The 140,591-nt window shown below is 51.2% G+C and overlaps 3 protein-coding genes and 1 pseudogene across 4 annotated transcripts; 3 read left to right on the top strand and 1 right to left on the bottom strand.

Annotated features, from left to right (window-relative positions):
* Positions 1-28,894: 28,894 nt before the first annotated feature.
* Positions 28,895-48,727, top strand: PTTG1IP (PTTG1 interacting protein). The gene is made up of 6 exons (XM_058296344.2): positions 28,895-29,104; positions 36,211-36,263; positions 37,489-37,597; positions 41,932-42,103; positions 42,822-42,868; positions 47,043-48,727. The coding sequence occupies exons 1-6, from the start codon at positions 28,999-29,001 to the stop codon at positions 47,087-47,089; spliced, it is 534 nt and encodes a 177-aa protein (XP_058152327.1). The 5' UTR covers positions 28,895-28,998; the 3' UTR covers positions 47,090-48,727.
* A 20,700-nt stretch (positions 48,728-69,427) lies between these two features.
* Positions 69,428-79,028, top strand: SUMO3 (small ubiquitin like modifier 3). The gene is made up of 4 exons (XM_058296342.1): positions 69,428-69,646; positions 73,146-73,274; positions 75,759-75,830; positions 77,628-79,028. Exons 1-4 carry the CDS (start codon positions 69,626-69,628, stop codon positions 77,739-77,741), a joined length of 336 nt encoding a protein of 111 aa, XP_058152325.1. The 5' UTR covers positions 69,428-69,625; the 3' UTR covers positions 77,742-79,028.
* Positions 79,029-80,434: 1,406 nt separating this feature from the next.
* Positions 80,435-131,807, top strand: UBE2G2 (ubiquitin conjugating enzyme E2 G2). 2 transcript variants are annotated; one of them, XM_071214997.1, is made up of 7 exons: positions 85,958-86,072; positions 88,148-88,227; positions 112,763-112,798; positions 112,895-112,940; positions 123,511-123,629; positions 127,920-128,060; positions 130,018-131,807. In XM_071214997.1, the coding sequence occupies exons 2-7, from the start codon at positions 88,203-88,205 to the stop codon at positions 130,128-130,130; spliced, it is 480 nt and encodes a 159-aa protein (XP_071071098.1). In that variant the 5' UTR covers positions 85,958-86,072; positions 88,148-88,202; the 3' UTR covers positions 130,131-131,807. The 2 variants fall into 2 exon arrangements, with proteins under 2 accessions (XP_004477273.1, XP_071071098.1); XM_004477216.4 differs by lacking the exon at positions 88,148-88,227 and having other exon boundaries at positions 80,435-86,072.
* LOC139438808 (coiled-coil domain-containing protein 117 pseudogene) lies at positions 89,158-90,030 on the bottom strand (annotated as a pseudogene).
* Positions 131,808-140,591: the final 8,784 nt, after the last annotated feature.

Below are 140,591 nucleotides of genomic sequence, written 5' to 3'. Positions count from 1 at the left end.
TGCTACTTTTAGGAATCCTGACAGTCAAGGCAGGAGGCCTCCTGCACCTCCCGGTCCTCAGAGATAAAAGACTCCAGCCACCACTTGACTAGAAAAGTGGACGTTCAACCCCAAGGGCCAAGAATTCCACCAGGCAGCAATTTAGTTCACGCGTGGGGCCATGAGAAAGCAGGGTCACTAGTGTCTGTAGGACAGGAGACAGGGATGTCTCAGGTTTGCTTTCCCCTGAGCCACAGGGGCAGAAGCTGTTATGAAATAACCATAAGCAAAGGCAAGGGGTGAGGCTAGGCTTGAAGTGACCATAAACAAAGGTAAGAATTTATACTCACAATAATAGGTTCAGGATAAATCCACCCAGTTATAATTCCAGTTATTATCCCTTTTACTGTTTTATAATATAAATGCATCTATAAATGATCTTAACTCTTAGTTACAATTTCTAGTAAGTTTTTACCTTAAGGTGAATTGGGTACCTTTATTAACTAAGCCACAAGAATTTTATTAGTAGCAACTTGGTGAATGTTTTCTGTCTCTCTAGTAACTGAATTACTTTTACTTGTGATTTATGCATTTAATTTACCAACAAGACAGTATTGGTATTTAAAGATTTATTTCCAGGTTACCTTTTACTATTATTCTTTAAATTTGATTTGTAAACTTTAAATTTGATTTTCTAGGCACAAGTAAACTGACAAAGTTAAGAGCTAAACATAAAATTTAAGCACAGATTAGAACAAAAGAATTTTATTTCTTTGCATTTCCAGGTCTTTGGGAGACAGGCTGATGTTGCCAAGCTGAACTGGCTTTTTTTCCTGCAGTTTTTATGACTTCATTGTTTGACAGTTTCCCAGTTAAACCATCAAAAGGGCCATTAAGTGCTTAGAGGTTTATTGTTCTAGGCAATAGTTTTGTTTGTTTTTTTGCTAGACAAAGGCACTTTACCAGTTTTACAGGTCTTTAAAAAATATTTTAAAGCATTTTAACACAGACCTGCAAAGAGAAAATCAGAAAGGCAAAACATGGGCAAAGGTTAATCATGTCATTGTCTCCTGGCCTGTGACTGCCCCGAGGGAAAGGTACTTTCATTGCATTCATCCTGGCTCTGCTCAGTGCCTTTCTACCTCTCCCCTGCCAGGCAGCTGGGTGTGGTTAGATGGGAATGCGGTGAAGGCAGGGACTCACTGGCAGGGGTAAGCCCTCAGCTCTCCACTTTTGCCATGCATCCCCCTAAGGGAGGAGGCAGGAGAAGGTAATGGCAGGCAAGTTTCAGGCTGCTAAAATGGCTTGAAGAAGTTTCCCAGGCTCAGTGCTTTCGTGGAGGACCTCTGCTTTGGCAGGGTCATGACTTAAGCTACTGTTTTATCAGCTATCCTGACTGGGGTCAGATTTAATAAACTTGGGTGTGCAGTGAGGACACCAGACATGGAGATTTCTGAGCATGTATGCATTTAGGCTCTGCAGTTTGTTTTGTAAGCTACAATCATTTCACTCCTTTGCTAATGGCAAGGGAGGGCTACAGCTTAACCAAAGTTCACTATTTCACACAATTACACAATTTAACATTATCATCTGGAGACATGAAAACACACTGACATCAAACAGACACAGATGGAAGCACAAAGCCCATCAATCTAACTTATAATTCTTATCCCTTCTGCACCGCCCGCCCATGAGCAACTATTGTAACCTTAAGAAGAGGGAACTTCCAACATCAAACTTTGAACAGGACTTTCTGCTTACCCTTGCTGTTTACAAAGCAAGCTCATTCCCAATCCAGCACCAAAACAAAGACTTATTTCTGGCTAAACCTTTTCCACTGTTTAACTTATACTCAGATCTGAGTATAAAAACCAATCCATTTTCCTGTAACCAAGATTTTCCAAATCCAGACCAATTTTTCAGGATGCTTTAGGATTTAAAAATATCAACATCCTTTTCCGCTGTAATCACACCTTCACTATTTTACTGAAGATGGAACTGTTGTGGAATTAGAGAGAAGTTCAATTATTTGAGTATAGAGAGGCCAGGACTCAGGAATGATTTTGAGAAGGAAAAATGGTTTATTGACGGAACGGCCTGACTCGGGAGCTTAGCTTTCTGTTTGAATCCCGAGCCCTGAACAAGATTTTCAAATGTCTTTTATACCACGAGGAAAGGCCAAATGGTTGCTTTGTTTCAGTTCTCAATAGGCTTCAATTAGCATATCTATCTTCCACATCTTAGGTAAGCTTTTAGCATGGACTCCAGACATTCTAGATAAGCTTTTAGCATATTTACTTTTTGCATTTCCCCTAAATACTTAAAGTTTATAGCCCTTGCATTGTTAAACTGTTTCCTGGGACTGGAGCCTGTAGTCATTGTCCCTAAGGGCAGGACTGCAGCCTCTTACCGTTCCACACCCACAGCCTTCAGCTTAGGTTATCTCTGAAGAGACAAAGAGCCTTCCACCCATAGCCCACATCAGAACCAGATGCCAACCCACAGTTAGCTAAATGTAAACATCAGGCTTTTTTCCTCTTTCATTTTTGGCCTGGAGAAGACAGTTTCCTCCCAAATTTTGGAGGTACTGAGGTCCTCTTGGAAGTTGATCAGGCTCCTCTTCTAAGATTTAAAGTTAGGTTTTCCCCATCACTACATTTCATTTTCCTATTAATTGAATTTGGCAATATATTAGGCTTCATTGTTGAACTTTTGGGCCACAGAGAGGTTCATCTATGGCAGGGGAGGAACATTGGTGTGGGGTGTTATTGATGGAGGGGCACATGTTTGGAAGGGAGTTCTCCAGGGCATGCATATAGGGGACATAAAAATGTTTAGATAACAGTTACAAATGACAGCTGAGGCAGTGCTGAGTTCCTAGCCAGGGGAGCTCTATCACATTCCCCAACGGAACAGCAACTATCCCCCCAAGTGAAACTGCAAAGACCAACAAAGAAGGAATTTCCAACAATCAGCCTTTGACACTGATGACTATGCTTATGAGTCTGTGTGCCTGAAATATGAACTAGGCCTAGAGCTGCAGGTTGCCTAAGAGTTACCTCCTGAGAACCTCCATGTTGCTCAAATGTGGCCACTCTCTAAGCCAAACTCAGCATGTAAATGCATTTCATTCCCCCCCAGGATGGGACATGACTCCCAGGAATGAGCCTCCCTGGCACCAAGGGATTACTAGCAAGCACAAGCTGGTGATGTAAATAGAAAAAGACCTTGAGTAAAAGGGTCAACTCAGACCAGAATATCTCAGCCCATATATAGGATCATGTGCTAAAAACTGATTTTTGACCTTGAATAAAAGGGGGAAATGGCAAAGTCAAATGAGTTTATATGGCTAAGAGTCTTCAAAAAAGAGTCAGGAGGTCATCAGAGGGGTCATGTTTATGCATCCCTCAGGAGGACACCAGCAACAGCCAAAGTAGATACAACCCCAGGCACTGGTTCTCCTGAGGGCTACAGAGACCCACAGGGATATAGTCATGGCAGATGGCTCTGGAGCTCAATACCATGTCAGTGGGCCCTACTTTGGGATTTGTGCCCCTGAGTGCGATGGAATTGGACTCAGATGTGACCTCTCTACACATGCCTCTTCTGTCACTTTTAATGAACCTTTGGTTGGTGCTAGCATTGGTGTATACTCTGGAGACTTGAATCTCTGGCCTGTCCATGTGCCAGCTGGGCCCTGAGCCTCAGCAGAGTTGCAACTCCTACTCTCTGGTTCATTGGACTTATGCAGGTCACCTAACAGGGAGGTGAAGATGGTCAATCACCATACCAGGGAACTGAGAGTGCCTGCAACTGCAAGCAGGAGAATTGCATCCATCATCCATGTGGAATCTAAGCCCCCTCTTGATCTAGAGGTGGAGTGGACATCACCACCCCAGGGCCCACAGAATGGAGGAATAAAATATGGATTAGAGTGGACTTATCGATATTCTACTATAAAACTTTTGCAACTACTAATAGAAGAAATTGTGTCATTGATGGGGAGAAAGTGGCCACACTAATTGCTGAGGGCAGGGAGTGGGAAGAAGAGATGTGATGAGGGGGCATTTTTGGGACTTTGGGGTTGTCCTAAATGATATTGCAGAGTCAGATGCTGGACATTATATATCTTGCCATAACCCATTGAACGTACCAGGGGAGAGTGTGAACTACAGGGTAAACTATTATCCATGTGGTGCAGCAGTGCTCCAAAATGTGTTTGCCAAGTGCAATGAGTATGCCGTAATGATGGGGGAGGTTGTTGGTGTGGGAGGAGTGGGGTGGGGGCATGGGGGTATATGGGAACCTCTTATGTTATTTATAATGTAATCTTTTTTGTGATGTATGTATCTTCAAAAAAATGCAATTTAAAAAAATGATGGGGGTGGGGAGTGGGGTGTGGGTTATATGGGAACCTCTTATGTTTTTTTAATGTAACGTTCTATGTGATCTATTAACTTTAATTTAAAAAGTTTTATTTAAATAAATAAATGATTTTTTAAAATGTACAATCTGGACATGGTAACAATCAGATGCTATTATCTTATCTGTAGCAAATGTTCCACCACAGTGGGGTGTGTCGATGGAGAGGTTTTGTTTGGGAATTCTGCACATGTGCATGATTGTTTTATAAGTTTACAACTTCTGTCATAAAAAATATATTTAAAAAATAATAATAGGGTGGGTTGGTGGAAAAACTGACCAAATGTAAGATAAGGATTATGATTAGTAGTACAATTTTGACAATATTCTTTCATAATTTGTAACAAATGTCTCACGACCAGACCATGCAAGGTGTTGGTGGAGGGTTGATGTATGGGACCCCTGTATGATGATATGCTTGTTTGCTTTGTAAGTTCACAACTTTTACTATATGTTTAATTGTTTATGTATGTTCATACATAAATGATATAAAGATAATAATAGGGTTGGTTGGGGGAAAAATACTTTGGTAGTAGTAATATTTTGACGATGCTCTTTAATCATTAGTTAAAAAGTTATTGGTTGTAGGGTGAGTTATAAGAGTCCTGTATAATGTTATATATGTTTGTTTTGTAAGTTTGCAATATTATTATACATGTTTATGTATGTTATGTATGAGTGATATACTTCAATAAATTTATTTTTTTAATAGTTTTTTTTTTTTTAAAGATTTATTTTTATTTATTTAATTCCCCTCCCCTCCCCTGGTTGTCTGTTTTCTGTGTCTTTTTGCTGCGTCTTGTTTCTTTGTCCGCTTCTGTTGTCGTCAGCGGCACGGGAAGTGTGGGCGGCGCCATTCCTGGGCAGGCTGCTCCCTCCTTCGCCCTTGGCGGCTCTCCCTATGGGTGCACTCCTGGCGCGTGGGGCTCCCCTACGCGGGGGGACACCCCTGTGTGGCACAGCACTCCTTGCGTGCATCAGCATTGCACACGGGCCAGCTCCACACAGGTCAAGGAGGCCCGGGGTTTGAACCGCGGACCTCCCATGTGGTAGACGGACGCCCTAACCACTGGGCCAAAGTCCATTTCCCAATAAATTTATTTTTTTAAAAGTTAGGTTTTCCTGACACTGTGTCATCGTCCCCCAGGGAGTCTTAACCTTTTTTCATGTTTGGAGTTTTTTCATTCCCAGAATTTTCTTAGACCTTCCATTGCATCTGATTCTTCTCAGGAGGACTCCGGTGGAGCCCACATCCTCTTTCTGGACTGAAGGGAGTCCAAGGGCACCCAGATTTGGGGTTCACCTGAGCCCTCCCAGCTTCCTCAGAGATCTGGAAGGGGTAGCGAAGTGCTATCTTCTCTGGCCTTCATTGCGTCCCGCACGAGCCCCCAGAAATGCGGAGGCAGAGGGAGTCAATAATGGCGTATGGAAGGCCAGGACTCAGTAACTATTTTGGGAAGGAAAAAATGTAATTATGACTGGCCGGGCTCGGGAACTTTTCTGTTAAAAAACCTGAGCCCCAAATATGATTTTTGGGTTCTTTTTATACAGAGGAAGAGTCAAGCGGTGCTTTGTTTGAGTGCTCGGTGAGCTTGAGTTAACACGTATTTCCCACATTCCAGGTAGGCTTGAATGAACATATTTAGTGCGCATCCTTCCTTTTGTTCCAAGGCTGTGGAGCCTCTATTACCTGATGGGCTTTGGGGGACTGGAGCGGTTGGCATGGTCACGAAGGGCAGGCTGCAGGTCTTACTGCCTGACACACACGGCCCAGGCAATTCACGAAGCACGGCCCATACAATCCCTCCAGCTTATCCCGATATTAGGAACCACAGGGGCTGGAGGACAGCCTCAGACCCCAGGAGGACCTGCTTAAAGCGGCCTTCAAGGTCTTCAACAAGAGAGAAGAGGAAGCCAACTTAGAAGAGCACCGACGGGATCAGGCTAAGGCCCCCCAGCTGCCGTCCCCAGGGCCGGTTCTCAGAAACCCAATTCTTCCCTCCAGCCGCCCCGGGCCCTGGTTCAAGTGTGGACGGGACGGGCACTGGGCACGCTCCTGCCCGATCCCGGGCCCCAGCGGGGCCTCGCCGGGGTGTCATCGTGAAGGCCGCTGGGTGTTGGACTGTCCTGAAACCCTGTTTCCAGGAAACTCCTCCAGCGCACGCCGCAGACCGGAGCCGCTCTTCCCCTCCAGACCTTCTCGCTCTGATGGAAGACGAGGCCCGAGGCCCGGGTCCCGGGCTGGGAACGGCCCCAGCTCTTGTCAGCGTGTCTGAGGCCAGCGTTAGCACCAAGGGGGCAGTGGGCCGGCCTTTAACTGACTCGGGGCCACGTCGTCAGCCCTCCTAGAACGTCCAGGACCGTTGCCCACTTCCTCCAGCTCCCTCCAGGGGGCCCGTGGCATTCCTTCGTCCCCTGAATTACCACACCGCTCCGTAGAAGGCTCCCCTTTCTCTCGGCAATTCCTTGTACTTCCTACTTGGCCCTCCCCTCTCGTAGGCCGTGGCATATATCCAAATTCCACTCCTCCATTTCACTTCCTGTCCCGTCCTCTCAACCCAACCTCCCCCTCCTGTCCCACACAGCCACCCCCCGAGCCCTACGACATCCCCAGTGCTGCAGACAGAGGCTCAGGCCGGGTACTCGCTGCCCTCGTCGCAGCGCGCCACCCCGTTAGGACAGGCTCAGCCCCCTCCTCTCTCACGAACACCCCCGTGTCCCCTCCCTCAGCGCTCGACAGTGGCTGAAGCCAAAGGTGGACGAGCTGCTGCCCGTCTTCCGTGCCCCACCACCGTGCCCTCGACACCCGGCCTGGAGTAAAGAAGCCACAGGGGCTGTGGCCTCGTCCAGGAGCTGACCCGTCAGCGAGGCCACACAGCCCGGCTTCCCGCAGCCCACCCGCGCCCCAGCAGGCCACACACGCCCGCACTGCCCACGCCGTGACTGGCCTCAGGGATGCCTTCGTCACTATCCCTCAGACGGAACTTCCAGACGCTTCGGCTTTCTTGTGGACGGACACTGAGGAGCCCCGGACCCCAGAGCTAACGGGAACAGTCCTTCTGCAGGGCCCTAGAGAAGCGCTGCCACCGCGGACAGGCCCCGCGCCGACCCTGCCTGGCCTGGCCTTCTGCCGTGCCCTCCTGCCACACGCCGTGCCCTCCTGCCACACGCAAGGACTCCTCTGCCGCCTCCTCACAGGCCTCCACGACCCGCACGTGCCCTCTGCTTAGCTCTCTCAGGGAAGGGGCTGTCGCGTCTCCCCAGGCAAAGGACCATTTTTCGAGCTGAAGAACCCCTCCCGGTCCCCACCTCTCTCCCTCACGTGACCTTCTCCCCAGCGGGGAACCCAGCTGGCCTGGCCCAGCCCTCCCGCAGACCCAGGCGGAGCGCCTTCCTTTCTTCCCGCCACTCAGCGTTTCCACCCCTGGATTTCTACCTTCGGGCCTAGACGTAAGCCTCCTCACGCTGCCTCGGCCTGCACTAGCCCTCCTCGCCCTCGACCTCACGTGCGCCCTCGGTGAACTCAGGAAGCCTCGGTGAGTGCGCCGCGCCAGCGCTCCCCGACCCCGCTGCGCCCGCTCCCTCCACGTCCACACCCGGGCACACACGTGCTGCCCGTGATGGAGCCGGTGCTGCTTCTCCAGAGTTAGACCCTGTAACCTCGGCTGGCTGCTTGCCTCAAAACCCTTGCCCTGCTGCCCTTCTGGGGCAAGAAAGTTTAAACTATCCCCGAGAAAGCTTCTGTTTTTCCCTCACATTCCTTACGTCCTCCCTTAGCTCACAAAGCTACTGCATCTCTCTCCTCCGCCCGCCTCCAATCCCTCTGTGCAACCCTTCTAGAGCCCCGAGTCTCCCTGCCCGCTGTCCTCGGCCCTGCCACCCTTCCCCCACTGAACCCCTAACTCCACGCGTGACGTGGTGAATGCTCCATCTCCTTGCCAGCCCCCTTCCTGACATTCAGGCTGCCCCCTCCTAATCCTGCTCAGACGTGGTTGTTGACGGCGGTTCTAGGAACCTTCCCGCCACCGCGCAGGCCGGACACGCGCTCGTTACCGTCCCTGAACCTGTGGAGTCAGGTACCCCCCACCGGCACAGCCTCACAAGCTGAGCCCCAGCCCTCCCAGGGCACTGGTCAGTGGCAGGGCATGCCCTGGACACCCACCCCGACACCAAGCATGCAGCCCATGCCCCTTGCTCGCACGCCCGTCTGGTGGAGAGGGTCCTGACTTCTAGGGGATCCTCTATTGTGAGCCCAGATCCCGTCCTGCAATCACTCAAAGCGACGTCACTTCCAGCCAAGCTGCCGTAATCCTCAAAGGGCACCGAGCCCCCCGTGTCTGTCGGAATAACCAAGCGGACACTGAAGCCAGGGCGCAGGCCACCCAACCCACTTAGGTTCCCACCCCACCGCCACCCCATTCCCCTGTACTTCCCTGCCCTGCCCCCTTACATACCTCAGGAAACCTCAAAGTGGCCCCTTATTGGAGCAAGGCACATTGAGGGGTGGTTCATGAAAAATGGAAAAATTCTTTTACCTGCATAAAAACCCACGACGTTCTCGCCGCCCTGCACGACCAGGACCGCGTAGGACACACACTGCTTTCACAGCTCCCATACAGCCCTACTCTGCCCTGGACTCTAGGCCAGCTAAAAGAAATTACAGAAAGCTGCTCTATTTGTCAACATGCTAACATCCATGGCGGCGCCACCGCTCTCCTCCACAGCCCGCCAGCTCAGGGCCCTGCGCCAGGCAGCCTGGTCACCAGCCCACACCACGTGCCACCTGAAGGGGGTTGAAGACCCCTGGTCTTTGTGGACACCTTTTCCAGATGGGCTGAAGCATTTCCGGTCACCTCCGAGCAGGCTGACGTCGTAATTAAGCTCCTGTTAACAGAAGTCCTGCCCAGCCGTGGCCGTCCCTGCTCTCGGCGGTCAGGGAACACGCAGCCTTCACCCCAGCACAGCAGGGGCTGGCAGCGCCTGAGGAGTCGCCTGGAGTCTCGTGCTGTGCAGGCCTCGGTCCTCCGGGAAGGCTGGGCCTGCGGCGGGTCCTGAGGCAGCCCTCAGCAAGGCAGCAGCGCAGGCTCAGACCCCAGGGACGGAGCCCTGCGCCCTGCGCCCTGCGCCCTGCGCCCTCGTGGGGCTTCGAGCCCTCCCGGAAAACCGCACCTCGAGCCCCGGGAAATCCCGCAGGACCCTTCCACCCTCGCCGACACCCCCCAGTCGTCAGATTTCGAGAGGTGTAGTCGGCGGCACACACAGGCGCACTCCTGCGTCAGCCGAGGCCCCGCTCCCGCGCCGGGCCTGCTGCCCTCGCTGCCTCGGCACCCAGGTGGCGGGGCACCTGCAGGCCTGGCCCCCAGCCTTTACCCTCAAGTGGACGGCGTCCTCCTGTCCTTCTCGCCACCCCCACTGCGGCAAAACGTTTTGACTCTCCGTCGTGGGTGCACCTTTCCAGGTCAAAGCCTGCTCCTCCGCCCTCTGCAGACAGGAACTACCAGACCCTGAGGCTCAAGATAGGGGCACCTGTGAGCCTCCCAGAGACCTTCGCTCAAAACTCACAAAAAACCGGGGTGACAGCGTTCCAGTTACCACTGACCCCGTTTCCCTCTAACCTCTCTCCCTTTTCCCTGCTGCCGTTCTGTCGTAACTACACTTAGATCTGGTGGCACCAACTCGTACGTTGCTGCTCAAGGCCACCACGTTTTGTGTCATCCTCTCCTCACACTTGACAGCTTTGTCACCCCTCTTCCCTTTCACTCAAGCGTCACTCGACGTCACTCAGGACCTGTGCTTACGAGGAGAGCTTTCTGATTTTTACCCCAAAGAAATCCCCTTGGTTGCCACCTCTTCCTTTCCTTTACTCAGGTCTCCCTGCGATGGCCATCCTTTATTTTACCCTCCACTCCTCTTGCACTAACCTCTCAAAACCCCTTACCATCCCCTTCCAGACGCCACCCAAACCTCGGCAACCGCAGTCAACCACCCACTGCTGGATCTGCCCCAGCACGCCCGCGCTGAAACGCCACCCTTACGCGCCTCTCCTCTAAGCCCGGAAACTCTCCTGCGTGTCCACCCACAGCACACGGGCCTTGGAGGCCACTGGGTTACAGGCACTGCCCCCCCCCCCAAGCTGCCCAGACTGTGAAGATATGCTTATTCTCCGTCAGGCCTTAAACATCTCTCATTCAAGAAAAATTCAGATTCTATTGGTATGGCCACAGCCCTGATGGGCAGACCTTTCTTATGCTTTAAATACCTATCCACACGACCTTATGTAACTAGTTTAGGGCACATTCCTACTACAGCTTGTAGCCACACTCTTCAGCACTGCCACCCTGCACTGGCAGGCAGATCTGAAAGTGCCAATGGGCATCTTTTTTTTTATTATTATTTTTTTGTCTTTATTTTTTTAATATTACATTAAAAAAATATGAGGTCCCCATATACTCTCCACCCCCCTCACCCCACTCCTCCCCCCATAACCACAACCTCCTCCATCACCATGAGACATTCACTGCATTTGGTGAATACATCTCTGAGCACCGCTGCACCTCATGGTCAGCAGTCCACATCATAGCCCACACTCTCCCACGGTCCACCCAGCAGGCCATGGGGGGACATACAATGTCCAGTAACTGTCCCTGCAGCACTACCCAGGACAACTCCAAGTCCCAAAAATGCCCCCACATCTCATCTCTTCCTCCCATTCCCCACACCCAGCAGCCACCATGGCCACTTTCTCCTCACCAAGGCCACATTTTCTTCGATTACTACGGGTATCTCAATTCAACCCTATTTGGGGATGACTCAGGCATCCATCAAACATGACCTACAAAAGTAAGCAATAAAAATTATAGTGAAAATATACTGTGCTTCAGTAGCTCTGATAGACAAACCAGGTTATCCAGCATGGGAACACAATCGGGAGAATTATACAATTTAACCAGTTTAAAGCCTAGAATAAACCCAAACAATTTCTTCACTTTTCTTTTCCAAAATCTCCTCTGTCAGATTAAACTAACAGATGACCCTTCCAAACCCCACTACTGTAATAAACAAAGATTAGTTTAGTTTTCACATAAAGGAAGAAAATATTAATGTAACCTGGCAGCCTACTGCCTCAGTCTCCCACTCCCGGGTTAAGCAGGAACAAAGGAAACCAGCTTAAGCCAGTCCTGTAGGCAGTAAAAAAGATGCCAAGAAAGAGCTAAGTCAGTACCAATTCAGCACTAAATTCCATTCCTTATTTGGCAAAGGGGAGCAGGTAAAAGCTAAAATGGTTGGAATTGATGGTGGAAGTGGTGAATCACAAACTTTTGCGTGGGAAAGTTAGATCTTCTCAGAAAGGCGGTAACTTCTGAAGCATCCAATCTATGGAGAAGCTGAGGAAGGGCCTGCTGCTAGGCTTAGGGGTATAAATTGTGTCATTTTTCTTTGTTCGGGGCCCCAGCCACGTTTTCTGGTTGTGTACCCCTTCTTGCAAGATTGAGAATAAATTCTTTTCTTCTCCACATTCAGGTGAAGCTAATTTTCTTCTGGAAGATTTCTTTCTAACGGCTTTGGGGGCTCACCTGGGATTCTGAGGCTTCAGAGAGTGGACCCCTGGGGTGGACGACGGGGAGGCGCGCCCCGCTGTATAAGGGTCTTGGACTCCACCGGCGGGGGCCTTGCCTCTGGCAGCCAGGAGGCCCGAGAACAGACGCTTAGATCTGCTGATTGTGGATGAGAAAAAGGGAAGAGAAAATCTGCCTCTCGTTGACCAGGTGACTCCATGCATGAACCAAGGTAAGAACAAAGGCTATTAACTATTACCTCGGTGGTCGGGGATTCTGATGAGTCTGAGGTTCACTGTGTGTGCATGAGCCGCGTGGCATACAGTGTGGAGTGAGTGCGGAGTCCCAGTTCACGTTTCCCTTCTCCCGGGAGGGAAAGGGCCAGAGACGGACAAAGCAAAAGATTCAAAAGAGAGAAACCCAGACAAGATTCAGAATGGGAAATAGAGACAGTCAGTCAACTGGAAAAAAGGGGAAGGGTATCTGTAGGATCCCCCAGAGACGTTCCTCCAGATAGTCTACTAAAGAGGATGTTAAGGCATTGGACCAATAGTCATCGGACCAAGGGAAAAGACAAGCAGAAAATGATTAAATGCCGCTGTTGTATCTGGACCAAGGAAAGTATTTTACTGCCTGACGTATTCTGGCCAAAATTCGGGGCAGATGAGGATTGGCGTTGTGCTGAGCTTGTACTGTGTGTTAATGGGGAAACACCCTCCTCCAGAGAAGAGTCTGACTGTGCCATGTGCTGGTTAAAGGGAAAGGGGGCCACTTTCTATCCTATGGAAGCTGAGAATCCAGGCCCCAAGACTAAGCCTGCAGGAACTAAGGCTGCAGAAATAAAAGCTATAGAAACTAAACCCTGGGACCCCCTGTCTAATCTCCCTCCTCCTTATGTTCCCCCTCCCCTCCCAGGAGAAGGGCCGTTAGACTTGGAGGGCCCAATAGAACCCATCGTAAGCCCTGGGGAACCGGAGAATCCAGCCGGGCCAACAGCCCCATTGGTTACAGCCCACCAAGAGCTGAGGAAAGAACTGGAACAGTGTAAGAAAGATATACAAAATTTTCCATTCCCCAGAGCATCTGAGGAAAAGAGAGTAAAAAAACAAAACTCCATTGAGGCTTTGTATCCTCTGAGAGAAGTACCAATGGGGCCAGGGGAGATCGGCTATGTAAATGCCCCACGGACAAGTACTGAAGTAAGGAACTTCAAAAAGGAGATGAAATCTCTAATGGAAGATGCAGTGGGGCTGGCTGAACAAGTAGATCAATTCCTAGGTCCTAGTTTATACACCTGACCTGAACTTATGTCCCTACTGAATATCCTCTGTACGGGAGAAGAATGAGGAATGGTGCAGAGGGCAGCTATGAAGGAGTGGGAAAGGCAGCATCCACCTGGACAGGGGTTGATGGCAGCAGAACAGAAGTTCCCAAACACAGACCCTAATTGGGATAATAATGACCTGGGGGACAGAGCACACATGAAAGATCTTAGAGACCTCATTCTACAGGGGATCAAATTGGCCGTACCCAAATCTCAAAACTTGAGTAAGGCCTTTGAAGTAGCCCAGGAGAAGGATGAAACTCCCTCTGCTTACCTGCAATGATTGAGGGACCAAGTGAGGAAATATTCAGGGATGGACCCTGATAATCCTGTGGCTCAGGGAATGTTAAAAGTCAGCTATGTGAAAGGGTCTTGGCCTGACATTCAGAAGAAGGTTCAGAAAATAGAAGGATGGATGGATAAGCCATTGGAAGAGTTATTGAGAGAGTCCCAGAAAGTGTTTGTAAGGAGAGAGGAGGAAAAGCAGAAACAGAAAGCAAGGGCTATGATTAGCACAGTCGATCAAATGGTGAGGAAAAGACTGGAGACAAGTCAGGGAGGGAACTGGCAGAGGCCAAATAAAGATGCAAAATGGGCTTACCTAGATAAGGGGCAAGGAGAATGCAAGGCTCTGCAGAGTGCTCTCACTGTGGGAGGCCTGATCATTTCAAAAGGGAATGCGTGAGCTTAAAGAAAGAGAGCCAGGAAGCGGACTTGGCCCAGTGGTTAGGGCATCCGCCTACCACATGGGAGGTCCGCGGTTCAAACCCCGGGCCTCCTGACACGTGTGGAGCTGGCCCACGCGCAGCGCTGACGCGTGCAAGGAGTGCCATGCCATGCCGGGGTGTCCCCGTGTAGGGGAGCCCCATGGGCAAGGAGTGCACCCCATAAGGAGAGCTGCCCAGTGTGAAAGAAAGTGCAGCCTGCCCAAGAATTGTGCTGCCCACACAGAGAACTGAAGCAGCAAGATGACGCAAGAAAAAGAAACACAGATTCCCGTGCTGCTGACAACTCCAGAAGTGGACAAAGAAGAACACGCAGCAAATAGACACAGAGAGCAGACAACTGGGGTGGGGGGGAAGGGGAGAGAAATAAATAAAATAAATAAATCTTTAAAAAAAAGAGAGAAAGAGAGAGCCAGGTAATCCCACTCATGAATTTTGAGGATTAGGGGGGTCTGAGGCTCCTCACTTCTAAAGCCCCAGGAGCCTTTAGTAAATCTAAGGGTGGCCCATAACAGGAAGAAATTACATTTCCAGTGGACACTGGTGCAGCCCCATCCTCTGTGACTCATCTTCCCAGAGGACCCAACTCTCTGGCAGTTCCCTTAGTCTCAGGGGTAAAAGGAGAAGGATTTGAGGTTCCCATTCTTGCTCCCACTAATATCTGTTGGGAGGACAGTCAAATCGTAGGCCCTTTGTTGTACATCCCAGAAGCCAGGAGTAATTGTTGGGAAGGGACTTAATAGTGTTCATGGGTCTGGATTTGGAAGGAAGGGATGGGCAGATGGAAGTAGTCTTAGCCATGCTCACTGAAGAAGATGAAAAAGAATAGAAAGTGTGGGAGAGGAGGGAATAGACGGGGTTGCAGGTATCCCCTATTAAAATCAAATTGAAAAAGGAAGGGGAAATTATTTGTTGAAGACAACATCCCATTCCCCTTAAGGGGAGGCGGGACTTCAGCCCATCATCCAAGGCCTCCTTGAGGATGGGCTCTTGGAGCCCTGCATGTCCCCCGTCAATTCTCCTATCTCGCCTGTTCAGAAATCAGACGGTAGTTGGAGGTTGGTACAGGATCTAAGGGCCATTAATCAAATCATTCAGGTTCAGCACCCAGTAGTCCCAAATCCATATGCTCTGCTTAGTAAGATCCCTGCCATCATAAATGATTTAGTGTAATAGATCTAAAGGACGCCTTTTGGGCCTGTCCCCTTGATCCAGAGAGCAGAGACTTGTTTGCCTTTGAGTGGGAGGATCCCTCTACAGGAAGAAAACGGCAGTATAGGTGGGCAGTTTCACCCCAAGGCTTCACAGAATCCCCAACCTCTTTGGGCAGGAACTGGAAAAAGTATTGGAGAAATTTGCAGTCCCACCTGAAATTTCCCTTTTACAGTATGTAGATGATATGCTATTATCAGGTGAGGAAAGGCAGAGAGTGGTCCAAACTACAAAGAGCGTATTGAATGTCCTGGGGAATCAAGGGCTAAGAGGGTCAAAAAGTAAACTACAATTTGTAGAAAAGGAAGTAAAACACTTGGGGGTCATCTCATTAGTGAAGGAGGAGGAAGATAAATCCAGAAAGAATTCAGGCCATTACTGAATTACCTTTTTCCCAGACAAAAAGAGAACTAAGAAGATTTTTGGGGTTGGTGGGATATTGTAGATTATGGGTAGATTCTTTTGTATCCCAAACCAAAGGGTTATACCAAAGACTGTTGGAGGAGGAACTGACAGATTAGAATGGAAGGAGGAGGAAGTAAAGGCCTTAGAGGAGCTCAAGCAGGCATTAGTGCTAGCCCCTGTTCTAGCCCTCCCCTCCCTCGAGAAGCCTTTCCATCTGTTTGTGACAGGAGAAGAGGGGACAGCCTTGGGAGTCCTAACCCAGATCTGGGGAGGCTAAAAGAAGCCCATGGCCTTCCTTTCCAGAATCCTGGACCCTGTCTCCAGGGGATGGCCGGGCTGTGTTCAGGCCATGGCAGCAACTGCTCTCTTAGTAGAAGAAAGCAGGACACTGGCCTTGGGAGGGGCCTTAGTTGTTAGCACCCCTCATCAGGTCAGGACTATTTTGTCTCAAAAAGCAGGAAGATGGTTAATGGATTCCCGAATTCTGAAATATGAGGCTATTCTAATGGAAAAAGATGATTTAATACTGACAACTGATCATAGTCTGAACCCAGCTTCTTTCCTTTGGAAAGGTCCCAACCAAGTAGAAATTCCTGAACATGACTGTTTAGACTTAATTGAATACCAGACCCGAGTCCAGCCTGACCTAGGGACCCTTCCCTTACATTCGGGGGGAAAATCGTTTATAGATGGGTCTTCTAGGGTCCTGGAAGGAAAAAAGGCACAATGGCTATGCTGTTGTTGATGGGCTAACTTGTGAGGTCAAAGAAGCTGGCCGACTGCCCAATGATTGGTCAGCTCAAACTTGTGAGCTGTGTGCATTAAATCAAGCCCTCAAATTGTTAGAGGAAAAAGATGGTACAGTCTGCACAGATTCTAAATATGCCTTTGGTGTGGTCCACATCTTTTGAAAAATTTGGGAAGAAAGGGGATTGATCAGCAGCAGAGGGAAGGAATTAGTCCATGTGGAACTGGTAAAACAAGTGTTAGCCAGTCTGCTCTTACCAAGGGATAACTGTGGTACACATAAATGGGCATCAGAAATGTCACACTTTTGAAGCAAAAGGCAACAGATTGGCTGATGAGAAGGCCAAAGAGGCTTCCCTCTGCTCCCCTCTGGAACTAATGGTCCTGATGCCCTCCATGCCCAAAGAAATTGGAATCCCTGTATTCTCTGAAAAGGAAGTAAAACAACTAGAACAACCGGGGGTGACCTTAGATAGCCAAGGGAGGTGGCTCCTCCCAGACAGCTGGCAGAAGTTGAATAAGCAAATACTGAGGGAAGTACGAGCGGTTTCGCACCAAGGGAGTCCCTGGGGAGCACAGGCCATGCGTGACCTGGTCCTCAGGCATTTCAGGTGTGTGGGCCTTTGTATTATACCCAAACAAATAAGTGGGCAGTGCATAATCAGTCAGAAAGTTAATAAGAAAGTTTTAAGAAAGTAAGTGCCAGGGGGAGGGAGCCCGGCCTCAGACCATTCCAGAGCTTTCAGGTTGATTGTACTGAAATGCCCCTGTAGGTCAATTAAAGTGTGTTCTGGTTATTGTGGATCACCTGGCAGGGTGGGTAGAAGCATACCCTCTTGCTTCAGCTACAGCCTCAGGGACTTCAAAAATTATCCTTGAACAAATCATTCCCCAGTACGGGTTAGTAGAAAACATAGATTCAGACAATGGCAGTCACTTTACATCCAGAGTGTTGCAAAATATTATGCAGGGTCCAGGTGTCACATGGAACTCCCATACACCCTGGCGCCCACCATCCTCAGGGAAAGTGAAAAGAATGAACCAAACCTTTAAAAAACATCTCTCAAAGTTGGTCTTAGAAACCAAATTACCATGAGTTAAATGTTTACCTATAGCTCTGTTAAAAATCTGAAGTGTCCCCGGGAGGGAACTGGGAATTTCTCCTTATAAAATGCTTTTCGGTCTGCCCTTCCCTGGGAAGCCTGGAGAGCTTCCCTCCTTTGAGTCGAAGGATCTCTTTCTTCAAAATTATAGACTGGCCCTGTCTTCTCCTTTGTCATCCCTCAGACATCGGGGTTTGCTGGCTCAGACTCTGCCTCTGGAATTTGCAGTCCACCAACACCGACCTGGCAGCTGTCCAAACTCCAAACGACCTGGGAAGGACCTTATCAAGTCTTGCTGACAACTGAAACTGCAGTCCAAATGGCAGAAAAAGGCTGGACTCGTTACACTTGAGTAAAGGGACCAGTACCTGAACCAGATGATAAGTACCCAACAACTTTGTCTGAGTCTTGGAAAATAATTTCAGCCCCAGATCCCTTAAAGATCACCCTGAAAAAACAATAACTGGGGGGGAAGAGGAGAGAAGGTTGACCTGAAATGTGACTGAAGGTCTAGAGTCCCAGACGGTGCAGTTTGACACCTGCCAAGTAATAGACTGTGGGAATTTGGAGCACCAACGATGGCTGAGTGGGGAAAATAAATACCTATGCCCAGAGCCAGTGGGGAACGGTTACAGTCGACCCCCCCCCCACCCCTCCTGGGATGATGTATGATGGACTACCCAGTATAAGGAATCGACCATGAATATGGATGTGTCCCACCAAGTTTGAGGCCACTAAAGGTAATACCCCGCCAGACTACAAAAGTCATCACTGCAATCCAGTAATAATAACTAGTAAGAAAGCAGACAAATTAGAAACTGGGAGCAGCACCGGAAACCCAGTAGCTGATAGAGTGTATGGAATGGGAGCAGACATTACAGGTAAAGCTCCTCTGGGGAGGCTCCGTATCTGAGTCCTTCCTCCCCGTGTGGCTATGACATCGACAACGCCCTCTCCAGCTAGCCCTTTAGAATTACCACAGGAGAACCCACCAAAGGCCAGTTCCCCAATTCAAAATGATCCCAAAGTAGTCAGGATACTTAAGGCAGAAGATTTAAAGCAAACCATAGAAATAGAGACAGGATATGGGGACACAAATGCCTGGGTAGAAAGGATCAAATATACAGTCCAGAGTCTAAACAAAAGCAACTGTCATGCTTGTGCAACAGGCCACCCACAGCTCATATTGTAACCTTTCTGCTCGGTATGGAAAAGCATGAAAAGGAGTTTAAGTGCATGATACTCCTCTTCCAAAATGCTACTCCTGGTGAAAATTGTAGTACATTGTCATCTCTCTTCCCACGGTCAAAAACAGAAACATCAAGGCCATACCTGTCTTGCGTCTAGGCCCAGGGAATCACCCTGCTTGTCTCTAGAGACAGGGGAAAGGATTCCAGTGATGTGGCTATGGGTGGAAGGCTCTTTGTCTCTTCAGAGATAACCTAAACTATCTGTGACTTGTGGGTGTGGGATGATAAAAGGCTGCAGTCCTGCCCTCCGTGAGCAGGAGACAGCTTAACAATGCAAGGTCTATAAACTTTAAGTATTCAGGGGAAATGCAAACAAAATATGCTAAAAGCTTCTGGAATGCCTGAGGTCCATGCTAAAAGCTTACCTAAAATGTGGAAATATATGCTAATTCAAGCCTATTGAGAACTGAAACAAAAGGACCATTTGGCCTTTCCTCTCTGTATAAAAGGGACTAAAAAATCTTGTTCGGGGCTCAGGATTGAAACAGAAAGCTCCCAAGGCTGGCCGGCCGTCAATAAACCATTTTTCCTTCTCAAAATCATTCCTGAGTCCTGGCCTCTCTATACTCAAATAATTGAACTTCTCTCAAATTCTACAACACCAGGACCTAGGAACTATGGTCTCGTGTACACAAGTGTGGAATGTGAGCAGTGGTCGTACTGACAATTTCTCCAGTTTGGTCAGATCTCCAGCAAACCTGTGGTGGTCCTGTGGAAAGGGTGTTCTCCGGCCAATACTGCCTGAGAGGTGGGGCGGGACCTGTGCTCTGGTCCAACTGGCTACCCATTCACCGTGGCATTAAAAAAAAAAAAGCAAAAGTAACAACCAGGAAGGAAGAGAAAAGAGAAGTTTACTTGAGTCTATTAATGAGCAGATCTATCGAAACAATAAAGGAATTCCCCGAGGAGTCCCAGATGAATTTAAGGCTAAAAATCAGGTAGCAGCTGGGTTTGAGTCATTCTTGTTCTGGTAGGTCGCCATTAATAAAAATGTAAATTTAATTATATTTATTATAACCAATAGAGATGTATTAATTACACCAGGAATGCAGTTAAGGGAATTGCAGGACAATTAGATGCTACTGGCAGAAAGACATGGGAAAATAGAGTGGCCTTAGCTATGAGGCTAGCGGAGAAAGGGGGAGTCTGTGTCATGATTGGAGGTAGTTGCTGTACATCATCCCCAATAACACTGCCCCTGACGGAACTATCACTAAAGCTGTACAAGGCCTCACAGCCCTATCTGAGGAATTAGCAGAGAATTCTGACATTAGTAATTCACTCACAGGATGGCTTGAAAATTGGTTTGGAAAATGGAAAGGGGCTGCACTGTCCATCTCAACTCCCCTCATTACCTCAGCTGGGGCGCTCACCACAGTCGGATGCTGGATCATTCCATGCCTGAGGGCTAGTTCAAAGACCCATCGAAACCACCCTAACCAAACAAATGCCCATACAGTGTAGGCAAAACAAGCTGTACCTCCTTAAAGAAGGAGATCCTTATGATGAAGAGTGTGAGATAGCGCTTAGAAAATTTGAAGAATGGATGGGAAGTGGACTTGGCCCTGTGGTTAGGGCGTCTGCCTACCACGTGGGAGGTCCGCGGTTCAAACCTCCGTGTGGAGCTGGCCCATGCACAGTGCTGATGTGCGCAATGAGTGCCCTGCCACACAGGGGTGTCCCCTGCATAGGGGAGCCCCATGCACAAGGAATGCGCCCCGTAAGGAGAGCTGCCCAGCGCGAAAGAAACTGCAGCCTGCCCAGGAATGGCACTGCACACATGGAGAGCTGACACAACAAGATGACGCAACAAAAAGAAACACAGATTCCTGTGCCGCTGACAACAACAGAAGTGGACAAAGAAGAACACGCAGCAAATGGACACAGAGAGCAGACAACAGGGGTGGGAGGGGAAGGGAAGAGAAATAAATAAAATGAATCTTAAAAAAGAAAAAAGAAAACTTGAAGAATGGAAATGTGAAAACTAAAAAGAGTTTAAAAAAAAGAGGGACAATTGTAAGAAACAAAGATTAGTTTAGTTTTCACATAAAGAGAAAATACTAATTAACGTAACCTGGCAGCCTACTGCCTCAGTCTCCCACTCCCGGGTTAAGCAGGAACAAAGGAAACCAGCTTAAGCCAGTCCTATAGGCAGTAAAAAAGATGCCCAAGAAAGAGCTAAGTCAGTACCAATTCAGCACTAAATTCCATTCTTTATTTGGCAAAAGGAAGCAGGTAAGAACTAAAACGGTTGGAATGTGATGAGAGAAGTGGTTAATTACAAACTTTTGGTGGGAAAGTTAGATCTTCTTGGACAGGCGGTAACTTCTGAAGCATCCAATCTATGGAGAAACAGAGGGAGGGCTTGCTGCTAGGCTTAGGGGTATAAATTGTGTCACTCTTCTTTGTTCTGGGCCCCAGCCACGTTTTCTGGTTGTGTACCCCTTCTTGCAAGATTGAGAATAAATTCTTTCCTTCTCCACAATTGGGTGAGCCTAATTGTCTTCTAAAAGATTTATTTCTCACAACCGCTCTCCTGTATAGGTTAACGTAGTATATGGCAGGCAGGACCCAAACATTCAGCATTCCCAGCCACCCCATTCTCACTTCATTCCCTCAGGCCCCTCAACGCACTAACGCTTGCGGGCACGGGTTTCTGTGGATGACACCGCATACCTGACACTCCACCGAATGTGGGAACTTGCCCTATACTAGCGAAGCCGGCTAGTAAGGCAGGGAATCAAGAGACGGACCTGGAACTGGCAGAGTCCACGTGGACACCAGTGCCCCAGGACGGCTGCTGGAAGAGCTCCCCGAGATTCTGCCCCTCAGGAGAAGACTTCCTCCAGAAGCCGGGAGAAGCCTGGGTATGCCCCAAGGACGTGATCACTGGGCCCTCCTGGGAGGTTGAGGGGAGAAATAAGCAATCAAAATAGGGAACAGCTGGAACTCCTCCCCTGCCATTAGCAAAGGGGTGAGATGACCAGCAGCTCAAAAGGCAGGCCCCCCCCCCACCCGAGCTCTCACGCTCTCGCCTGTCGCCCGGTCCTGCCCTCCGTGCACCGCTCTGGACATTTCTCCTTTGCCACGTGGCCATGCAAGTAAACCGAGGGATTTAGAACCTAGAGTGGGGAGTTGTAGTCTGTGGATCAGCCCTCTCTATCACTTTTCAGCCCCCACCTCTTCACCTGGGACCCCTGCTCTGTTACTTTCTCCCATTTCTCGCCCCTCCCTACCTGAATGAGTTACTGGCCTGACTCACCGACGTGCTCCTGAAGTTCATTTCTGCAGCACAGTCAAGAACCTAGACAAGATCCGGTAACAGTGTCCACTATTCCTAACACCACCCTCCTAAAACCCCACGATACGGCCTCCTCTGGACAAATACCCAGCCTCGGTTCTTCTCTTGAAACCTCACTTCAGCCTCAGCAACTGAAGGAGCAGGAAAGAGGCACTTCTTAGGGGACCCAGAATTTGGATATTGTGCCCACGATAACCCAGTCCTGGAAAGGCCTGGCCCAGGGCACACCGTCTTCCGCGGCCTGCTCTGGTTGGCAGGTGTTCCAGTGTTAGAACGAGCAACCCTGCACATCCACCACATCACAGCTCCCCTGGAATGCAACCATCAGGCCATCAGCAACCCACAACGGGCCACTCACAGCCTGGCATCAGTTGTCACACAAAACAGAAGAGCCCTGGGCGTCCTCGCCACTGTCGTGGGAGGCCCCCGCGTGGTCACAAATGAAACTTGTTTCTATATTAACGGAACGGGGCAGGTGGAAGAAAATCTCAAAACTTCAAAGGAAAACATAGAAGTCATTCCGAGGGCCCGAGACAACAGCTCCAGAGCAAGTCGGGATCGTCCCTCTTGCTTCCTCACGTCTCCTCGCCCCTCAGGTCAACCCTTTTCCCCTGTCAGCGCCATCGCTGACAGTGCGGCTGCCTCTCCTCCTTGGCCCTCGTCTCCTTCAGCTTCTCGTCTGACTCATCCACCGAGTCATACAGTCAACAGCTCAGGCGTCGGTGAACGGCGTCTTTCGGCCGCGAGAACAGCAAAACACCCTCTGCGGGACCAGAAGCCAAAACCCACCGGGCAGGACGGAAGGGACCTCCTCTCCACCCCCACAGCAGCAAGTCGCCAGACGGAGTCGACGCCCCTCACCCCTCACCCTCCCGTTCTGCCCAGTACGCCCAGGACTCAGGCCCTTCATCATATCTAGATATGATTAAGAGTTAGGAAGGCTAGAGGCTCCCCTACAAGGTTTGCCAGGATTCCCAGGTCACAAGGCGGGGACTCAACACCTGCAGGACCTAAATGAAGAAAGGCAGCCTCCAGCCATCACCCATTAAGCCACGGCCAGGGATGGGAGGCAGCCCTCCCCTCCCCAGAAGGAACAGAGCGGAGCAGATGAGGGCCCCACCCCCTCGGGCCCAGGCACCGCCCACCCCTCCGCAGTCAAGACCGCCTGGGCCACCTCCCCTGGCCGCTGGGCCCCAGGCTGTACTCAGTTTCCCCGCCTAGCCTATTGATGGACTGGACAAGCCATACCCACCACCCTCCCCGGCCAGGGCGGGCTGAAGTCTCTCTTCAGAACCCCTCTGTTGGGAGAGTTTCCCAATAAACTTCCTGGCTGCAATCATCAGCCTCCGTGTCCCAGGGAGGCACCAGTTGTCATACAAAATAGAAGAGCATTGGGCATCCATTTGTCTAACAATACGTAAGGCCAGCACGACATACAGGAAGCCATTTACATTGAAATCTCTCAGTTTGGAAAATGCTTTTACAATGTCCCACAACTTATAATTTCTATAACCTCTTTCAACCACTTAAAATCATATAGACCAGTTACTTTACCTCAGGACGAATTTCACTTTTAAACGAGCAGATTGAATTACAGTCAGCAACAGCGAAATTTACCTCCACAAATCGTTCCACAACTTTCCATATCCATTCAAGTTTGTCCTACATATTTCCACCTGATTTTATGAAAACCAGCCATCTTAGGACGAAACACACTCCCTTAAATGAGCTTTCGCAAGCCTTCTACTTCTCTCCATAACCATTTCAGTCTCATCTTACTGCCCTAATTCTGTTCTGTGAATAACTAGTTGTTTCACTTTAGGACAACACCGCATTTCCTTCTTCAACAAAGTGCACTGCACACACTTTACTCACCTGCAAACTTCATGCTCTAAGTTACTGTTAGAGGTTTGCGATTACTAACCAGCTGCAGCTCAGTTTCCCCTGATATGTATCAGGAAGAAGGCAATCCCCGTCCCTGTCTGAGCGCCTGGCAGGCACTTCCCCACAGGTTAAACAAAGAAACCTCTTAGAGACAGGAATAAAGGGAGATAGAGATCTTCACCATCTGCATTTCAGAGGGAGATGGAGAGCTTTAGTACCTCTACCTGCATATCAGAGGAAAACTGAGATGGAAACCTGTACTGTTCACATATCCTTTAATCCCTACACATGAAAAGAAACATCTGCTCCTGCAGCGTTCCAAGAAATCATAAACCCCCTCAACCTCCCTCCCACTAACTCTCATTTCCCCGCCTAGGAAAGTTCTGTATAAATTCAAGTCCCCCCCTTCCAGGAGTGGCTGAAGTCTCTCTTCAGACCCCACCATGCTGGTGGGGGGGGAGCTGAAGTCTGTTCTTCAGAGCCCCTCCGTTGGGAGAGCTTCCCAATAAATTCTTGGCTTGTGGTCAATCAGTCTCCACGTCCCAGGGAATGCCGTTTTTTCTCCAACAGTTACTGTAAAGATCTCTGAACTGTTTTCTTTTTTTTCAAGATTTATTTATTTATTTAATTCCCCCCCTCCCCCGGTTGTCTGTTCTCTGTGTCTTTTTGCTGCGTCTTGTTTCTTTGTCCGCTTCTGTTGTCGTCAGCCGCACGGGAAGTGTGTGTGGCGCCATTCCTGGGCAGGCTGCACTTTCTTTCGTGCTGAGCGGCTCTCCTTACGGGGCGCACTCCTTGAGAGTGGGGCTCCCCTACGCGGGGGACACCCCTGCATGGCAGGGCACTCCTTGCGCGCATCAGCACTGCGTGTGGGCCAGCTCCACACGGGTCAAGGAGGCCCAGGGTTTGAACCGCGGACCTCCCATGTGGTAGACGGACGCCCTAACCACTAGGCCAAGTCCGTTTCCCTGAACTGTTTTCATACAGTCTACAAAACAATCGTTTTTAAAAGACATTTGTAAAAATAATTTCATTAACCAAAAACTTACAATTTTATTTTAAAGATTTAACAGACAATGTTAACTTATTAGTATCCATATAAACCTAGGGAGGTTCAGCCAAGTAGAATAAAATTAAAATAAAGATACTTTTATGTGAGAAATGTTTTCTTTTTTTCTTTTTCTTCATAGGAGGATTTGGATATTGAAGAGGTGGGTGAAGTGGTGGCCATCCCGATAGCAAGCACAGGAGGGTGGGCCTAATCTAGAAAGAAGGGTAGGGTCAGTCTAGAACCCCCATCCAATAGTAAGCACGCAGAGGTGAGTCTCATCTAGAAACCCGGGCAGTCAGCCTAGAACCACCTTCACAAAGCAAGCGGGCGCAGGGTGAGCCTGAGTCTAGAGTAACCGCCAACGGGGGCACCGCTCCTGCCAGCTTCACGAGTTTCCGATATTAGCCTTCGGCTGTCGCACACCATAAGGCACTATGTGATGATTTTGTAATCACAATTACTTGTTAATTCTTAGCCCTGGCTTACGGAAGTGCTCTCATCTCACCCGTCAGCCCCCCACCCAGGGATCTCGGCCCCTTCCCAGGGAAGCGGCAAAGCCCACCGCCCTGAGGGCACTGAAGTGCATGCCCGCCGCCCCGCCTCCCTCGGATGGGCGACAGTGAAGAAACACGAGCCAGTAGTGGCTTTGGGGTCCTGGGCAGTGCAAAAAAACAGCACCCAAGGCAGGCACTGGGCCGCAGCGCAGGTGCTGCTGAGCCAGGGGAGCCGCCAACCAGGGAGGGCCAGGCGGCCCCCCAGGACCACCCTGAGGAGGCCTGAGGACGGACCTCTTGTTATTCCTGCGCAATTCCCAAACCCACCAGCAGCTCCCCTGTCCCCTCCCTACTTTGGCTATGAAAATGGTCTTAAGGAGGCTTTACGGAAGCAGACATGGGAGGCCCTGGACTCGATCCCTGGGTCCTCCTGGTGAAAAAGAAGAGAAAGCGTGCCTGCAGGGCAAGCCAGTGCCCGCGCAAGTGCCCGTGTGGTGACCCAGCGCCTGCATGTGTGCCGGTGTGGCGAGCCAGTGCCCACACAAGTGAGTCACGCAGCAAGAAGATGATGCATCTAAAGAGAGACAAGGGGAGAGTCAAGGTGAAGCACAGTAGAAACCAGGAACTGACGTGGTACAGTTGACAGGGAAACTCTCTCTGCATCAGAGGTCTCCAGGATAGAATCCCGGTGAATCCTAGAGGAGAGAAAATGAGAAGACAACACAGACAGCAAAAACAGCACGGCAGGAGGAAGGGAAGGGGGGAAATTTATAGGTAACTCTTAAAAAAAAAAAAAAAGAAGGCTTTAGGGAAGTGGATGTGGTTCGAGCAACTGAACTCCTGCCTACCACATGGGAGGTCCCGTTCAGTTCCCGGTGCCTCCTGGAGAAGATGAGCAAGACAGCAAGCTGATGCAACAAGCAGACAAAGAGAAAAGACAACGAGAGACACAACAAAGCACAGAGCTGTGGTGGCGCAAGCAATTGAGCTCCTCTCTCCCACATGGGAGGTCCCAGGTTCAGTTCCTGGTGCCTCCTAAAGAGAAGACGAGCACACAGCAAGTGGACATAGAGAGCAGGCAGCAAGTGCAAAAACTTAGGGGAGGGGAATAAATAAACCTTGAAAAAAATAAAGCGACTGGACGTGCATATTTCTTATGTAACCAGTCACCTGAGATAGAGCAAACTGAGCTGGAACAAAGGCCTTTGTTTGGGGTCTTAGAATTGCAGTTTGGGGGGCACGGATTCCGGCAGCAGCCCACGTTGTGTCCATCTTGGCATTTCTGCAGCCTGTCGCACCACCTCACTGTCTTGCTCGTCTTCTTTAGGAGGCACCACGACCGAACCCAGGGCCTCCCGTGTGGTAGGCAGGTGCCCAACTGCTTGAGCCACATCCTCTGCCCTGGCAAGGGTTTTTAAAGAAGAGTAGACTCTTCTTGTTAAAAGAGAAGCCGTTTGTGGCTGGGGGCTGTTTGGGGGCTCCAGTCGTGCTCCAGGTTGGATAGCTGAGCTTGTCATCTCTGGTCTGTGTCCCGATGTCCTTGGCGAGGTTTAGGGACACTTGTGGAGGCTCCGCAGACCCTGGCGTCTGTGACATCTGCCGAGACGCTGAGCGTCACCTCCAGGACACCCCACCTCCGTTTTAAGTCTCTTAGCCACAGAAAGTGCACCAGGAGCAGAGGGTGCTCTCGGCCACAAACCCTCTCATCCAACGGTGCTGAGATTGCAGTATCCTCCAGAAAAGGAGAAGAAAGGCAAAGCTCTGGGGAATTTAAGCGGTAGTTTCAACAACAGAGGTTCAAACGTTGAGTGGTTTCAAGTGTTCCTAATGCACACAGAGAAGCAAGCCCTCACAGACAGACAAGATCTTCTGCAAAGGTGTAAGGGAAGAAGGATTTGAGGACGGTAGACTGCGGGGAGGAGAGGAAGGGGAAGGGACGCCCTTGAGGGCGCGTCATCCAGGTCCCCCGCCGGGCGCTGGGGCTGCCCCCGCAGGACCTCAGGGAGCCATCGAGCTGCGGGGGATCGTCCCCCCGCCCCGGCGACACGCGAGGTCGCGACTCGGACCCGGCAGAGCGGCACGTGGCCGCGGGAAGCGGTGGGCGGGGTGGCCAGGGGCGCGGCGCGCGGGGGGCGCACGGCTGGGGCGCGCTGGTGTCGGGGCGAGGGGCGACAGGCCGGGGGGCGCGGGGCGGGAACCCGGGCCCGGGGGATGAACCGCCGGGACGGCGGCGACCCGGACCAGCTCCCGGGTGACCCGCGCGTGGAATGATCGTCACGGTCAAGTAGGAAACGGCCGGCGGGAGCGATTCCGTTCCAGGCGACCAAGTCTAAGGCGGAGGCGTCACAGGTGACCTTTTTCTCTGCATTTTCCAAGCCGCGTGCCTAACAGGTGCCTGGAGCGCGCGGGCCTCCCCTCATCACCGCCACCGCGCACCGCGGGCGCACGCCCAGCCCCGCCGTCCGCGCGAGTCCGCGGTCCCACCCGCGCCCCGGGAGCGCCTGTGCCGCGGGGCTGTGCTTTAGGGAGAGGCGCCCGAGAGGCGGGTGCCTGTGGGGCCAGCAGGTGCCCGGGGCGGGGGTGCGCGGGAACCGGGAGCGCGGGTAGGGGAAGCGCGGAAAGGGGGTGCCCGGGGCGGGGGAGAGGGGGAAAGGGGTGCCCCGGGAAGGGGGTGCCCGGGGCGGGGGTGCGCGGAAAGGGGGTGCCCGGGGAGGGCGAGCGCGGGAAGGGGGTGCTCCGGGAAGGGGGTGCGCGGGTAGGGGAAGCGCGGAAACGGGGTGCCCGGGGCGGGGGAGCGCGGGAACGGGGAGCGCGGGTAGGGGAAGCGCGGAAAGGGGGTGCCCGGGGCGGGAGAGGGGGAAAGGGGTGCCCCGGGAAGGGGGTGCGCGGAAAGGGGGTGCCCGGGGAGGGCGAGCGCGGGAAGGGGGTGCTCCGGGAAGGGGTAGCGCGGGAAGGGGGTGCGCGGGTAGGGGAAGCGCGGAAAGGGGGTGCCCGGGGCGGGCGAGCGCGGGAAGGGGGTGCATGGGGCCGGCGGGGGCGGAGATGGGCGAGACGCGGGTGTCGGGGCAGGGGTGTCCGGGAGGGGGTCCGCGAGGGAAGCGTTGTTCTCTGCACCGCCAGAGAGAGCAGGCGGTGCCTTCAACCCAGAGGGGAAGATTCGGACCCCTCCACCACTTCAGGTTAAAGGTCACGGCTCGCTCCTCCACCTAGAAACTCCCTCTCCATATCCCGCGGCACTCCGCATCCGCACACCGGACCAGTGCCCCACCAGGCCGCGCAAGCGCAGAGAGCCTCAGCAGCCTGAGCCGCGCAGGCGCAGACAACCACAGCGCTCCAGAGGCGCGCAGGCGCTCTCGGTCGCACCGGAGCCAAGACGCGCAGGCGCATGGAGCCGCAGGGGGCGGGGCTCGCCCCGCGGCTGCGCACTGCGCGAGGCCAAACCCCGCCCCGCTTCCGGCGCCGCCGCCGTCGGGTCCCAGACGGTCGCCGTTGGCGTCGCGGTTCGGACGTGCTGCCTCGAGTGTGGGTGACCACCGACCCACCGCGCCATGGCTCCCGGCGAGGCCGGCCCGCGCTGGCGGCTGCTCCTGGGCGGCGCCGCGCTGCTCCTGCTGCTCGTCCCCGCGGCCGCGGCGCAGCAGCCGCCGGGAACAGGTGAGGGCGCCGGGCCGCGGGGGCGGGGTTCCCCGGGCCGGCTGGGGGTCTCGCCGCCCTCCCCAGCGGCTGCGTCGCTGACCCCCCACCCGCGCCCCTCCACGCCCCTCCGCGCCGACCGTGCTCCGCCGAGTGGGGTAGCGGCCGAGGGGCGCGGGCAGGGCCTCGGGGGGCATTTCCGCGCGGCAGGGCTGGGGAGGGGGCGGCCTGGCCTTCGTGGGCTGGCGCGGACCTTGTAAGCTGATCCGCCCCGTCCCCGTGGCCGCCAGGGCCGGGCCGAGCGCACACCGGCCGTGGTGGCCTCTGCCCCACGGGGTGCCTGGCAGGCCCCCCCTTTAACGTGCGAGCGTGGGTTTGAGAATCGGGAAGGACACGGCGGGTGGGGGGGCGGGCTGTTCCAGGCACCTCGAAAGGTCCCGCAGTGGGCCCCTGGGTCATCTCCTGCCCCAAGCTAGGGCAGGACAGAGCGTTTTATCCCGAGGGATGCTTGGCGCCTCACTCCACACCAGCGGCTGGGTGTCTGCCTGTGCCCCGCAGGCTTCCGGCTCCCTCCCGCTCCTCTGTGGACCACCTGACCCTGTGTCCAGCGTGGCAGCCGAGACCCACAGACACTCCCAGCTCCTGTTCTTGGGGAGCTGAGGTCCGGAGGACGGGCCAGGAAACACAGTTGGGGAGCAGGGGTGACTTGGCATGGACACTGCATGACCTAAGGCCCAAAGCATTTGAAAACAGGAAGAGTTGAGCTTTGCTGGACGGTGGCTTCCTGTGGGGACTGGGGGCTGAATGGGGAGGGAAGGGCATGAGACCAGGAGAGCAAGAGCCCACCCTCACGGGAACTCTGGGAGCAGACAGCGGCGGGGGGGGGGGGCGGGAATGGGACTGAGAGGTGACCCCTGGGGTGGGACACAAGCTCCGCAGCCCCAGCTGGACTCAGCGAGGAGCAGGCTGTGCCCCCGAGAACTGCTTTCCAGCTGAACCCCTGGCATCACGGTTTTGCTTCAGCGCCCAGCGCCCAGCCCACTGGTGGGCACTTCAGCCCCCGCAGGCCTCAGAGTCCCGAGGCAGGGTCAAGAACAGAGGGCGTCCATTTCCCGGCCGGGCTGGCCACTGGGGGCGGTTTTGCTGGCACGCCCAGTCCAGTCATGTGAGCAGACTCGCAGAAGCCACGATAAAGCGCTTCTTGTGTGAGCCCTGACGCCTTGGGCGGACAGCCCTTCTGCGCTCACCGGGGGAAAGCAGGGGCTGCAGTTAAGGGTATAATTACACCAACGTTGTTTCACCGTTGTATCAAAGCCTCCTCGCTAATGCAAAATGTCAGTAATAGGGTAAGTAAGCTGTATGAGGGGGTATGGGAGGTGTGTGCTTTCTGCATGATTTTTCTGTAAATCATCGCTGCTCTGAAAAAAAAAAAAAGGTCTGCTCTCCAAGTTTGTCCTCAGAACTCTGCATGGACCGGAAGCTCCCTGCCCAGGGCTCTCCAGGATGGCCAGCCTGGCCACCTCCTGAGGCCGTTTGGCAGTTAGATAAGAACAGGCTCAAACAGTCCTGCCCTGCAAGAAGTCGTCGGCAAGGGCAGAAAGAGAAGAGCTGCTTTGCTGAGCTAGAGGCGGACCGGGCTTGGCGGAGCCTGGACCCCCGGGGCTGAGACCACCGGCCCCTCGGGCTGGGTGGGCCTCAGGCTTGTCCTCCAGCAGGACCCGAGGCCTGAGGTCCGGACCACCTGTGGCTCCTGCCCGCCCTGTCACACGGCCCCCCACCGCGTTGTTACATGTGTACATGGTCCGTTTCTACAGGATGTTTCTTAGCAGTTGAAAGCTTACAGGAAAGTTGCAAAATAATGCAAAACTCATACAGAGAAGGCTGACATAACCACTCCCCAGATGCCACGATCCACCAGCTTTTGCCATGTGCCATGTCGTTCTGCCCGCCCGTGCGTCCTTGCCTGTCTCTGTCCGTCTGTATCCTGCACACGAGTGTAGCTGCACACACCATGCTCCTTGACCTTCACCTGCATCTCCCAACAACAGCGCCGTTCACTTACGTAACTGCCTGAAGGGCAGTGACCAAGTTCGTGAAATGTGATATTGATAGAGCGCTTATGGTTTACATTCCCGGTTTTGCAAATGTCACAGTCACGTCCTTTTGGGCCTTTTGTCCTCTGTTTTTGGGTCCAGTCCAGGACCATGGATTGCATTGAATTGTCTGGGTCACTGTAGTCATTCTCTGTCTTTTTAAAATGGTAGAAAGTATGTAAACAAAAGTAAGAAATGGGAAAAAAAACATATATAAACATAAACTTTCCCGTCCTGACCCCTCCCAAGCACACATTCACAATGTTGTGCCACGCCCCCAACATCCATTACCAGAACTCTCCGTCACCCAGTAGGCATTAACCCCCCAGTCCTCCTCTCCCACCCCCCTATCCTGCAGTTACTTTCCATTTCTATGAAGCTGTGTATTATAGTTAATTTTGTATAGGTGAGTGTATTAGGTTCTCTAGGGAACAGAATCAACAGAGTTATCTGTCATTAGTATGTGATTTTATGAGTCTCACGTGACCGTGGGGAGGCACAAGTCCAGGTTCCGCAGGCAGCTGCAGCCAGGGGCTCCAATGAAAGTCCAGGGAAGGTCCTCGATGAGTTTCCAGGAGACGGTGGCTGTCCAAAGACAAGCTGGGAAATTCTCTGAATGCTGGAATCACTTCCCCTTTCAAGGCATTCAGCTGATTGGGTGACGCGTCTCTCCTTGCTGATGGCAATCTCCCTGGTTGATGTAGACGCAATCAGCCATCCATGCAGTAAAGTCACTGGTGACTAAAGTCCATAAATGCCCTTGTATTACAATTAGCCCAGTGCTTGCTTGACCAGAAACTGGGCGCAATTACCTGGCCGAGCTGACACGTGAGCCTGACCATCACTGTGAGCTCGTACGATATTTGTCTTTTGTGTCAGGCTCACTTGACTCAACATGATTTCTTTGCGGTTCATCCGTGCTGTCACTTGTATCAGAACATCCTTTCACTGGCTGCGTAATATTCCACTGTATGGGTAGACCACATTGCATTTGTCCCTTCCTGTCCTCATGGACACCTTTGTGAACATGCTGCTGTGGACACTGCTGAGAAGACACCTGCCCAAGTCCCTGCTCTCAGTTCTTTTGAGTGTTTACATAGACATACCTGGTCATGTGTTTAGCTTTTTAAGAACTGATAAACTTTTCCAGTGGCTGCTCTGGTACATACTTTTTTTTTAAAGATTTTATTTATTTATTTCTCCCCACCCCCCCACCCCTGTTGTCTGCTCTTTGTGTCCATTCCCTGTGTGTTCTTCTGTGCCTGCTTGTGTTCTCATTGGGCAGCTCCAGGAACCGATCCTGGGCCCTTCTGGAGTGGGAAAGAGGCGATCATTCTCTTGTGCCACCTCAGCTCCCTGGTCTGCTGCATCTCTTATTACCTCTTCTCTGTGTCTCTTTTTGTTGCACCATCTTGCTGTGCTAGCTCTCCATATGGGCCAGCATTCCAGTACGGGGCAGTACTCTGTAGGCCAGCACTCCATGTGGGCCAGCTTGGCACGCGGGCCAGCCTCCCTTCACCAGGAGGCCCTGGCATTGAACCCTGGACCTTCTATATGGTCATAAAGACATAATAAGACAACCAGCAAGATGGCAGCTCCCACTACAGGGCAGTTAGTACCACCCAGAGCTCTCTGGAGCTGCTAAAGCACCTCTTTGGGGGTTCCAGAGGCCAGAAGAGCATCCTGCAACATCCTTGAAGTAATGCAAGGAGGAGACTGCTCACCTGCAGAGAAGATTCAGAAGTAGAGGCTCCATGCCCCGGAGGCCGGTGCCCATCCTCTGCTGGAGGCACAAGCCGCCTTGGGCGCTGTTCTGCAGCTGGAATTGAAAGCTCCACTTCCCCAAAAACGGGGGAAGAAGAGATGGTAGGCACCAACTTCAGCTCTGATGGGTAAATTCAGCGGGCTACAGTATAACCTGAGAAGAGCTAAAGTTTGAGCCTGTCCAGGTCAGAAAGAGGCGGGGACCCGCCATCTTAACTCCGCGCCTGGCACGAGGGGAAGCAGCGCATGCTGAAAATCCCAGTGCTGGTGGGGACCGGCTTCTCTCCATCCAGATCAGATGCAGCTCTAGCCTAGGCCCCAGCCATGCCTCTGGCAGGGAGGGAGCTGGGGGGATCTGTGCCAGGGGATCTGTGCCAGCCTCTCCGGCCAAACCATGCAGGCTGGTGATCATCCTACTCTGGTGGTATGAGCCGCCCCAGGAGCTTTTCTGTGGCCAGAATTGGAAGCTCCATTTCCCAAAAATGGGAGGAAGAGACAACCTCCAATTTTGGCTACTGATTGGTGGACTTAACTGGCTAAGATATAACCCTAGGAACAGCTGGGGTGTGAATCTGCCCGAGCCGGAAAGAGGCCGGCAGCCGCCATTTTGACTCTGTCCCCAGCATGAGGGGCAGCACGGCTATTTGAAAATCACAGTGATGGTAGGACCCAGTTTCTTTCACCCAGACCAGCCTGCAGCCCTGGACTAGGCTAGCCCCACCTCTGGCAGGGAGGAGGCTGGGGGGCCCTGCACCAGCCCATCCAGCTAACTGCAGGGACCTTTGGCTGACACAGACTGCATAACTGTAAGTCTACCCGGGCAACTGCGGTCATCTTGGACCCACACTGCACAGATTGCTGCCCACACCTGCAGCTCCATCCCTGCCCCAGGCAGGGGAGAAAGGGATGTGAAGCTTCATCAGTCTCTTTGGGCAAATACGGTGTAGGCCTGCAAGTGGATTATTGCACCCAGCTGTGACTTTGTCCCTGCTCCTGGCAAATGAGAAAGTTGTGAGAAGCCTCATTGGTCCCTGGGGCAGTGAGGGCAGCTTGAACCTGTAAGTTGACTTACAGCACCAACTACATGCTTGGGTCCTACTGCACAACCAGCAAGGGAGAAAGGGCAGGAAGCCCCAAACTAAAGAGAAAAACTGCACCCAGAATAAATACTCTAGTAAGCCAGATGTTTCCTTATTTTTTAAGTGTGTCTCTACAAACATGGCCTTCATACTTACTGAATTAATTGACTCACCTGAATATTCAGGCCTGAGCTCAAAGGGGTCACAGTTTAGTGTATTGTAACAAAAAAAACTTTTTTTCTTTTTTTGCCTTTTTTCTTTATTCCCCCCCAGCAGCTTTTTGCTTGCTGTCTGCTTTCTGTGTCCATTCGCTGTGCGTTCTTCTGTGTCTGTATTTTTTTTTCTTTTTATTTAATTTCCAAAGTAGACATAACAAAGCTCTCTAACCATAGAAACCATAGAAAAGTAGCCTCTCAGGTGAAGGCTTTGCCCCGGATCTCGGGGACACCCCGTGGGCGGAGGCTGGAGGAGCGTGCAGGCGTCTACTCTCTCGGTGTCGAGCACACGGGGGTGAGCGCTGGCAGCCCCTTGGAGGGCTGCGCAGGCTGCCGTTGGCGCGGCAGGCGGCCTGTGCCTCCCCCTGCTCTGGGGGCCGCACGACCCGCCTCCCCGCCCTTGGCTTTGTCTCGGTGAGGACTGCTAGACGTCGGCGTGTCCCCTTGTCCTGGAAGCCTGCCCGGCCCCTGGCCACGGGGGCTGGGGTGTCTGGCGGTTGCTGGCCTGGGCGCCCAGGCCTCCTGCAGCGAGTCCCCCATGTGCCTCGGAGCCTCGTTCTCTTAGGCCGCACAAGACCAGCCTCGACAAGGCCGTACGTAGAAGGGGGTCCCCGTCCGGGGCCCTCGGCCGTCTCCCGTGGCCTGCGAGGCCGCACAGGAGGGCGGGTGAGGGGAGCCCTCGTGGGCACTTGGAAGGAGCGAGAGGGGGCTTCCTGCAGTGCCGCCCACCCGGCTCTGCACTTGGGAACGCTTCCCGGAGCCTCGGGCCAGGGCCGCAGGTGCCCGCCGCCTCCGGGCGCCGCAACCCTCAACGCTGGCTGCCTCCCTCGGCCCCAGGGTGATCTCGAGGAACCAGAGGGCAGTGAGCACAGCCTCCTGCGGTCAGCTGCCCCCCAGGTGGCCGTCTGCCCCAGGTTTGGCCCGGCAGGCTGTTGGCCGCCTCTCTGGGGGGCCGGGTCCCTTTCTGTGGACGCAGAGCCTGGGAACAAGCCTGGGTGCCAAGTAGCCGGCCGCTCCAGGGCCGCTCGCCAGCCGGAGCCGGGACTGAGCCTGGGGTTGGGGAGTCTGCTCTGGCCCCCAGGGGCCCACCCCTGCTGCCCCACACCCCCCCAGGGCCCCGCGCTCTCAGCAGCGCACCTGCCCACGCGGCTACTGGCTCGGTCCAGGCCTCGTGCTGCTTTCTCTTTTGAACAACCGTGCTGCTTGCACATTACCCCACCCCCCCGCCCCCCGCCCCATGCAGCCCAGATTCCTGGGCCCCGGGCGTCAGCCTCTCTAGGAGGGTCCCCCAGGTCCCTCCCGCTCCTGCGTTCCTTCCCCTCCTGCCCCCTGCCCCACCACAGGTAGGCGGTGCCTGTTCTGGAACCGCCTGTGGTGGAGCCATCCAGGGTGGTCGGGTGTGGCTGCTGCGCGGAGGGCTGCGCACGTGTGTGGAGGGCTGCGCGCGTGTGTGGAGGGCTGCGCGCGCGTGTGCGGGGCTGGCAGGGCGGCCAGTGGCAGCTGCCAGGTGGCGTGCTGGGAGCTGGTTTTGCACCTGCACCCTTCACCCCTGTCCGCTTGCATTCTGGAGCTCTGGGCTGCCTGGGGCTGCCCCTCCTGCAGCAGCGGTGGCAGGAGGGGATCGCGTGCTTCTCCCTGGGGTGTGAGCGGAGCTGGGGCTCCTGGAAATGCTGGCGCCTCTGGGAACTGCCACTGGTCCCACCGCGCCGCTGGACGCCGCCCATGGGCGCGCTGGGAGCTTCCAGCCTGCGGCTCCCGTGTCCCGAGCCTCCCCCCAGGCGCTCCCTGGAGGCTGGGAGCGCTGCGGGGCTCCCCGCGTCCCCTGTGGGCTCGGGCGCCTGGAGCTCCTTCCCGGAGCCGCGCAGGAGGCGGCAGCCTCAGCCCAGGCGCCGGCTCGCTGGCCACGAGCCCTTCCTCCTCCCGAGCGCGCCTTGGCGCCGCGTGGTTCCCAGAGCTCTGCCTGTTCTTTCCCACAGCTTGTTCTCAGAACACGAACAGAACCTGTGAGGAGTGCCTGAAGAACGTCTCCGTAAGTAGCCCCCGACCGCCGTGCACCTGACGCAGTGCTGCCCTGACCCCAGGAGGGCACCGTGCCCGGGCGGCCTGCTCCCGGGGTGGGGAGCGCTGCCTCACCGAGCCTCGGCTGGGCCTTCCTCGACTTCCTTGGGAACCGCGGGCACCCCAGGCGCTGCCAGCACAGCCCTCTCTCCCGGGCGGGGCGGGAGGCTGGCGTTGGGCGGGGGCGGCGCAGAGGGCAGGCCACAGACCGGGGGTCCGGGCAGCTCCTTCCTGCTGCCGTGCCAGGGTCGCCGGCCTTGCGGGCCCGTCGGGGCAGGGCTGGGTCCGTTTCACCGGTGGGCACAGAGCCCTGTGGCAAGTGCCCCTTCGCACGTGGAGCACCCCTCGGCCCCCCCAGGTGGCCCCTTCCCTACGAGGCCCCCTGGAGGAGCGGAGGATTCCCTAGCCCTCGGCCGAGTGCTGGGGCTGCGGGTCCCGCGTGCCCTCGGCCGTCGGGGGCTGCCGGCTCGCTCTTCACGGGGGAGGGGGCTCCAAGGAGAGGGGTGCACGGCCCTCCTGTGCGTGGCCCCGCGGAGCTCACCAGTGAGGGGCGGAGTCGGGACCCTCGCCGCTGGCCTGGGGGGGCGGGGGCCGCTCTGGGCGCCGGCACTGGTCCTCAGCACCCAGCTCAGTGGAGCCTCGTCGGGGCCACTCCCGGGGATCCTGGGACGCAGGGCGTGAGCGTCCTTTGGAGCAGGAACTTGGTGGCCACGACGCGTCTCGTCAAGCGTCGCTGAGCAGCTCGTGCCCTCTGGTGCCCCCCCGCGGCCTGCCCCCCCAGGGCTCTTGGCCCAGGGCACCTGGAGCGCCTGCCGCGCAGTCGGCGCCGAGGGCCCGTGCAGGCGGCCGGTGGGGGCCTTTGTCCTTCGGGTTCTGGAAAGGCCTCCCCGCACTTGCAGTCAGCTTTAATGAGGTGCTTTAGCCTACACGGCCTGCGCTTTCCCTTCCCTGGTGTGGGTTTGAAGTCAGGAGAACCGAGGGGCAAGTGCCTGGCTGGAGCAGGGCTGGCCCGGCCACGGGAACGCGCCCCCAGCGCCGTGTGCGCAGGAGCCGCCAGCCGAGCACACGAAGGCCTGTCAGCGTGCAGATGCCGCGGCGGGCGTGACCAGGCGGGTGACAGGAGGGGCGGTGCTAGAGACGCAGCCCGGCCGCGGCCCTGGCCCGCGCCGTCCCTGACGGCCGACCTCCTCCCACAGTGCCTCTGGTGCAGCACGGACAGGGCGTGCCTGGAGTACCCCGTCAGGAGGATCCTGCCCCCCAGCTCCCTCTGCACGCTGAGCGCCGCGCGCTGGGGCGTCTGCTGGGGTAAGTCTCCCGGGCTCGGCTTCTCACAAAACCGGGCCTTTCCAGGAACACGTGCTCTGGGAGCAGAGCGGCCGGAAGCGCTCTGAGCCTGTGGTGGCCCAGCACACCTCAGGACGCTGGGGCAGGCGCGCGGGGTCTGGGGGCCGGGGGGTCCATGGGAGCGTCCACAAGGCCGCAGCCTCGGCCCCGGACCCCGATTCTGTCCACACCCTGGGGGCCGGGGCGGGTGCGAGCTCAAGCAGCCCCTGGGTGCCCCAGCGCAGCACGTGCTGGCGGCATGCCCGGCGCCCGGCGTGGGGGCCCCTCCTCCCTGAGGGGCTTCGTCCAGGCTCAGGGTTTGCCCACGCCCGTCCCCCAAGGCCTGGCTGCAGCGTCCCTCTCCAGGTGTGCCGCAGGTGGCGCGGCCCTGTGCCGTCAGGACTCGCCACGACCCTGCTTTCAGAGAGGCTGAGCGCTGCGAGCTCGGCTGTTGACCGTGGCCGCGCCGTCTCACTCTGAACAGCACGGCTCTGACGTGGAGGGCATCGTGGCAGTTACAGCTCCTTTACCCAGTGCCTGCCACGGAGCCACGGAGCCGGAAGTCGGCGTTGAAGCACTAAATGGTGCACGTTCTGTACCAGGCTCCTCGGGTATCGGTGCTTGTTGGAACGGGCTACTCCGTGCCTGGCGTTTTTAGGTTTCCAGGACGTTAGGTCGTCCCTGGGCTCTTGAATGGTAGCGTGACTGTGACGGCTGCAGGCAGTGGACCGCTGGGTCCCGCACAGTGGAGCCAGGCTCCTCGCTCGTAGGACCTGCTGTCTGCACAAGCGTCTCAGACCCCACGGGGCCCCTCGCGGAGCCAGAGGGATGCGCTCAGGTACCCCCTAACTGTTGAGCAGCCGCCCCGCTTGGCCGTCGTCACGCCAGCATGGTGACAGGGCAGTGTCGGCGCCCTTCTGGCGGGAAGGCTGGCAGGCTTATCCTAAGGACCTGTGTCGTGGCCAAGCTCGGTGGTCGGAACTGGCAGGCAATGTGGACAACCCCGCAGGGGCCCAGCGAGGCCTGACGAGGGCTTCTGTCCACTAGGTAGGTTACGCAGCCTGAAGGGCACGAGCCAGGAGGCAGTGGATGTGGCCAAAGAGCACAGGCGCACGGCAGAGCCACGCTGCGGCGGGTGGGTGGGCTGCAGGGCGAGCGCAGGAGACTTGGAGGTGGGAGGGGAGGGGGGAGCCCTGGAGCCTGGTCCTGGGAGAGGCACGGGCTGGGTGGGGCGGGCTGGGGGGCGTCAGTGGGGGTGGGGTGTGCACAGTTCATTCCAGGCCTGTCGGCCCCCCGAGCCCGGCGGTGGCTTCCTGCTGCCCTGCCTGGGCCTGGGCCTGCGCCGCGCCGTCCCGTGAGGCAGTCTTCTCCAGAGCCCCTGCTGGGAGCCCTCGTTCACGGAGACTCCTGGGCTGGGGAGCCCGGGCTCCACTAGGAAGTCCTCAACTTAGAGGTGGCGCCTGCTCTGCTCAGGGCCGTGCAGGGCTGTGGCCCAGACGCACAGCGCGTGCAGGGACGCGTCACTGCGCCCCCACCCGGGTCCCCGTGAGGACCGTTCCCAGCCCCCAGGAGGTCCCCTCCTGCCCGTCCTGTGGGCCCTCCGTCACCGGAGGCACGTGTTGCCCGTTGTGGACCTCGCAGGCAGAGCAGGTGCTGCCCCCGCGCGTCACTCAGCGTCACACCTGGTCCCCCGTGCCGCAGGTGTCGGCTGGCTGTTCCCGCTCGCTGCCGGGCACTGCTCCACGCGGCCCAGCGGCTCTGGGCACCCTGGCCTCTGGGCGCCTGGGGGCTCTCCCACTGCCGTGTTCTGGGGAAGGATTGCTGGGTGCAGGGCGTGCCTGGGCGCGGCACGGCCCTGCCAAACGGTTTCCAGGAGCGGCATCCCAGCCTCCGCCCCTCCGAGCCGCGGGCTCCCAGCAGCTTGTGCCCCTGCCCACACGGGCGGTCACTCGGCCGGCAGGGCTGTGGTGGCGCCTCCTCCCAGTGCTGGTCTGTGTCTTGTGCCTGGTCAGTGCTGGGTGGTTCATCTTTCCTGGGTGATTTTAGGAGTTCTCTGGGAAGTCTGGAACAAGTCCCTAGGGTAGGTTTTTGCAACTATCTTGTTTCTCTGGCTTTCCCATTCCTGCACACAGATTTCTTTTTTTTTAGGTACTGGGGCCAGGGATTGAACCTGGTACCTCGCGTGTAGGAAGCTGGTGCTCAACCACTGAGCCACATCGGCTTCCCCAAGATTTTTTTGCGTTGTTTTTTTTTTTTTTGTTTGTAGGAGGCACCAGGAACTGAGCCTCGGACCTCCCGTGTGGGAGGCAGGTGCTCAACTGCTTGAGCCCCCTCTGCTCCCACAGACTTCTGCTGGAACCCGCTCTACCCATCTTTCACGGGACCGTCAGCCTTTGCCCTCGTTAGAGTCTTGCTTATCGATGTTGAGTTTGTGTCTGGCAGAGCCTGGGCCGCGGCTCCTTCATCATTCTCACCGTGCCTGGGGGTGACTCCTTGGCACCGGCCTTAGCCTCAGCTCTGGGGCTGACGGTGCTCCCTTGGTGCTGGCCGTGCTCCTCCCCGTTGTGTTCTCTTCAGTGCTCCCTTAGTGCCAGCTGTGCTCCTCTCCCTCAGTGCTCCCTCAGTGCTCCCTTAGCACCCCCCAGTGCTCCCTTAGTGCCAGCTGTGCTCCGCTCCCTCAGTGCTCCCTCAGCACCCCCCAGTGCTCCCTTATGCCGGCCGTGCTCCTCCCCCCAAGTGCTCCCCTCAGTGCCCCCTTGGTGCCAGCCGTGCTCCTCTCCCTCTCCTTGGCCGGGCAAGCTTGGAAGCGGCCAGGGTGATTCCCGCCTCGATGCTGGTGGATGGAGCTGGTGGATGGCGCAGGTGCGCCATAGCAGAGCGCCCCAGGGGCCCCTGGCCTCGCCTCCAGGCTCCTGCTGGAGGGGGGCAGGTGGGACCAGCCTCAGAGGCGACGGGTGATCTCCAGGCGGCTGGGGGCGCCGCCCGGGGGCATCGTGTCTGCGGTGGTGCAGCACGGGGCACCCCCAGCCCCGCCCAGCGCGGGCACGGCCCAGGGCGTCTTGCACGCCTGCCGCACGGGCCCTCGCAGTGACCCGCCCGCTCTTGGCTCTGCTCCTTGGACCAGGGGTCCCCGTGTGCCCGAAGCATCCTCCTTCCTGCCGGGGCTGGCCTTTTGCTCCCTGTGAAGTGGCACGTTTATTATTAAAACCTGGAAAGCAGGGAGGAGACATTTCCCATGATTCCATCACCCAGAAATAACCCGGGTTGACTTTTTTTTCTTCTTTTTTGTTTTCCTAGATTATTTTGTCTCTCCCTATCTCCTTGTTGTTTGCACTTCCTGTGTCTGTTTCCCTTGTTTCTCTATGAGGCACCGTGAACTGCACCCTCGATGTGGCAGGGAGCGGCCTGATCGCTTCAGCCCCTCCACCCCCTGCTCTGTTGTGTGACTCATCATTTCTTTTTGTGTCTCTTGTGTGACCTTGCTGCGTCAGCTCGCCATGCCTGCCCGTCGCATTGGCCTGCTGTCTTGCTGGTTTTCTTTCGGAGGCATCAGGACCTCCACTCCCTGCTGTGTGGCGTCTCTCATCATGTTTTTTTCCTGGCTCTTCTTGCATCATCTTGTGTCAGCTTGCCAAGCCAGCTCACTGTCTTTTTTAGGAGGCACCGGGAACCGAACCTGGGACCTCCTGTATGGTAGGCAGGAGCTCAGTTGCTTGAGCCACATCTGCTTCCCTCGGTTGACATTTGACAGAAGCATTTTTACTTCCAAACATAGAGCCCTGCTCCACTGTGTCCCGAGACCCTTTTGGATTGCGTGGAGCCGCGTCCATAGAGGGCTGGCGGCTCTGCAGCGGCGTGAGGGAGACTCGCCCGCCCTCACTGCAGCGCCAGGCAGCTTGCGGCACCCACAGACCAGCCCTCGGGGAGAGGGTGGCTCAGCACAGCCGATCGAAGCCCGGCCCTGGCTTCTGATCCCTCCAGCGGGGCAAGCCCCCCCCCCCGTTTCGTTTGTCCCCCGTCTTGTTTACTCCCCGTCTCTCGTGCCTCCCTGGGCCGCCCCTGGGCCAGGCCTGGACGGGGTGGACAGGTGAACAGCCCTGTCCTTGGGGGGCCCGGGCAGGGGGCGGCCGCTGCGGGGCAGGCAGGCTTCGGCGACCTGGAGAGGTGACGGCGGGAGGGCGGTGGGGGCCTGAGCGGGAGCCCTGTGTGGGCGCGCCTCGGCGCAGCCTCTGGGGTCATTCGCCGTGGGCACAGCCACGCCGCCCACAGTGGCTCCCGGCAGGGCCGTGGCTGATGTGGCGCGTTGGGGTCTCCAGTGAACTTCGAGGCGCTGATCATCGCTATGTCGGTGGTGGGGGGCATGCTGCTGCTCGGCGTCGGCGTCTGCTGCTGCTGCTGCTGCTGCCGGAGGAGGAGCCCGAAGCCCGACAGGAGCGACGAGCGGGCGGCGCGCGAGCGGGAGGAGCGGCGGCTGCGGCAGGAGGAGAGGTGAGGCCGCCCGGCGGGAGGAAAGGCCATAGGTCGGGCTCTCTGTGTTCAGAGGCGGGGCTGGATTGGGGTTCCCCCCGGCTCCTGGCTTCAGAGGCGGGGCTGGATTGGGGCCCCCCCCAGCGCCTGGTTGTAGAGGCCAGGCTGGATTGGGGTCCCCCCCCAGCGCCTGGTTTTGGAGGCCAGGTTGGATTGGGGTCCCCCCCAGCGCCTGGTTGTAGAGGCTGGGCTGGATTGGGGTCCCCCTGGGTCCAGGTCACAGGCAGAGGGGCTGGGCCTCCTGCCTGCACCCCAGCTGCCGGGGCGTCCCTGGTGAGCGAGCGCTTGCGGGGGCTGGAGCGGCCGGGAGGTCCCTCGTGGGGCGAGGCGGCTGCCGGGGTGCTGGCCGGGCTCCCAGGCCACTCAGCAGGAGCAGCCGTGCTTCCTGACCACGCTCAGAACCTGGTGTGAGCGTCCACCGGCCGGCTCGTCTCCTTTATGTGAAAAGAGAGTCTAAATCCCCGTCAGGCGCTTGAGCTGCTTCTATTTGAAAGAATTAACGGGACAGGACGCGAGCACGCCTCAGGAGACGCCGTGCCCGTCCCTGCCTGTCCCCACAGGCGCGCCCGAGGCCCATCCCGGGAGCGAAGGTGTCCGCAGAGTGACCGTGCAGGGAAGGGCGTCTGGAGCCATGGAGTTGTCCGAGTTTGGTGTTAAACAGCATTTTTCTGTTTTTTAGGAGAGCAGAGATGAAGTCAAGACACGACGAAATCAGAAAGAAATACGGTGAGAGCGGACGGAGCTGCTGCTGGGGGCGGGGCCCGGCGGCCCGGCTGCGGGGGATGTGGGGCTTCCGTCCTGGGGCGAAAAGCAGCGGGCCGCGATTCCGCAGGCCCCTCGTTGGAGAGACCACGGCTGGCTCGAGGACAAGCCTTCGGCCGTGTTTATCGCTACCTCCCCATCTTCACGGAGCGAGTTTTCCCTGAAACCGTCCCGTCGGCTCCGGAGTCCCCGAGCTCCCGAGCAGCCCGGCAGCTCCTCTTCTCAGCTCGTGTGCCTTACCTGGGGGTGGGGGAGCAGAGGGGGCTCAGGCACCTGCTTCCCGCACGGGAGGTCGCACGGTGAGTCCCCAGTGCCTCCTAAAATCAAAAAACGAGGAGCTAACAAACGCAGAAACGAGCTCGGGGCACCGATGTGGCTAAGTGGTTGAGCGCCAGCTCCGCACACGAGGTTCTGGGTTCAGTCCCCTGTACCTCAAAAAAAAAAAACGGGGTGGCCTTGGTCACTGCAGAGCCAGGGGATCCCCTCGTCGGGCGTTGCCCGGGGCTCTGCTCCCGTCCGGCGTGGGCGTGTCGCTGACCTTCCCTGTGAGGGCGCGGGCCTGGCTGGGCCTTGCCGCCACCTACCGAGTCCCTGCAGGTTCAGCACTGTTTGGTTTTCACTTGGAGAGACGGGGGGCAGCTCCGAAGGAGCCCAAGCGAACGAGTGTCCCGCGTCGGCACTCCTGTGCTCGGATGGTGGAAATACCCGCTGCCCTCCCCAAGCCTCAGAATCCGGCGCCACCCCGCTGTGCGAAAATGCTGCATTTCCCGCCGGGGCGGCACCTCCTGTGCAGGTGTCCACCACGCCGTGCCCTGCTTTGTTTTCTGGTCCACACTCAGGGCTTGCTTGGCCGCTGGAAAGCGTGTGCGCCCCTCGGCCTCCGGCCCTGGCCCCGCAGGCTTCTGCGGGTACCTCCAGGTGCCCCGGGCCCAGCTCCACGGCACCGCGAGGCTTGTGCACGCTCGCAGGACCCCACGGGCCAGGCAACGGCCAGAGGCGAAGCCTGATGAGTGTTCGCAGGCGTCAGGTCCTGTCTCAGTCAGGAAATGCCGTGTGTCGGTCTTTAGGGCCCTGCCCGGGGGCGCAGCCGGGGCAGAGCGGGGCTCAGGAGGCCGCCTCGCAAAGTCACCACCGGGACTCTCCTCTCCCAGAAGAGTGGCTCGAGGCAGGCGGACGTGTGCTGGAGAAGAACCTTCTAGGGTTTTGGACGCCAGGGGAAGGCTGGACGCCGCCCAGAGGAGAGCTGGGCAGAGGGAGGAGCAGGGATGGCAGAACCAAGGAGAAGCCGCGGCCGCCAGCGCCCTCCCCTGCCCAGGAGCAGGCAGCCGTGAAATGGCGGGGACCCAGGGCCCAGGAGGACGCAGCCCGAGCCGGCCCAGCTGCTGACCGGCAGATCTGGTGTGCGGGTCCCCGGAGCCCCTCGGTGGGGCGGCCGCCACTGCTTGATCCGCGCCCCCCAGTCCAACGCTTAACCAGGACTGGTGAGGGCACAGCGGAGTGGAATCACCTCCTACCGGGAAAAGGGCGGCGGCTGCGGGGAAGGCTGGAGAGCAGCCTTTGCGGAGGGGCGGGCCCCCAGGCGGGACCCTCCCTCTCACCGATGCACCGATCCAGGAAAACGCCAAGCAGGCCCAGAACTGAGCGCTGGCAGCGCCACCTGCTGGCGGGCCGAGGAAGTGCAGCGAGGAAACTAGAAGAAGGAAGAGGCTTGTCCAGCCTCCGGGGCCTGCTCCCAAGGCCCTGGGCAGCAAGTCTGCATCTCATTCCTGGGTCCAGAGCCCAGTTTTGAGCACCTGACAGGGACAGTCCTAACAATCCAGGTTGAACCCAGAATCAAAGAGCAGCAGGAACACACAGCCTCCCGCCACCAAATCCCTAAGAAAGAAACTGAACATCCGAGTAAACCCAGCACCCTAACCAGACGCCTAGACCTCAGCAAAAAAGTCCAAGCCCACTAAGAAAGTGGAAGTCGTGGCCCAAGAAGAGGGATATCTCAAAGGCCCAGAAGAGACACATTATTTGAGACAACTAACATAAGATGCACGCAGATTTTTAAAATCAGGTTAATAATAATTGAACGACAGTGTGGCTAAAGAGAGAAAGGTCGTTAAGAAGACACTTGAGCGAGCACAGAGGGGAATTTGAAAACCTGAAAAGTAAGAGCTCATGGGAAGGAAAGACGACAGGTGAGATAAAAAACACATTCAAGGGAGCAGAGGTGGCTCAAGTGATTGGGCGCCACCCTCCCACGTGGGAAGCCCTGGGTTCAGGTCCCCGTGTCCTCTAAAAAGAAGATGCACAGACAGCAAGGTGGGGGGAAATAAAATAAATCTTGGGGAAAAGAAAACACATTAGAGGGCAGTGGATGTGGCTCCGTGGTTGAGCGCCTGCCTCCCATGTACAAGGTCCCAGGTTCAACCCCCAGTACTTCCTAAAAAAACAGCAGAACCATATTAGAGGCAGACAAGATCAGGCTCAAAAGAATAAGTGATGCAGAAGACAGAAGAGCAGATATTGAAGAGGGAAGAACAGAGAAAAGAGTGGGGGAAATGGAGCAGGTGCACACGGTTTGAATGGTAAAATGCAACAACATAACGTGTCGTGGGAGTTCCAGAAGGAGAAAAAAAGGGGAAAGAAGCGGAAAGCGTGTGAGGAAATGATGCTGAAAGTGTCCCGGCTCCCACGAAGGTGGCTGCCGTGCCAGCTGGGCCGGGCCGGGCCCCCCCTGCCTGTAAGGCCAAGTGTCGGGTGCCCCGAGCCTCCTGGGTGCCGCGCCCGGCCTCAGCCCCCCCCAGCGGACCCCCCGGCCTTCTAACCCTGGATCCCCGCCCCTCGGTCTTCCCCCATTCTGTGTGTGCCGTCGGCAAAGTGGTGAGCGGGCTTCCGGGGGAGCTCCGGTGCCCGAGACCCTCCAGCGTGCCCCCCCCCAGTCTCCTGGCTCCTGAGCGCTGGGCACGCAGAGCGAGGCCCGGGGCTGCTTCCCCAGGTGTTTTTCGGCATTTGATTAACAGTAATGTCAGTTCTGGACGAGATGGGTGCTCACACCCACCGCTCAGCGATGCGCCGCCCTGCGACGCACCGCTCTGTGACGCACTGCTCAGCGACACACAGACGCACCCTACGAACAAACACCCTCCCGTTGCCCAGCCAGGAGCCGGCGCTCGCCTGTGTCGTTTGCAGGTCTCCTCCGCGGGAGCCAGTGTCTCCTGTCGGGGGACAGAGCGTGGCTGCCCCCACGGCTCAGCGGGCTGTAGCGGCACCGATGGCAAGAGCTCTGTGCTGCGGTTTCTAGGAAAGCCCTTGGGCCTGGGCTGGGGAAGCCTCAGCCCTGGAGACTTGCAGGGAGCTCCCGGCAGGGTGGGGGGCTGGTGTGTTCGCTCTGGTCAGCTGACTAATCCCAGGGTGTCGACGCAGCCCCGCTCTTGGTTTTAGGGACCTTGCCTGATCGCCCGTTGACCTTTACCTAGAAGCAGAGCTGGGAGCTCGGTCAGTCGGGCACGACCTCGTGGCCTGCTGTCTGACCGCTGACGGCAGGCAGGCTTCGGCCACAGCCCCCAGCCTGTGCTGACCACGGTGTTTCCTTCTGCCCTTCCCTCTGCTCGTTACCACTCCCACCCCCAAAATAAAACCGCAGTAAGTTGACGCTTTGCAGTGTCCAGAGATCTCAAGTGTGTGCGTGTGAGCACATTTCTGTTTCTGCAGCATGAAGAGAAAACCCCAGCCTTTGGGGAGGTAACGGATTTATTCTCATGGTTAAACACACTTGACAGCTGTTACAAAACAGTCCTGAGAGTTAAAAGTGACACCATCTCCGTGCTGGTTGTAACCTCAGTTCTAAGGATATTTTAGGTAAGACGGTGCTTTCCTCCCGTTGTATACTAACTGGAAAGACACCAGCTGTAAACTTCTCAGTTTCCCCTTACAAAGACTCCCTAAGTCTATTTCCTGGAAACTCTGAATTACCATTCCCGGTAAATTTTATTTCGGTTTTAAAGTGAAATTTTGGTTTGATTTGTGAGAAAGGTGGAGCAGAGTTCTTGAGCCTGCTCCTCACGGAGAACGTACTTGCCTTACGTTGCATCCCTGAATCTGGTTCCGTGTGTGAGCAGATTCGTCATCGAGTTTGTTTTGTTTTCAGGTCTGTTTAAAGAAGAAAACCCATACGCCAGATTCGAGAACAACTGAAGCCCCCAGCCCGCGCCAGGCAGCCCGAGCTCCGGGCGGGGGGTGCCGTGCTCGGAGCAGCTCCAGAGTGACTGCGTGGCCCGGGCTGTCCCCGGCCTGGAGTTTGTGGGCTGGGCCCTTGGACGGCGTTTGGGGCGCTGGCCTGAGCACGGCCCCGCTCTTGCCCCTCCCGTTTCTGCAGTATCCTGTGAGGCATTAAACCCATCGCTGCCTGTCGAGGAGGCGTCCACGTCCTGCCGCGCCGCCCTTCCCCTCGGCCCCCTCGGCCCCCGGCCTCTGCCAGGCTCCATGGGCCAGCGAGGGGAAGCCGTGCTGGGCCTGCGCGGGGGTGGACGTCCCTGCTGCCCGTGAGGCCGCAGCCTCTGCGGGCACGCCCGTGTGCAGCGCGGGCAGGGGTGGAGCGGCACTGTAAGCCTTCTGCCCGCCTTTCGCCTTGTGGATGCTTCTCGGGTTTTGTCCCCCACCCAGAAGATGTCACCCCGAAACTTCCGTGTACAAGTTCAGCATCCTTGGCTGATTTTTCAATTTGTATCTTTAACAGACCATCCAGGTTTGCCTTCAGCAAAACTTGGATTATAAGTGCAGCCTTCCACCCCCGGGGACTGTGCTGGGGGCTGCCGGCCGCCTTCCTCCCGACCCCCTGACGAGCGTGGGCGCCGGAGCGCTGAGCCGCACCCCTGAGGCCCGCTCCCCTCGGCCTGCCTGTCGGGGGTCTCGGCGATGGCAGGCTGGCCCCAGGAGGGAGGGGCCCCCCGGCCAGTCCCCCACCCCGTGTGTCACAGGCTCCGTTGCAGCCGGCGCTGGCCAGCGTTCTGCCCCGCGCGGTGTCCCAGCGTCGAGCTGTATTTCTGGCCAGGCTGTGTTGAGGATTTCTTGCCGACTTGGCCGCTTGAGTCCAGAGCAGGACTCCTCTTGCCCTAAGGGGACACGTGCCTTTCCTTCAAAGCAAGACAAGTGCCTTCTGGAGACCTCACAGGGCCGGGTGAGCCGAGCAGTCCCTGCGAAAGCCTTTTCTCAGTCCCCGGGCGTCCCAGCTGCCAGGTTGCTTTGAGTAAAACACAATTTAGCTTTAGGAAAACAGGTTCTTAGGCACAGAGAAGAGTCGGTGCCTTCCAGGCCCACGCTTGTGGTCATGCTGTTTGCAGAAACGCCCTTAATGGAGAGTGGAGGCGGCTCAAGCAGCCGAGCGCCTGTTCCCACGTGGGAGTCCCAGGTTTGGTTCCCAGTGCCTCCTAAAAACAAGCAAACCAACTCGGGCGCCCTTGTGGCTCGGCGGTTGAGTGCCGGCTTCCCACATACGAGGTCCCGGGTCCAAGCTCGGGTCCATTGTACCTCAAAAAAAAAAAAAGGCCTTAAGCATAAAATAGAGCTCACTCACGCCACAGCAGGGCCGGGACACGACTCACCTGGCAACAGCCAGGCCTCGGCCCTGGGGGGCGCCTACCCCGACACAGTCACACGCCAAGAAAGCCCCCCTTCACAGGTCCTTTGGTCTGAACTCCGACTTCCTGGGCATTTGAAAGCAATTTAAAGTGTTGTGATACATTCCTGAATGCTTTATAGCAGCCTTCGAATTTTGATTCTGCTGTTTATTCATAAAAGAAAACTTTCAATAAACTTTAATGACCTTTGTATTGATACAGTAGTATGTATGTATTCTCACTTCCTTGAGCCGAGGTGGTGGAGCTGCAGGAAGGGCAGGCTGCTGTCGGTGTCGTGCGCTTGATCCCCGTAGGTGATGTGGAAGCCTGGGTCAGCCTTGTTCCGGAAAAGTACTGGGGGCTGCCAGAAAACTAACCTCAAGGAAAACCGCGGTGGTTGGCATGCCTGAACGGTTAGCCGGTTTCCAGTAAAATGGGGTACTGCTTGCTTGTTCACCGTTCTTTGTCTTGCTCCCGTCCGACTGTTGTGGCATAAACATGGTGACTTAGAGAGCCAGGCCGGTGGCGCAGGAGCTAGACCCTCTAGATGAAGGTGGGCTCCGAGCCTGTCGGCTGAGTGGCGAGCGCGGCTCTCGGGCACCCCTCCCCCGGGCCCACCCCGCAGCCGCCCCCGGGCACAGCACCCCTCCCTGCCGGGGTCCCTGGCCCCTGGCGAGTGCCCGAGGGCGCCAGCTTAACCAGAGCCTGGCAGAGCCAAAAAGTGTCGTGCAGTCCCCAGTCACGGGGTTTAGGATTTTTCCCTCCAAATTTGTTCTGTGTAATGGGGTGGGTATAAGCTAATGCACAAAAACCTAAGCAAGATGCATGAAACACTCTGGCAGGCCAGTGTAGTTTTCCCGCTTTCGCCCCAGCCCCTCCTGAGGTCCTACAGGGCAGCCCCGGAAATGCAAAACAAAGGCCCTTCCGAGACTTGTGCCTTGTGTGTAGAAACGCCTTGGAGTCGCATCTTCAGCTCTAGAGTGAGAAACGCCCCGGATCCCTCCAGCCGGGCCGCTCCTGCAGCTAGCCGGTGGCTTTTCAGCCATGTACAGAGCTGAACGCAGAGTCACCCTCGGGTCCACTCAGTGGATACACACCCTCCCCCAAGTCCGAGCCTGGTCTTGACCCTAACAGGTCCCTGGGAGTGACCCTCGAAAGCAGGGCCCCCATGAGGCTGCTGCAGGTAGGCGGGGCCCTGTGTAAGTGAAATTCAGCGGAGAAAGCCCCGGAAGCAAGAAGAGATCGGCAGACCCAGAACAGGGAGAGGCCGCAGGCCCCCGAGGCGGGAGCCGAGGCCCCCAGCAGCCGGCCCGAGGGCGTCCCCCACTGGGAACCTCAGCAGGTGCATCCCGCCGTGCGTGCCAGCCGCCTCGTGTGGTTGCGGTGGCCCAAGACACCAGGGCCGCATCTACAGGCCTCTGCTGAGACCCCCACTCAGCCCGAGCGGCCGTGGGTCCTCTGTGCTGGGGCGGCTGCCAGGCCCTGGCCGGGCTGGACGTAGGGACGCGGCCTCCTCCCTGGGTGTCTAACGCCAGGTGCCTCTCCCTCCACACCTGCAGCCACGCAGGAGCTCTGGGAAGCTGGTGCCCGTCTCCACTCCGCGCCCCTGGCCCTTTGGGCCCCGCCACCAGGGATCCAAAGCCCCCCTCAATGCTCCCTTGAAATGTCAGACCCCAGCTCCGTGGGCCTCACAACAAAAGAGCCCTGGGCAGGGGGCCCCGGGGCCGCCGCGGCTCCAGGCCTTGTCTGACCCGTGCCCCAGGGCCATACTCTCCTTTGGGCATCGTGCCGAGGCCCTGCGCTGACCTGTCCCCTTTGCTTCTCTGCGGCCAGCGGTGCTGCCACGGGCCTGGCTGGGGGGCGACAGCTCCTGCCCCGCCGTGCCCTCACCAGAGCCAGCCGGCTCGGACTGCGTCTCGGGGCGCAGGGAGCGGCCTCCTGAGGGGGCGGGAGGTTCGAGGCAGGGTCCCGTCTCCCGGCCAGGGCGTGTGGCCTGCGCGCGCTTCCCACAGCGCCTGTGTCCTGAGCGTGAGCAGCGAAACCAGCTCAACCCCCGCAAGGCGCTGCAGGCGGAGGCATCCACAGTACGCCACACGGCGCGTGCAGGTGCTGCGCGCCCCAATTCCAGCTCGACGCTCGGGCGGGCTGGGCGAGGCCAGGGTGCTGCCGAGCACCCACGCGGCCCTGGGCGCCCCCGAGGGGGCTCTGGAGTGAGCGCTGGGCCCCGCGCAGGCCCCGGCCCCTCGCTGAAGCCCCCGACGCCTCCACTGCTGCCTCCATCGCCACCCCCACCTCCACCCCCCCATCACGGCCTCCCGGGCTCTGCCACGGTGTGCGGCGCCGTCGCCTGCCTCTCCCCTCGTAAGAGCGCCACGGCCGCCCGCGTCCCCTGCGGCCACTCAGTGGAGACGGGGCCTTCTCTGCGTGTCAGCGCTTTCCAGCTCGTTCGCCTGAGTCCAGGGTTCGTTCTTAGGGCGCTTTCCATCCCGAGGCCCCAGGGCAGGGGCCCCGGCAGGCCCTGGCTAGGGAACCCGGGGAGAGGTGGCGGCCTGCGCAGCGCGGGGCGCGGAGGCGGCCGCAGCCCGGGGTGGCCGCCCAGGACGTTCCCACATTACCGACTTCTCTCGTGACATCGGTCCCTTGTCACGACTGCGGAGCGCGCGTCAAAGCTCAGCTGCCGGCCGAGGAGCTCGGCTCACGGCGCGGCCGACACTTCGCACTGCAGTTTTATAGGTTTTGACAAAATGTGTGATGGCCTGAATGCCTCATTGCAGTGTCACACAGGACAATTCCAGTGTCCCCTAGATAGGCTCAGATTTGCATCTGACTCTCAGAGAGCCCGGGGGCCGCTCCGCTCCAGACCAGGGAGGCGGGAGCGCTGGCCGGGGCCGGGTCGCCGGGAGGCTGGTGCCCGCCCGGGGCTGCGTTCCAAGCCTTGGCCTTGGCCCCCCCCCCCCCCCCGGAGTGGGTCACGTCCCTCAGGTGCCCAGCGGCCGACTCCGTGGGGGATGGCCGGGGGCGTCAGGAGGCCAGGCCGCCCCCACCCCAGGCCAAGCCCCAGCGGCTCCAGGGTCCGTGTGCAGGCGCCCTCGGACCCCGCGGCCCCCTCGACTCCCCGGCCCCCCTCGACCTCCCGAACCCCTGGACCTACCTCAGACCCCTCGGCCCCCTCGGCCCCCTGGCCTCCCATGGCCCCCTCAACACCCCTCGGACCCTCAGCCCCCCTCAGCCCCCTCGACCCCCCTCGGCCCCCGTGGCCCCCCATAGCCCCGGGAGCCCACCCTGTCCCCCCTGCCCATGAAAACGGCCCCTGCTGCCTGGCTCTGGGTGGTCTCGGGCCCCACCAGGGGGCCTGGGAAGGAGCGGATTCGAGGAGGGAGAAGGGCTCTGGGCACTGATGGAAGGGCCCTGCTTTCCACAGCCGGCCCCTCCCTGCCCCGCCGCCCTGGTGGCCGCCTGCCCGGGCGTCCCTCGCCTCGTGGCTGGCCGCGCCCACCCACAGCCCCCTGTCGTCTGTCCACCTGTCTGTCCTCCCTCCTCCTGAGGACGCCAGCCGTGCTGGACCAACAAGCCCTGACGGGCCTAACTCCGCCGCAAGGACCCTCTTTCCAAGGCAGGTCTCACCCGCAGGCGGGCTCCGCGTGGGGGTCTCTTGTCGGGGAACACGCCTGACCCCCGACGCCTTGACTCCGGGCCCAAGGCAGGAACCGAGTGAGCAGCCCCCGCCGCCCTCCAGGAGGCGCCACGCAAGAGGGGGTCCTGGTGCCGAGTCCCCAGAAACCGCACCCTGGCCCCCCCCGGAGGCAGGAGGAGCAGCAGGCGGCCCCCCGCCCCGCCGCAGGCCCCGCCCCACGTCGGGGCAGGACATGTGCTCTGGCAGGGAGGCCTGGGAGCAGCTTGGCAAAAATCCCAGTAAACTGTCAACTGCGATTCTATTTTTAAAAATTAAACTAACAATGAAGACAATTAGTTTATTTTTTCTCACCTTTAATAGAATTGAGGTTGTGCGGTCCCGGCACCCCGCTTCTTGGGGCCGGGAGGGGAGGCTCCTGGGGGGCCCAGCGCGTGGCGTTTGCAGCATCTCCGAGGGCTCGTGTCCTGTCGCCAAGGCCTCGGTCATCTCCGAGGGCCACGGCTCGTCTCGGCCGCCGGTGGGATCTGTGCTAGCCCTGGCCTGAGCTGCCCGGCCCACGCCGTGGCCCCCGAGGCCCCCCACACCGCAGCGGCGTCCCCTGCTCTGGCGAAGTTTCCACCCGCGCTTTGCATCACGTTGCGTTGTGTGGGGCTGATGCCGCGCAGTGACTCCCGAGGGGCACCTGGTGACGGGAGCGTCTGTCCACTTCTGGCTGTAGGTCGGGGTGGGGTGGGGGCAGAAGGGGAGGGGCCAGGTAGCCGAGTGGACGGAGTTTGAGGAGACAGAGGCCAGTGGGTGGAAGTGAGTGGACGGAAGCCAGCAGGTGGAGGCCGAGTGGATGGAGGCTGAGTGGACGGAGGCCAAGGGGTGGAGGCTGAGTGGACAGAGGCCGAGTGGACGGAGGCCGATTATTGGAAGCCTGTGGACGGAGGCCAAGGGGTAGAGGCTGAGTGGATGGAGGCCGAGTGGGCAGAGGTTGCACGGCCGGAGGCCAGTGGGCGCGATGCGCCGAAGCACTGTGCCTGGAGTCCTGCGCGTCCAGTGGCTGAGCGGGGCGGGGGCAGGAAGCCAGCCTAACTTCAAACGAGGGCTTCTGGGAAGCGCCCTGGCCTCCCGCCCCCGCCTCCCGCCCGCGGGCTGAGGTCTGGGTGCCCGGGCGCTGCCATGTGAAGTGTGCGCGGGGCGGACGGGGTGCCCCACCCCCCATCGCCGAGGGCAGCCGCAGACGCCGGGGCCCCGGGTGGCTCGGGGGAGGGGCTGGGGGCTGCAGTGCGCGCCCACCGAGCCCCCACGCGGGCCTGGGCGTGGAGGGGGCACCACCGTGGGGGCGTGGAGGGGGCCTGGGGACGCGCCGCCATCCGCTGGGGGGCACCGGGCGCCCCTGTCCCCGCCCTCCGGTCTCCCACAGGTGCCTCCCATTGGCTGAACCTTCTGGAAGGCAGCTGGCAAAGGAGCCTGGGAAATGCAGTTCTGGGGCTGCTGCTGCCACGTAGAGCCGAGGGGTGGTGCGGGCAGGGGTCCGAGGGCAAGCACCGAGCTGGGAGCTCCCCTCAGGGCTGGGGGGCGCCCTCCAGACCCTCTTGATCCTGCACACTGAAGCCCCCCCAGGGCTTCTGCTGCTGACGGCTGGGGCGGGCGGGCCCAGGGTGGGGGTGGACGCGGGAGAGCACGGGGCGGGGGGCGGGGGCCGAGAGCTGGGGGCAAGTGGCGGGCTCGGCGCCGGCCACCGAGGGCCCCCTCCCCGTCTCCTCTGAAGGCCCGCCCCGTGCCTCGCCCCCTGACCTTGGGCTGGAAGGGTCGGAGGGCTGGAGGCGTGGCAGACCGTCCCGGCCCCCCCAAGAGCCCCTTGGCTGCAGGCCCCGGCGGGCGGGTGCGTGCGGGGTGGGGGTGCTGGGCGTGCGCGGGGTGGGGGCGGGGGGCGCGGGCGCCGCTCCTGGAGCGTCTGTCGGGGGCGCTCGGGGAACCTGGTCCTTGCACCGCCCTGGGGACGCCGCCCGCACCGCGTCTGGAGAGGGCGGGGATGGCACTGGCCGTGTGGCTCTGTGCGGAGCAGAGGGGTCGCCCGGGTGGACTCCCACCCCACCTGGCTGGCCAGGCCGAGCAGGGCCGTGCCCTGGGGACCCGCTGCCTGCGGGACGTGCCCCAGGTGTCCTGCCCGGACCGCCAGCCCCACCCCGGGCCTCCCTGCCCTCGCCATCCGGGGGTCACTTGGCTGCCGCCCCTCTCCCCGACTTCCCGCCCCGAGGCTGGCTCTGGGGCAAGGGGAGAGGGTGAGCGGGCGGAGGCGCGGGCACGTCCCGGCGGCTGGGACCCCCACGGCGGGTGCTGGACAGGCCCTGAGGCCAGAGCTTGAGGCTCCCGGACTCTGCAGGGTCAAGGCCCCTTGGCCCCTCGCGGGTGGCCCCAAGGGCAGGGAGCTGCGCCAAGCTGACCTCGGCCCCAGCAGTGGGGGCAGCGCAGTAACTCTCCCTCCCTCCTGCCTTCCCGTCCCACCCTCACCCACCCTCATGGGGCCCCCTTCCAAGTCAGCTGTCCCCAGGCCCTTTCGTGGCTCTGCTTTCTGGGGACCCCAGACTCTCACCCTCAGGGTCGGCTGACTCAGGCTGGTTGAGCCCCGGCGAGTTGGTGGGAGGCTCCCCGGGAGGGTGACTGTGAAGGGCCATCCTCTGTCCCGGGGTCCGGCCGGAGCGGCTGACCCGGCCCCTCCAGCGCCCGTCCCGGCCCTCCCCTCCCGGGGCCGCGCCGCCACTCGTTGGCTCCATCCTGGGGATGCGGCACCACTCCCGCCGCGTCCCTGGAGGGGCAGGCGTGGGTCCAGCAACACCAGCTGGCCAGGCAGGGTGGTCAGCAGAGGCACGGCAGAGGTGAGAGGGAGGCTGGGCCCTGAGAGCTGCGAGGACGGTGGCACAGGAGGAAGACCACCGCGAGCCGAGAGGCGCGTGCTCGGCCCCAACTCCAGGGCACTGCCCGGGCTCCAGGGGCAGCTCGGTGTCCAGGGGCTGCTCGGAGTCCAAGGGACTGCTCGGAGTCCAGGGGACTGCTCAGTCTCCAGGGGCTGCTCGGGGTCCAGGGGCTGCTCGGAGTCCAGGGCACTGCCCGGGCTCCAGGGCACTGCTCGGGGTCCAGGGACTGCTCGGTGTCCAGGGGCTGCTCGGAGTCCAGGGCACTGCTCGGGATCCAGGGGCTGCTCGGTGTCCAGGGGCTGCTCGGAGTCGAAGGGACTGCTCAGTGTCCAGGGGCTGCTCGGAGTCCAAGGGACTGCTCGGAGTCCAGGGGACTGCTCAGTCTCCAGGGGCTGCTCGGGGTCCAGGGGCTGCTCGGAGTCCAGGGCACTGTCCGGGCTCCAGGGGCTGCTCAGTGTCCAGGGGCTGCTCGGGGTCCAGGGACTGCTCGGTGTCCAGGGGCTGCTCGGAGTCGAAGGGACTGCTCAGTGTCCAGGGGACTGCTCGGTCTCCAGGGTCTGCTCTGGGTCCAGGGCACTGCTCGGTGGGCTCCAGGCTGGAGGCAGGAGGGCGCCGCGGGGGGAGTTTCCTGCTGGAAGACACCTTGCTCAGCTCACCTGATGGTGATGGCAGGTCTTCAGGGGTTTCCCAGAGGTGTCCCAGGTAGCAATCCTGCCGCCCGCAAAGGCCAGCCATCTGTCTGTCCGTCACCTGAAGCTCCTAGGGGTGCCGTGACCCAACGACATGGGCTAACGCAGCCAGGGTGGGTGCCTGGTGCGTGCCCGGTGCGTGCCCTCCCTGCTGACCTTGAAGGAAGCTTCCAAGAGGTCATCCCGAAATGTGCTACTTTCTGGAAACACCCGGAATCACTTAAGGAAGTTCACTTAAGGAAGTTCTCTGCTACTTTAAGCGTAGTAAAAATTTTTACTAGGCATCGGTTTTAAAATGTAATATAAGCAAGTATTTTGGCATCTTCCCCCCCCAAAAAAAAAGATTATATGATTTTTATCCTTTTAGGGTTGTAAATTAGATTAAAGGCACTCTTTGTAATGGTGAACACTTCTTGAATTCCTAGTATAAATCTTACTTGGTCACGGTAAGTGATGGTTTTAATATACCGGTGAGTAGTCGAGTTCAGAGTTTTGCAGCTCCAGTCTTAAGTGTGATCAGAGCTGCTCCTTTTTGGGGCTGTCCTTGTTGGTTTGCATTCAGGGGCCTGTGCCGCTGGGGACAGAGGATGACTTGGAAGTGTTCATGGTTTTACATGCTCTAGATGTTTGTAAAGTACCTTTAACAAATCTGGGGGTGCTGTCATTTTGGGGCATTCGGTATTTTATTTATTTTAAATTTTATTTATTTATCCCCGCCCCGTTGTCTGCTCTTTTTGTCCATTCTCTGTGTGTTCTTCTGTGTCTGCTTGTCTTCTCTTTAGGCAGCACTGGGAACCGATCCTGGGACCCTCTGAGTGGGAGAGAGGTAATCATTCTCTTGTGCCACCTCAGCTCCCTGGTCTGCTGTGTCTCATTTCTCTCCTTGTGTCTCTTTTTGTTGCATCATCTTCCTGCGCCAGCTCTCTGCACGGGCCGGCTTACTGCACAGGGCAGCACTACTGCATGGGCCAGTACTGTGAGGGCAGCACTCCATGTGGGCCAGCCTGCCTTCACCAGGAGGCCCCAGGAATTGAACCCTGGACCTCCCATGTGGTAGACGGGAGCCCAATTGCTTGAGCCACATCCGCTTCCTGCATTAGGTATTTTAATACTGTTTCAATTTCTTCGCTGGCTATTGGCTATTGGTCTATTCAAGTTGTCTGTGTTTTCTAAAGTCTGTTATTTAGTCCATGTTTTTCTCAAAAGTCATCCATTTAATCTTGACTTTCAAATGTATTGGTATGATTTTGTAAATGTATTGGTATGATTTTGTAAATAATTTTGTAAATTAATAAATTCTCCATCTATTGTTATACTATTTTCTATTACTGATTATTTTTGTATTTTTTCTTTATTAGACTGTTTGCGAAGGTCCCCCCCTCCCCATTTACCGTCTTTTCATAGAAGTGCTGAAGGCTCTATTGGTCAAGACTACTTTTCCTATGTCACTCCTGGTAGAAGGGCTGTGGTGGTGGCCCCAGCACATCCCCCTCCTCAGTCCCCTCCCTCGCTGACCCCAGCCTGGCAGCCAGCTCTGGTCCACAGGATGGCGGGGGTGACGTGGCGTGACTTCTGAGCCCAGGAGGTGGCCTCTTGGAATGTGGCCCCATGAGAAGCAGCCATGGCCCCCTGCAGACACATGGTCCAGCCGACGGCCAGCACCGATGCTGGACCCCAAGCGAGGCTGTCTCAGGCTGCCTGGCCTGAGTCGAGCCGCCAGACGAGTGTCCCCAGGCATGGTCAGCAGAAGATCCGCCCCACTGAGCCCACCCCAGTGGCCGACCCGGAAGAGAAGCAAGCAAATAAAATGCTGCTTGTTTGAGGCCACCGAGGTTTTGGACAGTTCATTATTCAGCGATAGGTAATTTATATTTTTTCTACCTTCAACATGTTTGTGCGGATTTTGCTTTTCTTAACAAAGCGCAGTTTCCCAGCCAGATCCCAGCAAGAAACAGAAGGGGCTATTTACAGAGCTGTGGCCAGGGGAGGGAAAGGCAGTGCAGCCCCGAGAGGGCCCCAGTGGGGGGGCTGCCTGACCACCTCTGGGCCCACAGGGGTGCAGGGAGGGGTACAGGGGCCAGCGGTGCCTCCAGCCGAGAGGTGACCTGGCAGGGCAGGAGCCAGGGGTGGTGCCAGGCCCTGCGTGCTGAGCCCAGCAGTGGTGGCGGCCAGGTCAGCCTTGGCGAGGGGACGCCCTGCAGCCTCTATCCTCGTAACCAGTGAAGAAAGAAGCCGACGGACATCCAGCGGACGGGCTGCCCGCAGCGGCCGCCCTCCAGTGGCATTTCATGGACTCGGATATTGTCATACTCTGTGCCCGTTCTGAGCGGTCCAGCCACACGCCCCTGCCCCCTTGTAAATGACCTTCGAGTGTTCCGCCCAAGCCCTCCCCATCAGCTGGCCTCCCAGCTGTGGCCCTTGCTTCCATTTATGTGCGGACCTCAGGCCGTCTCTCCTGCCCGAAGTGGACAAGACGTACAACCCAAAGTGCTGCCCCCGGGAGGATCTCCCTCCCCCGCCTTTCAGGGGCACCCCTGTGCAGGGCTCCACTGCAGCCACTGCCCATGCTCAGCCAGGCCGGCCTGCCACCCAGAGGACCCGGCCTTCTCCTCTGTTAACTGGCTGTAGCAGTTTGATATAATCGGTGAATTCCAAAAAGAAATACTGGATTACGCTTATAATCTGATCTGTACCTGGGCATGACTGAGTTGTGATTAGGGCGTTGGGTCCCCACCCCTTGGTGGGTGGGGACTTACAGATAAAAGGCATGGCAAAGGACAGAGTTGGGGATTTCTGATGTTAGAGTTTGATACTGAAGACCTGGGAAGTCAGCACCCAGAGGAAAGAGAAGCCAGCACCAGGAAGGAAGGAAACTTGAAGCCAGAGTAAAGCCCCAGGAACATAGGAACCCAGGAAGCCTGAACCCTCACAGACGCCGGCTGCCATCTTGCTCCAAATAGACTTTGGTGAGGGAAGTAACTTATGCTTTATGGCCTGGTATCTGTAAACTCCTACCCCGAATAAAGACCTTTATAAAAACCAACCTATTTCTGGTAGTTTGCATCAGCGCCCCTCTGGCTAATACACTGGTCCTTGGGAACTCGCTGTGCAGCCGGAGCTGCAGGTCTGGGGGCTGGCAAAGCCGCAGCAGTGGAGCCATGCAGTGTTCTCGTGTCTTCTCTGCCTGCTTGGGTCCCCTATATGCAATTTCACTTTACAGCTGGACCCTATGGCACACCCAGCTGTACCACTCAGTGGGTAAGACAGCACACCCACTTCATGCAGTGGCCACTGGGCATGGGGTCTCTCATGGTGCCTGGAAGCGAGCCTGGAGCTGCGTAAAAACTGGTCTGCTGACACTATATTCTCTTTATTTCCCTTCATCAGAGATGTCTCTTTTTCACCATAATTTCTCAAGGATGTTTTTCCTGTATAAAGAATTCAGGACTGAGTTTCAGCACTTTAAAGATGTTGTTCAGATCTCCTCCAGCCCCCATGGTTTCTAATGAGAAGTCAGCAGGCATTCAAATCTTTGTTCTCCTATGTGCGATGTGTTGTTCCCCTTTGGCTGCTGTCAAGATTTTTTCCTTGAAAAAAATCTTTCTTTCATTTTTCAGCAGTTTGACTATCATATGTCTGGTAGTAGATATTTTCCAGGCTTAATTACTTCACTTTATTTTCCTTGTATAGTGTTGGAAACTGAGGCACAGTGGCCTCTCAAGGAGAGGCGTGCTGTCTCCATGCTAGTGCTGTCTCCATGGCTACACTTGCAACCTAAGGAATGCGGTAACTAAGAGTTCCTGGCAAATGGGATGAAGCTGTTAAAGGCTGTAAGAAAAGATGAGCTCATACCTTTTGAAGTGAATAGAACACTTAGACTTTGTACCTTGAGATAAGATTTTTTAAGATTCCTTAGACTATGGGTAATGCTGATAGTTAATACATGTTACTACTTGATGACACATAGGCTGCTATGTGTTTATGCTTTTTGGCACGTAGGCTACGTATGCCTGCTTCTGGTCACATACACTGGGGTATATATAGAGCCCCTTGTAAACGATAAAGTTGTCTGAGGAGTTACTATTCACAGACCCCCTGATCCCAGCTCTCTTGTTCATTTTCTCTCACTTTTTCTTTCTCTTTGTTTTCTTCTCCCTTTTCTCTTTCTTTCATTCCCGATACACTTGGGGTCCAAATCTCCAACAGTGTAGTGGCCCTACGTAGTAGCCACGATGGGGCCAAGGGCCCCCACAGGGAGACTCTGGTGAGTCTTTACAAGATGGTCAGTGAATGCCCAAGAGGGAGACTCGGTGAAGACTCTCCAGAGGCTGGAGGTGAGAGCATGGCAGGTCTTGGAGATGGCATTGAAGGAAGCCTTGGCGAGTTGCCCGCAGTGGCCGTGCAGCCCTGGCTGAGGTGTCGCCGTCATCAGTACCAGCCAGTCTCACCTTCCGTGGGCCGTGGTTCCGGTCTCAGTTCAGTTTTGCAAGCCTGGGCTCTGTTTCCTTGGGTCTGTGCTGCACCTGTGCCCCTGAGTTAGTCTGGGATTTGAGTGGTGGCTTATCTCCAGTTTAGTTTACAGAGACTTTGATGTGCTGCTTTGGGTCTATTCCGTGCAGACACAGCTCAGAGTGAGCCTGGGACTTGCATCAATTCATACAAGAACTAGGGGGTCCCTGTTCCCCAACTCTCTCATCTCTCAGATTTCTACCACATTCCCAGCCTTCTGTTTAGGAAGATGGAGTTTCTCTTGGAGTTTTAACCACGCACACTGTTGCACAGTTTCACATGACTGGGGTTATCCTTGGTGCCAAGCAACCACAGCAAAGAGAGGGAAAAATGTAACGGGTTCCCCAACATTTTTTGGAGCATTAGGTCCCCTTTTCTTTGTTTCTCTGACCAGGAGAAAAAAAAAAAAGGATTTTCTCTTGAAGTTTCAGGGCCCATTATGTTGCCATAGTGCAGCTACGTGGTGGGCCCTTGGGAGAGGGTTGGGAGAGGGAAAAAAGCAAAAGCAAAACAAACCCTGGGGTTCAACCCGTACCGGTCTCTTTCTCTGGCCTGAAAAATTGGGTTTCTCTTGGAGTTTTTACTGTCTGAGGCTGCTACACAGTTCAACTCGTAGGCTGTCTGCAGGCCAAGTACTCAAAGAACCACTAGGTTCTTTTTAAAATAGTTTTTGTTCCCCTTTCATAAGCTGCCTGCTACTGTTAACTTCTCAGAGTTCTCAGATAGTTGTTTTTTGTAGCTTGTCCAGAGTTTTTGGATGTAATCAGTAGAAGAGGTAGGAAGTAGTGGCCTTACTACATCTTATGCAGCTCTGAAAGTCTTGCCTCCATTTTTAAGATACTTTGCTCAGTATAGAATTCTGGATTTACAGTCTTTAAAGGAGTCATTTCATTGTCTTCCCTGTCTTCCAGATTGCAGAGTTTCTGATGACAGGTGTGCTGTAATTCTTATCTTTGTTCCTTACCATGTAATGCTTTCAAGAGATTTTCTTTACCTTTGTTTTTCAGCAGTTCACGTATGATGTGCTGTGGTGTGCCTTTTTCAGTCCTGCTTGTGGTTTTCTGAACCTCTTGGATCTGCATGTGATGTCTTTCATTATTTTTGGAAAATTCTCATTATTTTTTCAGGATTTTTTCTTCTTCCCTAGAATCACTGTCTTCTTCTATTACTTCTGTTATACATAAGTTAGACTATTTGAAATTATCCCAGAGCTTTTGTTTATTCTCATTATGTGTTCTCCCACTTTTGTTTTCTGTTTCGTTTGGGTAATTTCTATCAATTTATCTTGAGGTTCACTGATTCTTTGGCTGTGTTGAGTCTACTCAAGAGCTGTAAAAGATATTCTTCACCTCCGTTACTGTGTTTTTTATTTCCAGCATTTCTACTGGACTCCATTGTAGAGTTTCCCTCTCTCTGCTGAAATTTCCCAACTGTTCAAGTTGTTTACCTTTTCTGCTAGAGCCTTGAACATAATTCCCTGTCTGATAATCCCAACATCTGGGTAATATCTGAATCTGGTTCTGTCTGGTTTGTCCCTTGATTGTGGGGTTTTTTAAATTGCTTTTCTTTTTAAAAAAATATATTTTAAATTTATTTTTAAAAGATACTTAGATTACATAAAATGTTACATAAAAAATAAGGGATTCCCATATGCCCCACTCTCCACTTCTCCCACTTTTCCCCAAATTAACAACTTCTTTCATTAGGGTGGTTTTTCTTGTGTCTTGTAATTTTTTTATTGAAAGACTGACATTGTGTATAAGACAATAGAGACTGAGGCAAACAGTATTTATATCTGGAAATGGACATTCTGACATTCTTCTTCTGTTATGCTATTACAGAGGTTGAGTCAAATTAGGATTTGACCTGGATTTGTTTTGTTGTTGTTGCTGCTATGTGTCTTGGTTTGCTAGGCTTTTATGACATATACCCAACAATGGGTTGGCTTAAACAAAAAGCATTTATTGTCTTATAGTTTTGGAGGCTAGAAGACCATAATCAAATCATGAGCAATGCTAGGCTGTCTCCTGGGATTCTGTGATGTTCTGGGACTGGCTGGCCTTGATCTTTGGGGTTCCATCGAAGCAGGCTAGTGAGACAGGGAATCAGTAGATGGATCTGGAACCTGGCAGAGTCCATGTGGACATCGGTAACCCCCAGGACGGCTGCTGGAAGGTTCCCACCCCCAAGATTCTGCCTTTCAGAACCAAGACTTCTTCTGAAAGCCAGGAGAAGCCCGGATATTTCCCAAGGGCTTCATCATCGGGCCCTCCTGAGGGATTGACAGGTGGGGTGATCAGTCAAAGCTGCAAGCAGCTGGAGCCCCTCCCTGCCATTAGCAGAGGGTGGAATAACTAACAGTTCAAAAAGCCACAGGGGGCCTGAACGCGCTCTCTCTCACCTCTGGACCGTTCCTGCCCTCTGAGCCCTGCTCTTGCCATTTTTCCTCTGCCATGTGGCCATGCAAGTGAGCCTGGGCATTTACAACCTATAATGGGGAACTGTACTCTGTAAACCAGCCCTCTTTATCACTTTTCACCCCTTCCTCTCTACCTGGGACCCCTATCTGTTATTTTCTCCCATTTCTTTTCCCTCTCTACCTGAATAAATTACTGGTCTAACTCACCCGATGTGCTCTTGAAATTCATTTTTGCAGCAGTCAAGAACCTAGACAAAATCCAGTAACGCCATGGCTTGCACCTCTTCCTCCTGGCCCACGGCTATCCCTCTGTCTTCCTCTCTGCCCACGGCCATCCCTCTGTCTTCCTCTCTGCCACAGCCATCCCTCTGTTTTTCTCCTTGCACCTGCTCTTCTGAATCCTGCTGACATCCGGCCTCGGCCCCTCCGCGGTGGCGCTCTTATTGCCTGTGTCCTAGTCCCTTCTGTTTACGAAGGACGCCAGGGAGGGGTTAAGGCCCGCCTGATCAGTTGGGCCAGACCTTGATTTAAAATGGTATCTTCAGAAGATCCTACCTATAAATGGATTCACACACATGGGAATGCAGATTAAGATGAAGGACATGTCTTTTGAGAGGCACATACCTCAGTCTGCCAGGCTGGTTATGTTTAGTGAGCTGGACCTCACATTCCTCCAGCTTTACCTTCTGCCCAGGGTGCAGGCTGGTTTGGGGGGGTCTCCTCAAGGCCCTGCTCTACCCTTGGCCTTAGGCCTTCCCTGTGCACCTGCCCCCAGAATGCTCTCTCCCGTGCTCTTGTACGTTGGCGCACAGCTGCTGCCTGTCTCGGTGCTGCCAGCCGGGTGTGACGGTGGCAGTGAGGACTCCGTGGCCCTGGTGCAGTCTGTGTTAGGAAAGCCCCGTGTCCTGTGGTCTTGGGTGGGGATTTTCTCGAGAGGCAGAAGACCCTGCAGGCCTGGGCCGGGGTGTGTTCTGATCTCTCCCCCGCAGGGAGGGTGCCTTTTCCTTTTTCCTTTTCCCAGCCACAGTGGTCCCTCCTTTCTGCCTTACAGGGTGTTGGGATTGTCTGCCTTTCCTCCAGCAACTTAGGGGTTTTGTTCCCCATGGGAGGAGTGTGTGGGCAGGGCTTGGTGCCCGCCCCCCAGGGCGGCTGCTCCGCTCCCCCAGCCCTCCCCGCTGCGGGGGCTTTCTCTGGCCTCCCCCCCCCCCAGCCGGTCTTTTCATGAGAGCCCCGTGGAGGTCTGCCGGGGCGCCTGGGAGAGGTGTGAGCTCGCTCTGCCTTCCGCTTTTGGGGGGTCTGCATTCCCACACTAGCCCACAACTCAGACCTTTAGCAATTTGTTGAGAAGGTTGTCTGAGCTCTTCTCACCCACTTCGTGGCAGCCTGTCTGTCCCGTTCTCTGCCTCAGGGAACCAGCCCCGGCTCTCCTGGGAAGCGCTTGTCTTCCCGTAGGTTTCAGGCTTGTTGATGGTCCTGCAATGTCTCTCTTTCAAGTTTAAGGAAAGTTATGCTTTTGCGGACCAGCCAGCTTCTCTTGTTTTTAGGGTGGGACGCTGTTCTTTCCAGCCTTCCACATCCTCGGCTGGCCTTCCCCCTCTATGGTGTCGTTCCTCACGATTCATCAAGGTTTTCTTAAAGGCCTAAAACTTGGTCAAGTTTTGAAAATATTCCACAAATGATTAAATGCTACATAACTGCTGATGGATTTTACATTCTCTTGCTGTCTATGCATTACGATATGCTTATTGTTTTATTCAGAGCCTCCGCGTGCTTACTGAGTTTATGCTGTTGCAGCCACAGTTCAGAAACAAGAGGGACCTCACCCCACACTGGTTTGAATGTGGAGACTGATGATGCCTCCCTCGCCTACAAACACCGCGAGGCGTGGGAGAGCTTACTGCACATAATGAGGCTTGCTGGGGAGAGCGGGGCGGGTTTCCCAACCTGGCCTCAAAGTGGCTTGCAAGAGCAACAGGAGACTGGATCTGCATTCTAATTGTGGGGATGGGGCAGGGGGCAGGGTTCCTGCTTGTTGGTCTCCCACTGACCCCAAAGGAGGAGCTCCAGCTTTTCTTATCTGCTTCCCAGATAATGGGCAGAAGGGGAAGAGGGAGTGTGAAGTTTTAAAGCCGTTGGCAATCAAACTCCAGAAGGTCCGAGGATCGGTTCCCAGAGCCACCTACAGGTACGCAGACACAGAAGAAAACACAGCAAACAGACACGGAGGGCAGACAACCGGGGGGGGAGGGGAATAAACCTTTTTTTAAAAAATTACATTTTTCCTGATTCTTGGTGGAATGGATGTTACTAATATGTTTCTTTTCCACTTAATGCTTTGTTGTTTGAATTGTAACTGCTAAGAAAATTGTTATAGGCTATTAGTTTTGTTTTTTAAGAAATTTATCTCCCCTTCCCCCATTGTCTGCTCTCTGTGTCCATTCTCTTTTGTGTTCTGTGTCCACTTGTATTCTTGTCAGCAGCATGGGGAGTCTGTCTCTTTTTGTTGCATCATCTTGCTGCGTCAGCTCTCCGTGTGTGCAGCCTCATTCCTGGGCAGCTGCACTTTTGTCGTGTGGGGCGGCTCTCCTTACGGGGCGCACTCCTTGCGCGTGGAGCTCCCCTATGCAGGGACACCCCTGCATAGCACGGCACTCCTTGTGCGCATCAGCACTGCATGTGAGCCAGCTTCACCATACGGGTCAGGAGGTCCTGGATTTGAACCTTGGATCTCCCATGTGGAAAGCAGATGCTCTATCCATTGAGCCAATTCTGCTTCCCTAAGCTATTAGCTTTTGACTGCTTTGCCTATATTTTCCAATTTTTTTCCTCTCTCTGCTTTGGTCTAAATATTTTCTTCTGATCTATCTTCCACTTCATTAATCATCTCTTCCACTATGTCTAACCCATTGTTAAACCCATTATTGAATTCATAATTCCAGTTACTGTATGTTTTCAAATTTTCATTTGATTTTTTAAATAGATTCCAATCCTCTGCCTTAAATTCCCATCTCCTAACCCATGTTCATGAATACTGGATACCTGCGTTTTTAAGTCTGTCTCTGATAACACTCATGTCCTGCTCTCCGTGTGCTTGCTATTCCTGTGTTTTTTTCCTCTTGGTTTTGGATCGTTTATCTCCTGATGTTCTTCATAATTTTTAACTTCATGGATTTGTTTTAAAGGTCCAGGATGACGCTACTTTCCTCCAGAGGGTTCCTTTTGCTTCCGGCTGACAGATGGGCTGGGGGCAGATTGTCTTAATTCGATGTGGGATGATGCTGCTTGGAAGCTGGGTTTCAGTCTTCGTGAGGCCTGACCTGTTAAACCCCACCCTCACTCATGTAACCCTTGCTGCTCCCGGCGGAAGGCGAGGACACTTACCCAGCCCTGCCGCCTGGAGGCTGTGACCACCCCAGCCCCCCTGTGAAACGCAAGAGCTCTGCTGCTTCTCACCTTCTGACCCACTGCATACTAATCACCAAATCCCTGAAAGGGAAACATTTGGGGGTCTTTGCCTCTCGAGTCTTTCCTGTTCAGGCAGCTTTCGGCTGTCTTTGAACAAATGCATATGTGTGGTTTTTTAAAATGTTTTATCCAGTTATTTCAGTTGTCCTCACTGGGAGAGTTTGATGCGAGTGAATCCTTCTTAACCATAAGCAGAAACCTCTCCAGATGCTTTTGGGATCTCTCCTCACACTATGTAAGTCTTCATTTATTTATTTTTCAAAAAGACTTCTCTCCCCCCTGCCCTCTCCCCATTGTCTGCTGTGTCCATTTGCTGTGTGTTCTTCTGTGTCTGCTTGCATTTTTGTCAGTGGCACCAGGAATCTGTGTTTCTTTTTGTTGGGTCATCTTGCTGCATCAGCTCTCCGTGTGTGCAGCGCCACTCCTGGGCAGGCTGCGCTTTTCTCATGCGGGGCAGCTCTCTTTATGGGGCGCACTCCATGCATGTGGGGCTCCCCTACGCGGGGACACCCCTGCGTGCCAGGGCACTCCTTGCGCGCATCAGCGCTTCGCGTGGGCCAGCTCCACACGGGTCAGGAGGCCCTGGGTTTGAACCCTAGATCTCCCATGTGGTAGGTGGATGCTCTATCCATTGGGCCAAATCCACTTCCCAGTCTTTCCCTACTAAGCCCACTGAATCCTTGCTGGCTCTTTCCATTCGTTGAGTCACATATTTTTTTAATTCAGGAAAACTGTCTTCACCGTGTCTTTGATTTCTTCCATTTTTTCTTCTGGAACACCACAGTTCTTGCGCTGGTCCCCAATGCCTCAGCTTTTCTCATATTTCCCCTTTTCCCTTCTAGAGCGGGCGAGCGCTCAGCCTTTCCCTTGCACTCCTTTCCGCCCTGAGGCACGAGGTTCTGCCCGTTGTCGCTGTTTTGAATTTTGGCAGTTCTTCCCGAGCGAGCCTTCGTCCCTGCAGCTGGCTGTGCCCGTTTCCCACGGCCGGCTCTTCAGGAAGGGATGCCAGCAGGTGGTGCGTCTCTGCGCGGCTCAGGCTGCTCGTTGGGGCGTCTGGGCCTGTAGCTGGGAGTCAGGCTAGGGGTCCCCAACTGCCGAGACCACAAGGGCACTGCTGTGGCGGGGGGCTCAGTGCCCCGAGCTGGCCAAGCAGCAAGCCCTTCCGCAGAGTGACCCCCAGCTCTGCTCAGCCGCGCACCCATCCCGGGAGCCCTCCTCAGGCAGGGATGCTCTCCTGGGAGATTCGGGGGTCTGGGGGTGGGGGGGTCAAATACCACTGAGGCCTGCAGCACAGCCACGGGGGCACATCGGGCTTCCAGGCAGTCCCTGATCCAGCTGCCCCAACAGTGCCCGGAAGCCCTGCCCGCCCTGATCAGCCGCAGAGCGCGCAGCATCGCGTTCTCTTCTCCTCGCGTGTCGTGGACTACGCTCTCTTGGTCCCGAGCCCTGACTTCTCCGTCACTTCCCCCGTGCGGTTCTATCATTCCGAGATTCCTCGCCATTTTTTCCCTGTCCTTCGAAGGCATCCTTTCGTGGTTCCCAATGCTGCTGTGAACATGTGGAGTCATCTTTTCTGTCATTTTAAGAGATCTGGTGCAGGTGGAGAGCGTGGGAGCGGCACTCCGTCTTGATCCGACGTTTGCACACACACAACACAAACAGTTCATACCGTGTTAGTGTTTCATGACTCGCTTTTCAACAACTTATCAATGTGGTACGACCGTCTTTCCCTGTTATCGACAAAGTCTTTTTCCCATATCACTCTTAGCAGCTGCGTGGCCTTCCACTGTAAGAACGAACCACGGCTTATTTAGCTGATTTCTTACTGTAACACGTCAGGTACCGGGTTTAGTCAATTCCAAGCTGCGTATTGTTCACACTTTAACCATTCTGAAATCAGGTGCGGCTGCCAGTCCATGGCCCACCATGGTCCAGTGTGTACATGGTACACACAGAAACGTCCTGTTTTACAACCGACAGTGCTTCAGGGCTGTGAGGTGCAGTAGCCTCCGACCGCCTGCCCCAGCCACGCGGCAGAGAGTAACCTGGGCAGTTGGTCCCCAAAGGCCATCCTGCCCTGGAGCGGCTGCTTCCCCGGCTCCCAGCTCCCCGCAGCTGGCCATCCCACCCAGGGCTCCGGGTCGGGGTCTGCACCGTCCAGGGAGCCTGGTTTGGGGGAGCCCCTCTCCCTCGCCTACACGGTGGCTGTAGCCAGGAAAGCGAGCGGTGTGTGAAGACTGGAGAGCGGGGCTCAGCGCGTGGCCATGTCACCCGGAAACGAGGGGACCCAGCCGTCCGGGCTTCCTCGGAGGACGCCAGTCAAGAAGCGCGGGGTCACCTGTGGGCGCGGTACTCCCGGCGGCCTCCCGCCACTCTTGGCTTCCTATCTGGAAAAGCTGGGGTCCCTGCCGGGCACGGGGGGCACCCGCTCGAGTACTAGCAGAGTGGCGCTCCCGGGTCCCTGCCCCGGAGGACACGAGGCCCACCCGGGGGGCGGGAAGACACCGCTCTCCCCCAGGAGCGCAGCCCTGGGGATGCGTCCCGACCTCCACCCAGGGCGGGCACGGCCTCCCGGCCCCGCACCCTGCGGCCTGGGCTGGTGGTCTGCGCAGGGCCGGCCGTGAGCGCGGGGCCAGCACGGCGGGGCCAGCACGGCGGGGCCGGCCGCGGCCGAGGCGCACGCGGGCCTGGGGCCGCGGCAGAGGCGGGGCGGGGGCGCCGCTGAGGCCGGCACAGGGGGCCGGGGCGAGGGCCACCCCGCGCGGCTCACCGGGGCTGCGGCCGGGCCCGCGCTCCCCCGAGGGCGCGCTCTGCCGTGGCGCGGGCAGGGCCGCTCTGCGCCCCCCACCGCAGGGCCTGGACCCGGGGCACCCGCGCGGGCCTCGGCTCCGCGGCTCCCCTCCTGCCCTCGGGGCGGGCCCGGGACCCCCCGGGTGCCGAGGCGGGGCGAGGGGGGCGCGGCGCGCGCGGCGGGGGAGGGGCGCCGGGCGGGGGAGGGGAGGGGCGGCGCCGGGCGGGGGAGGGGCGGCGCGGCGGGGGAGGGGCGCCGGGCGGGGGAGGGGCGGCGCGGCGGGGAGGGGCGGCGCCGGGCGGGGGAGGGGCGGCGCGGCGGGGGAGGGGCGCCGGGCGGGGGAGGGGCGGCGCGGCGGGGGAGGGGCGGCGCGGCGGGGAGGGGCGGCGCCGGGCGGGGGAGGGGCGGCGCGGCGGGGGAGGGGCGGCGCGGCGGGGGAGGGGCGCCGGGCGCGCGGCCGCCCCGCCCGTGACGCATTTCCAACCGCCGGGAACCACGTCCCGAGCCGGGCGCGCGCCCGACGCCCTGGGCGCGCGCCTCGTGCACGCGCGCCGCCACGTGACCCCCGCCCCGGCCAATCGGCGGGCCGAGATTTGGGGGGCAAAGCGCGGCCCCGCGCGCAGTTGCGGCGGGAGAGCGGCGGGGCCGAGAGCGTGACTCGCCCGCTGCGCGCTGCCCCTGCTTCTCGCCGCCGCCGCCGCCGCCATGTCCGAGGAGAAGCCCAAGGTAGGCGGCGGGCGGGCGGCCCCCGCGCTCGCCGGGCTCCGCGCCGCCCTCTCGGGGCCGGCGGCGGGCGCTCGGGGCGCGCTCCCCGGGGCCGCGGGGTCGGCGGCGCCCACGCCCCGCGCCCGCAGGCCCGAGTGGCGAGCCCTCCCCCGCGCCGCCCCCGCCGCCCGCTCCCCTCCCCCACGGCGGCGCCGCGGCGCGCCCCGCCCCCACCCCGCCCCGCCCGGCCCGGCCCCGCCCCGCGCCCCGCCCACCTGGGCCGCCGCCGCGCGGGGGCCTGGCGGGGCGGGGCTGGGCGGGGCCTGGCGGGGCGGGGCCTGGCGGGGCGGGGCCTGGCGGGGCCTGGCGGGGCGGGGCCTGGCGCGGCGGGGCCTGGCGGGGCGGGGCCTGGCGGGGCGGGGCCTGGCGGGGCGGGGCCTGGCGCGGGCGGGGCCTGGCGCGGGCGGGGCCTGGCGCGGGCGGGGCCTGGCGCGGGCGGGGCCTGGCGGGGCGGGGCCTGGCGCGGGCGGGGCCTGGCGGGGCGGGGCCTGGCGGGGCCTGGCGCGGGCGGTGCCTGGCGGGGCGGGGCCTGGTGGGGCGGGGCCTGGCGGTGCCTGGCGGGGCGGGGCCTGGCGGGGCGGGGCCTGGCGGGGCGGGGCCTGGCGGGGGGGGGGCCTGGCGCGGGCGGGGCCTGGCGTGGGCGGGGCCTGGCGGGGCGGGGCCTGGCGCGGGCGGTGCCTGGCGGGGCGGGGCCTGGTGGGGCGGTGCCTGGCGGGGCGGGGCCTGGCGGGGCGGGGCCTGGCGGGGCGGGGCCCGCAGCTGCTCCCCGGGCTCCTCCGGCCGCCGCGTCCGCGCTCCCTGCGAGACCCCTTCTGCCCCTCGCCAGGCCGGGCCCTCCGGTGCGCGCCCCCGCGGATCGGGCCTGCCCGCCGCCAGCTCAGCCTGCCCTGCCCCCGGCGCCGCCCGCGGGCTCGGTCCCGCTCCCCGCAGGCCGGCCGCACCTGACAGGGCGAGGCCCCCACCCGGGGCGCCGCGAAGACCTCGCCGCGCAGCCCTCCTGGTGTGCCCGGTTCCTCCTTGGGCCCTAGGTGCGGGCCACCTGCCCCGCCGCCCCTGCGCCCGCCTCTGCCCCCGCCAGCCCTGGGTGCGCCCCCTCCTCCGTGGGCAGGTCGCGGCCGCGCTCAGCGCTCGCATTTGCGGCGCGGGGTCCGTGGCCCCTCGCCCCCCTGCACGACCTTGTTTCCCAGCCCCTGCGCTGCACCTCGCCGGCCCTTGCCAGGCTGGCCTCGGAGGGCACCCGCCCCATTTTCCTGGGGAGGGAACGGCTCGGTGCCCTCCTCGCGGCGGGACCCAGGCCCGAGCCTGCCTGAGACCCCCGGAAAGGCCCTCCAGCCAGTGCCCTGGCAGCTGGACCACAGCCCTGGGTGGCGGCGCGGGGCAGACCGGGCCACCCTCAGCTGCAGGAAGTGCACGTGGGCCCCTTTCCCAGAGCTCTTGCCACTTACATCTGCCATTTCCTCAACTTCCATGTCCATTTATTTGGAATAAAGTTTTGCTTTAGGTAATTCCAAAATGATGAAGTTGTCACTTGCCAGGCCCCATTTTGCCCCCTGGGCTGCAGCAGAAGGCGGAAGCCAGCCGTCTCCTAGGCCAAAGGCCTCGGCTCGGAGGAGCCTTAGGGAAACGCCGGCAGGGTCAGAGTTGCCATCGTTTCATTGTGTAACATAAATATTCTCTACTCTTCAATTGATTGTTTATTAGGAACTCACCAGGGGATGGGGACAGACCACTGACTTGGTGTCCTCCCTCCCCAAAAGAGGCAGCGTCAGATTCCTTGCTGGAGTCCCCTTCCTGCCCCCCGCCACGTCCCTGCCATCCTGCCTCCTGAGACAGGCCACCAGCTGAACCGGGGTTTCTAGGAACGCAGGGCTGCTGGGCAGGAGTGCGGTTTTGGGGGCTCACCCTGGAGAGAGCCTCCACGCACTGCCTCTCCAGGCAGAGCTGGGACAGCTTAGCCAGGTTCATCAGCAGGGATGAAAGCGAGGAGCTGCGCGCACGAGAGGCGGATCTGAGAGAATTAGACTCCTTCACGTAGCCCATTTAGGAACGGATGGGGAGAGCTGAACACAGGTTTCTGTGGTGAGAAAGCATAAGATACAGTTTAGATTTCCATCAAAAGTTTATTTTCTGGGGAGGGGTATAGCTCAGTAGTTGAGCACCTTCTTCCCATATATGAGGTACCTACCTCCTAAAAAATTGCATTTTCAAATTGACTCAGTGGAATCTGCTTCATCATAATTGTTGGAAAATAAATGATTTTTTGTAGATTCCTTAATTCCAGGCAGTGCTAGATAACTAATGTGACACTGTCCTTAGAGAACCCCCAGTACCACACCCTGTGGGTACAGCTTAGGTGTCACACTCCGTGAGCTGCCCCAAAGATGGCCCTTATCATCTGTGTTTTACATCAATTCAAAATGTGTTTCCAGGCAAGACACCCCAATTATGTTCTCTAGTAGCTTTGAGTTTATCAGGAATTATGCAAAGATAAAGCATCATGAACTTCTAATGTTCAGATAGAAATGTTTAAACAAGAAACTGCACGAAGGATGGTTTTGCTCTGAGCCCTTGTTGCTTTCAGTACAGCAGGAAGGAGACTTGGACTAATAATACGGTTTTGAAAACTTCTGGACAAAACTAGATTTCTGCAAAATAACTATTTAGTGTTCCTTTTAATTTTAAACTCTTGGTTTTCTTTTTGTTTTATTTTACCAGTTGTATATAAGTATATAATACCTATGAATCTGTTTTTTCACTAGTTTCATAAGAATAATTTTAGAGGGAAACGGACTTGGCCCAGTGGTTAGGGCGTCCGTCTACCACACGGGAGGTCCGCGGTTCAAACCCGGGCCTCCTTGACCCGTGTGGAGCTGGCCCATGCGCAGCGCTGATGCGCGCAAGGAGTGCCGCGCCACGCAGGGGTGTCCCCGCGTAGGGGAGCCCCACACGCAAGGAGTGCGCCCCATAAGGAGAGCCGCCCAGCACGAAAGAAAGTGCAGCCTGCCCAGGAATGGCGCTGCCCACACTTCCCGTGCCGCTGACAACAACAGAAGCGGACAAAGAAACAAGACGCAGCAAATAGACACAGAGAACAGACAACCGGGGGAGAGGAGGGAATTAAATAAATAAATAAATCTTTGGGGGGAAAAAAAAAAAGAATAATTTTAGAAACAGATGGACTTTTTGTAAATCTTTTCCTAGATTAAACAGATTTTTTTTCCATCAACAATGTGAGAAGACACTCTGTAAATTTCCATTACGTTTAGTATACTCCCTTCCATTTGCATACTTAACAAGTAGAAGATAAAAATAATGTAAAAATAAAGAGTCACATGAGCTACTCTGAACTGGAGGAAGATTTTAAGGATTAGGTAGGTTTTAATGACTTAAACAGTTACCTGAAGACTTGCCCTTTCAAATTGTGGCTATCTGGGGAATGGTTTTCCTTCTTTTTTTGCAGGAGGGAGTAAAGACAGAGAATGACCACATCAATCTGAAAGTGGCTGGGCAGGATGGGTCAGTCGTCCAGTTCAAAATCAAGAGGCACACTCCGCTGAGCAAGCTGATGAAGGCGTACTGTGAGAGACAGGTGCGGGCCCCAGACGTGGCTCTGTGATGTGCTCGGAGAGCAGAAGCCACGGGAAGTCCATTATAGCGTCAGACACCCACTGGGAGCTGAGATTTCCTGTTGTCCTATAAATGCACTTGTGCGTGTCGGTCGGCGGCCGGGTGCCGTCCCCGTGCGGCACTCGGTCAGTGGATGTTTCTCTTCAGACAGTAGCTGTAGCTTGCCCTCCATCGTGCTATTTCTCCAGCAGGAAGGTGACACTGAGCTGTGTGTTGTGGACGTGTCCTCAGTCTGGGTTTTGCTGGTTGCGTCCTTGAATGTCTGTAGCACGTTCCTCTCTGTTTGTCTCTGTCAGTTGACAGCTGGATCTGAAGCCTTGATCCAGGCTCCAGTTCGCACCCCCATCCCCACCTCCGCCAGCAGGACAGGTTGGTGATGGCTCATTCTTCAAGAGGAAGCACAGTGTCTGGGGATTTCTATTGTTAATTAATTAGAGGTTACGAAGTGGTGAATTCTCACTCAGCTTTATTATTCCTTCTTCATGATGCTGCTGGAGTACATCTGACGAGATTGCTGTCCTTGACAATTTGATTTTCCAGGGGTCATTTTATTTAGAAAAGAAGAAAATATTTGATTCTTTTCCTTTACCCATTTTCAAAATAGTGAGTTGATTCATTAGCAACCTCCAATAGTGACCATACTTATTTATCATTTCTAGTGTCGTCATGAACTCATAAATGAAAACGTGTTTGTGCTTCTGCCTTAGCAGTGCTCGGGTGGACTCCCCTCTGGCACGTGGGGCTCTCTAGTCCTCTCCTGGGTTCTTTTGACGCCAGCGGCCTCTGGTGCTTCACTGCTATCTGTTGTGACAGGTGACCTGAGCTCGCTGGCATTTCCAGTCCCAGGGCTCCACCTGCTCTTTCTCCAGGAGCCCTGATCCTGTTAGTGGGAAGCAGCATTTCAAGACACCTGGCACTTGCGGCCCGCCTTGCCGTGATGCCATCTTTGCTTAAATGCTTGAGAGAGGACCCTTTTATGTTACTCTTCTGGTCATTCTTGACTTCGGATTTTTTTCCCTTTTATAAAAAGCAGCATAAAACACTTACCTGCCTTTCTGTTTTTCCTTCCCGCTTTTCAAATCCTGTCCTCAGAGGCAATCACTGTCAACTCCTTTCCTCTAACTTTTTCTTTTACTCTTTATTGGTAAATAGCATGCTTATCTTCCATTTTTTCACATTTTTTGATTTTTGGTGTTATTTTCATCTATAAAATGCAAGCAAATTCAGTTCTCTGGTGCCAGCGGACATACACGGACACACGCCCTTCCCACTTGCACCCCTCCAGGGCAGGTGACAGTGTGACTGTGAGCACTGCCCACACTGAGCCGCAGCGGGCACCTCATTCCATCTTATTCCTTGGGAAGTCTGTCTGTTTTGTGTGGCATTTGTGGAATTTTCTAGGTGTTATTAATTCCTCTTCCTTACAACCTCCACTGTGCTCTAACCTCCCCCTCCAGATCGTGAGGCACATCTGGCTTTTCCCAGCGTCCCTCCTGGAGCCCACCCCTGCCCCAGCTGAACTGGTGGCTTTTGAGGCTGCACAGCTATCACCCAGGGCTTCCAGAAGGCTCCAGGAGGGAGCAGAAGAGATGTTTTCATTTGATATCTGTCCAGTGTCTGTAAAATCAGAGTGGCTTTATCAGTGGAACGTTGACCCTCTCATGATGTACTCCCATTTCTCGGGGATGTAGGAAGGTGGCACACTCTCCTTTTTGGATGGAAAATGCACATTTGTCCCTGCTGCCTGCCTCAAGGCCAAATCATGGTTTCTGCTTCCTATGCTGCCTTCCTATCACGCCCCTTATTGTCACCTAAGCCATTTTGTTTCTCTCTGCCCATAGTGTGGAAATTCTGCTTGGCAGTCTAGAGGGAAGCTGCAGGGAAGCATCCGGACAGAGGAAGGGATGGGGACTAGGAGGTGGAAGGCGCTAGAGAAGGGCTTTCTGAAGGAGTAGTGAGGATGACTGTAGGCCCACACGTATCCTGTGGTCACCTGGATCATACTGTGTACATTTGGAGTTCCGGTTTTTTTTTAAGACTTATTTATTCCCCATCTCCGTTGTTTGCATTTGCTGTCTGCCTCTGTGTCCATTTTGCTGTGTGCTTTCGGTGACTGCTCGTCTTCTCTTTAGGAGACCTCCCACGTGGGAGAGAGGTGCTCAGTTGCTTGAGCCACCTCAGCTTCCTGGTTTGTTGTCTCATTGTCTTTCCTCTTTGTCTTTTTGTTGTCATCTTGTTGCTTGCCATGCCTGTTCGTCGCTCCAGCTTGCCTTCTCCAGGAGGCACTGGAAACTGAACCTGGAACCTCCCATGTGGTAGGCAGGGGCCCAATCGTTTAAGCCATATCCGCTTCCCTAATTCTGATATTTTGATATAAATATTTGATTTTGTGACTTCAGTTGTGTTATCCAGAAATATTTAATGATGATTGCTTTTTCTTTTTCAGGGCTTGTCAATGAGACAGATTAGATTCAGGTTTGATGGGCAGCCAATTAATGAAACAGATACCCCAGCACAGGTATGAAAAGAGGCTGTATATTGCAATGGCATTTATATCCAGTGGCTACTTCCTATTTGCATTTGAATAATTACCATTTAAAATACTCTAATTTGAGAATTGTTGGTTGATGCATATAGAATACCTTAGTTTTCCTTACTATTTTATTATTTCATTCTTCAGTCTTGAAATTAAAGTTTTCAAATGACAAGAGCTTACTTTTTCAAACATCACCCTTCATATTTGAAGATCAGAACTTAAGTGCTGGGTGACTCCTTCGTGACCTCGAGGGGGTGTGTGCCCACTGAGGGGACTCCTAGGACAGGCCAGGTAGCCACAAACGATGATTCAGAAGCTCCTTCCTTTTCCTGTCTGGATACTTGGTTTGCAAATTGAGTCAAGCTATAGCTAAATTCCTGGCTTGATTCTCATGCCCTTTAAGCATTTATGCACAAGTCACATGGATGGAAAGGAGATTGCACTTTTCACATCACTATCAGTCAGCACATTTAGTTTCTCTTAAGTATAGACTCACCACACAGAGAAATATCTAAGAGTTGATACATCATATTGCAGTGAAAAGGGCTTTAGACTTCAAAATAGAACCTTGAGTTGCAGCTCTTGCCACTGTGCAAGATCATGAGAATCAGTTGAGAAGTTTAATGTGAAAATATCGTTTTGCAAAACTTTACAGGTGCAATCACCCTGAAGTACCCCTGCGGTTATGGCATGTACTTTTCTCATTTTCTTATTTCTTAATAAACTCTTTACTACCTTGCCTACTTTAAAAAACCAAAAAATAAAAAATAAACCAACCAAAAAAAGCCTTTACGGGGCTATGTATATAAAGAGGTTTTCTTTCTATGCACTGTAGGAAATCTTGTACTTCTAACACAGGGTGCTTGGCTGTGTGAGGAATTACAAGGGGGAAGGGCTGCGCAGATGAGCAGTGTGGAGAAAGGCCTCGTGGAGTGGACGGGGCTCAGACGAGGAGTTGGAGGGCAGGTTGCGTGCAGAGCTGCAGGGAGAACTCCGCAGCTCAAGTGAGGGCCTTGCCTTGTGAGCCGGGCTCTCGCCCGTGTGCCCCTGCCGCTCAGTGCCTGCGGAGCGAGGGTGGAGGAGAGCCCAGGACGGTCCTTGTCTTTCCAGTTCTGAAGTTTCTGGGAAACGTTACTGCCTCCAGCCTTGGTTAAGCTGTGTGAACTGGCAGAAGCTTCCTCTTGTTCAGAGGATGGAGAACGGTCAGGGTAGATGTTTCTGTGCCCTTCTGTGTCAGAGAAGGAGGCTGCAGAGGGAATGCCGGTCCTCTGGCTGCTCCCTGAGAGGAAGAGGCGCAGAGGGGACGCCTGCGGCGGGCCCGCCACCTGAGGGGCCTTCACCCTGTTCTGGCCTGGGTGAACTTCATACATCTGAGCAAATGCGCTTGTTGTCAAGTGCCCCCTCATCTCAGCACAGCCCCCTTTGGTCCATGACTCACCATGCCCATCGGCATTTGTCCTTAGTTGTAGTGGAATCCTATTTTGTATAATTTCCAGTATATTTTTGTACATTACCATTTATTTTGTAATGAGACCCAGTTTTTATCAAAGTTCTTAGCTTTTGAAGACTCTTTTACAAGTTTTGTTAAGGGAAATGTGGTGGAGAAATAGGGTTTATTATAAATCCAAAACTAGACGAGGTGTGATGAGGGTGGTATTAGCTAGTGGAACAGGTGTATTTCCGTTAACTCTGCTGTTGAGTCTTGCATTTTCTGTTCCTGTAATGAAGAGAAAGCTAACAGGCGTCTCCCTTTCCCTGTTCTTGGCACAACACTCACAGCTGGAGATGGAGGACGAGGACACCATTGACGTGTTCCAGCAGCAGACGGGGGGAGACGCCGTCAGCGGGTCCCAGCAGCAGGCGGGGGCGACACGTGAGGCCGTGGGCATCTAGAAGCACCGTCACACACACGTCGTCTGTCCTCGCATTTACTCTTCAATAGTAAACACGTGAACATGCCAGTCACAAAGGAGTCTGCGGAAACTCGAGGACACTCAGCAAAATTATTTTTTTCTCTGATGCACTGTGAGTGCAACTCAAAACTGTCTGCAGGGATTAATCTACAACTTAAATTGGGCCAACAAGAATTGTTATTTTTGTTTAGGTAAAATCCGTTGCCAGGTTTTTTGGGTTTGTTTTTATTTTTTCTCCTTTTGTAATATTTTCCCCTCAAACTTGTGAACTGAATGTCCACTTCTGGTGTGCAGATGGCGCGCGTGTTCCCAGGTGCTGTGACTCCGGCCCTCCTCCCCACGCCCTCCACTGCCTCCTGATCATATGGCTAACTCGCACGCACCACCGCGGGGGTGCTTCTGTTGGACGTTTCAGAGGGATGATGGGGACGGAAGGCAACATTTGACTCTGTTTTTAAATGCTAAATATTGCGAAAATTTAAGTTTAAAATTTAAGTTTTGTTGGAATACAGTAAAGTTGAAGGGAAAATTCTGGATTTCCTCTTAAAAGGTACAGGAAGGAAAAAACCGAGTCCTTCAATAATATGGCCCTGCTCCTGGAGGCCCAGGATGCCCCCACCAGTGGGTTATACTGGGCAACAGCTGGCATGACTAAATTGGCTCTTCCCCTTTTTTTAATATGGAAAAAAGAATTACTACAGTTCTCATTTGGTAATAGTATTGTGGCTTCAGATTTCTTCTACTATTTGCTTCTGATGAGTAATTATGGTCTATATATGAAAAAGTAAGATTAAGTATTGCTGAATTTGCAGTTCAATTGTCATGTAAGAGAGCTACTTCAAAGTGTGGTTGAAAACAAGACCTGTGGGAAGATGACTTGATGTTACTCTCCTGAATCTCATGGACCTTTGCTCTGCTGCTTTCCAAACCTGTATTGAATTTATGCGCTAGTACAGTGATTTCAGTTCTGTGAAATATTTCGGGATCTATACCAATTAAAATTTTCCATAGTTCGTCCGCCAGTCAGGACCCACTGCTGCCTGATGACCGTTCTCTGCCTTTTTCTAGCCACCTGAACGGCTGGGCTGAGCCCGCTCATCCCTTGCTTGCTTGCAACCTCGCTGAGAATGTCCTCATTTCCTTGGCATTTTGCTGTACAGGGCTAGGGTGGGACGGTTTGTTGGCTCTGTTGTGTTTACTCACCAATTTGTACATTATTTGTTGTCCTTTACTACTGTAAACAGTAAATATAGTTTGGTATTCTGTCTCTTGGCTTATGTCAACACTGCGTTTGCGGGCGGGCCCATCTGTCACAGTGCAGTATTTGTGTCCACCACTTGCAAAGCCCCTCAGCTTTGAGGGGTGAGCTCGGCACCCAGGAGGAGGCCCTCCCCTGATGGCTCCCCTTCCCGCCCCTGGCGCATTAGCAGGGACAGGTCCCAGCGTTTTCCCTGCCGAGTGGTGCTGCCCTCAGTCCATCTGAACTGGCATCATGATGAAATGTACTTTTCCTGTCCTGTGTGTGAGTGTGGAAAGAGAATGGATTTTAGAGGCAAGCAAATCTGGGCTTCAGTCTTGGGGCTTCTCAGTATTCCTGGTGTTTGAATATGACTGTGTAGTTGACAACTTCCTCACTTACTTGAAGTAAGTGAATTGGTAATAATTTGACTTTGAGAATCTGCATACTTGGACATCACAAAGCAAGCATGGAAAATGACTGGGCTCTTTGTTAGTCTATCTGAGGTGAGTACAAGTTGAAAGATGAGGGCAGCCAGTGAGAGTCAGCACAGCCACTCTAGCCCTTGATTCACACATCCCAGCAAGAGTGTGTGGATTGAGGCACAGAGAGCGTAAGCCATCTATTTTCTAGCTGCCCTAGATAGGATGGTGGGAAAAAAGGGATTGGGAATCCAGACAAATGAGCACCAGCTGTAAGGAGAAGTATGCACCCAGATGCCTTAAGTTAGAAAAGAGTAAGGGTTAAGAATTTATTTGGGTATGTTAGAGTAATGCTGCTTGAATTTCCACCCAAGTACGCTGAACAGGAGAGGAAAGAGCAGGGCATGTTTTTTTTTGGCGGGGGGTGGGGTGGGGGGGAGGGGGTTATGTTCATAAGATGTCTTTTATCTTAGAAATTCAGGCAAATTATGCATTTGGAATAATAGATCTGCTGGTCTTAAATATTTTTAAAGTATTAAATTACATAAACTAGCTCCCAGAATCTTTGGGTTAAATTGATGCTGTAGGAAGAGATATGCCCACCTTGTTACCTGTGCCTAGGGGTCCCAAAGGAGGCTTTCTCAGTTTTAGCACTGATAATTCCAGGCATATCCACAGTTGGTCACTTTAGCTGTGCTGTACCATTTGGGAAGCATATTAATATTAAAGCTATACTGTATAACATGGGTTAAACTGTGAGATCCTTTTTATACTTCTGAACTTCAGTTGGCAAGGATATAAAAGACTAATTTTACTCTCATCTCACTGGCCTCCCCTGTGTCTTGCTTACCAAAAACATTAAGTTTCACACACCTGCCTCTCAGAACACTTCTACACCGATACCAACTGGTCCAACTTGAGAGTTGCCAAGTTTGGCAAATAAAAATAAAGGATGCCCAGTGTTTTAGTCAGCCAAAGGGGTGCTGACGCAAATTACCAGAAATTGGCTAGTTTTTATAAAGGGTATTTATTTGGGGTAGGAGCTTACAGATACCAGGCCAGAAAGCATAAGTTACTTCCCTCACCAGTCTATTTGGAGCAAGATGGCTGCTGATGTCTGCGAGGGCTCAGGCTTCCTGGGTTCCTACATTCCTGGGGCTGGCTTTTCTCTGGCTTCAAGGTTCCTTCCTTCCTGGGGCTGGCTTCTCTTTCCTCTGCATGCTGACTTCCCAGGGCTCCAGCTCAAGTCTTCAACATCAAACTCCAACATCAAAACTTCAATATCAGAAACCCTCAACTCTGTTCTTTGCCATGCCTTTTATCTGTGAGTCCCACCCACCAAGGGGTAGGGACTGGGTGGGGACTCAACACCCTAATCATAACTCAATCATGCCCAGGTACAGATCTGATTACAAACATAATCCAATATTTCTTTTTGGAATTCATCAATTACATTAAACTGCTACACCCAGTTAGATTTGAATTTCAGTAAAAAAACAAATGACTGGCTTAGGAGATAGATGAGGATAGAGGAACAAGAGAGAAGCCAGGTTCCCTGAAATAAGACCCCCATACCACCAGCCCCACATCTATGTGGGAAACTTCCATCTTGTTTAAGAAATTGATATTTTGGATTTCTGTCAACTTGTAGCTGAATCTAGCATGACACAAGATGTGTAAACCACATTTCCTAAAACAATAACACAGTGCTCTCCACTGAATTAGAAAATGTCTGGCAAAGATTGACTTCATTAAGAAAACTTCGAGTGTATGCCAGCTGCTGGTTTGCGCACCATGCTGATGCTAATGCTGTTTGTACTCAAGGGGAGGGCAGCTGTCTGGAACGGGACGGAGACTCCAGGAGGTCAGCTCTTTGAGGCTGCCTAAGGGGTCTTCACCACCGCGCCGTTTATAAAGGGCCATGGTCTTTTGAATGGAGTGTTAGATTCCAATTTTGTGGAACTACGACTCTACATACGCATCCTTGTATGTTTCCATTGTTAAATTTCATTCAGTTCCACAAGACATTCACTGAGAGCGCCGGGTCTGGGGCCATTCCAGGGACTGGGGCTGTATTCAGGAACAAGTAACAGACACAGCCCTCGTGGAGCCCAGGTTAGAGAACACAGATAAGAAGGATTTAAGTGAGCTGTATAGTGTGCTAATAAATTATACAGCACATTATGTAGTAAATAATAGATCGCAGTACATGGGGTAGTTGTGGAGAAAAAGTGAGGCATGGGGTTCAGGCTGGGGGTGGGGTAGTTTGTAAGCAGAGGGTAGGCAGGCCACACAGACTTGAAAGAGGTGACTGGCAGGGGCAAGGGCCACCTGACGAGGGAAGTGCCGCTGACTGAGTCACGGACATGCCTAGCACACTGAAGCAGCAGCCACGCAGCAGGCAACGGGCTGGAGTGCAGTCAGAGATCAGAGGAGAGGAGGCGGATGTGGAACGCAGCACATCATCAGCCGCCGTGGGCTTTTGGTGAATAAACTGGGAGGTGCAAGGTGTCAACCTGAACTGACACCTTTTAAATCGATCCTGTCTGTTTTACTGAAAACAAAAGTGGGGAAGGGCAGAGGCAAGGAGACATGTTAAGGAGATATTGCAACAGTGCAGGCGAGAGCTGAAAGGAGCTTTCTTTTTAAAAAGGCACACAGGTCCAAAAGATAGGAATTGAAGGAAACTTTCTCAACAGATAAAGGGCATATATGAAAAACCCACAGCTAACATTGCACTCAATGGTGAAAGAGTGAAAGCTTTCCTGCTGAGATCTGGAACAAGAAAAGGATACCCACTGTCACCACTGATATTCAGTACAGTGCTAGAGGTTCTAGCTGGAGCAATCAAGCAAGAAAAAGAAATAAAAGGCATCCAAATTGGAAAGGAAGAAGTAAAACTTTCACTATTCACAGATATGATCCTATACCTAGAAAGTCCCAAATAATCTACAACCAAGCTATGAGACTAGAGCTAATGAACAAGTTGAACAGAATGGCAGGATACAAGATTAATAAATGAGTAGTGTTTCTATACACCAGTAATGAGTGATCTGAAGAAGCAGCCAGGAAAAGAACTCCATTTACAAGAACGACTGAAAAATCAAATATTTAGGAATACACTTAACAAAGGATGTAAAGTACTCATTCAGAAAACTATAATGTATTGCTAAAGAAATCAAAGAAGACTTTGGAAGTCTAAATGGAAGAACACTCCGTGTACCTAGATTGGAAGACTAAATATTGTTAAGATGTCAACTCTACCCAAATTGATACACAGATTATGTGCAATCCCAACAAAAATTCTAACAGCCTTTTTATAAAGAAATGGAAACCCAGTTATCAAATTTATTGGGAAGGGAAAGGGGCCCAGAATAGCCAAAATGTCTTTAAAAAGGAGAAGTTAAAGGACTCTCACTTCTGGACTTTAAATCGTATTACCTAGTGACAGTGATAAAAACAGCATGATCCTGGCATAAAGTTAGACTTATAGACCAATGGAATCAAACTGATGGTTCAGAAACAGGCCCTCAAATCTATGGTCCAGTGATTTCTGACAAGGCTGTCAAGCCCACCCAGCTGGGGCAGAACGGTCTATTCAACAAATAGGGCTGGGAGAACTAGGTAGCCATATACAGAAGAAAGAAAGAGGACCCCTCTCTTATACCTTATACAATAATTTTATTCAAAATGGATCAAAGACCTAAATATAAAAACTAGAACCATAAAACTCCTAGAAGAAAAGTAGGGAAACATCTTCAAGACCTAGTGGCAGGTGGTAGTTTCTTAAACCTTACACCCAAAGCACGAGCAACAAAAGAAAAAAAAAACGATAAGTGGGACCTCCTCAAACTTAGACACTTGTGTGCTTCCAAGGACTTTTTCAAGGTGAAAAGGCAGCTTACTCAATGGGAGAAAATATTTGGAAACCACGTTTCTGATAAGGGTTTGATTTCCATGCTATAGAAAAAGATCATACAACTCAACAATAAAAGAGCAAGGAATCCAGTTTAAAAAATGGGCAAAAGACATTTCTCTAAAGAGGAAAAACAAATGGCGAAAAAGCACTTTAAAAATGTTCAATATTACTAGCTATCAGGGAAAAGCAAATCAGAACTTCAATGGGCTATCATCTCATACCTCACAAAATTGACATTCTTAACAAAACAGGAAACAACACGTGCTGGAGAGTAAGTAGAGAATTAGGAACACTCCTTCACTGTTGGTGGGAATGTCTAATGGTGCCACCTCTGTGGAGACAATTTGGAAGCTGAACATAGAACTGCCGTATCATCCGACAATCCCTCTACTGGGAATATATCCAGAAGAACTGAAAACAGGCAGACAGACATTCGCACACCAGTGTTCATGGTGGCATTATTTACAATTGCCAGAAGATGGAAACAACCCAAGTGTTCAACTGATGAATGGATAAACAAAGTGAGGTATATACACATGATGGAATATTATGCTGCTGTAGGAAGAAATGAAAATTGGGACACATATGATAACATGGATGAACCATAGGGACATTATGCTGAGTGAAATAAGCCAGACACAAAAGGGCGACTATTGTGTAGTCTCACTAATATGAACAAAATATGAAGAACAAAGACATGGAGTTAAAACCTAGAGTATAGGTTACTAGGAGATAGGATGAGAGGAAAAGGGGTACTGATGCTTAATGTATGTATAATTTCTAATTAGCTTGACCATGAAAGTGGGGAAATGGATAGAGTTGATGGTTAACACATTATAGGGAGTATAACTGACACAGCTGGTTTATAAATGGGATTGTGGCTGAAAGGGAAGTGTAGGGACATAAATGTCAATTAAAGGAAAGCTAGAGAATATTCTAGGGACTGAATAATATAGTGAACCTAGAGGTGGATGAGGATTGTGGTTTATAGTACAAATGTAAGAACGTTCTTCTATGAACTAGAACAGATATAGGTCACTATTAAAAGGTGGTAAAAATATGGAGATGCATGGGAAAATACAATTAATGTAATTTATGGACTACAGTTAGCAGCAATATTGCAATGTTCTTGCATCGATGTCAAAGGGACTACATCAGTGCTGAGGGTTGGTAATAGTGGGGTATGGGTTTTTTTTTTGGGAGTAAGGAAAATGTTCAAAAATTTAATGAGGTGATGACTGCACAACTCTGTGACGGAAGTGAGAACCACTGAATGTACACTTTGGATAGACTGTATAAGGCAGTGAACCATGTGGTGTTAGATGGATTGTGGTTAACAGTACAAAAAACATGAGTGTTCTCTCACGAACTAGGACGAATGTACAATAGTAATACATGGTGTAAATAATAGGGGGCGTATGGGAAAAAATGCCAAATGCATACTGCAGACCACAGTCAGGATAACAGCCTGGCAGTTCTCTCATAACCTGTAACAGATGTGCCACAGCAACGTAAGGTGTCGGTGGAGCGGGGCTGTATGGGAATTCTGCACATCCGCACGAATGTTTTAAACCGCACAAAATACTACATTCGCTTACTTTCTTTAAAGTCATTAAGGGTGTGGGTTCTGGAAGCATACACATCAGCCAGCCACAGCAGGTCAGTCGTGGAAGCAGAGAGAACCATGCAGAATATCGTGGAAAAGGACTCCCTTGTCACAGGGACACTCTCCCGCCTGCGGGCGCCGCTGGCGAAGCCGGGAGCCCACAGGGGCAGGACGGGTTAGTAGCTCCTCGGCCCGCCTCAGGCCCCGGCCAGGGTGCGCGGGGCTTGGGGGACCCTGCGGGCGGTGGTGCAGGGTCTGAAGGCTTCAGGAGGAGGGGTCCCCCGGGGCCTCGGGCTCCCCGCAGGGCGGCGGCTGCGGGGCGCCCTCCTCGCTCCCCCTGTGGCCGGCGTGGGTCCAGAAGCACAGAGAAGGGAAACGCTGGGACTCCTAGTTCCAGCCGAGCCTCCCCGACACGCACTACAGCCTGCCACCGACTTGCGAAAAGCCCAAAGCTGCCCGGGCGCTGCCTTCCGCAGGAGCGCCGGCGGCCGTCCTCCGGGACCGCCCGCTCGGGTGGGCCTCGGCGGGGCCGAGGAATCCCAGCGCTCTCCCTAGCCACGAAGCTGCGGGCAGGCGACGGACCCGCGGGCTCCGGGGAAACCCTCGCCGGGACGTGCTTTGGCTTTCCACCTCCATTTTCAGGGCAGGATTGAAAAGGCACAGTCTGCATATAGTGCCCTCGGCACGGCCCGGCGACAGCAGGGCGGCCGGCCGCGTGACGCCGGCGCCCTCCACGGTCTCTGCCCGCGTCTCTTTCAACCCAGCACCCTGACAGCCGACGGCCCCTACCCCCTCGGCCCTCCGGAGGCGCCCGCTCGCGAGTCCTCTGCAAGCCTCGGGCCCGGACACTCGGAAGCGGCCCCGACCCACCAGCGGTCGAGGCCCGCGGCCGAGCACCAGCCTTTCCTCAGGGTTCACCGCGCAGCCCCGCCTGGCTGCCCTCCGTGACCGCGCAGGCGCAAACGTCGCGACCCGGAAGGGCTTCCCCGGGCGCGAGAGCGACCCGGAACTAGGTCCTGGCGCCGGGGCGGGAGGGACAAGCGCTTATGAGGCGAGGCCCGGGAGAACCGCTGTTTCCCGGACGATGGCCGGGACGGCTCTGAAGAGGCTGATGGCCGAGTACAAACGTGAGTTCCAGGTCCCCGCGCCCGCCCCCCGCCCCCGGGCCGCGGCCTTTTGGCGCCTGGGAGCCCCCGCCCCTGCCCGCTCGGCCCGTCCGACGGCCGCCGTCCTGCCCGCCTGTCCTCCTCGCCCCTCGCCGCGGAGGGCGCCGCCCCGGCCCTGGCTTCCCGCGCGCGGCCCAGCGAGGGGGAGCGTTCCGGGGCGCGGGTCCGCGGCGGCGGCCTCCGAGCAGAGCGCACTTGGGCGCGGGCACGGCGGGCGGCCCGCTGTCCCCGGCAGGAGCCCGTGCGGCAGCCCGGGGAGCCCGCCGGGTCGTGGCTTCCGATGTGGGAGTTCTGGACTCGTGGCTACCGAGTCCTGCCCGCTTCCCCTCGAGCGAGGAGCTGCTGAGCTCTGTTGCGGTAAATTGTCATGAAAGCGGTCTGCATTCTCAGTCCTCTCCTTTGCTTACCACCTACCCTTTTTGTGTATACACTTGTAAGGAAGAATCCTAAAGAGAGAAGGTGGTAATATATTCGTTCAGACTACTTTAACAATTTAGTGCTTTCCTTTTCCCCCCCAAAAACACTTAGAAGTTTAATTGAAAACGATAGAATTCAGAAACACCAGATTCTCGTTTTAAAGTAAAATTGTCAGCATCTTCTGGAATTTTCCTAGAACTGCTCCATTCTTGTTACTATTAAAAAAACAAAACGAAAACCAAATTTCAGGTCCAAAATAACAAATGAACCTGCAGGTAAAAATTCCTCTCTTGGTTCTGACCTCCATCCTAGTTATTTTTCTAAATTTTACATTTGTACCTTTTCAAGAACAAGTAGCAGTATTTAATTTAGTTGATTAGTATTTATGAGAACTGGACTTTGTTCCTACAAACTGGAAATAAAGCAAAAACACCCCCCATACCCTATTCAAACCTAGAGAAAATACACTTCTGTTCATTAAAGCGTACCTGCTTTTTTGTTGTTAGGAGGTACCTAGGCTTGAACCTGGAACCTCACAAATGGGAGGCAGGCTCTCAAACCACTGGACTACATCCCCTCACCTAACTTGACTCTTGAAACAAGTTCTGTTTGGATTCTAATGAACAGAATCTTAACTCTCTCCTGTAGTTACCAGTGGTATTAGAGCCTTATTTTGGGGTCCTTCTTTCTTCTTTTCATCATTCAGACCTTTGATCAGAGGCCTCTGAACAATGGAAAACAAATTTGGTCATTTTTGAGCTTTTCTTTGGAAAGCTGTCATCTCACTTTCCACCAACACTGGGATGAACTTCAAACTCCCAGCACTCCATTTTTTGGGTTGTTCTAGAATAAACTTTTTTGCATGGAGACTGAAGTCTACAAACTTTTTGAGTTGGTCCTATTGAACAAATAACCACAAGGCAGTAGTTTCCATGAAATTGCATGAATCAAACATATGCACATTTCAACAGAATACAGTTTATATTCATCTCTGTCTGAGATTAAGAAACTGTTAGTTGGTTTCCAACTGTTTTCAATACTGGTTTGAAGCTCGAATGATTTTACTGTATAGACATTAAATATTTTGTTTAAATATTAAACATTAAGTTTTTTCTGACTATCCAGACTGAAATAGAAAAAGTAGGAACAATAGGCAAGAGAAGAATCAAGTCCAGTTAACAGACTTGTGACTTCCACACCATCTGTAACAAGGGAAGGGATTTCAGCATGAGTTTCGATAATGCCTGGGAGCTGGTTTCTAAAAATTCACCACTACTTACTTGACATAAAGCATTTTTTTCTACACAAGGTATTCCTTCAAAGCAGGGTAGGGGTAGGGAAGAAACCAGAAAATAAAAGTGGAACAAAAGAACTGCAGTGGCTCCTGTTGCATGATGAAAGGGCCAGTGTTAAGCTCCTTTGAAAGAGTGGGCATTCTGTAGCAGTAAAGGAATTGTTTCATGCCACACTGTGAGTCCTTGCCACACAGAAGAGCTCTTCCTGAGACATAATAAACTTGAATCCTGCTTATCTTCAAGGGGTACCTTGAGTCTGGTCTAGATGCTCTAAAGAAGATGAAAATTCCCTGCTTGTAAGAAACTATTTCTCTGTACTTTTAGGCTTACTGCACAATAGTTTAAGTGCCAGGCAAATTGACTGTTTCAGTGGATCTCAATGTCACACACCTATATGTTCCCAGGTAATTATTCATTGTTTTCTAACTTAACATTAAAAAGACTCAACTTGCTACAACAGGCACAACTTTTTTTTTTTTAAACTTCAGAAGTTACTGATGTTTGCAGTAGGCTTACGCTGCTACTTTTTTCCTATCTCTTACCAGCTCTGTATACTCACCACTGTAAACAGAACTCCTGTCTACAGATGAGGCTTTGACTCAACTCTCAGTACAGTTGTAGTAGGCACACTTTTTTTTTTTTTTTTTTAAATAGGTGTTAGGGCTTGGAAATTGAACTCATGACCTCATAATGAGGAAAGCCAATGCTCAACCACTGAGCCATATTGGCTTCCCTGAGCTTTTTTGTTTGTTTTTGTTTTTTCAGGAGGTACTGAGAATTGAACCTAGGACCTCCCATATGGAAGGCAGGTGCTCAACTGCTTGAGCCACGTCACTCCTTATGCATCCTTTTTTAATGTATCTTTTTCATTTCAAGGAGAGTATTCTCCAGGTGTCTGAACAGTTTAGACAATTTGAGAGATGATTTAAGTCAGCCTTACTCATTACTTTGAAGAGATTGTAAACTAAGATTCCTTTAAGAAGCTCCCTAAAAAACTGCTTTCCCTTGTGACAAGCTTCCTTGGCAAAAATTTAAATACAATAAGTGGCTACCCAAAATGAGAGTCCTATCCCAAGTCAAAGGTGGAGATATTACCCCTGTTTCATAAAACTGTCAAGGCCCTATACTAAGTAGGTTGATATCTGAGCGCAGGAGGGTTAGAAAATTTGACAATTTAAGTGTAGAAACTTTTTTCTAGAATTCCATCTGTTCTGTGTAAGCAGCTGTTTCCAAATCATTGTGTGACACCTGTTTGCTGAGGTTCCAAGGCCGTTCCCCTGAGGAAAGGCAGTGTCAGCAGCCGCATGCTTAGTTTGCTCTCTCCTGTAGAGTTCTTAGCATTGATGGTGGCTTTGGCTATCAGAAAAGCGTTCACGGAGAGGTTTCCAGAGCATAAGCTCCACGAAAGGATGGCTTATGGACTCAGTCATTTTCTTTGTAAAGCTTCATCAAATTCCCTCTAATCCTGTTTTTTTATGGTACCAGAAAGAACATGACTGGGGAGATGATTAATAATTCTGTTAGCTTCGCCTTCTTCCTCTTGGTCAGTTATCCTGTCGTCAATCTCCTAAAGCCGTCTCTGGACAACCTCACATGTGGGTCTCCAGTTGTCCGATCCATTTCTTCACAAAGGACATCTAACTTGCCAGAAGCAGGGAGTCCACTAGTGCCTGGATTTACTCCATGACCTCTACAGCTTGATGTGCGTGAAGAATCCAGTCGACCAGGACCGGCCCTGCTTCAGGCAGCTTTTCTCTCAGCAGACTGCCATCATCATCGTCCTCTCGCTTGCTTCTTTTTAAGTGAACGGGAGCATATCCCTGTGCTGCGCTCCTGCTGGGGCTACCCAGGGTGGCCTGGGGCTGACAGGCCAGGTTGGCGCTGTCGGTCTCCAGCGGGAAGGCCCGGCTGGGGAGGCCGGCGGTGCCTGCCGGGCATTCGAGCAGCCTGCTGAAGGGCTGGAGGACTGCAGTCTATTTTTCTTTGATTTTTGGTCCTATTTAGTAATTCAGAGGGACCTCCTAATTCTAGGCATGCACACATGCAATGAAAGGTTGGGGAGAAAGCTGTAATTACTTACTGAGAAATTAAAAAGTAAAGTGTATTAAAAGGGAAAAAGCTCAGCATGATGAGTAGTAGGTGAAAGTTCTGATTTTGGTTTTTTCTCTAATAAAATACTGGGGATTTTGAACAGTACCACCTGTCATTCTTCCTAGATAGTATTCAGGAAATCTCCTTAGTGCTTTCTTAGCTAGCAAGTGTATTTCTAATATTTGGGAGAAAACAAAGGATGAAATGAGAAACCTGAGAATACTCTATATTCTACCTTTTTAAATGGAATGCTCCCTTGGAAGAAAATCCAGAGGCCTGTTGTGAGAAGTTATGTAATGCCACTGTGTTTGAGGGTACCAGAAGCCTTTTGATTAACTGGTAGAGACAAGATGGTAGCGTTACGTCTGGAGCCACAGACCTGGGCCCTGCCTGTGTTTTTTTTTTTTTTTTTTGTAGCTCTCCAACCTTGGCCATGTTTCTTAACATCTCTGCAGGTTTCTCCTCTGTGAAGATTAAAGTTGATATTGCAGCCAAAGTGCTTAGCAAGATAGCTGGTATATAGTTCTCAGTAATGTTAGCTGCTATTATTTTTGTTATTAGATTGAGGATAATTTTGGAAGAAATTTGAAAATGTCAAATAAGGAATGTAATAAAGATAATTAGTAAATACGCACACAGTTCAAATTCCTGAACCTTTTTGGTGATGCTGCACAGGGAGGTTTGATGTTTGACATGAGCAAACCAAACAGTTGTCAAGTGTAGGCTCCTTAAAGTAAATGTTTAAATTGTGTTTACTACCTTGTGTTCTCTAACGTGTAAGAACATGTATTTATATGTTTAAGAGATACTTTTAGGGGGTTAGAGGAAGAGGAGGAGATGGTTCACTTTGAACAAAGGGTCAGGTATGGAGGGACTTGTCTTTCTGTCTTCCTATGGGAAACTGACTGGAACAGTCCAGTGTGTGATGGTTCGTTTCTGGATCTGTTCAGTGCATTTAGCCTGTTTTTATTCTGTGAGAAGGTGTGTGTGTCCCCCCCCCCCCCCCCCAGTTTTGCAGAGAGGGAAACCATTAAGCTCCTGCACGGATAATGAAGTTCAGGCTTTCTGTTTTACCCCAGACTTTGCATTGTTGAACTTTTATTTCTTAAGGATATTTGCATTAACAAAGTTTTAAGTCTCCCCCCTTTTAATATGCTTACAAAGGCTTTAGCCTTTTAACCATATTGCCAATTAGTTAAGTTGGCAGCTGTTATTCAGGTTTTATAACTTTGGATTAGCGATGTAAATTCGCTAATCAAAAGCTGTGTTTATGTGTTAATACATGAAATTTTGGAGTATGTGTGGTAGGCAGAACCCCAAAGATGTCATCCCAAGATACCCTAGTATACTAATCTTGGTGCTTTGGATGTAATTAAGATTACCAAAGAGCTAATCTTAATATCCTGAAATATTATCCTGAATTATCCGGGTGGGCCCAGTAATCGTATGAGTCCTAAAAAAGGTGAAGAGGACTGCAGGAGGATAGGTCAGAGATTCAAAGTGCAAGAAGGATTCTACTTGCCAGGGCTGGTTTTGAAGTGAAGGAAGAGGACAGAAAGCCAAGGAATGTAGTCAGTCAGCTTTTAGAAGGTGAGCATGGCCGTGGCTGACAGCCGCAGGGAACCTGGGACCTCAGTGGTAACAGTTGGAGATGATGAACACCTTGAGATGATGAATAGTTTGTTTTTAGCCACTGAGTTTATGGTGGTTGATGAGTTATATATGTATACACCCATGAAACCATCACCACAGATAAAATGATGAACATTCTTCCAAGATTCTTCATGCCCCTTTCTTTTTTTAAAATTTATTTTTATTTTATTTTATTATTTTTCCTCCTTCCTCCCTTGTTGCTTGTGCTCGCTGTCTGCTCTCTGTCCATTAACTGTGCGTTTTTTTTGTGCCTGCTTGTCTCCCTTTGTTGTTGTTGCATCATCTTGCTGCGTCATCTCTTTGCAGGTGCGGGCATGGGCTGTCAGCTCTCTGGGGGCATGGGCCAGCTTGCCTTCACCAGGAGGCCCCGGGAATTGAACCCAGGGTCTCCCATATGGTAGGCGGGAGCCCAGTCACTTGCGCCACATCCGCTTCCCCTTCCTGCTCCTCTCAGTCCCTCACTCCCTCTCTCCCTTGCCCCCAGCCCCTAGGCAATGAGTGCTCTTTCAGTTACTACAGATTGGTTTATACTTTTTTTTTTTAATTGCTAAGTAGTGTTCCACTGTATGGATAGACTACTATTTGTTTTTCTTTTTACCTGTTGGTATACATTTGGATTGTTTCCAGTTTTTGGCTATGAACATTTATGTACAAGTCTTTCTGTGGACGTAGACTCTTTTTTCCACCGTAATGCTTAAGATGCAAATACTCCAGGTGGGATTAACAGCAGATTAGACATCACAGAAGAAAAAGATGAATGAACTTGAGTAAAAAGAAATCCAAAATGAAACGTAAGAGGAAACAGACTGGGAAAAATACCAAGCATCAGTTTGCTGTGGAACAATGTCACGAGGCCTAGGATATATGTAATTGAAGTCCCCAAAAGACAGAAGAGAGATAGGGTAGAGAAAAAAGTACTTGAAGAAACAATGTCTGAAAATTTTCCAAATTTAACTAGAACTCTCAACCCACAGGTAGAAGTAGTTCAGCAAACCGCAACACAAAAATAAAGAAAACTACCTGAGGGGATTTTATAAATTGCTTAAAATCAGTGAGGGAGAGGAAAATCTTTAAAGCAGAGAAAAAAGATACATTACCTAGTGTATTAGTCAGGGTTCTCTAGGGAAACAGAATCAACAAGGGATATCCGTCGATAGTAAGAGATTTATCAGAGTCTCTCACACAGCTGTGGGGATGCACCAGTCCAGGTTCCGCAGGCAGGATGCAACCAGGGGCTCTGATGAAAGTCCAGTGAAGGTTCTTGACGAGTTCTTGGAAATGCTGACTGTCCAAAGATGAGCTGGAAAATTCTCTCTTAATGCTGGAATCACTTCCCCTTTTAAGGGATTCAGCTGGTTGGGTTAAGCATCACTCACTGCTGAAGGCAGTCTCCCTGATTGATGTAATTGTAATCAGCTAGCTATGATTTACCAGTGCAGTAGAGTCAGCGGTGACTAAAGTCCATAAATGCCCCTGCACTGCCGTCAGCCCAGTGCTTCCCTGAACAACTGGGCACAATTACCTGTCTGAGTTGACACAGTAGCCTAACCATCACACCTAGGAACAAAGATAAGGAGGACAGCAGATTCCTCATTGGAAACAATATGTCAGAAAACAGCAAAGCATTTCTCTACCTATAATGTACCAGAAGCAAAAAACAAACTCAAAGCTGGCAATCTAGAATTCTTTACTGAGAGAAAAATTTTTTTCGAAAGCAAAAGTGAAACTAAGGTTTTACTAAAAGTGTCTTAACCTTTGAGATTAGTGGCATCTTCCTTGAAACTCTTGGACAGTTTGGACGTGCAGAGTCATGCATCTGAGTGTTAAATAACTACAGCATTTTATCACTGGAAGAAACTTGGAGAACATTGAGCTGAAGTTTCTATTTTAAATGTGAGGGAACGAGACTAGGCCAAAGGCCAGCCTTTCACACTTGAATGGTTGACTATGCCACTGATTAAAAGGCTTCTTCCACTATACATTAGCACTCTTAAAAGTTCCTATCCTTGAAAGGGGTGGAAAGGTAAGGTTCTAGAAATCTGTAATACCTTGGTGCAAATTGTTTTTACCAAATGCCCCCTCTCTCAGAAGATTGGCCTGGTGTCTTGAAAGCATTTGGGAAAGGCTCCAAGAGGACAGAAAATGGTGCAGAAAGTCAAGGCAAAAAGAAATCCAAAACAACCTTACCTGCATCACCGGTTCAATGAGATATGGTGCACAGGAGCTAGTGAAGCTTAGCATTGAGTTGACTCTTTCCTCCCCTCTGACCTTGCCCACCCCTGCTTCTCCTTGAGTGAAGAGAGGTAAGTATGTGAGCAGAGGAGAAACCCTGGAGGGGGAGATGAGGAATGTGGGACACAAACCCCACTTGGAAGTTGGAATGGCTCTTGAGTGGTAGCTGACTCCTGAATATGGATCTGTGGCATTATTTGTGAAGTATTATGACAGTTTGAAGCTGAGTGGACCCCAGAAGTTCATGTTCTTAAAGCAAATCCATTCTTGTGGGTGTAAAACCTATTGTAGACTTCTGGTTAGGTTTAGCTAAGGGACCTTCCTTTTGATTAGATCACTCCAGTAGGACATGGCGCAGAGTGGGTTCTAATCTCCTTTCACTGGGATCCTTTATAATCATAGGAATAAAGAGCCACAGACACAGAAATAAGGCCACAGTAACTGAGAGAAGCCTCCAGAAGTTGAAATCAGTGAACCTGGGAGAGAGGTGAGAGCAAGAAGCTGAAAGCAAAATGGCCTGGAGAAGAAGGCAGGGACTGGCAGAGCTGCCATCGTGTCCTGCCACGTGGTAGGAGTCCAGGATTGCTGGCAGCTCTTGGGAGAGAGCTGCTCCTGATGCCTTGATTTGGACATTTTTCTGAACTTTGAAAGTGGAAGCGTATACATTAATAAATCCCGTTGTAAAAGCCAACTCGTTTCTGGTGTACTCTATTGGCAGCCTTTAGTAGACTGGAAGGGTGCCCGGAACTTCTCTGGTAGCTCCCCAAAGCTGAACTTTTCCTGGCTGCCCAGCAAATAACAGCCCTACAGCTAACTTTCCTCTGCTCCCCTGAGGAAATCCTGTGTTATTAAGTCTCACTACTTCCACTCCTGGCCAGGGAGGTTTAAACCAATGGCTGCCTTCGAGCTGGGACCCAGAGATCTAAATCCACTAATTGAAAACTGATCAGGGAAGCAGATGTGACTCAAGTGGTTGAGCGCCTTCTTCCCACATGGGAGGTCCTGGGTTCAGTCCCTGGTGCCTCCCAAAAACAAGAAACAAATAAACGAAAAACCAACTCAGGGGAGCTAATGTGGCTCAGTGATTGAGCGCCGGCTTCCCACATACGAGGTCCCAGGTTCAAACCCCGACTGTGGTACTTTAAAAGAAAAAAGCTGTGATCAGCTAAGCATACCCCTGTTCTTGTCATCAGCCACTAGCCAGCACATTAATATCCTCAAGGATAAGTGGCAAGGGAAGATCTTTGAAAATTTTCTCTGATATTCTTAAAATTTTATTCTCCTTTTCAAGTTGTTTTTATCAGTAAACATGAAACTGTGTATTTTATGTATTTGTGTTTTGGGAGCAAAAAACAAAACCAGAAAAAAGTGTAATAAAACATTCCATCTACTCTGTGAATTTATACTGTAATTCTTCATTGACCAGTAGATGTCACTGTTGAGTAATGACACTGTTAAGAAAGCCCGCATACATGTCTGAGTGGTTCTCTGCTGCTCAAGAGCCTCCATCTGCAGTTTTAAGCCACTCTTTTCTTCTTCGTAAAGGGAGAGTGTCGTATAGGGGAGTTCCAAGGGGGAACTCCAAATGAAGACCAAAGCCAGCTCTTTTTTGGTATAAGTACCTCCTTGTGGTCCCACAACAACAAGTGTTGAAACTGTCTTCTGTATTTTGCTTTTGGGGGCCATACTTCATCTCCCACTAACGTTGTGTCCTTTCCCCTTCCCCCAAGCAGTTTACAATCCATTTGCCTTAGTCTGTTATTTTTTTCTTTCTTTTAAAATTTTGTAATAAGATGGTTTGACTTTAGACACACAAAAAAACAGAATTAGATTTCATAGGATTGGATGTATAAAGCTTGGTGAGTTGGGTTCTGTTACTTCTCTGCTTACGCCCCATGCAGAGATACAAAGAGGGACAGAGATCACCAAAGCCTGTCTTGCCAAATCAGAGAGTCTCAGCCTTCCTGCTACTTTCCCTCAGTAGCACATGTTTACTCCCTCCTTAAGATCTTTAATGCCCTTGACTTTTGAGATGTACACTCTTGTTTGTCCTGTTTCACTGGTCTCTGCTTAATGTCTCTTCAGTTTTCTTCACTCACTTCTAAATGTTAGTGCAAAGTGTATTACAGCACTTGGCCCCCTTTTATATCTTTACTCATTCCGTGGACCAGGGTTTCATAACAGGTGTTTTTGGCAAAAATGGTACCATCTAGTTCCAAACTTACCCTGGGGAATCACTGCTGTAGAGGGGCTCCTCCCTCCCAGGGGTTGCAGATGTTCTGTATGCAGGTAACTCCCATATCCCAATCTCTGCATCCTCTCTCCTGAGCTTCAGCCTCGTTTCTCCAACCAACTACCCATCATCTCTACTTGTCTGTTTACTAGACATCTCCATCCCTTTTTTTCCCAAGATTTATTTATTTATTTCTCTCCCCTTCTCCTCCCCTCCGCCCAAGTTGTCTGTTCTCTGTGTCTGTTTGTGTGTTCTTTGTTTGCTTCTGTTGTTGTCAGTGGCACAGGTATCTGGGTTTCTTTTTGTTGCATCATCTTTTTGTGTCAGCTCTCTGTGTGTGCAGCGCCTTTCCTGGGCAGGCTGCACTTTCTTTTGCGCTGGGTGGCTCTCCTTATAGGGTGCACTCCTTGCGCGTGGGGCTCCCCTACGTGGGGGACACCCCTGCGTGGCACGGCACTCCTTGCACGCATCAGCACTGCGCATGGCCAGCTCCACACAGGTCAAGGAGGCCTGGGGTTTGAACCTCGGACCTCCCATGTGGTAGATGGGACGCCCTAACCACTGGGCCAAGTCCGCTGCCCCACATTTCTTGGAATATATACCTCTGAGACTTCTGAGAAGAATTGCTGGATCGTAATAGGAAACAACAAACTCTTTCCACAGGGGTTGTACCAATTTTTATACCCACTAGCAGTGTTCAGTATTCCCAGGTCTTTTCTTATACTTCTTTTTGTTAGTCTTCTAAAGTTTGCTTATTGATTTTTTTGTGGTAGAGTATATTGGCATCTGTTTTAGTTTGTCAAAGGGCTGCTGATGCGAAGTACCAGAAATCTGTTGGCTTTTATATTGGGAATTCATTTGGGGTAAAAGCTTACAGCTCCAAGGCCGTGAAATGTCCATATTGAGAAATCAGTAGAGATGGATCCTGGCATTGTTGCCATATGGTGAAGCACAGTGGCTGCCAATATCTGTGCAGGTCTCTGCCTTCCCCTCCACAGTCTCTTGGAGATGAGCTGCGAACAGTCAGGGATAGGTTTTGTCTCTTTCTGTGCCTCAGCTCTTTGAACCTCTCGGGGGCTTTTCTTTTCCTGTAGACCTCTCTCTCACATGGCTGAATCAAACATGGCATCTCCCTTTTCGCTGTGTCTGTCTGAATGAGTCTCTCTGTGTTTCCATTTATATCAGATCCAGCAAGGGGGTGGAGACACAACCCGAGTCACGCCTCACTTACATAGCAAGGTAGCTCTAAAGTAGTCTTATCAAGTAGTCTAATCAAAAGCCCTTCAACTGAATTTAATGCAACCAAAGAGTATCATACCCAGAGTAATAGATTAGTTTACAAACATAATTTCTCTCTTTGGGATTCAGAAAGTAATTTCAAACTGCCACAGCATCACATTGTGGTTTTAATTTGCATTTCTGCATAATTAATGACATTGAGCATCTTTTCATGTTTATTGGCCACTTAGATATCCTCTTTTGTGAATTGCTATTTAAGTCTCTTGCTCTTCTTTTGGGTTGTTTATATATGTTTATATTCATCTAAAAGGAGTTCTTTATAAGTTCTCTTTGTTAGCCCTTGGTTGGTTCTGTCCATTTCAGATATCTTCTTCCTCTATGGGGCTTAACTTTTCATTCTCTTAAAGGTGTTTTTTGATGTTAGAATTTCTTAATTTTAATGTTCTTAGTTTTATCAACTTTTCCTGTATGGTTAGTCCATTTTGGTTATTTTCTTTATATTTCTGTGGTATCTTGGTCCTATTTAAGAAGTTTTATGGTGGTTATGTTCCTATTCAAGAAATCTTTATACAGTAATCATGAAAATATTTTCATATTTTCCTTTTAGAGCTTCATTGCCTAATACTTTATCTGTAACAACTGAAATTGTGATAAAATTTACACACAATCTACCAGTTTCACGTATACAATTCTTTGAGCTTTGACAGTTGTACACAGTTGTGTAACCATCATTACAATCATGATATAGGACATTTTTATCGCTATAGAAAGTTCTCTTGTTCCCTTTCTGCCAAAGCCTTACCCACTGGCCCCTAACAATGTTTGATTGGTTTTCTATTACAATAGTTTTTGCTTGTTCTAGAATTTCTTATAGAGACATACAGTGTATAGTTTTTGTGTGTGTCAGGCTTCTCTTACTTAGCATAATATTTTTGAGAATCATCCATGTTGTTGGGTGTATCAGTAGTTTCCGTTTTAATGCTGAGTAATATTCTGGTATGGATGTTACCAGTTTATTTATTTAGCAGTTGATGGACAGTTGGGCTGTGTTTTAGTTTCTTATTCTGCTCAAGCAAACATGAAATCTGTCAAGTTAAACAGTGGGAATTTATTTGCACACAGCTTTGAGTCTAAAAGAAAGTCCAGATCAGGGTGTCATCAAGGTGATCCTTCTTCCTGGAGACCAGCATTCTTTGGCTGGCTGAAGGTATCCTTGGCTTCTTTGTCAAATGGCATGGCACATGGCAGCATCTTCTGGTCTCTCCCTTGTTTTCTGGCTTGTCTCTGTCCAGCCTCTTGCTTCCTGTGACCTTCTCTCCCTGTGTCTGAATTTCATTTCACTTATAAAGGACTCCAGTAGTAGGATTGAGATCCATCCTGAATGAGGTGAGTCATACCTTAACTGAAAGGACCTCATCAAAGGGTCCTACTTAAAATGAATAAATGCCCACAGGAATGGATTAGATGGAAGAACATGTTTTTCTGGCATACTTAAAACTTCAGACCACCATTGGTTGTTTCCAGTTTGGGGCTGCTGTGAATTAAGCTGCTGTGAATATTAATACATGAATCTACGGGGACATGTATTTTTCATATCTCTTCGGTTGATACCTAGCAGTAGAATTGCTAGTGTTAATTTAAGTGTATGTTTAACTTCCTGAGAAACTGTCAAACTATTTACCAAAAGAGCTGTACCATTTTCCATCCCCACCAGAGATGCATGAGGGATCTAGCTGCTAAATTTGCCAGAGCTTTGTATTGTCATCCTTTTAAATTTTAACCATTCCATTGTGACTAAATGAAGATTTTTAATGATAAAGATATTTAACATGTAGCTTATGTTTTATTTCTGTTCTTTTTTTCTATAAAATTTTGTAGAAGCATATGATTCACACATGAATATGCATAAACAATAAGTGTGTAGTAAAAGTTGTAAACTTACATAAGAAACGTGGATTTCATCATATTGGGCTCCCATGTATCAATGCACCACCAACACCTTGCATTGTCGTGAAACATTTGGTACAAACTGTGAAAGAGCATCATCAAAATATTATGACTAACTGTAGTCCGTACATTTGGTGTATTTTCTCCCCAACCCACCTGATTATTAACACCCCATATTAGTATTTTATATTTGGTATAGTTTGTGAGAGAATGTTCTCATATATGTCCTGTCAGTCACAGTCCATCTTCTACCACTGGATTCCCTGTATTATACACTCCCATGCTTTGTATAAACCATTCAAAGTGTACACTCAGTGGCTCTCATTTTCATCACAGAGTTGTGCTGTCATCACTTCAGTCATATGAAAACATAGAATATTTTCATTACTCCAGAAGGAAAAAATCCCATACCCCCTTACACCCCCAGTTGTTCTCCCTTAGAATTTATATAATTATCTTCTTTGCCATTGCTACAAAAATAATACATTCCTGTTAAATATTATTCATAAGTTAAATTAGTTGTAATTTCCCCATGTATCATCAAAGTCTCTTAACACTTTGTAAAAGAAAATTCTTGTATTTATGCTATTAACCGCAATCTTCATCCACCACCATAATCAGTTACACATTCCCTAGATTATCCTCTAGCTTCCTTTCAGTTGACATTTACATCCACAGACTATCCTTTGCAGCCACAGTCACATAAAAATTAGCAGTGTTGGTTGTATTCAATATATTGTGTTAGTACCAATTGTATTCATTTTTACACTTTTACTATAAACTTTATTAAAAATTCTACATATGTTAAGCATCAGCTCCTATTCTCAATCCACGATCTATTTACTAGTAACCTATAGAGTTTACCTTTGTGAGTTTGCTCCTCACATTTAGTTCTAATATATTAGTGAGACCATATAATATTTGTCCTTTCATGTCTGGCTTATTTCACTCGGCATAGTGTCCTCAGTGTTCATCCATGTTGTCATATGCATTACAATTTCATTTCTTGTTACAACTGAGTAGTATCCCATTGTATGTATATATCACATTTTGTTTATTCATTGGTTGTTGGACATGTGGTCTGGTTCCATATTTTAGCATTTGTGAAAAAGCTGCTTTGAACATCTGTGTGCAGATGTCAGTTTGCACCCTTGCTTTCAGTTCTTCTGAATGTATTCCTAGTATGGGATTGCTGGATCATAGGGCAGTTCTATATTCAGCTTCTTGAGGTACTGCCATACTGTCTTCTACAGAGGCTACACCATTCTTCATTCCCATCAGCGTGAAGCAAAGTTCCTATTTCTTTACATCCTCTCTAGAACTTGGAGTTTTCTGTTTTTTGTTTCTTTGTTTTTGAGGAATGGCCAGTGTATAAGGTGTGAAATGGTGTCTTGTAGTTTTGATCTGCATTTCCCTACTAGCTAGTGATGCCAGAAAGGACATAAAAAAAAGACCTTTTTTTTTTTTAGATTTATTTATTCCTCCCACCCTTGTGGCTTGCTCGCTGTCTGCTCTTGGTGTCCATTCACTGTGCTTTCCTCTGTGTCTGCTTGTCTCCCTTTGTTGAGTCATCTTGCTGTGCCAGCTCTCTGCGGGTGTGGGGCTGTTAGCTCTCCGCGGGTGCCAGCCAGCTTGCCTTCACAAGGAGGCCCTGGCACGCGAACCCAGGACCTCCCGTATGGTCCACAGCCACTTCCTTTGACAAAGACTTTTGAAGAACTATTTAATTTTAAGGAAGTCTCATCTATTTTTTCCTTTCATTGCTCATGCTTTGGGTGTAAGGTTTAAGCAACTGCCACCTTGCACAAGATCTTGAAGGTATTTCCCTACATCTTTTAGGAGTTTTATGGTTCTAGCTTTTATATTTAGGTCTTTGATCCATTTTGAGTAAATTATTGTATAACGTGTAAGGTTGGGGTCCTCTTTCTTTCTTCTGGATATGGATATTTAGTTCTGCCAACACGGTTTGTTGAATAGACTGTTCTGCCCCAGCTGGGTGGACTTGACAGCCTTGTCAGAAATCACTTGACTATAGATGGGCATGGATCTATAGAAGTAGAATCTATTTCTGAGTTCTCTGTTCGGTTCCACTGGTCAGTCTGTTTATCTTCATGCCAGTACCATGCTGTTTTTTTTTCTTTTTTTTTTTAAGCACTGTAGCTAAGTACTTTACTTTGAAGTTAGGAAGTAAATGTCTTCCAACTTCATTCTCTTTTTTAAAGACATTTTTGGCTCTTTTTTTTTTTTATTGACTTTGTATTAATATTACATTAAAAATATATATGTGAGGTCCCATTCAACCCCACCCCCCCACCCCCCCTCTCCCCCGCCCAACAACACTCGTTCCCATCATCATGACACATCCATTGGATTTGGTAAGTACATCTTTGGGCACCTCTGCACCTCATAGACAATGGTTCACATCATGGCCCATACTCTCCTCCATTCCATCCAGTAGGCCCTGTGAGGATTTACAATGTCCGGTGATTACCTCTGAAGCACCATCCAGGGCAGCTTTTTGGCTCTTTTGAGTCCCTTACCCTTCCAAATAAATTTGATAATTGGTTTTTCCATTTCTGTAAAGAAGGCTATTGCAGTTTTTATTGGGATTGAGTTGAATCTGTGAATCAGATTGGCTAGAACTGACATTTTAATGATATTTAGTCTTCCAATTCATGAACACGGTATGTTTTCCATTTATTTAGTTCTTCTTTGGTTCTTTTGGCAGTGTTTTATAGTTTTCTGAATACAGGTCCTTGGTTAAGCTTATTCCTAAATATTTGATTCTTTTAGTTGCTATTATAAATGGAATTTTTTTTACTTCCTCCTCAGATTGCTCATCAGTAGTATATAGAAACACTACTGATTTTTGCATATTAATCCTGTATCCCGCCACTTTGCTGATTTCCTCTATTAGTTCTAGTAGTTTCATTGTGAAATTTTCAGGGTTTTCTAGGTATATGATCATCTCATCAGACAATAACTTGTTTTACTTCCTTCCTTTTGGGTGCCTTTTATTTCTTTTTCTTGCCTAATTTCCCTAGCTAGAACTTTTAATACAATATGGAATAACAGTGGTGACAGTGGGCATCCTGGTCTTGTTCCCAGTCTCAGCAGGAAAGCTGTCAGTCTTTTACTGTTGAGTACAGTGCTACCTGTGGGTTTTTCATATATGCACTTTACCATGTTGAGAAAGCTTCCTTCTATTCATATGTTTTGGAATGTTTTTTTATCAAGAAAGGATGCTGTATTTTGTCAAATGTATTTTCTGCATCAATTGAGAGAATCATGATTTTTCTTCATTTTGTGGTTTTTTGCACTAATTGATTTTCTTGTTGTTGAACCATCCTTACATACCTGGGATAAAACCTACTTGATCGTGGTCTATAATTCTTTTAATATGCTTTTGGATTCAGTTTGCCAGTATTTTGGTGAGGATTTTTGCATCTATATTCGTTAGAGAAATTGGTCTGTAATTTACTTTTTTTCATAGTATCTATATATGGTTTTGGTATTAGGGTGATGTAGGCTTCATAGAATGAGTTTGGTAGCATTCCTTCCTTTTCAGTTTTTTGGAAGTGCTTGAGCAGATTTGTGTTAGATCATCTTTGAATGATTGGTAGAGTTCACCCATGAAGCTGTCTGGTCCTGGGCATTTCATTTTGGAGGTATTCAGTCTCTTTACTTGTGATTGTTTTGTTAAGGTCTTCTATTTGTTCTAGGGTCAGTGTAGGTTGTTCATGTGTTTCTAGGAATTTGTCCATTTTGTCTATATTGTCTAGTTTTGTGTGTGTGTACAGTTGTTCATAGTATCCTCTTACGATCCCTCTTATTTCTGTGAGGTCACTGGTATTGTACCCCTTCTCGTTTCTGGTTTTATTTATTTGCTTCTCTTTTTTTTTTTGGTCAGCCTAGCTAAAGTTTGTTTTTGTTGATCTTGAAGAAACAACTTTTGGTTTTGGTGATTCTATTGTGTGGTTTTTTTTTGTTTGTTTGGGTCTCAATTTCATTTATTTCTGCTCTGGTTTTTATTCTTTCTTCAGCTTGATTTGGGATTGGTTTATTGTTCTTTTTGTGGTTCCTCTTGGTATGCAATTAGGTCTTTGATTTTAGCTGTTTCTTCTTCTTTTTTTAATTTAAGTATTGAGGGCTATAAATTTCCCTCTCAGCACTGCCTTTGCTATATCCCGTAGGTTTCGATATGTTCTGTTCTTGTTCTCATTCGTCTCTTATAACAGTTTTGCATTTAAAGCCTATTTTGTCTGGTGTTAATATTGCTACTCCAGATCTTTTTTTTTTTATTACTGTTTGCATGGAATATCTCTTTCTGAGCTATCACTCTCAACCTGATTGTGTCCTTACATCTGAAGTGAGTCTCTTGTAGACATCATATAGCTTGCTCATGTTTTTAAATCCATTCTGTCAGTCTATGCCTTTTGGCTGGGGAATTCAGGCCATTAATTTTCAATGTTACTACTGTAAAGATGATATTACTTACTTCATCCATTTTATCCTTTGACTTTACATTGTTGTATCTTATTGTTGTCTGTCTTTTTACCCTTTAAGTTACCCTTACTAATAATCTTCAATTCTACACTCTTCTCCAAGTGTCTCACCCTTGTCTTATCATTTCAGGCTGTAGCACTCCCTTTATTATCTCTTGTAAGTCTGGTCTTTTGGTAACATACTCTTTCAGGTTTTGTCTGTGAAAACTTTATAAACTCATCCTCAATTTTGAAGAACAGTCTTGTTGGATAAGGAATTCTCTGCAGGCAGTTTTTCTCTTTCAGTACCTTAAATACATCATACCATTTTCTTCCTGCTGCCATGGTGTCTGATGCGAGATTGGCACTTAGTGTTATTGAGGTTCCCTTGTGTGTTATGTATTGCTTTTCTCTTGCTGCTTTCAGAATGCTCTTCATCTCTGGTATTTGTCATCATGAATAATAGATGTCCTGGAGTAGATCTATTTGGTTTGATTCTGTTCGAGGTGTTTTGTCCTTCTTGGATATTTATATTTGTCTTAAGGATTGGGAAGTTTTCCGTCATTATTTCCTCAAATGTTCTTTCCAACCCTTCTCCTCTGGGACGCTGATAATGTGGGCTTGTTCATTTTATGTTGTCCTTCAGTTCCCTGAAACCCTGTTGCATTTTTTCTCTTCTTTTCTCTTTTTGTTCTGTCTTTTCAAGTTCAGATGCTTGGTCTTCCAAATCACTAATTTCATCTTTCGTCAATTAAAACCTGCTGTTATATGCCTCTGATGTGTTTTTTAAGCAGTTTTATTGAGATATATTCACATAACATACAGTCCATCCAAAGTTTACAGTCAGTGGATTTTAGTATAATCAGAGTGTTGTACATTTATTCCCACAAAAAATTTTAGAATTCCATCCCCCAAAGAGAGAAACTTCACACCACTTAGTAGTCATCTCTTAATCCTTCTGTTCTTCCTAAACCCTACATACCCATTGATCTAATTCCATCTTTATAAATTGATTTATATTTAAATGTTATATAAGTGGAGCCATACAATATGTAGTATTTTGTGTGTGGTTTATAGGGTTTCTCTTTAACCAATCAATTTTATTGATATCTTAATATGTAAAGGATAAAATTCATCCAAAGTGTACTCTCAATGGTATTTGGTATAATCACATAGTTGTGCATTCATTACTTCTATCATTATTAGAGCATTTTCATTATTTCAATAATAATAAACAAAGAACAAACAACAGAATTCTTCGCCTCTCAAGCTCTGTTTCCCCTGCTGTACATAGCTACTGTTTTTGGCCATTCTTGCACAATTATTTGTCTATTAAGCAGTTTATTGAGATACATTCATATACCACATGATCTGTTTTTTTTTTAATTTGCCTGATACTAACCTTCTGTAACATTAACATACATTTGTTTAGTTTCAAGGAAGAAGTCTTAAGTATGCAATATTACCCATACTCATATTTCGCATGAGGTTTTACTATGCTGTACAGTCCATGTTGTATTTTTTAGCTTTCCTTCTGTTAATATACAAGACCTTAGACTTTCCTTTTCAACCACTGTCATCCCCATATAAAAGCATTGCTAGTTATGAATGCTGTGATGTGCTTTCACCTTTTTTTTTTTTTTTTTAAAGATTTTATTTATTTATTTAATTCCCCCCCCCCCCGGTTGTCTGTTCTTGGTGTCTATTTGCTGCGTCTTGTTTCTTTGTCCGCTTCTGTTGTCGTCAGCGGCACGGGAAGTGTGGGCGGCGCCATTCCTGGGCAGGCTGCACTTTCTTTTTAAGCTGGGCGGCTTTCCTCACGGGCGCACTCCTTGTGCGTGGGGCTCCCCCACGCGGGGGACACCCTTGCGTGGCACGGCACTCCTTGCGCGCATCAGCACTGCGCATGGCCAGATCCACACGGGTCAAGGAGGCCTGGGGTTTGAACCGTGGACCTCCCATATGGTAGACGGACGCCCTAACCACTGGGCCAAAGTCTGTTTCCCGTCACCTTTTTTATTCATTTCCAAAGATTGACATACAACCTTTACAAATTCTTTTTTTTTTTAAGATTTTAATTTTTATTTATTTCTCTCCCCTTCCCCCTCCCCCCCCAGTTGACTGTTCTCTGTGTCCATTTTGCTGCGTGTTCTTCTTTGTCCGCTTCTGTTGTTGTCAGCGGCACGCGTCATCTTGCTGTGTCAGTTCTCTGTGTGTGGCACCATTCTTGGGCAGGCTGAACTTCCTTTCGCACTGGGCAGCTCTCCTTACGGGGCACACTCCTTGCACGTGGGGCTCCCCTACACGGGGGACACCCCTGCATGGCATGGCACTCCTTGCGTGCATCAGCACTGCACATAAGCCAGCTGTACGCAGGTCAAGGAGGCCCGGGGTTTGAACCATGGACCTTCCGTGTGGTAGACGGACGCCCTAACCACTGGGCCAAGTCTGCTTCCCCAACCTGTACAAATTCTGTACAGGTTAACCCTCAGCTTTCCATTCTCTAATCTCATTCTGTTTTCTGGTTATTTTGGTTATTAACTCCATTGGTTTACGCAATATGTTTGGTTCATAATAGTGCAATCATACAGTATTTCCCCTTTTGTGTCTGGCTTGCTTCACTCAACGTAATTTCCTCCAAGTTCATCTATTTTGTCATGTACTTCACGACTTCATTTCCTCTTATTACAGTGTATAATATTCCACTGTGTGTATACACCACACTTTATCCATTCATTGGTTGATGGACACCTGGGTTGTTTTCCTCTTTTGGCACTTGTGAATAATGCCACTGTGTACATCATTTTGCAGATGTCTCTTTGAGTCACTGCTCTCAGTTTATATACCCTAGCAGTAGTATTGTTGGGTCATGGGGCAAATCTATTTTCAACTTCTTTAGGAGCTTCCAAACAGTCCTCCACAGTGGCAATACATCTCTCCATATCCTCTCCAACACTTTTGGTTTTCTGTCTTTTTAATAGTGGCCTTTCTAATAGGTGTGAAATGATATATCATTGTAGTTTTGATTTGCATTTTCCTAATCGCTAGTGATGTTGAACATTTTTTAATGTGTTTTTTCACCATTTGTATTTCTTTGGATAAATGACTAAGTCTTTCGCCCATTTTTAAATTGGGTCATTTGTCTATTGTTGAGTTGTAGCATCATAGATATTAAACCCTTATGAGATATGTGATTTCCAACATTTCCTCACATTGAGTTGGCTGTCTTTTCACCCATTTGACAAAGCCCTTTGAGGTACGAAAGTGTTAATTTTGAGAAGGTCCCATTTATCTACTTTTTCTTTTGTTGTTTGTGCTTTGGGTGTAAGATCCAAGAAACCACCACCTACCATAGGAACTTGAAGATGTTTCCCTGCATTTTCCTCTAGTAGTTTTATGGTCTTTTTTTTTTTTTTTTCAGGAGGCACCGTGGGTTGAACCCAGGACATGGTACATTCAAAGCAGGTGCTCAACCTCTGAGCTACATCTGCTCCCCAGTGAGAGTTTTTTTTTTTTTTTTCAGTTTGTTTTGTTTTCAGGGGGTACTGGAGATTGAACTTGGGACCTTGTACATGGGGAGCAGGCACTCAACCATTTGAGTTAGGTCTACTCCCTGGACTTGGCCTTTATATTTAGGTCTTTTATCTGTTTTGAGTTGATTCTTGTATAGGGAGTGAGATAGGTGTCCTCTCTCATTCTTTTGGTTATGGATATCCAGTTCTCCCAGCAGCATTTGTTGGGGAGACTCTTCCAGTAACTTGGACTTGATAGGTTTGACAAAAAATAGTTAGCCATGTAGGTGAAGATTTATTTCTGGACTCTTAGTTCTGTTCCACTGAAAAATGTGTCTATCTTCATTCCATGCTGTTTTTTTTTTTTTTTTTTAAAGATTTATTTTTATTTATTTAATTCCCCTCCCCTTCCCCGGTTGTCTGTTTTCTGTGTCTTTTTGCTGCGTCTTGTTTCTTTGTCCGCTTCTGTTGTCGTCAGCGGCACGGGAAGTGTGGGCGGCGCCATTCCTTGGCAGGCTGCTCCCTCCTTCGCGCTGGGCGGCTCTCCTTATGGGTGCACTCCTTGCGCGTGGGGCTCCCCTACGCGGGGGACACCCCTGTGTAGCACGGCACTCCTTGCGCACATCAGCACTGCGCATGGGCCAGCTCCACACGGGTCAAGGAGGCCCGGGGCTTGAACCGTGGACCTCCCATATGGTAGACGGACGCCCTAACCACTGGGCCAAAGTCCGTTTCCCCCATGCTGTTTTGCCCACTGTTTCTTTGTAATATGTTTCAGGGTTAGTCAGTGAAAGTCCTCCTACATCACACTTCATTTTTTAGGATGCTTTTGGCTTTTTGGGTGCACTTTCCCTTCCAAATAAATTTGGTAATTTCCTTTTCTGTTTCTGTAAAGTAGGCAGTTGGAATTTTGATTGGTATTGCATTGAAATTATAAATCACTTTGGTTAGGATTGACATTGTCACAATAGTTAGTCTTCCAGTTCATAAACATGGAATGTCTTTTCATTTGTTTAGGTCTTCTTTGATTTCTTTTAGCATTGTATTGTTTTTTTGAATATAGGACCTGTACATTTTTGGTTAAATTGATTGCTAGGTGTTTGAGTCTTTGTTGTTACTGTAAATGGATCCCCCAGCCCCGATTTCCTCCTTGGATTGTTTAGTGCACTGGTGTCTTATTCCTGATCTAGAGGGAAAGCTTTAAGCCCTTCCCCACTGAATGCCATATTGGCTGTGGGTTTTTCAGATATGCCCTTTTATCTCATTGAGGAATGCCTTGTACCCAGCAATTCAGTTCTCAGCTTATCTCTTTCTTCTCGCATTTTGCTGTAAGCTGCAGGGAGAATCCAGGTTGCATTCTCCACATACACTTTATTTTTTTATTATTATTATTTTTTTAAGATTTATTTATTTATTTAATTCCCCCCCTCCCCCGGTTGTCTGTTCTTGGTGTCTATTTGCTGCGTCTTGTTTCTTTGTCCGCTTCTGTTGTCGTCAGCGTCACGGGAAGTGTGGGCGGCGCCATTCCTGGGCAGGCTGCTCTTTCTTTTCATGCTGGGCGGCTTTCCTCACGGGCGCACTCCTTGCGCGTGGGGCTCCCCCACGCGGGGGACACCCTTGCGTGGCACGGCACTCCTTGCGTGCATCAGCACTGCGCATGGCCAGCTCCACACGGGTCAAGGAGGCCCGGGGTTTGAACCGCGGACCTCCCATATGGTAGACGGACGCCCTAACCACTGGGCCAAAGTCCGTTTCCCTCCACATGCACTTTAGAAATCTCCTCAGCTATATGTCCAAGCTCATCATTTTCAAATTCTGCATTCCATCTAACATCAGGAGTCAAATCTTCCAAGTTCTCTGCAGCTTTAAAGCAAGGATCGCTTTCTTTGCAACCATCATTTCTAAGTCTTCACTGAAAGTAACTTCAGGGGCCATATTCCTGCCAGTGTTCTCCTCACACCAATCTAGGCCTTTCCATCAAGTGTCTCACAATTCCTTGCATTTCCTGGCTGGCCCAGAGGTGGTGCTCATTGGCGAATCTTTCCATGAAGGTGTTCTGTGCCACCCCCTCCCTCTCCAGGGAGGAAGGCGTCTGCTCCTCTCAGCTGGCTGCAGTGAGCCACTGGTTTTATCCAGGTTGTGTGCCTTGAAGGTGGGGGGTGGGTGCCATTCCTGGTGCGTACTAACTCACCATTTTTGTTTTGGCTTCTTCTCTCTCCTTTGCCCTCCTGGATGATGTGCAGCACTCTTCTGGTCTGCAGATCCCCAAAGCAGCTCCCATGGGACAGCTTTTTGCCTTTCCTCTTTTGTTTTTGTGAGAAAGCTGAGCCTTGCCTACCTACTCCAACGCCATCTTCCCAGAAGTCTTATTGTGTTTTAATATGTATTTTATTACCGAACACAATGTTGAGCATCTCTCCCTGTGCTTATTTGATTCCCATTTGTCTTTTTTGGTGATGGGACTGTTAAAATATTTTCCCCTTTTCCCCCTTTTTTTTTTCCTGAAATGTTTTTACTTCTGTATGTGGTGTGAGATAAAGTTTTATTCTTTTGGTCTTAATGATTTAGTGTAATTTATGGGATAGACTTCCTTTTCATCTCTGTTCTGCAGTGCTATGCAGTAAATCAGTGTAGTAAATATTTGTATGGCTCTGTTTCTGTGCACTTTCTCTTTTCTTCTCTTGCTCTATTTATCTTTGTGCTACTATCATACTGCCTTGATTATTATAACTTTATAATTAAAGTCTTAAAGTCTTGATAGTCTATAGGTTTATTTTATTCTTTTTAAAGAGTGTCTTGGCTATTCTTGGTCATTTGCATTTCCATATATCTTTTAGAATCACCTTGTCAAATTCAAACAAGAAAACTTATTGAGATCTTGACTGAGGTTGCACTGAATCTGTAGATTCAATTTAAGGAGAATTGATGTTTATAATAATGAGTTTTTAATCCCTAAACATGATATAATCATCATCTATTAAGGTCTTTCATGACTTTTTGTTAACAATGTTTTCTATTGTTAGAGATCTTGCACATCTTTTAAAAATTTCTGTGTATTTTCCATTATAATTGGTCTCTAGACTTGGCGTTTTCTAAGTTGCTCATCTGTAGAAATACAGTTTTTATGCATGCTGTCCTCACTTTGCAGCTGCTGTGGACTGCATGTGCCTCCTTGCCCGGTGTGCACTATTCCAATTAAATGATCCTAAGTTCTGAGATGAGAAAAAGTTTATTCAGCACAGACATGCCTCTCAGGAGACAGGAGAACTTGTCTCAGATACATCTCTCCGAGGTGCAAGCGGAACTCTGTTACATTTGCATCTTGGTGGTGGGGCACTGGGCGGTTTGAGGGTGATGTGGGCTGATGGGCAGATTTGAGGGTTGGCGATCTTTTGAATCATGTCTTAACATTTTTCTGCAAACAGCATATGCTAAAAAAATGGCAGGTACTTGTTGTGCTCTTTTCTGTCTTTTTCTTTTAGAACTCCAGTGATGTGTGTGTGTGTGTGTGTACACTTGATGGTGTACCATAGTCCCCTCAGCCTCTGCTCCCTTTTCTATGTTACTCCTTTTTTTGCCCCTCCTACTGGATGATTTCAGTAGTCTTCAAGGTTACTGATTTTTTCTTCTACCTGTTCACATCTGCTTTGAATCTGAGGTTTTTCATTTTAATTTCTGTACTTTGGAGCTCTACAACTTCTGTTTGGTTCTTTTTTAATAATTTCCATCACTTTATTTTGTTCAGACTGTGTTTTCCTAATTTCCTTTAGTTGTTTACATATGGATTGCTTTAGCTCATTTAACATGTTTAAGAAAGTTGATAGAAAATCTTTGACTAATAGTGTCAGTGTTTGAAATTCCTAAGGGGTGGTTTCTGGCATGTTCTTTTTTTTTTCCTGTGAAAGGGCTATACTTTCCTGTTTCTTTGTGTGTTTTGTATTTTTTGTTGCACACTGGACATTCTGAGTATTACATTGCCTTAACCCTAGAAATCCACTTCTTTCATTCCTCTGGGATTGCTAGGATTTGTTGTTGTACTTGAGGGCTTGAGCCATCAGTTTTTGTGTTTTCCAAACAATGTTTGATCCCAAGAGGGAATGGAAAGAGAAAGAAAAAAAAAAAAAGATAGTACTTCTTTAAGACTCTTTCGCTGCTTTTGTCCAAGAGGGTTTTGGAACAGTAGTTTCCCCAGAGCCAGTCCCCCAGTGATCTGAAGTAGCTGCTCAATAGTTGCCATCAGACCACACGGCCCTGGAGTTGGCAGGACTTGGTCCTTATGGCCCACCCTGGCAGTAGCAAGCTGCACCAGGAGCTGGGCTGCAGCCCCCCACTGCTGCCTGCCTCGTTTATGGGGCGTGGGGGGTGACAGTGAGGGCCAGGAGGAGTCATCCTCCAGTGTGTACTGTATTCTATCATCCTCTTCCACCATCTCTTTCCTGACTGCCGCAAGTGTACCATTAGACTCCAGAATTTCAAAATAGTTGATTCAGACAGTTCCTGCCAGTTCAATAGTTGTTTTGTGGAGGGACTGACTCCTGCAGCTTCCTACTCGGTTAGCTTCCAACAGACCTCTCCCCTGAGTTTTTCAACAACTGTTAAAGCTTAAGTTATTGAGAAATGCTGCTGCTGAGTTGTTCTTACTATTTTTATTAATTTCATTGCTCAAGTGTGATGTTCTGTAGAGATCACATCTGTGGGGAATCCTCCTTTTGTGGAGTTGGTATTGAAGATCGACAACTAACCTATAAAACGTTTAATATATTTGACAATGTCATACTTGTGAAACCTAAGTTCTGGTTCATATTTCTGGTTTGTCACATTCACAAAGGTTTCTCCAACTCTCAAAATGACAGGTGTGCCATTCCATGAAAAATATTTGGCCGTGTTCAATTTATGGGCTTTAAGTAAAGTAACCAGCATGAATATGTTGGAAAGACAGTTAACCTTTTTTGTTTCTTTTTTTCATTTGTAATTAGAAAAGGCTTATAGATCTGAAAGTTTGTGTTTCTCTGATATAAAAAGCTGTTCACTTGGCAGAACCATGCCTGGACCAGGCATTCAAACATTCCATCTCTTAATGTACACATTGCATAATACACAGCCTTGTGTACTTTTAAGAAGTGTATTGTTAGGGAAACGGACTTGGCCCAGTGGTTAGGGCGTCCGTCTACCACATGGGAGGTCCGCGGTTCAAACCCCGGGCCTCCTTGACCAGTGTGGAGCTGGCCCATGCACAGTGCTGATGCGCGCAAGGAGTGCCCTGCCACACAGGGGTGTCCCCCGCACAGGGGAGCCCCACGCGCAAGGAGTGTGCATGTAAGGAGAGCCGCCCAGTGCGAAAGAGCCTGCCCAGGAATGGCGCCGCCCACACTTCCCGTGCGGGCGGACAAAGAAACAAGAAGCAGCAAATAGACACAGAGAACAGACAACTGGGAAAGGGGGGGGGATTAAATAAATCAATAAATCTGTAAAAAAAAAAAAAGTGTATTGTTAAATGCTAATACAGCTATATTCTGTTTAGTAATGGTTTAACTTTTCAATTTTGTAGAATTAACACTGAATCCTCCAGAAGGAATTGTGGCAGGTAAGGTACTAAAATTAACTTCCTTATAGTTTACTTCTAATTGCTAAAGTTGCCTTCAAAGTTAAAATGTTATGAAATTTTTTTCTTTCCCTGCAGGCCCCATGAATGAAGAGAATTTTTTTGAATGGGAGGCATTGATCATGTAAGTTAATCACCTGTATAGTTAGTTTTTAAACTTTACTGGATCTTAGACCTGTTAATCCTTTAGCTTTCTGCTCTTCTCCAACCTGTTTACCTGAAAGCAGAAAGTAATACGAAAAATTTTCCCAAAGAAATGAAAATGTCTTTTTCCAAAGAAAAGTTTAGTTGTACATATATATACACGGTTTTAAAATAATAAATTTTGAATGTTGCATGATCTTTTTATTGTAAAGATTTATTCTTTATCCCCCCCCAATGTTTGTGCTCGCTTTCTGCTCTCTGTGTCTGTTTGTTGTGTGCTTGTCTTTTTTTAGGAGGCACCAGGAACTGAACCTAGAACCTCTCAGGTGGGAGGGAGGCACCCAGTGGCTTGAGCCATCTCTCTTTCTGCTTGTTGTGTTTCCTTGTTGTGTCTCTTCATTGTATCATCTCATTGGGTCATCTTGTTACATCAACTTGCTGTGCCAGCCCATCACGTCAGCTTGCTTTCTTGCTTGTCTTCTTTAGGGGGCATCAGAAACTGAACCCAGGATCTCCTGTATGGTAGGCAGGTGCCCAACTGCTAGAGCCACTTCTGCTTCCCTGTTGTGTGATGTTGGTGGTTTAGTCTCAAATAGTCTAGGTGACTTTGACTTTATGAAGACCCTAGCACCAGAAGTTTTGACCATGAGAAAAAGAACCTTTAGGACATGGGTGCCTGCACTGGACCTGCTAGTCCAGCCTCAGCCCTCCCCTCCCACTGGACTGGGCCTTCTTCCTCTTCTCTTCTCCTCCTCTCCTCTTCCTGCCCACTTCTGTCCTCTGCTGCTGCTCCCTGTTTCTTCCCTGGGCTTGCAGGCCTCCGTTGTCTGTGACACTGAGACATGGCTATGTTCTCCTTGTGGCTGGCTGAGCATGTAGCTCCTGACTCCATTCTAGACGTTTAACTTAGAGTGATGTCACTTGGATGGAGAAATAAATCAACCTCCAGTTCTAGAGTTCTCTGGCCCAATGGTCCAAGCCCTTTATTTCTCTTCCTTTTGCCTTAGGGAGTTGGGTCTGGGGTGCCCATGGCCCTACCTTTTGAGAGTGGCCACACATGCATGTGTATGTGTCTGTCTGTGTGTGTTTAAATTGGGGAACACAGGCAAAATACCATGACCAAAAGTTACTTGAACTAGCTCTGATTTGCTGGTTGGTTTTATGTTTGTTTCATTGGAAGGCTGAATAGCAGGTCATGAGTGGAGGGAGAGGTGAATCTTGTGGACGTCTGACCTTTGCGTTGAGCATGGCATCTGTGCAGGTTGTACCATGTTCATATGTGCTGGGGCTTTTGGCACCTAGTGGTAGAGAATCAGTGGTTCTCTTTAGGGCTCATTTCCATGTACGTGGAGAAAGGGTGCACTCTGGTTTAAGGACCTAATTTTAAATGTCAGCAAATTTTCTGAATTTGCCTTTTGTGATTATTTCACATTAGTTCTTAATGATCTTCATGTTAGTCTGAGAAACAAATTGCTCCTAAATGTTGTCTGGGGAGATTAGATTAATTCATGAAAATAGATGTGAAAGTGAGGTTTTTTTAAATGAGCAAAATGTTTTTTAAAAACTCTTCAGTAGGGAAGTGAACTTGGCCCAATGGATAGGGTGTCCGCCTACCACATGGGAGGTCCACGGTTCAAACCCCGGGCCTCCTTGACCCATGTGGAGCTGGCCCATGTGCATTGCTGATGCGCGGAAGGAGTGCCGTGCCACGCAGGGGTGTCCCCCGCGTAGGGGAGCCCCATGCACAAGGAGTGCACCCCGTAAGGAGAGCCGCCCAGCGCGAAAGAAAGTGCAGCCTGCCCAAGAATGGTGCCTCACGCACAGAGACCTGACACAACAAGATGATGCAACAAAAAGAAACACAGATTCCCGGTACCTCTGATACGGATAGAAGCAGTCACGGAAGAACACACAGCGAATGGGCACAGCAGACAACTGGGGGGGGGGGAAGGGGAGAGAAATAAATAAAAAATAAATCTTTAAAAAAAAAACAAAACTCATCAGTAAGCACCATTTCTAGATAAATACAGCATGTCTAACATTTGGGTATATGTCTTCCCTGATTATTTGTAATACCTGTTTGCTTGAGCCTATTATGATACACATTTTTTTCCCTCTGTGTTGAAATGTTTCTAGAAGGAACTATCTATATTTGCATCTAATGTGCTAGTGTATCTTTCATGCCCCAAAATACGGTTATAAAATGGATGATGAGTCTCAGAAATCAGTAGTGGCTTACATTTAATAGAACATGGCATTGTGTGCCTGTATTATGAAGAGCTCTTTTTATTTTTAAATAAACATGAGATCATATTGTAAGAACTGATGTGTAACCTGCTTTTTCCACTTAATGTAGCACATATATTCTTTTTGTATTAGCAGAGGCATATACACACACCCACACATGCCACAAGGGTGCTGCAGCCTGCTTGTACAGTCAGCTCACTGTTGGAAGTCCTTTCTGAGTGCAGAGGACTTTGGGTATTGTGCAAGTGTATGCACCTGCATTTTCTTCAATATTTGGGAGATATTGGCTTATATACATTAAAGGAACAGTTTAGCCTTCCAGTATCGTTTTTCAGAAGTGTGCATTGTTAAAAATCTGGTGGGGTAAATCTTACTAATTTTAGATAAACAGTATAAATTAAACCAATATTTTGAAAACCTGTCTTAAAAAGTAATTAGAACTATTTTTAGGCAGAGCACTTTAATGTTTGAATAAGACTTTTACATTAGTATGGAATTCCCCTGCTTCAAATCTGGTGAGTTTGTGGGTTTTGGTCACATTCCAGATCCTTGCACAAATAAGAGACTGTTTACGAATGTACTTAGAACATCTATGAAGGAATTAACTGTCCTCTCATCGATTTGCTTACCCTGCTCTTTTGGCAGACAGCTGGCTGGTTTTTCACTGCCTTAGTAAGAGTTTTTCCTTCTCCCTCTTTTTGTTCTTTGATGGTTTCCAGGGTTTCCTCCTTAACCCTAGTATTTCTAAAAGCCATGATTGTGTGATTTTCTTGAAATACAGTGCTGTCGACCTTTGCAGGCATGCTTGCCTACGGAGCCTCTACCTCTTGGCTGTGCAGGGAAGAGCTCTGTTGTGGCAGGACCTCTGCCTGGTAACACGGGTGCGACGTTGGCGATCCCCAATCTCTACCCTGAGAGAGTGGGGTTATGGGACTAGGCTGGAGAATATGACAGATTAAGGAATAAGAGAAGAACTAGCTCATAAAATTGCCACAGCTTCCACTGCTAATTAAAAGCGGCCTCTCATGCAGCTCTTTCTCATAACATTATATCCAGAACAGTTGAAAAATAGCTGCTTACTGCTGAGCTTAGGGTAGAGCTTGAGCACAAGATCCAATGGCAAAGGGCTGTAATTGCTGCGCGGGGTCAGGCTAAGGGACATGGACCTGCCGTAGCTATATGCTGGTGGCATGGTTTTCTGGTCAACAGGCACTTTGTCTCTCTGGCCTTTGCGTACTCAGATCCCAAAGAGGTTCTGCATGCTTTAGACAAACGGCTTAAGGTCCCTCCAGCTCTGGAGTCCATGGCTGCATCACTCATCACCACTAAGCGGAAGAGGTGGTGGATGCTCTTCTGTAGAGCAGAGAGCCCTGCAGGGAAGGAAGCTCTTCACGGCCAGCGGCAGGAGAAGGTGTGATGTCTCTTGGACTCTTGCTGGCTTCTGCTGCCTTGCCCTGACCCTGCAGTCCCAGAGCGGCTGGCATTCGTCACCTCTGACTATCCGTGGCTTAACTGCAGTCACCTCTGCAGACCAGTGGGTTTTTGAGGCTGTGGTCAAATGAGAAGACTCTCCCCCTTATGAGTGGCTGGGGACTCTTGAAGGGCTCTACCCTCCATGCTCCTGGAGGGCACATGGGGCCTGGGTGGTGATGTGATTTCCCCAGGCTCTTCAGCTGGTTTCCAGCAACGGACTCTAGGAGCGCCATTTGTTTGTCCTCCTGCCGCACTTCTTGGCTGGCGCTCGGTGCAGATGTTAGTATCACAGCAGGCTTTCTAGGGTAAGGAAGACTGTCAGAGTGGATAGTGTGGCCTGCGAAAGTAAGATATTAAAATCTAGGGATTGCTTGAATTGTTACAGAGATCTTTATACAAGGAAGTTTATTGCAAGTCATGTGATAGAAAAAAATGGGAAACATCATTACCCACCATAATTTATGGAATGTCCATATAGTGGAAAGCCATGAAACACTAAAAAGATTTAGATAAAATCTATGTACTGGTGCGGAAAGATGTCTCCAATGTATGATTAAGTGAAAAAAAAGTAAGCTCCAGCAACCATTACTCTGCCTTTTGACTTTAGAGTTCCCTTTTATGGACATTGCATACTAATGGAGTCATGATATATTTGATCTTTTGTGACTGGCTTCTTCATTTAACATAATGCGTTTGAGACTTCTCAGTGTCTGTTATATGAATACACCACATCTTGTTAAGCCATTCACCAGTTGATGGATGTTTAGTTTTGTTTGTATGCTTGTTTTGGTTTTTATTTTTTGGGTATTTTGAGTAATGCACTTGCATGCAGCTCTTTGTGTGGGTATATATTTCCATTTTTCTTGGGTAGATTCCCAACAGTGGAATTGTTTTCCGAGTGGATCACCATTTTACATTCCCACCAGCAATGCATTTTCAGGTTTCTCCATAAACTCTTCAATACTTGTTATTGTTTGACTATAGCCGTTCTGGTGGGTATAAAGTGACATCTCATTGTGGAGTTGATTTGCATTTCCCTAATGACCAGTGATTGTTGAGCATCTTTTCATGTGCTTAATTACCATTCATATTTCTTCTTTGGCGAGCTGTTCAGACCTTTTGCCCACTATTTTTCTTTAATAAATATATTTTTTCCTGGAGAAGTTGTGAACTTATAAAACAATCGTGTCATGTGCAGAATTCCCATACATCACCCCTCCATGCATACCTTGCATTGTTGTGGAACATTTGTTACAGATTATGAAAGAATGGTATATTTTTTCCATACATCCCTGCTATTATTAACACCAGGTTATGTACTTTTGTTATAGTTCATGAGAAAATGCTCTTATTTTCCTGTTAACCCAGGATTTTGCCCATTTTTAATTATTTTTTAATTGTGTCATATGGGTTCTTTATATGTTTTGGATGTATCATACATGATTTTCAGGTACATGATTATCAGATTTATGATTTTCAAATATTTTACCAGTCTGCACTTTTTTTATTGTTTCTAAGTTTCCTTATTGGAATCTTGAAGCTCAAAAGTTTTAAATTTTGATGAAATGCAATTTAGCATCTTGTTTTCTTTTAAAATAAATCATGCTTTTGGTGGCCTATATAACCCAAGGTTACAAAGATTTTTCTTATAGACATTTGTAGATTTAGTTCCTACATTTAGACCATTGATCCATTTTGAATCACTTTCTGAACGTGGGGTTAGGTAGGTGCCCTTTGATCTTTGGCATGTAGATGTCCAGTTGTCCCACCACCATTTGTTGAAAAGACTGTTCTTTTCCTGTTGAATTGCCTTGGCACCTTTGTCAAAAATCACTTGACCATAAATCTAAGTGTTTATTTCTGGACTCTGAATTCTATTTCATTGATTAGTCTGTCTATCCTTAAGCTAGTACCACATCCTCTTGATTACTATAGTTGTATAGTGAGTTTTGAAATTGGGACATACAAGTCCTCCAACTTTGTTCTTCTTTTTCAAGATTTTTAGGTTATTCTGGGTCTTTTACATTTACATTTTAGGATCTGCCTGTTAATTTCCACAGAAAACCTGCTGAGGTTTTGATGGAAATTGCTTTGATTCTTTGATCAGTTTGGAGGAGAATTGCCATTTTAACAATTCCAAGTGTTCCAGTCCATGAACATGGAAAATCTTCCCTCTCAGCCATGCTGTGCTACAATTAAAATTTTTAAGAGGATCCTGTTTTGTGGGTGAGGATGTGTATGAGTTTATACATAGATAGAAAAAAGCCTGGGAGAATAACCAAACTCTTAGGTATAGTTACATCAGGGAGGCCATTCAGGGAGTTATTTTATATGTTTCCTCAATTGAATATTTTTCAAAATGCATAAATTTTCTAATTAAATAAGGTTAAAGTTGATGTAAAAATTTTCTATGTCACAATTCACCAAAGTTTTTGTAATTGATAAATGTATTTAGTATACATTAAAATATCATTCAAATATGTCTGGTTTAAAGCTTTCCAAAAATGTCTTATTGCAAAAAATAATTATGGTAAGGCTGTTGTCCCCTTTTGGACAGATAAAACAACGAAAATAATTATATGGTGCAAAACCTATATTTGCTACTATCATAATTTCTCCAAAAAGCTTTCCCTTCTTACTTCTCTCCCAGGTTCTTAGTATTGCATTTTACGTTAAATCTCTTCGGGACACTTAGGAAAAGAAAAAAGAAAAAAGGAAACACCAGAAGAAAAAGAGGAAAGGAAACACACTGGTCTCCTTCAGAGCCTGAAGTTTGTGCTGGGGTCAGCGGCTAGCCCCCTGCTTTGCCCTGGAGGCGGAGCCCACCCTTTGCCCCAAATCCATGTTCTCACTCTACCCTCGTGGGGTTAAGAGCATGGGTGCAGGACCCCTCCCCATCAGCTGCCCAGGGCGGCAGCGCGCCTGGGGCTGTGGGGGGGGTGGTCTGGGCATTTGGGTCGGTGCCCAGGTGCCAGCCAGGAGGCACAGAGGGGTGCTACAGGGTGCTGTGGGTCCCTATCCGGAGAGCACAGTGGGTGGGTGTTCGGGAGGCCTGGGGGCAGGAAGGGAAGGGGTGGGTGGCAGCCCCAGGCCTGTCCCCTTGCCTGGTCCATGGCCCCAGGCCCACTTGGGTCGCGGCCCCTCATGTGGAGGATGCCCAGAAAGTAGTGCCTGCCTTTGGTGTGCTTTAGGGGGCTGCAATTTTCGGGCGCTAATCATCCCATAATGATATAGCTTAAGTATAAGTGCTACTTAGTGGACCCAGCATCTCTGTTAGTTAAAACTCTGGGCCCTGCTTGAGGCTGTGCCTCTGTGACCATGTTCTTTGGTGGCCTCCATCACAGTATGGCTGGGGAATGGGGGGCTTCGTTGCCACCTGTGGGCTCTTGGGCCGGGGCTCCTCGGGGGATGGTGGTGTGGCGCCTTGCAGTTCCCCACAGCGCCCCCAGCGCCCTGCAGCGTGCACAGCACGTAGCCTTCCCTCGTGTCCTACTGTTGCCTGCTGCTTTGCTGTCCAGGCAGAGCCAGGGGCTAAAGGCGACCTAACTCTTCAGGCTGCACTAGGCAGCAGACCTGCGCGCCTACTGCCCGGCCCACGGCTGCGGTGTTGCACTTCAGCATCTTCTTTACCTAAAAGACGCCATCCAGCGCCAGCAGCCAGGCGACTCTCTCAGCGTGCAGTCTGGTTATCTTGCTTTATGCTAACACTCTTCGGAAATAAATTCCATAAATTCAAACCTCATGACTGTGAAATGACTCAGGCGATCATTTAAATCAACAAAGGTGGAACATAATTTGTAGCTTTTTGAAAACTTCTTATATGTCAAAGGTAAATATGTGCTGTTTCCTTCCTTTTTTTTTTTTTCTTTTTTCCTTCTGAAGATTTTGAGATGAACCTAAGTTAGTGAAAGAGAAGTGAGGCTGTCCTGGGATTGTGGTAATAAGACGTGTCCAAAAACAGCATAGTCCTGGCTGGTCTCCGGTTCAATAGTTTACTACCAGAGGGTTTCTCCAGGTTGCCAGCTCGTGCCTGCTCCCCTCGGCAGACGTGCACACTTATCCCTGGCACCGGGGGCGTTCTGGCAAAGAGGAAAACGCAGCTTCAAGCCATTAGCGAACCTGAGCGTTTGGAAAGAGCTCCCATGTCTCAGTGCGGAAGCACTTTGGGAAATGTTTGATCCTGCTTCTGGGACTGCCATGACTGACCTTTTATTTTTTTTTATTTTTAAAGAAAGCCCTATTATGAGAAACAAAGAACTATATCAAAGAATTGAGCAAACACCATTTGGCTCATACAGAAACACTGCACAGGTATTCTGCTTCCAGACTCGGAGGTGCCAGCAGCTCACAGGTGATGCCAAGCCTTCCTGGGTCAGCCACATCACCGTCAGCGTCCAAGTCTTTACTGGCTCGGCTTTCTGCTTTAGCAGTTTGAACTGTATTCTCTTCTTAACTCTGTTATTACGTTGATTTAGGGTCTTGACTAAGTTATTTCATCCTTGGATTTCCCAGCTTTGCTTAATGGTAAAAGGTAAATGCTAGTTCTTGAAGCTCATTCATCGAAAAGATGTGTGGTTGTGGTCGTGGAGCGGCACTTGCACTTGGCCCTGAGCTCTTGCCCTGTTGAGGAGGCTTGGAGTGGTGGCGAGCGCCCTTGGCTATGTTAAAAGGGCAGGCCCTGCAGTCCTCTTGGGGAGTAGTGAACCTGGCAGCGTCCCCAGGATGGACGCTCTTTCCAGAGCAGCTGCAGCACTTCTCTCGGGTGGAGGGTCTGTGGCTGCTGCTACTAACCCTCACGCTCGGCCTCACGTGGCGTTTGCTCCTGGCCCAGTTGTGCCGAGGCTCTGGGGCTGGCATCTCCTTGAAAACAGGCGCCGTTCATGACCATCACCCCCAAAAGTGGCAAGGACACAGTTGGCAGGACTGAGGCTCGTCTTTCAAACTGACAGAGCTGGCCCCACGCCATGCTCATTGTGTCGTTAGTGTTTGGTCAGTGTGCCATGGGCCGACTCCCCAGGCCCGGCAGCAGTTTGGCATCTTGCCATGGTCCCACCGAAAGCCCGGAGTGGAGTTCTCCAGATGTTAGTGAAAGCTTTTTGTTCAGTGCTGTGCTCTTTTTGTCTCTTCCCTTTAATTGTATAGATATTGTTTCTAATATTTGCAGAACTTTATTTTTATTAATTTCTCTGAACCAAAATAATTTCAGTAAGAAGATTTTAAAACAATTTTTCACTTTTTAAAAAAACCCACCTTTTTCTTAGATGAAGATTGCTTTAGAATAAATATACTTTGATATTTTTTATGTGCCCCATTGGATTCATTCTGAAAGGCAGCAGCAGGTCTCTGATCTGAGCTGACTGGGATGGTTCCTGCCATAGAAGTGTTACCCAGAGGCTTGTTTTCTCAGTGCATATAAAGAGAATGCACTTTGCTTTCCTGTTTATTGAATCCATGGCTCTCACCCGAGTACTTTCTACTCTTCCAGTGTCTGTAGCTCCCTCTCAGTGGTTCTGTTTCCCTATAAAGGTTCCAATAGTAAAGATTGCCCAAGATATTTTTTTAAAAAAATATTTATTTCTCTCCCTTCCACCCCCACCCTGGTTGTCTGTTCTCTGTGTCTATTTGCTGCATCGTCTTTGTCCGCTTCTGTTGTCAGCGGCACGGGAATCTGTGTTTCTTTCTGTTGCGTCATCTTGCTGTGTCAGCTCTCCGTGTGTGTGGCGCCATTCCTGGGCAGGCTGGGTGGCTCTCCTTACAGGTGCACTCCTTGCGCTTGGGGCTCCCCTACGCAGGGACGCCCCTGCGTGGCAGGGCACTCCTTGTGTGCATCAGCACTGCGTGTGGGCCGGCTGCACACGGGTCAAGGAGGCCTGGGGTTTGAACCGCGGACCTCCCATGTGGTAGACGGACGCCCTAACCACTGGGCCAAGTCCGCCACCCCAAGATCTTTTAAAACTACTCTGATGTGTGTTTTGTTAGTGAAATGTGTTTTGGGGCAGGGGGAGTTCTCTCAGTCGTCCCTCGTCTCTGCTGCTGGCCTGATGTATCTCGGTCAAGATGGCATTAACTTGCACACATAGCTATAACGTCTGCACAGGGCTCTGGGAACATTTTCATGCATTGCTGCCATTTCACAGGTGGCAAAGGTGTCTGCCCAGGGCGTGTGCATGTACGAATGTATGCAAAAGGTGATCTCTGCCAGCTGCTCTTGTGCTGCGTCCATGGCGGGGTGGCGTGGCTGCGCTGGGCTGGTGGGCTTGGGCTGGCACGGCTGCTTTGCATATGCGCGCCTGGACTTTGCATAAGCCTAGGTCAGGGATCACGTGCACTCAGAAACCACTTCCTACACACATTTAAAAACTAAATGAAAAGTAAGTTTGGTTTAACAATTTTTAACCCCTCATTTATTTAAGTACCATAGTATCTTGCTATAACATGTCCCGTAATTCTGATCTTTATCCTAAAATGTAATTGTGCCTCCTACACACACACACAAAATCCAGGAACTTGTAATGATGGCGGTTCTCTTTTCCAATTCTATTATTATAAGAGGGTCTGTTGCCCCAGCTCTTGCCTTTATTAATGTAAAAACTGTGCCAGGATTTCAGACATTATGATTGAACGTAAGATGTAAGCTAGATTGGATTGGGAAAATAAGACAGTTTTCTTTTGGGGGAGGGGAAATGCAACAACTCATCACTGTTATTTAGGTCATCTTTACTTGTGAATTTGTACAGCAATAGAAATTGCCTTAACTCTTCTCTGAATTAAGGTGAACATTGTAAAATCTAGCTTGCAGTTTAACTGTATACTTATTTTTTGTTTTCTAGGGGCCCGGAAGATACCTGTTTTGAGTTTGGTGTTTTTCCTGCCATCTTGAGTTTTCCACTTGATTACCCGTTAAGTCCCCCAAAGATGAGATTTACCTGTGAGATGTTTCATCCCAATAGTAAGTGTTTTTTTTTTTTTTGAAGTTTTAATGGTAGCAGAAGAGGCTCAGAGATGATAGAATCACATGAAACGTAGTCATGGCATGGACGCCTGTTTCTAGTGTTTTGAATTTTAGTAAATTACCATGTTAATGCCATGATTTTGATTTTGAAGGATAGTTGAGTGTAGATAAAAGAAGACAGAAGTCTAGAACCAGGTATGGTCTGACCGGCCATTCTGCTGAGAGTGGGCTGTTGCTGGGCGTGGGCTTGGGTAGATGCACAGAATACAGAGGGTTCATCTGACCCCGGCCTTGTCACAAGGCTGTTGACGATGGTGAGCGATGGCAGAGCCCAAATTTTCAACAACAGAATTAAAGTGAACTCATCCATGTGGTAGGATGCGGTGTAGGTATTTGAAATGATCTGGAATATTTAATGATTGAAATGATATTTGTGATATATTGAGTTGGGAAAGCAAATATTATAATTTCATTTCTTGGGGGAAAAACCCCATTGTAAATATATATATATAAATACGGGAAGACAGGTCAGCTAACAGGAAGTTGAAGATGGTCGTCCTCCACACCAGGGAACCGAGAGTGCCTACACCTGTAAGCAGAGGAATTGCATCCATCAGCCATGTGGGATCTAAGTCCCCTCTTGATACAGAGGTGGAGGGGACATCCCCATCCCAGGGTCCACAGAATGGAGGAATAAAATATGGACTAGAGTGGACTTACTGATAATCTACTATGAAACTATTGTGATGAGTAATAGAAGAAATTTTAACATTGAGGCGGCAAAAGTGGCCACAGTAGTTGCTGAGGGCAGGGAGAGGGAAGAAGAGATGTGATATGGGGGCATTTTTGGGATTTTGAGTTGCCTTAATGATATTGCAGGGTCAGATGCTGGATTTTTATATCCTGCCACAACCCACTGAATGGATTGGGGAAGAGTGCAAGCTACAGGGTGAACTATTGTCTGTGTAGTGCAGCTCCAGAATGTGTTCACCGAGTGTGATGAGTGTGCCACAATGATGAGGGAGGTTGTTGGCGTGGGAGGAGTGGAGTGGGGGGTGTGTGGGGTATATAGGAACCTCTTATATTTTTTAGTGTAACATTTTTTGTGTGATGTATATATCTTCAAAAAAAATACAATTTACAAAAATGATGTGGTGGGGAGTGGGTTATATGGGACCTCTTAGGTTTTTTGTTTTTTTATGTTTTTTAATGTAACATTCCTTGTGATCTATTAACTTTAATTAAAAAATTTTTTTTAAAAAGTCAAATACGGGAATGATCAGTACAAAATGTTAAAGTGGGTCTCTCAATGGTGGGATTTTTTTTTTCTTTTTTAAGTCATTTACTAAATTTAAATAAACATACCTTACTTTTAAAAAGAAAAAAAAACCCCACCATTTAAATAAATTTGTATTGTGTTTTAGTTGAAAAAGTGTCAATAGCAGGGATTAAAATTCCTGAACTGCTGTTTTTATTTTTCCTTTTACTAATGAGAAATTATAGATAGATAATAAGGAAATGTTTTCTATTTTCAGTGATAGTATTTAGAATAATGTTCCTTCTTATAAGTTACTATTGCCATTAATAGCTGTGGAAAAGAAAACCACTAAGATAAACTATTTGGTAGAAATACAGTATGTACTTATTTGAAGCCAGTTCCTTTTCCTGTACTTTCCTGGTATCAAAGAGCCAAGGCTCATTTAATCCATGAGAGAATTTATAGAATTTCCTGAGCCTTTGACTTCTTGCTTGGTTTATAATTAAACCCTTTTGGGCATATCTCCCCAGGCACCACCCTCTGAGCACCTCCCTACCTAACCCCCCACCCCTGCCACAGAGGTTCTCAGGACCACCCCACCTGCAGGGAATCCCCTCTTCTGTCATATTAGCTGCCTGAACCCTGACTGGGGACTTCTCATTTTTCTGCCGATTTTGCTACATGTAAATAATGCGCTTCCTTGTCAGAGAGACCACTTTGTACTTTTCTCAAATCAGTATTCAATTCCATGAGCGCGTAGTAGATACATAGAAGCATTCATTCCTTCAAGAAGATTGGCTGTTAGCAATTGTTAAGCTGGGTGATGAGTATATAGGGTTGATTGTACGGCTGTCTGCTTTGGTATGAGCATGGGACAACATAAAAAGTTTTAAAGATGCATTATGGATGAGAGATAAGAGTCTGTTGAAGAGGTCATTAATCTTAATTTGATTAACCACATATGCAACCATACAGAGAGGGTCATAGATAACTAAAAAATTAAAATAAGATTGTATTGAAGATAAATACATTTTTCAGAAAAATTCTAGTGACATGGTATTAAGAGGTAGATTACAGCTAATAAAATGATTAAATTATGTGGATATGTAGTAAGAAGATTAACCTGATAGTTATTCTTTATGTTCATAGAATTAATATAGAGTTTTAAAATTCTGTCTTACTATACTATGTTTTTATTTTTTATAAGAATAATTTGAGGGGAACTATTTTATAGGTCTACCAGTATATTACATCTGTCAGCAAATGTTTTAAAAGATTCACATGTATAGAGAGTTACTGGGTTACAGTGGTGAGCAAGTGATCGTCCCCAGGGGACTGGCCGTCCGGGAGCTCTCACCTGGAAGGACTTTGGTCTTTTTCCTAGGAGCAGTGGAAGTCGTTGACGGATCCTGAGTGCACGAGGGGACAGTGTGCTCGGTGTGGCCTTTTGAAAAGGCGGCAGAGCAGATGAGGGGCAGTGCGGGGCGGCTGGAGGGGTCCGGGGAGAGCTGCTTGTGGCTTGGAACTGAGCGTTGCTCTTGGTGGTGAAGCGGGCGGATGGAGTCAGGTTTAGGAGGCCAAGTTGTGGGGCTCAGTGCTGTGGGGGACGCCTTTTAGGAGCAGGACTGGCTGGGCAGTGCAGACACGTGTCGCGTGGCCCTGGCCCTTGGGACGTTGAGATGTCCACAGAATGCCAGTGGGCGGGGTTTTGGTGGCAGAGTTCAGAGTGTGCAGGGCATTTCAGGTAGGGTATTCCTGGTAGCAGGGCAGCATGGACACAGGCGTGGAAGTGGCCACAGCTGCGTTTCCAAAGCGTCGCTCACTGCCATTACTGTCACCCTGGGGAAGCGATGCTGAAGTCGAAAACTTGTCACCTCCTCTGCTTTCAGTGCAGGGACAGTTGTTCAGAGTCTAGGCCTCCAGACTCTGTAATTAATGAGGACTCTAGGCTGGCGTCCTGGTGTCTGTGATAAATCAGCGTTCAGTTTCTTAACCTTTTCCCGTGACATGTGTGGATACAATTTTTGGTTAGCCACAGGGCAGTAACCACTAGAACAGTGGAGGATGATGAATGGAGAAAATGAGGGATCGGGTGTAAAAGAAAGGCTCTTTGGAGGTAAGTGATAACTATTAACACTCAATTTTGGTGAGATTCTGAGTTGATGAATTAAGGTAAATTCCATAAATTTATTTTAAATTGCCTGTTTTCCATTATTATATTTTGGCCTTATAATTTTACAGTTGAGTATCCAGGTGGATTTCTCTGGGTAGATACTATATATATATATACATATACATATATATTCATATATATACACACACACACACACACACACTGAATCATCTGAGAGTTTCCCTAAGTATATGTAAAAGAAAAATCACAGATGCTTGTAATTTCCTTGATAGAATTGGTTACATCCTAATTATATACAAATGAAATACATTTGTCCCTTCTAAGCTCTTGGGTGTCTTGTAAATGATGCTATATGATGAAAGGATTCGATTTTGACCTACGGTTCATCTCCAGGTAGTATGGACAGCGATCTTTCTATGAAAATAAGCTACCAAGGGAAATCTCAGTCCCCTTCTTTTCCTGGATATTTAATCCCTGTTGCCTCCTTTCCAGTCCTGTGGACCTGGATTTTACAGTTTACTCTGTGTTTAGTGGTAGAATTAGCAATAGCTAAGATAACAGTTGTGAAGTATTGCTAATAACCCCAATTACATTGGCTCTTTTGGTGATATTTCACTGCCAAATAACCTTTCATTTTGGATATAATGCTGAAAAAAAAGTCATACGAGGGTCGGCTTACGCTGCACCTGGTCAGTATGGAGGAGCCTCCTTGTCCGCGCGTGAGCGTCCACTGAGGCCTCGGCGGGCTCTGGTGCCTGGGTGCGGCTTTGGGCGGGGATCGTGAGCCTCAGGCGGCACTCCAGCTAGCTGTGCCGACAGCTTGGGGCTGACAAGGAGGAGCTCCTTGTTGGTGCTCTTCCTCCTGATGAGCTGTTGCCTCTTCTGACCTCTGCAGTCTATCCTGACGGGAGAGTCTGCATTTCCATCCTGCACGCCCCTGGCGACGACCCCATGGGCTACGAGAGCAGCGCCGAGCGGTGGAGCCCCGTGCAGAGCGTGGAGAAGATCCTCCTGTCGGTGGTGAGCATGCTGGCAGGTGCGTACATGTCACCGCTGGTGGCAGTGAGCACGCTGCAGGTACTTGTCAGCCGCTGACGGAGGTGAGCACACTGCAGGTGCACGTCACCCACTGACAGAGGTGAACATGCTGGCAGGTACTTACGTAGGTGTCACCTGCTGACAGTGGTGAGCATGCTGCAGGTACACATCACCCGCTGACAGAGGTGAGCATCCTGCAAGTATGTAGCTGTCACCCACTGATGTTGGTGAGCATACTGCAGGTGCATGTCACCTGCTGAGCATGCTGCAGGTATACAACACCTGCTGATGGCAGTGAGCATGCTGCAGGTACATGCCGTCTTCTGATGGAGGTAGCATGCTGCAAGTACATAGGTGTCCTGTGTCCCTGCGGCTGTCCAGGGGTGCGCTGGCTGTGCGTCCACTCCTCAGCCAGGGCATTGCCTGAAGGGGAGGCGGGGAGTCTCGTCTGGTAAGAGGGTCGGGTGATGGCAGGCAGAGGGTGGGTGTCACACCAGGAGGAAGAGCAGAAGGAAGCCACCCAAGGCAGGGGAGGAGTCCCAGGGGGCTTTTACTTGCAGCTGTGCTCTGAATCCCTCTGTCTTTGAACTTACTCAGACGTGTCTTTTCTGTGGTACCTTGTTACACTGTTCCTGTCCTCTTTACTCACTGCTGTGGGAAAGCACCTCTAGCTGTAATTGTGATTTCCAGCTTTATCGACTATAATCCCTCACCACAGAGTGCCGGTGTCCACACCTGCCCAGGCCCACCACTGTCCCTCCTGCCACACTGCCTCCCCATCCTGCCTCTGGCCTACCCTGGTGCCCCTTCCCCCCCACTTGTCTGTGCGCACCTACTGGGGTCCCCTGTGCCTGCACGACCACCATCAGACAGTGGGGAGCCTGGGCTCCCTCCAGGTGTTTGTTGCAGAGAGGCCATGAATCCTGTCCTCTGTCCTGCCCTTTCCCTTCTCACATTTAGCACAGTTGGCATGTCTGTCTGCCCCGCTGCTCATGCTCTGAGAGCAGGGGCCACATCTTCTCTCTGCCTCGTGCCCGCACAAAGCCTAGCTCATGGTCAGTGTCGAGGAAGGGTTTGTTGAGTGAGTGGCAGGCAGGCAGGAAGCAGCAAGGTGGGACAGTGATTTTACGAGGGCAGTTTTTTTTTGGTTGGAGGACGAGGGTCTCAGTCTGGCAGCTTAAGAAAGGAGGACTGCCAGTGAGGAGACCCAGGGCCTGGCAAGGAGCTGAAAGTGCCTGGAGCCACATGGCGCTGCACGTCCTTGCTCCTGCGTCTGCTGCCATTTCACTTGGGCCTCCTTGGCCGCATTGCTCTGGTGCAGTAGGTTCCCTTTATTCTAACGCGGGCACCGCTGTACTTCGTAGCTGCTGCTGACTTGCAGCTTTTGTTCCAGAACTTAATTTCAGCTTCTCACGGCCCTTGGCTCTTGCCTTCTTTTTGGCAGGCCCCAACTGCTCTCCTAGTGTCCTGATCCAAATTCTAGAATGCCTGCGGGCCTCAGGTGCCACCGTGAATGAGCTGGTACGGACGGGGCCAGGTGTCTGCCCTAGGCCAAACACGCGGCTCTGCTAAGGGGCCATTTCCTTTAGAAGGGTCTGCCTTAAGGAGAAGTGATTTGTACTGAGAGCATCATCAGTGTATGAAATTAGTTGGTGGATCGTGTAGTTTGTCGGGTGCTAAAAATGAGCAAGAGAAATGATTGATTGTTTTGGCATTTTAGACACTCAAAATGTAGAAATCATGAGACTGGATCTTTTTGCCCTGGGATACATCTAGTCCACTTTGCAGGAGTGGCCGTGCTGACCTTGCACTGCCCTCGGCTTCCCCGTCTCCACAGGCACCACGGGCCATGCTGCTTGTTTCCAGGGTCATCTCCTGAAGGAAACGGGAGCTCCTGCCCAGGGGCTGACTGCACACGTCCTCCTCTACATGGCGAATGCCCCCTTCTCTTTCAGAGCCCAACGATGAGAGTGGAGCAAATGTGGATGCTTCCAAGATGTGGCGGGATGACCGAGAGCAGTTTTATAAAATCGCCAAGCAGATTGTCCAGAAGTCCCTGGGGCTCTGAGTCCCACCCCTGCATGTGCACGTGCGCAGAGCCCCCGCCGCCCGGCGGCCTCCAGGGTTGCTCCTCGGGAACGATTAGTGACGCTGGCACTCTGTGCTACTACCAAAAAGGCAGATTTGCTGGACCACAGCATCTTTTTTTTGCCCAACTTCCCTACCCCAAATAGGCTTCTCTGAAATTATGATTTATGTAGAATAATGACAGCCTCCTGCAGTTTTGAAGTCTTCCCTGGAGGGTTCAGGTAGATTCCCAGCGCTGCCAGCCCTGCCTTGCCCAGCCGGGGAGCCCCCGGGAGCAGGCAGGACCTCCCACGGTGTCCTGCGGCTCCCGCCCCTTGCCCACCGCAGGCCAAGCGTGCCGCCCCTGCGTGGGTGAGCAGCAGGGCTGCTCTTCCAGGAAATGGGTCCTTGTGGCAGCAGCCGAGGGGCAGGGGCGTGAAGGCCCAGCGCAGGCCAGTCCTGTGTCCACCGTGTGCCGGGAGGGGACCTGGCAGCTTCTGGTACCGCATCTAATGAGCAGACGTTTTTCTTAAAATCTTGTTAAATCTTTTTCATTTGTTGTATATTACGAACTCGCACACTTAGACATATTTTCAGGAAATAAATGTTTTTTAAAAATGTGGATTAATGGAAAATGGGTTACATAAAAAAGTTTACTGCTGTTTGTAAAGACCAAGAGTTCTTTTGTGATCACATTTCTTAAAGATTGACATTTATGTCTTAACTACTAGTGAGTTTTTAGAGCAGGCATACAAGAGGTGACGTTTTAATGGAGATTTCTTCTGGATCTATAGGAGTTTTTCTCCAGCCTAAAAACTGGTAAGTTCTAAGCTTTTGCACGTTGTGGTTGCGCCAGGAACTTGACCTGTTGGCAGAACCGTTCTTGGTGCTCCCGGGAGGGGAGGGCGTCCGTGGTTAGTGCAGACGTCCCCGTCCTGACCACTGGCCCTGGAGGGGGCACGCGGTCCCCAGGCCACGTGGGGACCAGCAGAGGCCCTTCCTGGGCCCTGTGGTTTTGATGCGGTTGGGGCTCTGCAGCACAGCCTGGGGCCCCTGTGAGCAGTGACGGTCACTTACCTGTCTCCAGCAGGTCAAGTTTAAATAGGAATTTCTATTTTTGAAATAAGGATGGTCTATCAGACCTAGAGTAGATTTTACCTTACCTTTGATCCTTTTCCTGCCCTTTTAATGATGTATGCAGTGGACAGATAGTCTCTCTTGCTGAAACCTCACACAGTTTCATGGTGTTAACAATTGCTGGGTAAAGGGGGCTCCAGATCGAGCCTCTGTAGAAACCAGATTTTTCTTTCTCAGAAGGGAATCGTCTAAATTAAGTTGTATTAAGAAGGGGTTGGGGAAAGACGAAGTGTTGTGCCTAAATGGTGTTTACAGGTGTATTTACAAGGTGTAACCCTTCCTATAAGGAGTGTAGGAGTGGTGTGGGCAGGTGGGCAGGCGGTGTGGGGGTGTCACAGCTGGAGCAGGGGCCGGCAGAGGGCATTTGCCCATCAGGCTTCCATGAAATTTGGGAATGGAAGAGCAGCAGTCTCTTTGCAGAACCAAGTATTTTTATTCATTTGTATTTATTAAACAGAAAAAAAAGAATCCCATGATGTTCTTGTTCTGTGGTGGAATTTAATTACATTGTTAGAAATAAAGTTATATATTTTCCCCCTAATCTGGAGTGTGTTTTCTTTGTCCTGTTTTATATAACCGTGTGGAAAAATAAGAGCAGGCTGCCTTGGGGGAAACATGCTGGAGCCCTGGCCCCAGTGTTGGCACCTGGGTGGCCTTCCTGGGCCAGCCCCTGTCACCCAGCACCTTGATACCAAAGACTCTGACGTGGGGTTTGGTGATTTGCTCGGGGGACTCCCAAGACACAGCACATCGTCGTACCGTGGCTAAGTTTATGACAGTGAAAGGATGCGGAGCAGAGTCAGCCAAGGGGAGAGGCGGGTGGGGCGAAGTCCGGGGAAAACCAGGTAAAGCTTCTGGAGTCCCCTCTGTGGAGTCACACGGACACACAGAATTCCCCAGAAAGTGAGTCATGATAGCCGGTGTGGATGCTCATTGGAGACTCAGTGCCCAGGGCTTTTACTGGGGACTGGTTACATGGGCCCCTCTGCCTGGCACGTACCTAGACTCCAAGAGGAAAGCAGGGTGCAGGCACGAGCCACGTTTGTGCTAGCGGGTTAGATGCCGTGAGCAGCCCTTTGAGTTAGGGAAGGGGTCCCCAGAGCCCAGCCTGCGGCCCGCCTCGCCAGCAGCCCTTTCCAAGAATGGCCTACTCACACCTGTGCTGACTCTTGTCTGCACAGAGATCCTGAGTTTTGCCCCTTTGGGGATTTTAATCAGGTTTCTTTTTAAAAGTTTAGTTTCTCTCCGATGTTCCAAACAACCATTTTTGGTTGTTTGGTGTCCTCTTTTCTGTGGAATTGGTCTTTTGAGAAGGCTTGCTCCGTTTTGGTTGACTGTCCATCCTTGTTTGGTTATTTCCTGTTTGCCCCTCAATCCCAGGGATGATCATGGAGTGGTGGGAAGTGCCTGGCGGTGTCTTCTGGGTGTTGGCTGCCCCGGTTCACTGCTTCGGCCTGGGCATGGCCTTGGCTGGAGCTGCTGCTTGGCCCCAGGGGTGGGGTGGGGTGGGGAGGGGCGGCACCCACTTGGGCCGCTGGGTGACTAGAACATGGCACACTGGAGCTCCTTGCTGGGGCTGGGGCTTGTTTTCATTCTATACATGGATTGTTTCTCAGAGAGAAGTACTAGACCTGATGCAGGCTTTCCTTTTCTGTATTGTCTGAGTTCCTTTGTCCATTCTAGTTGCCACAAGAAGGGAATGCTGATGGCCACTTTCCCCTGGCCCTGGACACCCAAGAAGTCAGGGCCAGATGCCAGAAACAGCTGTGGCAGCAGACGGCACAGCTCTCCATGCTTGTATCTGCTGAGACTCCCTGGCCGTGCGCTCTCCCTCCTGCTGCCAACAGGTGCGTGGCTGCCCTCAGAGGCGGGGAGCCCTGGGAAGCTGTCATGGGAGGACTTGAGTGCACCTGCACCCTCCGGGCTGACGCATGGGCCTGTCTTTTGGGAGAGCTGGGCGGGCTGCAGGTGTGCTGCCCCACAATTTTGCCAGGACCCTCCCTGCCCTCTTTAGGGCTTGCACACACCCTGTGAGCATTGTTCTCATCTTATAGCAGGACACGGCCTGGAGGGCTACCAAGGTGGCCAAGACCTAGGGGCCTTTCTTTTGCTTTAAGTAGCTTTTTATAATCCTGCTGCTCCTCAGGAAATGTGGCAGCTGCGTGGAAACGGGCTGGGGCCACCAGGCTGCAGGGTTGGGCAAGTGTGCGGAGCCTGGTCCCACAGCAGGCGTCCCAGCAGGGCTCGGCCGGCAGGGTCCTGGAGATGCCGTGCTGCGGCCCCAGAGGCCAGGTCCCCCAGGGGACTGGGTGTGACGGCTGCCTCAGGGTTGAGCTGTGCAAAACTAGAAGCCAGTTTAACCCCTCAAAATCAGTCCAGGCCCCTCTGCCCGAGTGCTGGCCTGTGAAGAGGGGACAAAACCACCTCTCACATCCCGGGGAGGCAGAGGTGGCATCTGGCTTCCTGCCACAGAGCCAAGCCTCTGCTTGGCAGCACCCCAGCCCGGGAGACCAGGATGGGGCAGGATGGCCGGGAAACAGCCTGTCAAGCTCATGGCCTCTGCTGGCACCCAGGATTGGGGTCCTGGGATGCAGAGGGTTCAAGCCACCTGCTGGGGTTGGAGGACAGATTTGGAAGCAAGTCCATGCTGCCAGCCTCGTGGTGAGCCCCAGGACACAGCCCAGGGGGCCTCGGAAAGCTCTGGGTGACAGGTCTGTCTCGGCCGTCTAGGATTCCCCCAGCGCCCACACAGCCCGCCTGGGCCCCAGGCATGGCCAGTACAGCCCGCTCTCGGCGCTGTCCTTGCCCTGCCCGTCCTGGGTGGGCGTGGGCACGTGTGTGCCAGGAGGGGTGGGGAAGGGCGCGTCGTGGCTGTTGGTACCATCCTCGGAAGTGGAGGGCATGCCTGGGCAAGGACCCCAGGACCATCGCAGAGCAGCGGGCGCCCAAGGCCCCTGGGAACGGGGTAGAGCTGCGGCCGTCTGCAGGAGGTCACCCTGACGGCAGCCTGAGGCACCCGCCCACCCAGCCCCCCTGCTCCGAGGGGCCAGGACTCTGCAGTGGCCCCCGCCTCGTGCCCTCCACCCCTCCTGTGTCCCCGAGAACATGTTTGGGTCAGGAGCCTGTGCCCCTGCAGCGTCCTCTCCCTGGGACAGCCCCTGCGTGTGGGCCCAGCCTGGGTGGGGGGCCATGGAAAAGCAGCTGGAAGTGGCCACAGGTTCCTTCCAAGGTGCGTGTGCTGCGCCTGTGAGGGCGGGTGAGGCTGTGTTTAGCTCCCTGGCAGAGGACCTGACGTTGGAGTCAATTCAGAAGAACACGAGTCGTGAGGACCTGCCTTGCAAACCCGGGGCGGCAGGAGCTGAGCTGGAGCCACATGAAAGGGCGCAGCTCCTGGGGCTTCTTGCCGCCTTCTCCCTCCTGGACCAGTTCCCGTCTTGGGGAGCTGCCAAGTGGAGGGACAGTCCCAGGCGCCCGGAGCGCCCGGGGTCCCCGCATGCTTGCACACGCGCCGCACATGGCCCCCCCCGGGGGACCCCACACCTCGTTGGCCCTGGGCCTGTGGACCCCCCTTTTCCTGAGGAGGAAGCGGAAGCTGGGCGGTGGCCTGAGCCTGGGTGGGTTCCTGCCGCTCCCCGGAGTGGCCGGGGCAGCTGGGGGCAGTGCCCGGAGGCCTGGCAGGCTGGTCGCTGGAGGGGAGCGGGTCTGGAGCTCATCTGGACCCCGTCAGGCGTCTCACCCCCCTCATTGCCATGCACCCGTCACCGCCATGCGCCCCTCACCGCCGTGTGCCCCTCGTGTGTAGTGGGCAATGGTGGCAAGCTCCCGCGGCTGCCACAGGGTTCCGGGACCGCGCGGGGCTGTTTGCCGTGCTGAGCGGCTGGGCCGTGGCCAGGCAATGGTGAGGGCGGTGGTGGCAGCTTAGCGCCTCAGAGACCCTGCTCACTCAGTGTGGCCAGCAGCTGGCCCGTCCTGCAGCTCCTGGCAACCAACTGGTGAAAGTTAACAGCAGCTGTTTGGCACCGCCACCGTCCTGCGCCCCAGGACAGGGCAATGTCTGGAGATGTTTCTGGTTGGCAGATGGGGAGAGGGGTGACTGGCAGGGGGTGGACACGGACCGGGATGCCCCCTGGGACAGCCCTTCCGTCTGCACGCGAACTGGGATTCTACAGGTAGGCGGCCTGTGGGCGGGCCAGGGGAGCCAGGCGCGCGGGCCAGGGGATTTAGGCAGGGCAAGCCGGACAGGGGATGGGGGCCTGACAGGGAGCCGCAGGAGCTGGCCCACGCCTGTCCCCACCTCATGTCCCTGCGCTCTGCAAGAGCCGTCCTGCCCTTGGTGTCACCGCTGCTGGGACGTCTGCACCCTGACTGTGCTGAGCTCGGGGTGGCCTGGCCGTGCAACGGCCCCCGGCGCTCAATGACAGTCCTGGCTGCCCAGAGCTGGGTGAGGGATGGGGTGATGAGCGTCACTGCAGGGTAAATAAGCCACCCCCAAAAGAAAAGACTGGAGCTTTCAAATACAAACCTCAGCCTGCTGCTCCCCGCCCCGGAGGCCCTGGGGGTTCCCGGGGCTCCACATGGGTGCCCGGGAGAGCCCGGCCCGCTGGGCCCCGCCGCCCTTGCACTTCTGTGGCTCTGTGCCTCCTTGCCGGCTGCCCCCAGAGGCCCCGGCACCTCGGGCCTCCTCGTCCCCCGGCCCTCAGGAGGCGCTCCCGGGTGAGCCCCCTCCCCCACGCTGGGCCCCGCTGCCCTCGCAGTTCTGTGAAGGCACTAGCCCCTGGGAGAGGCTCTCCTTGCACCCCTCCCACTTACCACCGTGATCATGGGTGGCGGTGGGGGGGTGGTGGTTAAACATTTCTAAAAAATTTTGTGTGTTTCAATAATTTTCTAGAAATTATCGTAGTAACATATATAACACAAAATTCTCTGTTTAGCCATTTTAAGTGTACAGTTAGTGGTAATCACATTCACAGTGTTGTGCCACCACCACTATCCGTCCATCCACACTGTTTCATTGCTCCAAACAGAAAACTCTGCACCTGGTAAGCAGTCAGGTAACTTCTTTTTTTTTTTAAAGATTTATTTATTTATTTCTCTCCCCTCCCTCCACCCCCCAGTTGTCTGTTCTCTGTGTCTATTTGCTCCGTCGTCGTCTTTGTCCACTTCTGTTGTTGTCAGTGGCACAGGAATCTGTGTTTCTTTTTGTTGTGCATCTTGTGTCAACTCTTCGTGTGCTGTGCCATTCCTGGGCAGGCTGCACTTTCTTTCGCGCTGGGCGGCTCTCCTTACGGGGCACATTCCTTGCACATGGGGCTCCCCTACGCGGGGGACTCCCCTGTGTGGCACGGCACTCCTTGCGTGCATCAGCACTGCGTGTGGGCCAGCTGCACATGGGTCAAGGAGGCCTGGGGTTTGAACCGTGGACCTCCCATGTGGTAGACGGATGCCCTAACCACTGGGCCAAGTCCGCCGCCAGTCAGGTAACTTCTAATCTACCTTCTGTCTCTCTGAATTTCCTTATTCTAAGCATTTCATATAAATTGAAAATGATTCCACTGTTTGTCCTTTTGGGTCTAGCTTATTTCAGTCAACAATGATTTCAAGGTTCATCCATGTTGTAGCATGTACCACTTCGTCTGTTTTATAGCTGAATAATGTTCATGGTGTGTATGGACCACATCTTATCCACTCATCTGTTGATGGGCACTTGGGGTGCTTCCCCTCTTGGCTTTTGTGGATAATGCTGCTATGAGAATTAATGTGCAAATATCTGTTGGAGTTCCTGCTTTCGGTTCTTGTGTGTAAACCTAGAAGTGGAATTCCTGGGCCATACGGTAATTTTATGTTTAACTTTCTGAGAACCACCAAACAGTCTTCCACAGTGGCGACACCATTTTACATGCCCACCAACAGCGTCCACGGCTTCCAGTTTCCCTGCATCCTTGCCAACACTTGTTTTTCATAATGATCACATAGTGGGTGTGAAGTGGTAGCTCACTGTGGTTTGGGTTTCCATTTTGAGCGTCTTTTCACGTGCTTGTTGGCCATTTGTATATCTTCTTTGGAGAAATGACTCTTTAAGCCCTTTCCCCATTTTTAAGTTGGGTTGTTTGTCTTTGTCTTGGTTTGCCAGGGCTACTGTGAAAAATACCACACAATGAGTTAGCTTAAACAGGAGGAGTTTCTTGTCTCCTGGTTTTGGAGGCTCGAGGACCAAAGTCAAGGTCTCGACAGGCCACGCCTTCTTCCAGAGCCTGCAGCTTCCTGGTGCTCCCGGGACAATGCTTGGGATCCTTGGCTCTCACCTTTGCCTGCACCACCTGCTTCTCCTGCTTCTTTTCTGTCGTCTGTGTCTGTGTAAAGTTCCCCTCCCCCTAAGAGCTTAGGCCTTAAGGATCAAGGTCCTTGCTGATTGAAATCAGCGTCATTGGAGTAGGATATTCAGAGATCTGGGTCACAAATGAGCCCGCCCTTTAACAACATCCGCAAAGTCCTGTAGGCAGACAGGCACACACCCAGGTTAGGACTTGAACACGGCTTTGTGGGGGGCCAGCTCTTGAGCCCCAGCATTCTAATGTTTAGGTGTTAGAGCTCTTTATATGTTCTGGATTTTAAACCCTTACCATATATATGATTTTCAACTGTTTTCTCCCATTCTGTAGGTTGTCTTTTCACTTTCTTGATGTCTTTTTCTGCACAAAAGTTTTAAATTTTAATGTAATCCAATTTAATTTTTTTAAAAAAAGATTTATTTATTTATTTAATTCCCCCCCTCCCCTGGTTGTCTGTTCTCTGTGTCTATTTGCTGCGTCTTGTTTCTTTGTCAGCTTCTGTTGTCATCAGCGGCACGGGAAGTGTGTGTGTGTGCGGTGCCATTCCTGGGCAGGCTGCACTTTCTTTCACGCTGGGCGGCTCTCCTTATGGGCGCACTCCTTGTGTGTGGGGCTCCCCTACGCAGGGGACACCTCTGTGTGGCAGGGCACTCCTTGCGCGCATCAGCACTGCGCATGAGCCAGCTCCACACGGGTCAAGGAGGCCCGGGGTTTGAACCACGGACCTCCCATGTGGTAGACGGACGCCCTAACCACTGGGCCAAGTCCGTTTCCCTAATTTTCTTTTGTTGCTTGTGTTTTTGCTGTAAAGTCTAAGAATCCATTCAAGTTCCTGAAGATAGGGTTTTTCCAATTTCTGCAAAAAAAAAAAGACTGCTTGAATTTTGATTGGGATTGTATTGAATCTATGGATCACTTTGAGTAGACTGTCATCTTAACAAAATTAAATTTTCCAATCCATAAACATTTAGAGTGTCTTGTCATTTATTTAGTTCTTTAATTTCTTTGATGAGTGTTCTGTAGTTTTCAGTGAAAAAGTCTTTCATATCCTTGGTTAAATATATTCTCAGATATTTAATTCTTTTTTTTTTTCATTAAAAATATTTTATTAATGGTAAAATATTTTATTAATGGTATAGTTATGAAAATATACCATTTAATATTTGTTTTTTTTGGTTTTTTATTATTTATTTATTTTTTTAATATTTATTTATTTATTTTTTAATTACATTAAAAAAAATATATGAGGTCCCATTCAACCCCACCGCCCCTGCCCCCCACTCCCCCCACAGCAACACTCTCTCCCATCATCGTGATACATCCATTGCACCTGGTAAGTTCATCTCTGAGCATCACTGCACCCCATAGTCAATGGTCCACATCATAGCCCAGACTCTCTCACGTTCCATCCAGTGGGCCCTGGGGGGATCTACAGTGTCCCGTAATTGTCCGTGAAGCACTATCCAGGACAACTCCACGTCCCGAAAACGCCTCCACTTCTCATCTCTTCCTCCCGTTCCCCACACCCAGCAGCCCCCATGGCTACCGTTCCCACACCCATTCCACATTTTCTCTGTGGACATTGGATTGGTTGTGTCCATTGCACACCTATGTCAAGTGAGGGCTTAGATTCCACATGGGTACTGGATGCACTCTTCCCGCTTCTAGTTGTAGACACTCTAGGCTCCATGTTGTGGTGGTTGACCTTCTTCAACTCCATGTTAGCTGAGTGGAGTAAGTCCAATAAGTCAAAGTGTAGGAGCTGAAGTCTGTTGAGGCTCTGGGCCTGGGTGTCATATTATCAGTCCAGAGATTCAAATCCCCTACATATATCTTAAACCCAGCACCAACTACAATTCCAATAAAGTAGCATGCAAGTCTTGTGAAAAGAGATCCCCTCTGAGTCCATTTCCATCACGCAGAAACACCAGCTCCAAAGAAGGGCCATCTGTCATGGCAGTGAACCCCTTCTGCCATGACCATAGAACCCGTGGGTCTCTTTATCCCTCAAAAGAACCAATACCTGGGGTTGTATCTACCTTATCTGTCTCTTAGACTCTGTTCAGTTGTACATAGGGGTATTCCTTCTGACAACCTCCAGACTCTTTTTTAGAGACTCACAGCCTTATAATCTCATTTCTCCTTTCCATTTCCCCCTTACATTAGGTCAAACCGCTTCCCGAAGTCATGTCATTGTATGTAGACAGGTATATTCTGCTGTTCCGCATTGAATCTTTAATTCAAGGTCATTTTCTAGTTGCTTCTTCAGCTGGTATGTGGTAGTGATCCCTCGGTGCCAGGGAGGCTCATCCCCGGGTGTCGTGTCCCACGCTGGGGGGAATGCATCGCATCTACACGCTGTGTTTGGCTGTGAGAGTGGCCACATTTGAGTAACATGAAGGCTGTCAGGAGGAAACCCCCAGGCACAATGCTACTCTAGGCCTTGTTCTTATTGCAGGTGCATAGGCTCAAAAGTGTAGCCATTAGTATCAAGAGCCCACTGTTGGGCCCTCCTTCCTTCCTGGTTCTTGCCGTTGCACCTGGAGGATTGCCGCTGCTCTCCCAGGGCCAACAACAGTGACCCCCCGGCCAGGAACCCAGTACGCCCCCAGCTGTTGTTTTTAATTGTTTCCACTATGAGTATATATAGACATTACCATATACCCTGGGCATATGCCCTGTATAACTCCCTGTCAACCATATATATCCTGTCAATAACATCCCATATCAGTATTCCTCTGCTGCCATTGTTGAACCACTCTGTGATCCAAAACTTCCCGTAAAGTGAATCCCAACATAATGTCAGCTTCAGAAGAGTCTTAGATCACCAAAATTCATATATACAATATACAGTATTTCCCCAGATCCACCATAAAACCTTTTCCCTTCCACAGCAATAATCTTTTAACTTATTCATATCATATTTCCTGAAACTGATGTACAGATTCCGAAACTATAGTTTTCAAACAAGGTAACATTTGTGCTTACTATGTGGT

This window comes from Dasypus novemcinctus, chromosome 4 (assembly GCF_030445035.2).
Source record: "Dasypus novemcinctus isolate mDasNov1 chromosome 4, mDasNov1.1.hap2, whole genome shotgun sequence".
NCBI lineage: Eukaryota > Metazoa > Chordata > Mammalia > Cingulata > Dasypodidae > Dasypus > Dasypus novemcinctus.
This window is presented reverse-complemented; position numbering and strand designations above follow the sequence as displayed.

Excerpts from the sequence above, each read along its gene's own strand:
- PTTG1IP (XM_058296344.2), top strand. The coding sequence starts at position 28,999 with ATGGCTCCCGGCGAGGCCGGCCCGCGCTGGCGGCTGCTCCTGGGCGGC. Across the intron at positions 29,105-36,210 it reads GCAGCAGCCGCCGGGAACAG|CTTGTTCTCAGAACACGAAC; the intron begins GTGAGGGCGCCG and ends TCTTTCCCACAG. Across the intron at positions 42,869-47,042 it reads CGAAATCAGAAAGAAATACG|GTCTGTTTAAAGAAGAAAAC; the intron begins GTGAGAGCGGAC and ends TTTTGTTTTCAG.
- SUMO3 (XM_058296342.1), top strand. The coding sequence starts at position 69,626 with ATGTCCGAGGAGAAGCCCAAG. Across the intron at positions 69,647-73,145 it reads TGTCCGAGGAGAAGCCCAAG|GAGGGAGTAAAGACAGAGAA; the intron begins GTAGGCGGCGGG and ends CTTTTTTTGCAG. Across the intron at positions 75,831-77,627 it reads AAACAGATACCCCAGCACAG|CTGGAGATGGAGGACGAGGA; the intron begins GTATGAAAAGAG and ends CAACACTCACAG.
- UBE2G2 (XM_004477216.4), top strand. The coding sequence starts at position 86,030 with ATGGCCGGGACGGCTCTGAAGAGGCTGATGGCCGAGTACAAAC. Across the intron at positions 112,799-112,894 it reads TCCAGAAGGAATTGTGGCAG|GCCCCATGAATGAAGAGAAT; the intron begins GTAAGGTACTAA and ends CTTTCCCTGCAG. Across the intron at positions 128,061-130,017 it reads GGTGGTGAGCATGCTGGCAG|AGCCCAACGATGAGAGTGGA; the intron begins GTGCGTACATGT and ends CTTCTCTTTCAG.